At 45.0% G+C, this 121896-nt stretch overlaps 1 protein-coding gene across 1 annotated transcript; it reads right to left on the bottom strand.

The window, feature by feature from the left end:
• Positions 1-5178: 5178 nt before the first annotated feature.
• On the bottom strand, positions 5179-90325 carry LOC146869262 (uncharacterized). Its single transcript, XM_085632964.1, has 6 exons — positions 90250-90325; positions 84505-84573; positions 31424-34891; positions 19361-26885; positions 18679-18747; positions 5179-5454 (listed from the first exon to the last, which is right to left on the bottom strand). The coding sequence occupies exons 1-4, from the start codon at positions 90256-90258 to the stop codon at positions 19503-19505; spliced, it is 10929 nt and encodes a 3642-aa protein (XP_085489090.1). The 5' UTR covers positions 90259-90325; the 3' UTR covers positions 5179-5454; positions 18679-18747; positions 19361-19502.
• Between the last annotated feature and the right edge of the window lie 31571 nt (positions 90326-121896).

The following is a 121896-nucleotide window of genomic DNA, read 5'->3' as shown; positions in this document are numbered from 1 at the left end:
CACACTCTAAAACCTTAAAGGTAGGATTGTGGTGTATTATATGGTATGGTTGTGCAAACCTACAGTGTAATACACTCACAAAACAGTCTTGTGTCCAGTCAGGCTCCTTTGTAAAACTTCTAGATCAACACTGGGTAGCTGTGGCTTAGAGCAGCAAGGCTTAAATAAAGGAACTAGTGTAAGGCATTTACAAGCACCAGATAATTAAAGACACAAAAGACATCAGACTCCAATTAATATAAATCCATTATATTGTATGCATATTTAGGCACAAAGATTAACATGATCCACCAGAAGGTTCGGGGATATAGAATTTTAAGCAAAACGTAAATCTCCGCTTTTTGGTCCAAAGCGTAATCAAGCATTGGTAACCGTAAAGTTCACAAAGTTTTGAAAAGTTGTGCTTGGCTACTCCGGCCCGAGTTGGGTTACTAGTTTCAACAGGGAGAAGGTCAGGGGAGTCAATAAGGAGTATTTGGACAGTTGCCTTGTCAACAAAGCCGTCTCAAGTTCAGTTCCACACTTTACATCAAGAACATCATACACTTCAATGGAGTGATTCTGATGCTGGGGATGCAGGATGCTGAAAGATGCTCTGGGTGCTGTGCGTTTGACTGGGGGGTGGGGTGATCTTCTTGGGGTTATTCCTCAGTCCACGAATAAGGTGGAGCAATTTTGGCCACAGAGGTCGGATTATCTCGAGTCCCCTTTGAGCCTGTAGAGGTCCAGCTGCTGCTGGGCTACCGATGCCTGGACACAGTAGGTCCAACAATATCCTTTGGTGAGGGTTAGTGTACATCTTTGGCAACCAATCCACAGTCCACACAGATGACTTTCCTGAGTCCAGCAGACATGTGTGCAACTTTAGCGTCCGGGTGCAGGCTTCCTTAGCCGCATGATGGCAGTCAGTGGTGAATCCTTGCGAGTGGATACTAAATGGCCGTAATGGTCTACTTCAGCCCTGATGCGGGAACAGGGGGCCAGCAGACTGACCCTTGCAGTCATGATTGGGGCAGAGGAGCATCCTTTCCTCGAGCCAGGCACTGAAGGTACAGTCCTAGTTAGCCCAAGAAGCAGAGTGTGCAGTCTAGCGGGTGGTGCAACCTCTCTTGCCAGGTTCAGGGGTCAACAGGGCCGTCCTTCTTCGTCCCTTTCTCCAGTCCAGATGTGATCTGAGGTTCAGGGTGACATTTAAAACTGCCCTGGGGGGTGATGTGGTCACTAGCCAATGGGTTACCAGGATCTCTCCCACCCTCTGATGACTTCTGGATTTTTGAGGCATGTAGCAGTGCAGAGTGCACTATTCTGTCCACTATCGAGATGTATAAAACCTTCAATGGATGTTAGGAGCTTGGAAGCCTACCCTAGAGATGTGGCTACTTGTAGGCCACACGCTCTGGGAAAATTGGTTTGGCCTCTGTTTTCCCTGATCCCACTGCCAGCCTGTCTACCTGAACAAAGCACAGCCCTACATCAGTGCAATCGCAATTTGCCCACCAAAGGCAGCTTCTCCATTGAAGCTTGCCTTTTGAGCCAACATCCTGTTTGGTTTCCAGTGAGGGGGAGGTAACACCTCCCTCTATAGCAGGCCTCTACTGTGCCCGAGCCTGGGAGTCCTGTACACGACACCCCAGGAGAGCAGAAGGCTGTCTGGGGGCCAGCAACTATGAAGACCACCGGATGGAACAAAGTTGCAACTTTCTAAAAGTTTCCAATCTCCAAAAGTGACATTAAATTCGACTTTGGCATCAAGTCTGGTTTAATGTCACGATTAATTTGATACCATTAAGTACCCATTTTAGTAGTCCCAATCAGACGTTAGCCAGGCTGAAAGGTACGCTGGTAACTCTGTACTAGTCAATGGGGCCACTAACTACTGAAAAATCAACAATTTGCAGGTTTCGCTGCTAGGACATTTTAAAGTATGTGTCCCACTGAATAATACACAGCTCCCTGCCGCGGGGCATGATAGGCCTTCCTTAGTGGAGACTCACATATATTGTTAAGGGGAATTGGGGGCTTTGCCATTGGTTTAAATGGCAAAGTTGAACAAGCAGCTTTAAAACTGCTCTTCCAGGCTGGGAGACATTTGGCACCTTGTCACACGCAGAGTAGCACAGTCGGTGCTGCCGCTCTGGGTGGACACGAACACCTGCCCTGGGTACCCTTGGTACCATATACTAGGGACTTACAGGAAAGTCAGCTTATGCCAACCGGGGGTAGCCAATTCAGCGTACATTTTGTAGAGGGTTAGAGCACTGGCACTGAGGTCTGTCTTGGCAGGCCTCAGTGCACTCCCAGACTGAAGAACCAGCAGCATCCGTCCAAAACCTTGGGTTTGGTCATCAGAGAGAGGCCTTTCCTTCCACTTGGGTGTTTCTCTGCCTCTTTATGCCTACATCTTCCTCTTCATAGCTCTTATTACCGGTCCTTCTGGCTACCTCACTGTTCTCTATTCATTTTACTTTTCTCCCTACCTTGCATACATTTTTACATCATATCTACCTCTAACCCCTTCTGCATCTACTTCTCGCCTTTCACTATAGTGTCTTTATGTCACTTGCCATCTCTTGCATCCTACCCTGTCCCATTTCTTTTATTTTGCAGGGACCCAGGCAACAGTTTAGCCAGGGCAAAGCGCATGTATAAGAGGACAATGCAGGGAAGAGAGATTAGAAGATAGTTATAAGATTTTACCCAATGGAACGGTGAAACCCCTCAGAGCCGCGCTTTGATTCTCACTGTCGCCAGTAGCGCAGGGGGATATATTTGTGATTACAAATAATCAGTAACTAAATCTAAAATTGCAAGCGCGATGTGCAGATGTCTTACGTAAATATTATGCACTAGTCCACTTAACATCTAACAAGTCACCCTTATAATGTAAGTGCTAAACTAGTTAGACATTGAATTCCACATAAATTACTACAAGTAAATAGTATTTTTTGTTTTGTTTTTTCTGTGCCCCCTTTCTTGAAGGCTTAATTGATATTGTGTGGTACAGCAAGGGCTTCACTGAGCCAAAAAAGCGTATTAAAATTCAAAGTTTAACCAAAGAGGAGACCCCCAAATCTCTCTTGCCCATGGCCCCACAATACCTACGATGTCATTGATTGGAAAGGGAAATACAGGGTGTAGAAATTGTTTGAGACTCACTTATTTTCTGTTTTTTCTTCTTCCTTTATGATCCCTGAAACCAGGGTGTAGCAGGCACTGCCAGGAGCACGACACGGGTAGCCATGGGTACCAGCTGCTACTCTTAATACAAACATATTTGTTTTCAGTAAAAATAGATCTTGATTATCCTTATGATCAGAGGTGTCATCACTTTTTAGGATTCTATGAAAGATACATGTGATATATAAAATGAATATCATAATAATGTTTGTAGAAGTAGTAAAAACAGACTTTTTACGTTAAGGCCTAGGATTTAATGGAAGTATTGTTGTTTTTGGCCTTAATATTTTCGCTTGCTGTCACTTATGGGAGAACCATTAACAATCCACATTGTCTCTTAAAAATAACGATGTTTTTAAATGTGTATATACAATTAAGGTTTCTTCCTCAGATAGCTAGTAGTTCATTTTAGGTATTGAATGGATGTTGGTCATGAGAACCAGTGAATGTGAATTCTTAAGATAAAACAAACAGGTGTATAAAATTGTCTTATGGGATTCTCCTGCAGCCCTGAAGAAGGCTTTAATTTAAAACTAAGAAACGTGTTGGCCTCTTCAGGGTTACAACAATGTAACAAGTGATACACTCAGATACTCTGATACATGTATATTCTTTAGACGTACACCTGTGTGTAGATGCAGCTTTAATTTCACACCACTAGGATTCTGAACAATGCAGGTCGCAAATCTATAGATCTTATTAGGCATTTTAAGCAGGAAGAAAGGTGATCTACAAGCATCCTATTAACAAAGCACTCAGAATATTATAACCAAACCGTGAAAGTCGGCTGCATCTGAAGAAACACAAAATATAATGTTTTTGGAGAAAATACAATGCGTCCTCTTCCATGTTAAAAGTTTTAGACCTACACAAAGTGAGTTGAAGTTGTTATGTTGTGAACAGTATTAGGCCTTTATAAAGCAGCACGCTATCACACAGGTAAGTACCATGCAACCTTTTTTTGGTACTTTACAAAGCAGTACTTTAACACTCAGGCAAGATAGATCGATTGAAAAAATTATTTGGTAAAAAAGGTTTCATGGTTTTAGAGTAGAAGGGCCCATGGAGGTAAAGAAGGTAAAGCATTTAGAGGGTCCATGTGAGAGTAAAGGAAGGTAAGGGTTTCTTAGAGATTAGGGGAAAGTAGAAATAAAGGGGAGGTAGAGAGTTTTTAGGTTTCATGGGAGGCAAGAGCAGGTCCTCTATGCACCGCGCAGCTCCGCCGTGCAGCTCCACACTGATGATGTCCTGCTCTGGGAACGACATGGGCTTTGGAGAATGTATATATGTTAAAAAAGGGGGTGTTGAGGGTTATCCCCCAAAAATAAATATATACATAGTACAATCCATTATGTGGTATTGTTAAAACCTATGTTGTAATAAAACGCACTGCAACGATCAACATGTTGGTAAAGAAAGGAGTGGCTGCGTTGTACATCTGGGGAATCCACTATTTTATACAATTAGATTGTCTCCAAAGGAGCAGCCAATTTACACACCCTTCTCTGTGCATTTCTCGAACATTTTGCCCTTTCCGCTTTCCTTTGTGAGGTTTTCTGTATTCCATCCACCACACTGTATAGATTTAACAAACCACAGAAGGTCCTGTGGAGTGGCGAGGAGGCTACAGATGGGACAGAAAGCCTGAGGGGTGATTGAGCAGAGGATTGTGCGATTTACCTGGTAAAATATTTTGGGAGTTTCGTTGAAGACAATGTAATACAAACATAACAATATCTAGCCAAAGTTAAGGGCCACAGTCGCCTCTAGTAACCAAGACGAGCACTACCCTGCTCTGTCCTAAATAATTGCAATCGCTGGCAGCGAGTGCAACTCGGGCCACAAAGAGAAAGAACTACGTTGGCCAAGAGCTTGTCCGAAGATGGCTCCCAAAAGCCATCACACATGAGGACTGCTTGATGACAGATGAAATGAAAAATGTGATGTACTTTGAAATCTAAAATCAAAGAAATTAAAAATCAATGAAAATTAAAGCAACAATTATTGCAAAAATAAGAATACTTTATTTACTATGTACATTTTTGTTAAGTCACCACAGTGAGTGTCTAGCTCAATGAGCATGGGAACTCAGCTTCTAGAAGTGAAGGTGATCTCTGTTGAGGAAACATCACTGTCCTGGGTGTCCTCAGCCAGTGCACCGCAGGCCTCGTCCTCATCCACGGGGCTCATGCTATTCGCAGTGCAATAGACATACTCCAAGGTGTCATCAAGGTTCTCAGGTCCAAGTATTAAGTGCTTCGTCTTCACAGTAGAGACCTGTAGGTACAGATGGACAGTGAAATTTTAGGAGCAACAAAGAGATGGAATGTACTCCAAATATGGCGCCTCCACTCTGGCCCCAAATAAATGTAAACGAGGAAAGAGGTTCAAATCAATATTTTGCATTTTGGTAGGTGGTGGTGGCACATGAGTAGGTTGGTGTCAATGTCGAGAAAGGATGCAAATCTTGGATTCACAAATCACTGAGATGTAGTGAAATCTTCTACCGTAAGTAAGGGGCGTGAAATTGGGATCCTAGTAGCAGATCTCAGTGGTTTCAGTAGTTGAAGGACTATTGACTTTGGGTCATCATCAGAAGTCTCAAGTGTGGGATAGGGATAGACGTTTCAAGCTGGTGCTTTGAAGGGCAAAGCCAGATAAGCTGGTGCCATACATGAACAATGAATGCTGAACATTGATAGCCTCTCACAGCTCAACCCATGCACCTGAATTCTGTACTGCATAGAGTCATCCTTAGTACTGTAGAGTGGGGGCTCACACATTGATTTGTGGATGAAAGAGAGGCTAAAATAGCATCGGACCCTCTTGTTCCAGTACTGGGAGCCACACAGAGCATTGCTGAATGCACCTCAATCCAGTCCTGCAGCACCCAACTACCCTATGCAATTGCACTACTGAGTCACACACAGCTATGCTAAGGTACATCAATTCTGGTCTGCTCTGGGACCTCTATAGTTAACTGGTGTACCCCCTCCTTTACAGTTACCGTATTGAGAGCAAGGACTACAATGGAAGTGAATGTCATGGACGTACCTCAATAGTCGTCGAGTCAGTAAAATCAGCTTTAATGTTTCTAGAACATTTCAGGTATTGGAAGCAGTGTGGGACCTTGAGCAAAAGGCCTACTATCAATATCTAAAGCAAAAAGCCAGTTCAAGAGATATTACTTCCAATTCTAACTTTAGCACCTGTCGGGTCCTCCATTTATTCATCTTTTTTATTTTAACTGCCCTGACCCCTACGCCCTTCACAATAACAAATTGCCATCTTTGCAAGCATGCTCGGAGCTCCCGGTAACAACTAGGATTCACCAACAGGGAGAGTGATGAAAGAGAACAGATGCAGAAGCAGCATCTTGGGGCATTTTTGTAAGGCAACGTGGTATTAAACATGGTCAAACTAGCTTGGCCTGACTAGTTCAGAAACCAAGGGGGCTGCTGCCACCAAGACTCAGAACATTCCGTCTCAATCTTTGACTCCAAACTTTCATTGATGAGGCATGCCCACCCCTGAGAAACCCTTGCCTCTACCTCACTCCAAGAAGAGTATATTCTGCAACCTGAAATCGCGGATCTGCCTAGATCTTCTATGCTGCTTTCTATTCAGACGACCTTCAGATCCAAGGTGAATCTTTACTAAGCAATTGGCACTTCAAGATCATTGTTGAACAGTCTTACATTGATTAGGCAGTTGCTAGTGAACTAAAAAAAAAAAAAAAAACTCTGACCATAAATCCCCTCAGAGTTGGAGATATTGCTATTGATATTTCCTCATGTGAGCAAGATTCAGTTAATTATTTAGATATTTTAATAGTGGCATTCTTAATGAAGGTAAAAAGTGGAAATTCCAAGTGAGGAGAAGACCATCTCCTCTAATGGAATTAGTGTACATATAATAAAAAAATTTAAAAAGGGGGAAACTTGACCAAGACTGCTAAAAAGCCAGAAAAGAAAAACCTTATTGGTGTGACTTGAAATAATATCCATCTAGCACATGGAAGAGCAAACAAAAGTTTCAGCTCCGAGGGGTAAAAAGAACAAGATTTTGCTAAAAAACTAAGGAAATTGTTTTCCTCAGAGATTGAAGATCTCCCAACCTTAGTAATGGTGGTTGAGGACATTTTTGAACCAGCCAGAAGATTGACCCGAAGGCCATTTCTTTTTTTCAACAATCCTATAGTAAAAACATAGTTGATTTGGATATTTTAAGTGAAGGCAATAATAATGTACCTTTGAGTCCTATCATACATTCCTGCAAACAACCATGCTTCAATTAAATACAGTTCTGGTGGTGACGCGCTACTAATCCTTAATGGCGGCGCTCTAATGGTCCTCACAGGATACGGGGGGATAGCCATGGTGCATCAGTGATTGAGACACTTAACAGATTCACCTCAGTGGGACGCAATAACAAACTGCGTAGTGCATCTGGTGCAGACGAATCATTGGCAACATTCAAGGCTTACAGAGTATAGAAAGTTGCCCCTAGGAGAATTTAAAGCGGCAATGGGACATTGAGCAGCCGGGATTGAGGGAGCGGAGTGCTACGAGCACTGCACCCCAAGTATTGAAGGTGCCATTGGAAATATTGACGACGCAGTGTGAAGGGAGACCTCATAGAATAGTGCGGACAGTACAAGCCAGGCATCGCTCTGCTAATGAAGGGTCACGCTACTTCAGGGGGTTGGGCCGGCCTGTGTCGCGGTTGCTGGCCTGCCAATTGCACCCAACCTATACATACAGGACACAGCGTGAAAGTCAGAAATACAACGCGCCACACAGGTACCTCCAGTGCGGAAGAGTGTCCCGCATCCGGGTCATTAAGCTAACGCCACGGCTTGCGAACTTAATGCTCTGTGACGGTAAGGGAACCAAAGGCAAGACAAATAGCACAACGATATAGAACTCTACAACGGTGAGATAACTCGGTCCTAAACAGTGATTGGAGCCATCATCGTGGAAGTACATACTCTGCAGTGCCTCACCGGCTTTGGTGCGGGAGGGAAAACAGACAGGCCACGTGACTTAGTTCCAGTCGGTGGCGGTGAGTACCTTATACACCGAGTCGGGGGCTATACCTGAAAATGGCGATGGCTAGAGGGCGCCGTGGCTCACAGCAACCAAAAATTGACAAATAGACTTGCCACAAGTCTAATGAAGCAGATTCAGTCAGAGCAAGTCTTGAACAGGACAACAGAGCGGGCCCTAGGGAGCAAGACTCCCCTACACTACAGGATATTAGGACTGCGATAAATTGGGTCCGCACCTCCGTAGAAGAACGTATAGACTCAGTCGCCACTGATATCTCCTAGCTAAGAGCAGATCTCAGAAAAATGGATGCTAGAGAGCTGGTAGTTGAAGACTGTATTAAGGGCCTAGTGTTGGATACGACATCATTGAAACAACAAGTCTCGGAACCGCACAGTCATACCCAACTACTCGAACGGCAACTCGACTAATATGAGTGGGACTCAAGACGAAACAATGTTCGTATTTTAGGTGTACCAGAACGGGCGGAAGGTCCATCGACAGACCTATTCATCGAAGAGCTAGTACTGTACCATTTACAGCCTAAATTCCTCTCAAACCACTTCACCATTGAGCGTGCCCACTGCATTCCTGGGGGGGGGGGGTAGACCCAAACCAGGGGCGCCACCCCGTCCAATTCATGCAAGGGTGTTATCCTTCAGACCGTTCGAAGTGGACAACCGCTCAAATAAGAAAACAGCGTTATATCCTTTTTCCCAGATTTTACCACTAAAGTACAGAAGCAGAGACGCTCCTTTCTGCAGGTAAAAAAAAAGCACTCAGAACACAAGGGATTAAATATGCTATGCTGTTTCTGGCTAAATTGCACGTGGAGGCGGAGGGGAAAAGCTGGCTGTTTGTGGGGCCGGAAGAGGCCAGAGACTGGTTGGAAGGATGGCAACAAGTCGGCCCTAAAGGAACTATAGACCATCAAGAGACCAAGCAGCAACAGCGACTAGATCCACAACAGGCCGATGGAGCACATAATGCCGTGGGAGGGTCCTGATCGTCCCCAAAACGAGTAACGAAATTATAGATGGAATCAATAAAAGACAAACAGGTCAGAGAATTGGTTCCTCAAAGTTAAACTGTGACACACTTATCAAGAACAGGGGGATGAAAGAGGCTTCAGAGAACTCAGGGTGCTGACTTTGGCCCTTGTGCTGAACCTTGTACTAACTAAAGGAGAGACACTACAGTAAGAATTGAGTGGGACTCCTGATGCCGCAACTGTAGATGAGTAGAGTACTAAGTTGTGAGATGATTTCTGTGCATAAAGTCATATCGTTTATGGAGAGGTGGGGGAAAGTTGAGCCACGGCTCTACAACTAGGGATGGGAGGGCGACGGGCACTCTGCAAAGTTGGGGAAGCGGGTAAACTCATTCCATTAAGCAGGTAGGCAGGGTGGGGGAGTTGGGTGGGGAAGGGGTGTTATAAGTTTGTTCATAGTTTTAGGAGCGCACAGGAAACACCTAGTTACCCACAACATAAGTGGAACCAAACATATAGCGGCACATTTGCAGTGAGTCAGCGTCTATTGAAAGAAGATGACTGCATACATAACCCAGAGGCAAGGGGAGCAGTGGAAAGGAGGGTGGGCAGTGATGTCCCTGTCCGGAATGATGAGGAAAATCACAACCACAAAAAACTTGGGGCGACAACAATTATAGATACACAACAGTATGTTATAAAACACATGTTCCACTCACAACCATGACGAGTAAGACTGGCAGGGATATGAAGTTTCTCACGTGGAATGTGAACGGTATGGGGGACAAACTTAAAAGAGGAGTGTTGCTCCAATTTCTAAAACGACAAGCACCTGAGATTGCCCTCATACAAGAAACGCACCTGATGGGTAATACTTGCAAGGCATTTAACAGATGGGGCTACCTCCTTGTAGCGCTTGCAGGATTTACAACTAGCTCCCGCGGGACGGGTATACTTCTCCGAAAGAACTGCTCCTGATGGAAGAAGGACTTGTAGAAAAGAGACTTGCTTGGAAGCGATCCGCTTCCTTAACTTAGTAACAAGTTACTAAAAGTGTCTTTGTATAAAAAAAACTAACACGCTCCACACAAATACGTGGGTTAGTGAAGCTTGATTATGGTGTTTACTAACGTTAACACGAACGAAGGACTAAACCCGCTTTAAACGGGGAATCTTTATTGCGCATGCATCAACTGCATCTACGCTGTATGACGAGCTAATGCTGGAAGGGAAATTCTTGCGCATGAGCAGAAGACACTAAAATGGAGTCTTGAAGACTCGCGTGCATGACATCTGCTTGGCTGAAATGAAAACGAGCTATTTTACTAATGCTAATGCGGTGATTAATAAGTAAAAGGGAATAGAGTAGAGATAGGTGGTATACAGTGAAACCATTTTATTTGTGAAAGTAACATCTGTCTTTTGACTTTATCACTATCGCGTATTAGGGCCTCTCCTGCATAACTGGACTGAATGAACTGACGCGATGCCTGCGCATGCTCACTGAGTGAAGCCATGAAGGCCATGACTAAGACGTTGAATGGTAGCCAAATTAGAGTGCTACAAGACTGGGAACGGATGGTGATGAATCCAGCAATGAGATCTTCTATTCATCGTAGTGTCATTAATGTTGCAAAATGGATACATGTAGTGGATAGGAATACAATTTTGAATAAAAATTAAGGGGATGGGTTTGCGAACAATGGTGTAACTGAATTAAATGACATGTAAGCATGGTATGATGATCTTCCCGCTTGCCTGACCAATTAGATCTGGTATTTTTGCAATATTGAAACTGTAGCGGGTGGTACATGAAGAACGAAAGGTATAATTAAGATAGCTTTAGTTAGTTATGCAGAGCTCAAGGTGCTGTCTGTGGAGCGGGAGATGCTGATGCTGGGAGAGACGCTGAGAGATGCTGATGAAGAACCGAATGCAGAACTTTCTACCCCAATTTAAATTGGGTTAGATAAGATCGTGGAAGAATCTCGAGGAGGAAGAGAGTGTCAGAGAGGGGTGTTGGGCGCAATCGCCGGTATTCTAGAGAGGTCAACTACCCTGTCCTGAAGTCTTTGTCTACTGACCTATCCCAGGGGGACCCATACCAGCCCTTTGGCCAGGGGGTTGGTTTTCACACCTTTCTTGGTAATTATAATTTCTTGTTTATTTGTAGATGCTCTTTATCTCTCTATCCACTATTTTCCTTAGACATCGTTCATTGAGTAAGTCCATGTTCTATTTTTTTGATGAATTAATTGAATTTTCTCTCCTAAGAATGGTGGTGAATGCACTGTGTATTTGAGATGGTTCACATTATATTGAAATTTAGATAAAGGTTTAAAACTTCCAGAGTCTGTGGTTATTTGCTTTAAATGAAAAGAGAGAGTTAGTGTTAATTTTCGTCATCAACTAGTTCAACTAATGGTCCATCCACCATAGGAAAGAACTTTTTGATCAGTGAAAGGTTAGTTAGGAATAACATATAACTAATCGTAAAACTGTGGAAATCATGAGTTTGACTCCAGTGGTTTACTCAATAGCGTGTGTTTATGGGCCCAGGTAGTGGAGTAACTGTTGTTGGTACACCGCTGGATCACCCCTATACGATTAATAAGTGGGAAGATGATCAGGGCCGATTTGAAGCAGTGACTGGAACATGGGAGGGGAGACCTCTGAGTGTGTTATCAGTCTATGCTCCACCTGCATTGCAACAAGCCACCTTGCAAGACCTTGGCAAGCTCATACTCTATCTACCCGTGGGCATTTTATTAATCGGTGGAGACTTTAATTTGGCGGTCAATGGGTTGAAGGACCGATTGCCCCCACGTAAAGATCCGTTTAACTGGTCTAGACTGACTACCTTTCTCTTGTCTCTGGGCCAAGTAGATATCTGGCGACAACTCAATTCCACTGCTAGTCAATTCACGTTCCACTCAGGTGCACATAACACTGCGTCCCGCATAGACTATATGTTCACACAAGCAGCCGACTTTCGGAGCCCTGTTGTCTCGCGAGAGTCATCTCGGACCACTCTCCAGTGTTAATCAAGATGCACGGGGGGTTCCAACCGCCACGACTCACCCTCACAATCAAACCTTGGGCGCTGCGATTTCCACATATAAAGTCTAAATTACAGCAAAATACAGAGTTATATTTCAGTGAAAACGCAGTCTGCGTGGCGTCAACCGAAATCCTTTGGGGCAGTCATAAAAGGACAGGCGTTGGCATTAATGATGGGGCACAAAAAGGAACTGAAAAAGCAAATAACACAAATCGAGAGGAAAATTCTGCAAGACGAGACTAATCTCACTTAAACCATTGATGAGGCGGTGCAACAAGCACTGGCAGCCAAAATATCAGATTATAAACTCTTACTCACAGAGACAGCCAGGTCCAGACAAAAGGCGATTTACCAGAAAATGTATGAGCTGGGTGATAGGACCAGCAAATTACTTGCATGGTTGGAAAGGAAAGAACAAGCCAGCAGATTGGTTCACTAACTTAAGGGGTCAACAGGGGAGGACATAAAATATCCACAGAACGTAGCGGAGACATTTGCCACTCATTTTGAAACAATTTACACCTCAAGTACAGATACAACTCCTGCAGACAGTCGAACCCTACTAACTACTATACAGGTCGCGGGTATTGCATTGGGTGACCGAGACTCACTGGAATGTGACCCATCAGTAGAAGATTTATTGCTAGCAATTTGAGATATAAATTTGGGTAAGGCAATGGGACCGAATGGTCTCCCAATCAAGTTTTTTAACATGGCTGGGACGAAGCTGGCACCACACCTGCAGCACATGTATTTGGAGAGTTATGAAAAAGAACTACTACATGACGAAATTCGACTCGTGTCCATTGTTGTAATACATAAGCAAGGCAAACCTGCAAACATGTGTGGGGCTTACAGCCCGATCTCTCTTTTGATGGCCGAAGCCAAAATACTCGCGAATGTCTTGACCAATTGAATTATTCCCCTGATCACTAAATTGGTGCATCCAGACAAAGCGGGCTTTATGCCCGGCCGTAACACGGCCTTGAACTTAAGGCGTTTACATTGCGCCCTTGGTTGGAAAAACACGATACGAGAGGAAGCGGTCCTGCTATCATTGGATGCAAAGATGGCCTTTAATACCATCGAATGGTCTTATCTTTTTGCGGTCTTGTAAAAAGTAGGGCTTGACCCAAAACGTATACGATGGAGCAAGCTCTTGTATACTGACCCAATCACACAGATGGTTGTCAATGGGCACACATCGCGAAAGTTCCAACTGGGTAGAGGAACCAGACAGGGGTGCCCGCTGTCTCTGCTGATTTTTGCATTAGTATTGGAACCCCTTGCGGTTTGGGTCCGGGGAGACCCTTTGATACGGGGATTGAAATGGACTGATCAACATGAGGACAGAATATCTCTGTACGCAGATGATATATTATTATATATGGCATCCTCTACGTTCTCCTCTCATCGTATCTTTTACATCTTTCGTATGTTCGGAAATCACTCCGGCTACACAATCAATTGGTCAAAATCTCAATTGTTCCTGATACAGGGTCCCAGACCAAAATTGCCAAAAGACTACGACATCTCCATGGCGGAAGATGGCTTCCACTATCTAGGGATATACATAACCACGGATCCCACAAAATTTTATGAAGCTACCCTACAAGGCCCCTTAACAAGTCTCTGAACGGACGTCAAACATTGGCGTGGCCTCCCACTGACTTTGTTGGGAAGAGCAGCGCTATTCAAAAATGTTAGCATTGCCCCGCTTCCTATATGCACTACAAAATACCCTGTTCGAGATTTCTGATTCTTATTTCTCAGAGATTGACAGTGCGGTTTCCACTTTATTATGGAACGGGCGGGCACCACGTATCGCAATGCAGAAGTTGATCGTGAGGTGGTATGATGGCGGGATTGCTCTTCCCGACCTCCGGCATTACTATTAGGCTTCACAAGTTGTAGTGATTAACCGGTGGGTATACCCAGCCCAAGACAAGACAAATATACGCACTGACCTATGGTTGACAGGACAGGGGGATACCATAGAGCCCTATATACAAACCCCCCAAAATTGAACCTAACTGGACCAACGTCCAGAACAATAGAAACCTGGCACACAGTCAACAAGAAATTGGGTTGGGACAAAAGAATCACGCTGGCGACCCCTCTCTGGGAGCCAGAATGGTTGGACCGCTAAGCGTCTGTCCAATGTTTGACAAATGGGACCTTATTGGTATTTCGTCAGTGAAGGACATGTGGTCCAAAATAGGACTTCACACGTGTGCCGACCTCCAGAAAGAATATCAATTGGCACAATCTGAAACCTTCAGATATCTGCAGATTAGCAATGCACTGAAAGCGGTGCTGCCCAGGGACAGACAAATTCCAGAATCATCTCCACTTGAAGACAGATTACTTTTAGACCCAATGCCCAGGAAAGCCATCTCACTTACTTACAAAAAAATGATTAATAATCGACCAGATCCGCAGATAAAACTTAGACAGCAAGGTGCGGAAAATGTGAGGGAGGTAGACGACGATGACTGGCGTGACGCCCTGGCCTCCCCTAGGGAGGTAACCATACCTATGAGATTGAGACTAGTCCAACTTAAAATTTTACATCGTACATATTTGGCTGCAAGCATCATAGTAAAAATGGGGAAACAAACCGACTCCCAGTGCCTTCGGCGATGCGGTTTGGAGGGGACCTTTTTTAATACTATAAGGAATGCCCCGCTATTCAGGGGTACTGGAGGGCGGTCACACGCCGGCTAGAGGAAGTTGGGGGGGGGGGGAGAGCTACACCCTTCACCAAAACTGTGCTTACTAAATATATGGGAGGCAACGGACTTTACCCACACTGGAGTTGGGGACTCACCACTACTGAAGGGATAGATCGGGAAATGGACAGGGCCATGGTGGCAGAGAGGAACGTATTAAAAAACAGAGGATGCCCTAAAAAGTGGGATCGGATATGGTCTAATTGAATCACGTATAGAGGTGGAATGTGCCTGTCTCCCACAACTGAGCTTAGTCGAGGGGCAGACGGGTTTCCGGATCACTTACTTGCCGAAGGATAGAGTAATATTAGTCAACAATATATACATATGTAATGTGGTTTAATCAATGTGCTAAAATGTGCGTTATTATGGGTAATTGGCAAACTATTGTACTGTACTATTGCCGTTTCGTAAGATTAAAAAAAAAAAGGATAGAATTGACAGCAACAGGTCCTGTTGTGAATGGTCTTATACATGGCTGTACTTTACCCCAAGTTTTTTCTTTATGTTTCACTTTTCAACTTATTTAAAAAAAAAAATTCTTATGAAAATAGGTGAAATTTATCTGTGCATTTTAATGTGTGGAAATGATCCGGTTTTATCAAAACTTACTATTTGGCTGCAACAGTAGTCCAAAGCTTCAGCTAAATATGCCATTGATCATAGTGTAGAAGTACATGAAAGCAAATCTTTCTAAATCCATGATCTTGGGAGCAAGAGATTTGCATTCTCCTTGCCAATGGACAATACATAGTAAACTATTTGAGATTGTCAAAAGTTACCAGTATTTTAGGAGTAAAACTGACCAATAACATTAGTAAAATCAAAAATTAGGGGGTATCACACTTCTGTACTCATTCAAAAGTTTGTAGAATTAAAAAGTCTGTGATACTTTTCAGTGATTGTGTTGAAGGGCTAATTCTTCTACTCTTTCAGAAATAAATATACAAACTCATTTAATTTCCGTGAGAAATTTCTCATCAATTTTTCAGACAAGTTATCCTTAGGGTTTTACGGACCGCCGTTATGCTGGCCTAGGGTTCTACATAGTTTCATAGCCAACTCGTATTTCATGGAGAAGACCACTTTAGGATATAAACATCAATCAATAGCATATTACATCATTTTTTTCAATAACCAAAAACTGCTCATTATAAAACAAACTGATTTCTACTATATGCATTGTCAATTCAATTGCACATTTCTAGCATATCCTGTCCAGTTTGAAATGATTGAGGAGGCATGCATATCTTAACTCACAGCTATAGTGGCATGTTAGTGTTGAGAACTCTAGAAAGTGAGCATTCAATGCACCAGGTCACTTGAGAGGCCACTGGTCAGAGTGGCCTGTTGGTCTGACATCGAATGTCATGATCCCGGGACATCAGCCGCCCCTGTAAGACCAGTACTGAAGCTTGACTTTAGACAACACAGAGGTCTTTGCACCAGCACAGTGCAAGGAGCTTGGCTGGCCCCCCTCATCAGTGCAGGGACGATAAGCCAGAACCATGGATGAAATGCCTGCTGTTGCTAATAACCGAGAAGACAAGGATAGATTTCCTTTTGAGATCCCATCCACACTCACTGGAAGAACCCTTGGCTCAGCTGCAGTAAGGGCTTGCTGCCCTTAGAAGAGCCCCTGAGACTCAAGTGCTATTGCCCTAGTGGACCACTGAAGGGCACATTGCAAATAAAAGTATAATCCACGTTCGGCACATCGCTCGTCCAGTTTGCCAGGTACCCTTGCTACCAGTAACGCCCAGTTAGCAACTTTGTAATGAGATTTGCTTCCTCCCACAACATCTTGATTTGTGAACTTTGCCAGCCTGCTGTTAAAGAATTCGTTGATCACATCACTACCAAGAAGCTATGGAATTCCCTCCTTGGTTCCCACCCTTTATGGTGGTACCCACAAGTCTATTTGGAGTTCTCTTCAGCACAAGTACCTCTCAGATCTGATGCACAGACTGCCTGGCTCCAACTTACACACCTTGGGCACTGCATGTGACCAGGAACATCAGAAGTCCTACTCTAAAAGAAATACAAATGCCTGGACAAATTAATTTCCTGAGTTTGATGCGTTTACCCCACTCTCAACCATGAGAGTCAGCCTGAACTATTTAACCTTTCCACCTTGTGAAGGTCAAACCTGAAAAAGAGGTAAATTGACAAAGTTGTTGGTGGCTTGTCCTAATACCGGCTTCTTCTGCTTTTCAAGACAATGTATGTAGACTACCTTTTGCTGGCAACTGTCTGGACACATTTGAGCATCTAAGAATAAATTATTAACAGGCCTGCCAAGTTACTATGAAACCCCGAACTTCTTGTCACATGTTTAACTGTTCAAATGTGTACCGTTACCCATCAAAGCAATAAAATCTACAAGGTCTGCTCTGGTGATACACACACAAATGGTACAGAAATAAGGAAAACTGCTCTCCCAGCTCGAAAACTGATCATCTAACCTACATGAGTGGGGGTGTCCTGAAGGTGACTTCTGATTGCAGCACAGCATCGCACATCCGTCCAGGTGTAGAAGCTGCTACAAGGAGTGCTGAATCTCAGACCCTTCTTGCGTGTGCTGTATGCTGAACATTCTGCTCTTTAGAAGAAGCCTGTGAACTAATGGACATTTGGCCAGAGACCGCAGGAACTCTTTCTCCACTAGGACCTTTGGTTCATGGCTTCCTCATTGGAATTAAAAAAAAAGTACCCTAGCAACTAGGCATGGTCTGTACTAGATAATGCTAAACTGCTCACCGACTCCTGCAAATGTGTTGCTGTGACACACCTACATCGTGCTGCTAAAGTGATGGATGGTGGCATCTGGATCTAGGCATCTTCAAGGCACTTCACCATCCCCCTCTATTTACTTGACAACGACAGCATAGTGTGGAGTGGAAATGACCATGAAAATCCTTGCCTTGGCATCCATATATTGTGCGACTAACTGCTAGATGGTTGGGGGGGTGATATCAAATGCCATGGTGGTACTGGCCTTCCTACCTCACTGTCAAATCACTGGATGGTGGGCAGCACTGAGCAGACTATTGGTGCTTGCCCCAGAATCCAAATGCGTTCAGGCTAAGTATTCAATGATGGGGTAGGACAAGTGTTATACGGACACCAACAAGCACTTCCTTGCAGCACTATCAATTCACATCTGCAATAGTTAGGGGTAGGAAATAGTTACCTCAGATACCACATTTACAAACAATACGTACCACCCACAGTGGTACACAATGGTGGACCAGAGCTTTGGTTTCCATAAAAACCCATTTCTAATGGGCATGGACTTGCCATAAAAAGTCAGATTCAGTCAATGACTACTCGCAGACTAATAGGTATGGCGAGTCTTCTCCAATACAGTATTAGGCCGTCCTCCAGAAGGGATGTACACATCCACCCGAAGAGGTATGATCACCCGTCAACATATCAGTGATATATCTGATGGAAGTATACATCACGCTTACTCCTCTTCTTTTGAATCACCAGTCATGTTAGTGACAAATTATGGTAATGAATTCAGAGTACTCAACAATGTGAATCAGTCATAACCATAAAAGCATGGCATGGGCTAAGAACATGGAGGTCAGGATAAAAGCCATAGAACATGACCTTGTCCACATGAGAACCCTACAAGTGTGCCCATATGGAAGAATCACCCACCTCGTCATCAGAGGGATCCGAGTCAAGGCTTGCTCCATCCAGTGGTCTTGTGACAGCAGAGGGGGTCTCCTACAAAGAGACAGAGCAGGGACACAACACAGCTGTCACTTCAGGTTGTGCGCTGCTGGGTAGTAGCACAGACTATGAATGAAATGAGACAATAGAAAAATTCGGAGAGGATAGAAATGTCTGCAGAGGTCCTTTATTCCAGACAGTGATACAGTGAAATAGGATAGGCATTCCTTGAGACATTCCATGCAGTGATGTGTGAGATCTAGACATGCTGGGAAACATTAAACATTCCATGTAGTGAGACAGGATAGACATTCCAGGGGATGTTCTGTATTTCAAGCAGTGACACAGTGAGAGAGGTTAGAAGTGCCATTAGATGTTCCAGATTCCTTATAGAGATTAATTAGATAGGATTGACATGCCAGGAGATGTTCCTTGTTCCATATTCCATGCAGTAATACAGTGAGACAGGATAAACATGCCAGGGTGTGAATATATTTTATACACTGAGACCATGAGATAGGACAGAAATGTCTGGAGTGCAACTTCTTCCATGCACAAATACAGCCGGACAAAAGGTTAGAAATGTTAGGTTTCATGCAGTCATTCCATGAGATATCAGAAAGAAAATCATATGTTCTGCTGTCCGAGTGTTATGAAACAAACTCACCTTGACACTGAACTCCATAGCATTGAAGCGCTCCACCTTGATGCAACTCTCTCTCCCAACCATCAGTTCTTCGTGAAGAGCATCACCTGACCTTCTCTTAGGCTCCTTATCAATGGAACTACTTTTATTGGCTCTGGGCTTATCAATTAAGCCAAACGTGCAACTTAATCAGTTCATTATCAAGGCAGATGTTTGTGCCGATCACAGACTCCTTACTAAAAGAAGAACCTGTGCTGATCGTGGGATCGTCATCAAGAGAGTCTTCTGTGCTAACCATGGGCTCCTTATCAATGGATCCTTCGCTGGATGTGATGATGTTCTTTTCAATGAGGACACTGGTGCTTATCATGGATTCTCTGTCAATTAAGATGTCACGGATGATAGCAGATTTCTTATTGATTGAACTGCCTGTGTAGATAACGGGTTCCCCTGCGACTGAGTCTTCTGTGCTAACTATGGGTCCGTTATCAATAGAACCTTCCCCGTCAATAGTAACGTTCTTTTCAATGGAGACCCCCATGCTCATTATAGGATTAATAGGGCCATTTGTGCAGACCACCGGCATGTTGCCTTTGCTGATCGTAGATTCTTGATCAATGGAGACACCTGTGCTGATCACAGAGTCTTTATCAATGATTATGTCTGTGCTAATCACACATTCTGTGTAAATAGAAGCACCTGTACTTGTCTCCTCATCAATAGAGTCTTCTGTACTGACCATGGCCTCCTCATCAATGGAACAGGTCCTGCTGGGGTCGTGATGAGCTGAGGGATCGGTGCTGATCACAGATTCCAAATGAATGCAGATATTTGTGCCGGCTGCAGAGTTCTTTTCGATAGAACCATCTGTGCTGGATAAGGGCGTAAAATCTGAGACGTCCGTACTGATGGTGTGCTCATTTTCAGTGGAGTCATCTGTACTGACCATGGAATCCTTATCAATGAAGACCTCCGTGCTGGTGGCTGGTGCCTTATCAAAGTAAATGTCTTTGCTGGTGGCAGATTCTTTATTGATCGAGACCTCTGCTTCGATTATGGGCTCATTATCAATTGAGTCCTCGTTACTAACCATGGGCCCCTCCTCAGTACAGACTTCCTTTCTGATTATGGAATTATGCTGGAGTAAAACATTGCTTCTGATCATACTCTCCTCATCAATAGAAACATCATATAGGATGGTGGCCCCCTCATCAAGAGAATCTTCTGTGCTGACCACTAGTTCATTATCAATGGCAACATTGGTGCTCATCACATATTCCTTATCGATGTAGATGTCTGTGCTGATTGTAGATTTCTGATCAATAGTGGTATCTGTTCTGATATTGACCTCATTATCAATAAAGACATCCGTTTTGATTGTCAGCTCTTTATCACCTGATTGGCTTGTGCTGACCACAGATTCCATGTCAATATGGCCAGCTGTGCTCATGGTTGTCTCCTCAGAGACCTCTGTTGCGACTGCAGCTTCCTCATCGATGGAGCAGGCAGTGCTCGCCACAGGCCCCTCACCAGCAAAGATACTTGTGCTGATCAGGGGTTCCTTATCAATGCCCAAGTCTATACTGGTGGCATATTCTTTATCAAAATAGCCAGCTGTGCTGGGAGAGGGCTCCTCATCAATAGAGACATCTGTGCTGACCATGGGCTCCTCATAAATAGAGACATCTGTGCTGACCATGGGACGCTCCTCAACAGAGCCAACTGTGCTAACCATAGAAGGTACCTCACTAGAGGAGATTGTGCTAACCATTGAAGGCTCCTCAATAGACACATCTGTGCCAACCATGGAAGGTTCCTCAATAGACCCAACTGTGCTAACCATAGAAGGCTCCTCAATAGATCCAACTGTGGTAACCATTGAAGGCTCCTCAATAGACACATCTGTGCCAACCATGGAAGGGTCCTCAATAGACCCAACTGTGCTAACCATAGAAGGCTCCTCAATAGATTCAACTGTGCTAACCATGGGAGGCTCCTCAATAGACACATCTGTGCCAACCATGGAAGGTTCATCAATAGACCCAACTGTGATAACCATAGAAGGCTCCTCAATAAATCCAATTCTGCTAACCATAGAAGGCACCTCAATAGATCCAACTGTGCTAACTATAGAAGGCTCCTCAATAGATCCAACTGTGCTAACCATAGAAGGCACCTCAATAGATCCAACTGTGCTAACCATGGGAGGCTCCTCAATAGACACATCTGTGCCAACAATGGAAGGTTCTTTAATAGACCCAATGGTGCTAACCATAGAAGTCTCCTCAATAGATCCAAGTATGCTAACCATAGGAGCCTCCTCAACAGATCCAGCTGTGCGGACCATAGGTTCCTCATCAATAGAGCCAACTGTGGTAACAATTGAAGGCTCCTCAACAGACACATCTGTGCCAACCATGGAAGGATCCTCAAAAGACCCAACTGTGCTAACCATAGAAGGCACCTCAATAGATCCAACTGTGCTAACCATGGGAGGCTCCTCAACAGATCCAAGTATGCTAACAATAGGAGACTCCTCAACAGATCCAGCTGTGCGGACCATGGGTTCCTCATCAATAAAGCCTGTGGTAACAATGAGAGGCTCCTCAACAGATCCAAGTGTGCTAACCATGGGAGGATCCTCAATAGATCCAACTGTGCTAACCATGGGAGGATCCTCAACAGAGCAGACTGTGCTAACAGGAGGCTCCTCAACAGAGCAGACTGTGCTAACAATGGGAGGCTCCTCAATAGATTCAAGTATGCTAACCATGGGAGACTCCTCAACAGATCCAACTGTGCTAACCGTGGTAGGCTCCTCATCAGATCCATCTGAGCGAACTGTGAGAGGCTCCTCAACAAATCCAAGTATGCTAACCATAGGAGACTCCTCAACAGATCCAACTGTGCTGACTATGGGTTCCCCATCAATAGAGTCAACTGTGGTAACCGTGGGAGGCTCCTCAATAGAACTAAGTGTGCTAACTATGGGAGGTTCCTCAATAGATCCAACTGTGCTAACCATGGGAGGCTCCTCAACAGAGCAGATTGTGCTTACCATGGGAGGCTCCTCAACAGATCCAACTGTGCTAACCATGGGAGGCTTCCCAACAGATCCAACTGTGCTAACCGTGAGAGGCTCCCAAACAGATCCAACTGTGCTTACCATGGGAGGCTCGTCAACAGATCCAACTGTGCTTACCATGGGAGGCTCGTCAACAGATCCAACTGTGCTTACCATAGGAGGTCCCTCAATAGATCCAACAGTACTAACCATGAGAGGCTCCTCAATAGATCCAAGTGTACCAACCATGAGAGGCTCCTCAACAGATCCAAGTGTACGAACCATGAGAGGCTCCTCAACAGATCCAAGTGTACTAACCATTAGAGGCTTCTCAACAGATCCAAGTGTACTAACCATGAGAGGCTCCTCAACAGATCCAAGTGTACTAACCATTAGAGGCTTCTCAACAGATCCAAGTGTGCTAACCATAGGAGACTCCTCAACAGATCCAACTGTGCTGACTATGGGTTCCCCATCAATAGAGCCAACTGTGGTAACCATGGGAGGCTCCTCAACAGAACTAAGTGTGCTAACCATGGGAGGCTCCTCAACAGAACTAAGTGTGCTAACCATGGGAGGTTCCTCAATAGATCCAACTGTGCTAACCATGGGAGGCTCCTCAACATAGCAGACTGTGCTAACAATGGGAGGCTCCTCAACAGACCCAACTGTGCTAACTATGGGAGGTTCCTCAATAGATCCAACTGTGCTAACCATGGGAGGCTCCTCAACAGAGCAGATTGTGCTAACCGTGGGAGGCTCCTCAACAGATCCAACCGTGCTAACTATGGGAGGCTCCCCAACCGATCCATCTGTGCTTACCATGGGAGGCTCCTCAACAGATCCAACTGTGCATACCATGGGAGGTCCATCAATAGATCCAACAGTACTAACCATGAGAAGCTCCTCAATAGATCCAAGCGTACAAACCATGAGAGGCTCCTCGACAGATCCAACTGTGCTAACCATGGGAGGCTCCTCAACAGAGCAGACTGTGCTAACAATGGGAGGCTCCTCAACGGATCCAAGTATGCTAACCATAGGAAACTCCTCAACAGATCCATCTGTGCGGACCATGGGTTCCTCATCAATAAAGCCAACTGTGGTAACCATGGGAGGCTCCTCAATAGAACTAAGTGTGCTAACCATGAGAAGTTCCTCAATAGATCCAACTGTGCTAACCATGGGAGGCTCCTCAACAGATCCAACTGTGCTTACCATGAGAGGCTCCTTAACAGATCCAACTGTGCTTACCAAATGAGGTCCCTCAATAGATCCAACAGTACTAACCATGAGAGGCTCCTCAATAGATCCAAGTGTACTAACCATGGGAAGCTCCTCAATAGATCCAAGTGTACTAACCATTGGAAGCTCCTCAATAGATCCAAGTGTGCTAACCATGGGAAGCTCCTCAATAGATCCAACTGTGCTAACCATGGGAGTCTCCTCAACAGATCCAAGTCTACTAACCATGGGAGGCTCCTCAACAGATCTAAGTGTAATTACCATGAGAGGCTTCTCAATAGATCCAAGTGTACTAACTATGAGAGGCTCCTCAACAGATCCGACTGTGCTCACTGTGGTAGGCTCCTCATCAGATCCATCTGAGCGAACCATGAGAGGCTCCTCAACAGAACCAAGTGTGCTAACCATAGGAGACTCCTCAACAGATCCAACTGTGCTGACTATGGGTTCCCCATCAATAGAGCCAACTGTGGTAACCATGGGAGGTTCCTCAACAGAACTAAGTGTGCTAACCATGGGAGGCTCCTCAACATAGCAGACTGTGCTAACAATGGGAGGCTCCTTGACAGACCCAACTGTGCTAACTATGGGAGGTTCCTCAATAGTCCCAACTGAGCGAACCATGGGAAGCTCCTCAACAGAGCAGACTGTGCTAACCGTGGGAGGCTCCTCAACAGATCCAACTGTGCTAACCATGGGAGGCTCCCGAACTGATCCATCTGTGCTTACCATGGGAGGTCCCTCAATAGATCCAATAGTACTAACCATGAGAGGCTCCTCAATAGATCCAAGTATACTAACCATGAGGGGCTCCTCAATAGATTCAAGTGTACTAACCATGGGAAACTCCTCAATAGATCCAAGTGTACTAACCATGGGAAGTTCCTCAATAGATCCAACTGTGCTAACCATAGGAGGCTCCTCAACAGATCCAAGTGTACTAACCATGAGAGGCTCCTCAACAGATCCAAGTGTACTAACCATTAGAGGCTTCTCAACAGATCCAAGTGTGCTAACCATAGGAGACTCCTCAACAGATCCAACTGTGCTGACTATGGGGTCCCCATCAATAGAGCCAACTGTGGTAACCATGGGAGGCTCCTCAACAGAACTAAGTGTGCTAACCATGGGAGGCTCCTCAATAGATCCAACTGTGCTAACCATGGGAGGCTCCTCAACATAGCAGACTGTGCTAACAATGGGAGGCTCCTCAACAGACCCAACTGTGCTAACCATGGGAGGCTCCCCAACCGATCTATCTGTGCTTACCATGGGAGGCTCCTCAACAGATCCAACTGTGCATACCATGGGAGGTCCATCAATAGATCCAACAGTACTAACCATGAGAGGCTCCTCAATAGATCCAAGTGTACTAACCATGAGAGGCTCCTCGACAGACCCAACTGTGCTAACCATGGGAGGCTCCTCAACAGATCCGACTGTGCTAACCATGAGAGGCTCCTCAACAGATCCGACTGGGCTCACTGTTGTAGGCTGCTCATCTGATTCATCTGAGCGAACCATGAGAGGCTCCTCAACAGAACCAAGTGTGCTAACCATAGGAGACTCCTCAACAGATCCAACTGTGCTGAGTATGGGTTCCCCATCAATAGAGCCAACTGTGGTAACCACGGGAGGCTCCTCAACAGAACTAAGTGTGCTAACCATGAGAGGCTCCTCAATAGATTCAAGTGTACTAACCATGGGAAGCTCCTCAATAGATCCAAGTGTACTAACCATGGGAAGCTCCTCAATAGATCCAAGTGTAATTACCATGAGAGGCTTCTCAATAGATCCAAGTGTACTAACCATGAGAGGCTCCTCAACAGATCCAAGTGTACTAACCATTAGAGGCTCCTCAACAGATCCAACTGTGCTCACTGTGGTAGGCTCCTCATCAGATCCATCTGAGCGAACCATGAGAGGCTCCTCAACAGAACCAAGTGTGCTAACCATAGGAGACTCCTCAACAGATCCAACTGTGCTGACTATGGGTTCCCCATCAATAGAGCCAACTGTGGTAACCATGGGAGGCTCCTCAACAGAACTCAGTGTGCTAACCATGGGAGGCTCCTCAACATAGCAGACTGTGCTAACAATGGGAGGCTCCTTGACAGACCCAACTGTGCTAACCATGAGAGGTTCCTCAACAGATCCAACTGTGCTAACCATGAGAGGCTCCTCAACAGATCCAACTGTGCTAACCATGAGAGGCTCATCAACAGATCCAAGTGTACTAACCATGGGAGGCTCCTCGACTGACCCAACTGTGCTAACTATGGGAGGCTCCTCAACAGAGCAGACTGTGCTAACAATGGGAGGCTCCTCAACAGAGCAGACTGTGCTAACAACGGGAGGCTCCTCAACAGAGCAGACTGTGCTAACTATGGGAGGCTCCTCAATAGATTCAAGTATGATAACCATGGGAGACTCCTCAACAGATCCAACTGTGCTAACCGTGGTAGGCTCCTCATCAGATCCATCTGAGCGAACCCTGAGAGGCTCCTCAACAGATCCAAGTATGCTAACCATAGGAGACTCCTCAACAGATCCAACTGTGCTGAGTATGGGTTCCCCATCAATAGAGTCAACTGTGGTCACCATGGGAGGCTCCTCAACAGAACTAAGTGTGCTAACCATGGGAGGTTCCTCAATAGATCCAACTGTGCTAACCATGGGAGGCTCCTCAACATAGCAGACTGTGCTAACAATGGGAGGCTCCTCAACAGACCCAACTGGGCTAACTATGGGAGGTTCCTCAATAGATCCAACTGTGCTAACCATCTGAGGCTCCTCAACAGAGCAGACTGTGCTAACCGTGGGAGGCCCCTCAACAGATCCAACTGTGCTAACTATGGGAGGCTCCTCAATAGATCCAAGTGTACTAACCATGAGAGGCTGCTCAACAGATCCAACTGTGCTTACCATGGGAGACTCTTCAAAAGATCCAACTGTGGTAACCATGGGCTTCTCAATAGAGCCGATTGTGCTGACCACTACTTCCTTCCCAGTGGAGACATCTGTGTTGATCACAGATTCCTCATCAATAGAACAGACTGTGTTAATCTGTACTTCTTTAGTCCTAGAGCAGACTATGGTAATCATGCATTCCTGTTCAGTGTTCCCGTCTGTGTGTAGCGCGGATTCTGCATCAATCAAGTGCTCAGTGGTGCTTGTCAATGGTTTGCCAGCAGTGCCGTTGTTGAATGCGGTGATTTCATCCATGCTTAGCTCCACCTTAGAAAGCAAATAATGTATTAAATGAGAAGTAAGATAAAAATTAAAGGGCAGCCAACACTGTATGATGCGTGTTCAGTGCAGTGACAGAAGAAGCACACACCTGGGGGTATTAATTGATATATGGACAGCGAGAGAAGATTTATCCATATTGAAATAAATGTGCGTTTATCCTTTTCACAAAGCATGCTCACTTTTCACAAAGTTATGTGTATTAGAATGAGAGTAACCCCCCACCCCTAAAAAAAGAAGAAAGAATTAATGCGAGATGCCGACAAGGGGACTAGATCAAGGAGCAAATGTCTATAAGGACAAAATGTACATATTATATAGCAATTCTTGGTATCCAATAACAAATCATTTTGAGGACCTTCGAGAAAGCCTCCAAAGAGTAAACCACCTAGATTCCAGCAGGGGTCGAGCTGGGCACTGACTTCACCATGAAACCGATTGCACCAGTCTGCCGGTTTACTGACTCATGAGAAATCTCCAGGAGCAGAAGGCACCAGAGCCAGCACCTGCTCTTCATTCAATGCAGAGGTGGAGTGAAGTAGAAGGATAGAGAAATGTCTGAGAGGTTCTTGGTATCATGCATGAGAGAAGTATTGAAATGAGTGGGAATATTTTATATTACAAGCAGTGTTACAGTGAGAAGGAAGAGTAGAGTGTGCTCTTTGAGCACACGAGTGGCTTAAAAAAAGCCACAACAGAAAAACATACGTCTGGTGTGTCCTTTTTACGTGTAGAGATACAGTGGAAAGGACAGAAAAGTATGGTGGTATGCGCACTTTGGCCTGCCCCAACTGACATTTTGCTGCCTGTACTACATTGCTTACTCAAACAGTGCTGCAGTTATAGGTGGTGAAATGCCTGTGGGCACAGTAGGGAGGGCAACAGGGGAATGCACGTGTAAAAACATAACAAAAAGGCAATTACCTCTGGGCAAACACAGAGTAGGTCGGTGATGTATATATTCCAGGGGTTGGTTCCTCCTAAAGGGCAGAGGAGCATTGCCCCGCCTGCCTTATGCACAGCAGACAAACATAAATAAATAAAATGGCATAGTAAAGCCATTTTATTTTGCCTCCGGTCCAGATCACAGGTGTGAAAGCGGGGCTGAATCCTGTGATAGCAGAATGACTGCTGCCCCTGCCTGTGCGCACGTCAGATTGGCCAGCTGTCTTGTGACGCCAGGCCGACATGTGCAAAGTAGTCCCAGGCATCCCAGGGCTGTGAAACAGCTGGGAGATTGCAGAAACATCCCAGCCTCAAAATGAGCGCTGGGTTAGCCTACACCAACCAATCCTGGAGCTGCTCTCATGCTGAAAACAGCATGAGAGAAGCTCCAGGATTGGTTCGATTTGCGTTCCAGTGGGCAGGAAGGGAAGTCTCACCCTTTCCTGCTCATGGACACCACCATCGCTGGGAGAGAAGTGCTGCACCGGGCGGGAGCTGCATCTATGGCGAGTTGTGTGCCGTTGCTACCTACCATATTTATGCATTGCTAGTCGCAACTGATATATTCCATGCAGTGACATAGTGGGAGAAATAAATGAATAAAGCACAAAAAAAAATAAACATTTTGCACGCAGGTAGAAGGTCATGTCTCTATTGTGCTTTATTTCATGCAGTGATGCAGAAGGATAGAAGTCGTTAGTGAAGTCTATAATGTATACACGGATATATGGAGATGGATAGACATGTTTGAGGCGTACTTAAATCTGTGTGTGACACAGTGAGATAGAAGGATGGAAGTGTATGGTGATGTTCATATTTCATGCAGTGACGCAGCGAGATAGGACAGAAGTATATGGTATTGGTCATATTCAATGCAGTGACAGTGAGAAGGAAGGATAAAAGGGCATGGTAATGTTCATATTCCATGCAGGAACACAGCGAGATAGGATAGAAGCTTATGGTAATGTTCATATTCCATGCAGTGACACAGTGAGATAGAAGTGTATGGTATTGTTCATACTCCATGCAGTGACAGTGAGATAGAAGTGTATGGTATTGTTCATACTCCATGCAGTGACAGTGAGATAGAAGTATGAAGTGTATGGTGATGTTCATATTCCATGCAGTGACACAGTGAGATAGAAGGATGGAAGTGTATGGTGATGTTCGTATTCCATGCAGTGACAGCGAGATAGAAGGATGGAAGTGTATGGTGATGTTCGTATTCCATGCAGTGACAGCGAGATTGAAGGATGGAAGTGTATGGTGATGTTCGTATTCCATGCAGTGACAGCGAGATTGAAGGATGGAAGTGTATGGTGATGTTCGTATTCCATGCAGTGACACAGTGAGATAGAAGGATGAAGTGTATGGTAATGTTCATATTCCATGCAGTGACACAGTGAGATAGAAGGATAGAGGTGTGTGGTAATGTTCATATTCCATGCAGTGACACAGTGAGATAGAAGCGTATGGTATTGTTCATATTCCATGCAGTGACAGTGAGCTAGAAGGGTAGAAGTGTATGGTATTGGTCATATTCCATGCTGTGACAGCAAGATAGAAGGGGAGAAAGGGTATGGTGATGTTTATATTACATATAGTGGGGAAAAAGGACGGACACATCACAGGTATTCTTATTCCATGCAGTGAGATGGAAGGGGAGAAAGTGTGTGGTGATGTTTATATTCGCTGCAGTGATGCAGTGGGATAAAAGGATCGACATCGCCCAGGCATTCTTATTCCATGCAATGAGACTGAGATGAAAGTGTGGGGTAATGTATATATTTTTGGCGGTGAAGCAGTGAGGGAAAAGGATGAACATGTCCCAGGTGTTCTGTATTACATGCAGTAATGCAGTGAGATCGAGGGTTGTGGTGATGTTTACATTCCATGCAGTGATGCAGTGAAATAGAATTGAACTGCATGGTGATGGTTATATTCCATGAAGTGACACAGTGAGATAGGATTGAGAGGTCTCAGTTGTTCTTTTTTTCATGCAGTGATGCAGTGAAATAGAAGTATGTGGCGATGCTTATATTCCATGCAGAGATATATTGAGGTGGATGGTCATGTTCGAGGTGTCTTATTCCATGCAGGGAGATGTAAATGTATGGTGATGATTATATCCCATGCAATGATATAGAAGGATGTATATGTCCCAGGTGTCCTTTATTGCATGCAGTGAGATAGAAGGGTGGAAGTGTATGGTGATGTTTGTATTCCATGCAGTGACAGAAGGATAGAGGTGTATGGTAATGTTCATATTCCATGCAGTGACAGTGAGATAGAAGGATGAAGTGTATGGTGATGTTCATATTCCATGCAGTGACAGTGAGATAGAAGGATGAAGTGTATGGTGATGTTCATATTCCATGCAGTGACAGTAAGATAGAAGGATAGAAGGGCATGGTAATGTTCATATTCCATGCAGTGACACAGTGAGATAGAAGCGTATGGTATTGTTCATATTCCATGCAGTGACAGCGAGATAGAAGGATAGAAGGGCATGGTATTGTTCATATTCCATTCAGTGACAGCAAGATAGAAGGGGAGTAAGGGTATGGTGATGTTTATATTACCTATAGTGGGAAAAAAGGACGGACACATCACAGGTATTTTTATTCCATGCAGTGAGATGGAAGGGGAGAAAGTATGTGGCGATGTTTACATTCGCTGCAGTGATGCAGTGGGATAAAAGGATCGACATCGCCCAGGCATTCTTATTCCATGCAATGAGACATTGAAATGAAAGTGTGGGGTAATGTATATATTTTTTGCAGAGATGCAGTGAGGTACAAGGATGAACATGTTCCAGGTGTTCTATATTATATGCACTAATGCATTGAGATCGAGGGTTGTGGTGATGTTTACATTCCATGCAGTGATGCAGTGAAATAGAATTGAAGTGCATGGTGATGGTTATATTCCATGAAGTGACGCAGTGAAATAGGATTGAGAAGTCTCAGTTGTTCTTTATCTCATGCAGTGATGCAGTGAAATAGAAGTATATGGCGATGCTTATATTCCATGCAGAGATATATTGAGGTGGACGGTCATGTTCGAGGTGTCTTATTCCATGCAGGGAGATGTAAATGTATGGTGATGATTATATCCCATGCAATGATATAGAAGGATGGATATGTCCCAGGTGTCCTTTATTGCATGCAGTGAGATAGAAGGCTGCGCTGAGGTTTATATTCCTTGCAGTGAGAGAGAAGTATGAACATGTCCCAGGTGTTCTTTATCCCATGCAGTGCGGCAGTGAGATAGAGGTGTGTGTGATATTTATATTCCATGCAGTGATATATCGAGATGACTGGACATGTTCGAGGTGTTGTGTGATGTAGTGAGATAGGACAGAAGTAAATGGTGATGTTTATATGCTGTGCAATCACATAGCGAGATGCAAGGATTTACCTGTATAATGTGCCCTGTACTCCAGGAAGTGATGCAGTGAAACAGGGTAGAAATGGATGGCATGTTTAGGTGCCATGTGTGGATGCAGAGTGGTAAGATGGATAAATGAGGGGATATTTCACGCTTAAACATGACATCAAGAAAATAAATGAAACTCCTACCTTGTTATTCATGGCTTCAGGCCCAGTCGACTCCACACTGACGCAGCTGATTGTGTTCATCAATGATTCTTGATCGATGGAGTCATCTGGGCTGATAGAGTCATTATCAATAAAACAATCTGTGCGTAATGGTAAGAGCTGAATAGTGGAGTCTGTGCCGAGAGGCACTACTTTCCCAGAGGAGACATCTGTGCTGAGAGGCGCTGCTCCATCAACGGATCGTACTGACCTAATCTCCAGTTCATCAATGCAGCTTTCTGTATCAATTTTAGGTTTCTCATCAATAAAACTATGCGTGTTTATAGGAGCGGGCTCATCAGTTGGGCCGTCTGTGCTGAGAGACGCTGCCTCTTCCTTTGGGCCATCTGTGCTGAGAGGTGCTGCCTCATTCATGGAGGTGTCTGTGCCGAGTGACACTGCCTCTTTCATGAAACCGTATGTGTCAAGAGGCGCTGCCTCATCCGTGCGGCCATCTGTACTGAAAGGCGCTGCTTCCCCAGCAGAGAAGTCTGTGCTGAGAGGCACTGCTTCATCAATGGATCGTACAGAGCTAATCTCCAGTTCCTTAATGCAGCTTTCTGTATCAATTGTAGCCTTCTCTTCAATAGGACTGTGTGTGTTTATAGGCGCCGCCTCATCCGTGGGGCCGTCAGTGCTGAGAGGCACTGCCTCATCCGTGGGGCCGTCAGTGCTGAGAGGCACTGCCTCATCCGTGGGGCCGTCAGTGCTGAGAGGTGCTGCCTCATCCGTGGGGCCGTCAGTGCTGAGAGGCACTGCCTCATCCATGGGGCCGTCAGTGCTGAGAGGCACTGCCTCATCCGTGGGGCCATCAGTGCAAAGAGGCGCCGCCTCATCCGTGGGGCCATCAGTGCTGAGAGGTGCCACCTCATCTGTGGGGCCGTCATTGCTGAGAGGCACCACCTCGTCTGTGTGGCCGTCAGTGCTGAGAGGCGCCCCCTCATCCGTGAGGCCATCAGTGCTGAGAGGTGCCGCCTCATCCATGAGGCAGTCAGTGCTGAGAGGCGCCGCCTCATCCGTGGGGCCGTCCGTGCGGAGAGGTGCTGCCTCATCTGTGGGGCCGTCAGTGCGGAGAGGCACCACCTCATCCGTGGGGCCGTCTGTGTTGAGAGGCACCGCCTCATCCGTGGGGCCGTCTGTGTTGAGAGGCGCTGCCTCATCCGTGGGACCATCTGTGCTGAGAGGTGCAGTCTCTTCAGTGGGGCCGTCTGTGCCGAGAGGTGCTGCTTCTCCAGCGGAGACGTCTGTGCTGAGAGGCGCTGCTCCATCAACGGATCGTACTGAGCTAATTTCCAGTTCATCAATGCAGCTTTCTGTGTCAATTTTAACCTTCTGATCAATAAGACTGGGTGTGTTTATAGGTGCTGCCTCATATGTGGGGACGTCTGTGCTGAGAAACACTGCCTTAATGGAGACATTTGTGGTGAGAGGCACTGCATTATCTATGAAGTAGTCTGTGCAGAGAGTCATTGGGTTATCAATGGAGCAGTTTGTCTTGCGAGACAGTGGCTCATCAAGAGAACCATCAGTGCTGAGAGGCACTGCGTCAACTGAGAAGTCTGTGCTGAGAGGCATTGCCTCAACAGAGCCATCTGTGCTGAGAGATATTGCCTCAATGGAGCTGCCTGTGCTGAGGTGCATTGCTACAATGGGACCATCTGTACTTAAAGGCATTGCCTCAACTGAGTCCTCTGTGCTGAGAGACACTGCCTCCGTGGAGCAGTCTGTGCTGAGAGACATTGCCTCACGAATGGGTTCGACTGTAGTGATAGTTACTGCTTCAATTTTGTCTGTGATTATAGGTACTGCTTCAACGGGGCACGCTATGCTGAGAGGCACTGCTTCAATAGAGTCATCAACACAGTGCTCTGTGTTGATGGACATTGCCTTGATTAACCAATCTGTGCCAATAGGGACTGCCTCATTACTGGAGCCATCTGTACCATCCGGCACTACCATATGAGTGAAGTTGTCTGGGCTGGCGGGCACTGCTTTATTCGAGGACCGGTCTGTATTCATAGGGACTGATTCGAAAGAACTATCTGTGTTTATAGGTAGAGCTTCATCAGTGGCATCCTCTGTGTCCTCTGTGCTGACAGGCACTACCTCAAAAGAGCTGTCTGTGCTGATAGGTACTGCCTCAAAAGAGCTGTCTGTGCTGATAGGTGTTGATCCATCAATGGCGCTATCAGGAACAATGGGCACCGCTTCATCAATGGAGCCATCTGTGTTGATAAGGACTGTTTCAAGGGAGCCATCAGTGTTGATGGACAATGCCTCATAAATAGCATTGCCTGGGCTAATAGTTACAGTCTCAACTGTGTTGTCTGTGTTGAGAGGCACTGCCTTGTCAATGGATAGGTCTGTACTAATAAGCACTGCCTCAGTGGAGCAATCTGTCTTGACATGCATTGCCTGATCATTGAAGACTTCTGTGCTGATAGGCATGACCGCGTCAATGGTGCCGTCTGTGCTGAGGGGCCCTGCTTCAATGGCTCCATCTGTGCAAAGAGGCGCTGCCTCAATGGCGCCGTCTGTGCAGAGAGGCGCTGCCTCAATGGCACCGTCTGTGCAGAGAGGCGATGCCTCAATGGTGCCGTCTGTGCAGAGAGGCGCTGCTTCAATGGTGCCGTCTGTGCAGAGAGGTGCTGCCTCAATGGTGCCGTCTGTGCAGAGAGGCGCTGCCTCAATGGCGCCGTCTGTTCCGAGGGGCACTGCCTCAATGGTGCCGTCTGTTCCGAGGGGTGCTGCCTCGTCAATGGCACCATCTGTGCTGACAGGCGCTGCCTCGTCAATGGCGCCGTCTGTGTTGACAGCCGCTGCCTCGTCAATGGCGCCGTCTGTGCTGACAGGCGCTGCCTCGTCAATGGAGCCGTCTGTGCTGACAGGCGCTGCCTCATCAATGGAGCCGTCTGTGCTGACAGGTGCTGCCTTGTCAATGGAGCAGTCTGTGCTGACAGGCGCTGCCTCGTCAATGGAGCCATCTGTGCTGACAGGCGCTGCCTTGTCAATGGAGCCGTCTGTGCTGACAGGCGCTGCCTCGTCAATGGAGCCGTCTGTGCGGACAGGCACTGCCTCATCAATGGAGCCGTCTGTGCTGACAGGCACTGCCTCGTCAATAGAGCCGTCTGTGCGGACAGGAACTGCCTCGTCAATAGAGCCGTCTGTGCGGACAGGAACTGCCTCGTCAATAGAGCCGTCTGTGCGGACAGGAACTGCCTTGTCAATAGAGCCGTCTGTGCTGACAGGCACTGCCTCGTCAATGGAGCCATCTGTGCTGAGAGGTACTGGCTTGATGGAGCCATCTGTGTTAAGAGGGACTGCCTCGATGGAGCCATCTGTACTGAGGCACTCGACTTCATTAGGTGAACTGTCTGTGGTGATATGCACTGCCTCGTTATTGGAGTGATCTGCTCCGATTAGAGACTCCTGGTCAGAGTCTGGCACCACCTAAGGAGAAAGGAAGAAACAACAGACATGTTACCAAGATGCAGTGAACATTAGAGTAGTTTGTTGAATGCATTAGTAAGACCGATACACAGGCTGAGAGGTTGTTTTCACGTGTATAGCACCATAGGAGAATATACATTTCTGGAGAGGAGCTTCAACATGTGCATTGAATTACAAGCATTACAGGATGGTTGTTATTCTACAAGATAAAACATCATTTGTTAGAAATTGGTTTTCTGGTTGGCCGAGGTATGCACCCTGTCCAAGCAGGAACCACAATTCTAGTCAGGTAAAGTCAGATACACAAAGTAAATTAACCTGTGCTCACCCTTTGGTAGCTTGGCACAGAGCAGTGAGGCTTAGCTTAAGAGGCAATGTGTAAAGAATCTGTGCAACACTTCAAACGGTAACAGTGAAAACACCACATAAAGACTACACGGTTTAGAAAAATAAAGGTATAATTTTATACATAAAATAAGACTAACATGACAAAAATCCAATAAGTGAAAGTCGAGATATGAATTTTTAAAGATTAAAGGAAAAAACAGCACTTAGAAGCAGAATGCGCTTAATGAGTTAATTGCTCACGCCAAACCGGGCCATAGTCAAGAGTTCAGGTGACCTAGATAGAGCACGGGCCGGATCCAGGACCCACGCAGGGCCCGCTGAGCAAATTACCTTAATCCTCTTCTCAAACAATGAGATGCGGGGTGAAGCAGAGTGATGTATGTGTCAATCCCGCAGTGGAGGATGCATTGATTTTATGTCAAGACAGGAGGCTAGCATTATGCATTAAACTTTTATTTCCCACTTCTGAGCAGCACCATTGAAAAGCTCATGGAATCCTTAAACATCACAATCAAAAACAAATCTTCAAGTCCATAAATATCATGTGACCACCATCTTCCTCCTCTTTTGTTTGCTGCTTCTGAGCTGATAAGTATTGGCTATTAAGTTGGTTTATTACAAGTGCTTTTTGGTTGGACTGTTTTTAAAATGAAGTTATTTTGGGTTGATACCCAATTTATGGGTGTATGTTTGAGTGCTGATTGTATAGTATATGATATATTTCAAAATAACTTAATCTAAATATATACACGTATGATTAGGTATCTAGTTGTTTTCAGAGATTTACTTTTTAGCTTTAAGTATCCCTTTTGGAGGCCAAGCGGTAAGTTTTTCGAGTAAAAAAAAAAAAGGTAAATGTCAAGAGTGAGCACTTGTTTAGGACTTTAATGATCAAATTTTGCTTTGAAATACTGCTGGCGCTTACCGTGTCTTTGATTTCATGTCGGAGAGATACACACGAGCAGTCTCGAGGCTCCCCAGCATCTGAATGCCTTGGGAGAGCGAGCTTGCTAACGCCCATTGGCTAATGCTGGGGCAGTTTTCTAAAGGATTGGCGCTTGCTTTGGAGAAAGCAGTTTTATTTCTAGTGCTTTGTGTCAAGGGGACAACAGTTAAACAGCTGAGAGGAGCATTCTTGATCTTTTTAAGAGGAGAATTAGCATAGGCTTGAAAATGAGTGTTAAAATGATATAGGAAAGGTATTGTGGAGTACCTTGGAATATATAAATATATATTTTGAATTAAAAATGGAAAGTAGGAACGAAGGGCAAGAGAAAATAATGAGATATTATAAATAAGGAGCTAAAATAGGCAATTCAGGAGTCTGTTAAGCAAGCTCTAGGGAAAAGAATAATAAGGAGGAAGAAGAGTATTTCTCGGTTTCTGAGGAAGAGAATGAAAGAGGACCAGGAGGTAAATGTTTAACAAAAATTTAAATGAGAAACAGGGTCAGAGTGGAGTCCCAAGCGGCTCAAATGGGAAAGGTATCCGACGCGATACACAAGGAAGCTAGTTTAACACTGGGAAGCAAGGGAGAGCATCAGGTGATGCACTTAATATCAGTGATGATGAGTTGGATGAGTACGTATTAGATCCAGAGTACAAGGATGGCTTGGGAGAAGAGATTGAGATAGTGGAAGAGAGAAAAATAAGGATTCAGTTGTGGATCCTTTCGGGGAGTTTTTGTTCAGTTCCGAGGACATTAGACACCCTAGGGGTAAGGACTAGTGGGCACTTGATCATGTGGCACACTACATCAAGGCTAGAATTAGGAATCCTTTAGAGAACGATGAAAGACACGTTATGTGGGCAAAATGTTCAAAGTCTGTCATTGAGGAGAAAGTTACTACGACTGCTGATATTGACCCGGAGCTCATTATTTACCTATTTAAAATGGGGAAGGATTCAAAGAAGGGCTTGGACAGGTCATTAAAGCAAAGTTTGACATTTTTTGGGGCCTTTGGCTAAGATATTTGATGCTATTGAGGAGTCTTACCTTCAAAATTTGGATCTGAATCTTTCTCCATTGCGTGGTTGGTGCCAGAGGGCAATCTTCTTTTTAGGAAATGCTAATGCTGGCATCCTTTCTGAGAGAAGGAAGACTATCCTAATGAGGATTAACCAAAAGTTGGGTGACTTTGCCAATAAGGAGTCCAGCGATGAGGTATGCGGACTATTATTTGGCGTAGGTATGGTTAAGTCTTTAACTAAGTATGTGTGTACATTCACCAGTATGGATATGGCACATTAATTTAATGCGCAGGGTCTTTAAGAGCAGTGGTTGTTAAAGTCGGGCCGGTAGAAGTGTCCATTACTCCCTCACCCACACGGGCATTAGTGGAAGAGAATGAAGTCAGTGGATTCAATAAAATTGCGTTGCACGAAACCGCAGGCATGACACTATTCAGAATCGGCCAGACGGTGTAACTTGACATTGTGAGATGCATCTGTTTTTTTTGTGACCAGGTAAAGGTGGTAACATTACTGTACGAGTACCCTTCAATACAAGTACTGGAACCGGTGCACAATAAGAGGGACCAAATTCTTTTTTTGTTCTCAAGCTTTTCTCGTACCAGATTTCCAATCTTAGGAAGCAAGTTGCATAGCTGTTACGGGTCTTTTGTAGGTCCTGGAACCTAGTAGAATGATTATCTATGTCAAAGTTTGCGGCAGCAGCCACAACGTCTAGACCATCAAGGTCAGCCACAAACATTTTAATGCCAAAGAGCATTTTGCATGGGGTCCGCCCACCCAGAGATCTTCTAGGGAGATTATTTAGTGCATGTTGAACCCCATATAAGTGGGTCCGCCACTTCCTGCCAGTAACTAAGACTCTAGCTGTCAAAGATTGCTTTAAGTCACGGTTCATTCGCTCCACTATGGAACTGCCCTCAGGCCTATATGGGGACGAAAACTGTACCTGCACCCACATTGATCATCGCGTCCTTGTACGTCTCAGAGGCGAACTCTGGACCTTGGTCAGAATGGAAGGTGCCACAGGCAAACATCCCAACAAAGCCCACAAATCTCTAGTGACATTTAGAGCGTCAGCACTGTGTTGTGACCAAACCCAAATGAATCTAGTGCACAAATCAACTGTAACCAAGAAATATTTATATGCAGTATCAGAAGAAAACAGACGGCAGTGATCAAGATACACACAGCCGAATGGCTGATTGGATATACACAGCTTTGTTTGTGGTGGGTGTGAGACCGTAGATTGCTTAATTTGTTGACAAATGTCACCCGAAAGTACATAATTACGGGTCTGTTTATATAAACCATGCCAGCAGTAAAGTTGCTGTAAAAAAGAGACTGTCGCAGACACTGCAGCATGTGCAGAAGCCATGCCTTCATGTGCGGCAACGATCAAAGCAGGTCTGCGGTCCTTGTTGGGAATCAGCCGATCCCCAAACGTTGGAATTTTAGCATAAGGAACTTGTTTGGGAGATAAACGATAAGAATACTTCGAAGAGAAACCTTGCGGAGGAGCAGTTCCATCCTTCGTAGCAGCAATAGCTGCCAACATTTCATTATCAATCTTAGTCATGGACCTTGTAACTGCTGCTACGCAACACGTGGCTACTGCAGATTTGTCCGCTTCATCAGCCAAAGAATTACCAACAGCATGTGCTCCCGCACGCTGATGGCCAAGAGTATGGATAACTTGTGTCAACGGGAGACGTTTAAGTTCAGCCACTCGAACCCAAAACATTTTATGATTTATTGCGCTGCCTTAGGAGTCTCTATAGTCCTTTTATGACCAAAATAATAGGCTGTCATTAAAAGACTGGACACAGTAGTATGAATCGCATAAAATAAGAGTATTCACATTAGGATCAGCAAACTTAAGAGCAAGAACAAGAGCAAGCAGCTCCCCCAATTGTGCTGTACAGTCCTCAAGTTCCTGAGTATGCACTATGGAAGACTTAAATTCTCCATCGACAATTGTACCAGCCACAATAGCGCAAGCCACTGAATAGGCATGTTTGTGACCGACCTCCAGTTGAGCCGCGCCATCGGTATAGATTATACATCTGTACTCATCTAAAGGAAGCAACGACAGTGGAGGCAAATGCACATGTTCATACTGTAAAAACTCCTGTGTCTGAAGAGCAGGATCAAAGATAAACGTGACATCAGCCGATGTCAAGGATGTAGCCCATTGAATCCAACGGGGAGGTAAAGCCTTAGAGTTTGGTACACTCGCCTTAGTCACTGCTTCTAAAGCAGGGAGAGGCGTGACCATAAGAATGCATTTTCCCTGCGCCAACGAGCGTTCTTTCAGAATCGCCATTTGGACCGCTGTCAAAACGTTCGAATATTTGAAAACTGCATTTCAGCCGATGTGTATAAATGTGATTTGTATGCAGTAGGTACTGGGTCTCCCTCATTGACTGTCAAGTAAGTGAAACCCACCGTCCCTGGTACTATACATACCACCAGGTTTGCGGTATTGTCACGCGTCAACAAGCAGTTAGTAGCAAGCAAATCTAATTGCAAAGATTGCAGAATTGAGGTAATTTCCAGAAGCCAGCTGGCCGAAGAAAATGTTGGTTGTATCAACGTATATAGCGGTTTGATATGCTGGGCGTAATCGGTAACGCAATTCTGCCCAAAGTTTTAAAATCCCAGCATAGACTGAAGCTTTTTCAGTGTAGAAGGTCGTCGCAATTGTGCACATTTCTCCAGAAAGTGGGGGGCTAACCCCTACCTTCATTATTGAGCTCATAGCCCAAAAAGAGCACCGCCAAATGTGCGATGTGTGATTTTACAAAATTGAAATTGTATCCATGGTTGGCAAACAACAAAATAAAGCGGTTGACTAGGACAAGATGTGGCTTCAGTTCATCATCCGTCGGATAAATATCACCCACATACGAGAACGTATCGGGGTCTATGTTGTGTAGAAAAGACAACAAGTGCAGCAAAAGCCCCGGGGCTATTCTTATACCCCATAGGAAAGCAGGATTACTGACGGCGGTGAATGCTGTTAAGTCACTGCTCTCAGGAGCCAAGTTGTGACTATAGAAACCATTGGATATATCCAGTGTAGTTTTGTATTTTTCACAGTTTAGACAATTCACTAGTGCAGAGCGGTGTGTGTTTTGTACCTCAAATGTACAACAATGAGTATTCAAATTTGGATAATCTAAGACCACGCGATATGATCCGTCAGGTTTTGATACCGGAAAAAGAGGATTATTCATCAGTGATACGCAGGATCAATCACTCCCTGATACGCCAACTGAGTCAGAATGTCACAAACGGGAGCCTTAGCTTAACATTTGATTGGATATTGCAGCTATGGCATAGACCATAATGGGATATCACGTGCTGGGGAATCTCTATCCCAGCCCACCCGATTGTGGTACAAGGGCCAAAGCCCACTTGGCTGCAAAGGCCTTTGCATGTTCCTCAGGGACATAATGGGAAAAACTCAGAAGTATCACGTCTTCCCCTTTGGGAGCGGCTAGCACATATGGTGGTGGCCAATCTGCTTCTGCTAACAGAATGTCATATGAAGAAGTGAGATTTTCCCAAAAAACACTGTGATTGTACGCTGTATATCACCTTCAATTTGGAAGACTAGTTCATAGAGTCTATCCGGGGGGGGCAACTTGTGTATCTGCTGTTTCTAGTGTAATGAATGTGCCAGTTGCTCTCGCCTCCAGACAGGGACGCAGTGCCTCCCGCACTATGGTAACCTCCGCTGCACAGTCACCACCCATGTCCAATCTAGAAGACGTGTCCTCCCCGTCTGAGGCACATTTCGCTGTTAAAGCAGCAACTTTCTTCTTTTGATATGGTGGTCTAAAATGAAGCAGATCCTCTTGCTTGGCCTTAACGTCAAATTGTCGAGGTTGATCTCGTCCCTGTTGTGTGGTGTGACCTTTGCCATGATCCTGGTGTTCCCCTCCACCGACGTGAGTCTGATGTGTCCTGTAAAGAACGAGGAGAGCGCATATCAGAGACCTGAAATCTATCAGGAATATTAATTTTCGCGCAAGTCATAAGTACGCTCCGAAGACTGGGTTGTCGGCGAACCAGCACGCGAACCCTGCTTCTGTTGTTGCTGCCCCTGATTTTTATTCCTCCAGTTCTTTTTAGGAAAGAACGGATGGCCATCTTTATTAGTCTGGGTCTTTTGTTGACTTTGAATTTGTGGTTGAGTAAAAGATCTGATTCCCAGACTATTGCGCCCTATGGTTTTATAAACTTCAGCAATAATCTTTGGCAATTTGCGCTGCTTGTCTGTGTCTGCCACAGCCTCCAAGCATTACGCCACTTGTAAGCTTACAGCAGCACCCTTAACATTTGCAAGGATCATATCGCAAACAATGTTGAACACCCTCACCAGTCTCATTTCCAATTCCAGGGCCGCCTCTGCCCCATATTCCTCCTGAACACGCTTGATCACGGATGAGAGAACGGTCATCAAGGGGGTGCTGAAACACATCGAATATACTGCTGCAAACACTTTACCCCAAGTGTTACAATCAGCTAATTCGGGAACCAGATTTTTTGGTAGACTTGTCAAAATCCTGTGCTTCTCCACAGGTGTGGTATTTGGAAAAACAGCTTTGAGTTGCCCATATTTCTCGGCAAGCCAATAAGGAAGTTCATCTTTATTCTGGGGACGCTTGCCTATTATGGAATAAACCATCAAAGGACTTATTGTCACACCACCAGGGGCAGGTGGTTGTGCAGCAGCGCCAGGTGGTCCCACCTGGAAGTTGCACAACATGAACTGAATAACAGCTCTATGTATACGTATTAATGATGCATGTAATACGCATAGCTCTACAACTGTAGCAGTGAGATAAGTTGGGTGCGGGGTGTACCCAGCCAAAACAGGCCAAGTGGCCCCATATATTAATAAGGGGCCTAAACGGACCAGTGTTATTGGGTGTGGAAGCTCACCATTAAACCATATTTGGTGTTGCCTAGCTGTGAGAGGAACCTCAAGAGTTCTATAAGGTCTATAGTCCAGCGGAGTCGCGGTGGCAGTATACTCATGAAACAAATTGTCTCTCCCATCAACTGCCGCAAAGGTGACCCAAGAGTAAAATACCTCCAAGCAGAATGCTGGATCCGCTTCAACAACAAAGATAAACGCTACACCTGCATCAGGTACTCCATATTGAGTTAGATAAGCCCCGAGCGGTGCGGGGTTAGGAGGCACAATAACAATCGCCATATTAAAAAAAGAACAGAACAACCTATGCGTGGCAGCGCAACAAAGGGTTAAAAATAAGAGAAAGACCTTTTAAAATTTAAGCTGAAAAACCAAAATAAAATATCACAATATAGGAGGCTACACCATCAGATCTGTCTCCAGAAACAGAAGTGAGGGAATTGTGGAGAAGCACAAGCACTACTCAGGAGTCTCGCAGATAAGAACTAGACCATAGTTGGCAGCGCAATGTTGTGAGGATTCTGTATATATACAGAACTATGCACAGGAAAACAGACCTCGTGTATAGGGGTTGTACCTGCCTATCACCTTAGTGCCCAAAATTCCAAAACCGACTAGCTACAGTGTCTCATTCGTTCTCCTACATAATCACGAAGCTACAAATAATTAGACAACCCAGAACACAACACTCCCGACTCTCTCAAGAATGGCGGTAGCAAGACATTCCCTTTTGATTACTCACTCGTACTTGTCCACAATAAGGAATGTCAGAGTCACTGTATAGGTCAAAGTGTTTATTTTAACTATCGTGCCCTAGAATGCAGTATACAAGCCACTACCAGCAGCAAAATGCATAAACCTAAAACAACATTGTTATAATACCATAGAATATAAAGGGGGATGTCATTATATGCAGACAGTGGAAAAGGACTACAAGGCCTAACCACCCTGCCCTTGGTAAGTTGAGGTTTATTATATAAAGGAAGAACCCTGGACGTTGTCAGCAGACGCCATACCTTAGAGCCTAGATGGAAGGTTTTCATCATAGAAACAGCATAGGTCTTCTCCAAGGAAAGGTCTCTCTCCAAGTGTGTGTGAACAACATGCATCCCCATAATATCAAAGAACGAGCTTTCCAGCAGTGCAGCTGTGTGTAGCATGTTTTGTCTAGGTGCTAGGGACTGACCAGAACAGAATAACAAGGGGCATGTTTATCGACCTTGCACATGGTGTTTAGACTAAACTCTTGGAACAGCAGAGAATGCAGAAAGCAGACAGTTCTCATGTGAAAGGCACAAAGAGAGTCTTGCAAAATAAAGTCATGTAGTAACGTGCGCAAAAGCAGCCTCATGGCAGCAGATCTCATGCTAACTTAGCAATGTTGAGAATGACCCTAACAGCAATAACACCACTTGGTGTTTCACCAAGGTTATGAGGTCTGTGGTAGGTTTCTTCAGGGAGAGCGGCATCAGGATGATAATTTACCTGGACGATATTTTGATTATGAATTAGGATATTGGGATTCTAAACGAACATTTGAATTTTGTTATGAGCATGTTGGAAAGTTTAGGCTTTGTGATAAATTTAGAGAAGTTTGGGAACCTGTAAGAAAGGTGGAATTTCTGGGTTTTGTGGTGGACACAGTTGCGTGTCAATTGTGTCTACGGGAAAAGAAGGTGAAGAAGATAAAACAAGAAATGCAGAAAGTTATAAACAGGGAGAGCGCATCTTTGAGAGATTTGGCAAGAGTGATTGGTCTATTGCATTGGTCAATTCAGGTGATTTTCTGGGCCCTCTATATTACAGGGTATTACAGCGTTTAAAAAAATTCAGGGCTGTCATAAGGATTCTGGTATGGAGACTTGGTGGATGTAACTGTGGAAGCGAAGGAAGAATTGATTTGGTGGAGTTTCCCCAGAATTTGTTTTAGAGACGGATGCGAGCAGTCAGCGCATCAGGTCTGGGGAAAAAAAACTGGGGGCGTGGGGTCACCGTGGGAAAAAGAGTCATATAAATTGTCAGGGGATGAGAGCAGGCTTGTTTGCTTTGAAGAGTTTCAAGAGAGGTTTGGTAGCCAAGACTGTGCTGCTCGGGATGTACAATGTGTCTGCAGTGGCTTGCATAAACAGACTGGAGGGGAACTCGGTCAAAGGGTCTGAGTTGGAGAAGAAAATTTGGGAGTTGTGTCTGGAGCACAAAATTGGACTGAAGGCAGAGTATTTACCGCGTGTCAAGAATGTGCTGGCAGATTGAAACTCGAGGAATATGATAGATTACAACGATTGGAAGCTGAAAGAGGAGGTTTTCATGCGAGTGATGGTGAGTATGGGTCCACTGGAAGTGGATCTCTTTGCATCAAGGTTAACCTACCAGTTGGAGAGACATGATTTGGAGGCCGGATCCAGAGGCCATGGCAGTGGATGCATTCCGGCAGGATTAAAGAGGAGTGAAGGGTTATGCACTTCCCCCGTTCTCTATGATTCTGAGAGTTCTGGTTGAGGTGAGGAAGCAGGGATGCGAATACGCTTTGGTAACTCCATTTTGGAAGAGTCCCTTCTGTGATGGAGTGGGCAGTGACTGAAAGCCAAAATCAAAAGAGGCTCCGAGGTCTTCTGAGGAATGTGGAAGGAGAAGAACACCCCTTGGTGGAGTTGGGTTTTCTAAACCTTCTAGTTTTGAAGATATCAGGAGTTCAAGAGCATTCAAGGAACTTTCTGGAACGGCTGCAGAGTTATTATTTGAGTCCTGGGCGCCAGGGACAAGGAACAAATATAGAGGGGTCTGGAAGGTTTGGCTTCGGTGGTGCTTGGAAAGGGCTTTGAATACCTTGGAAGCAATTGATATACAAGTAGCAAATTCTCTGGCTGGTTTGCTTGAGAAGGGTTTGTAGTATAGAACGGTGAACTGTTATAGGTCGGCAGTTTCTGCTGGCCATTCTTTAAGTCATGGTGTTCCTATTGGAAGAAGTCCTTTGGTTTGTAGAGGTATGAAAGGGATTCGGATTAAGAGGCCGCCGGAATCCAAGTGTAGGTCTTTATGGGATGTCGATTTAGTCCTGAAGAGGTTGGCAAGTTGGCCAAGTAATAAGTTATTTGAGTCTAGGGAATTGTCTTGGAAGTTAGCTACCTTATTGTGTTTTATTTCTTTCAGGAGGGTTTCGGATGACAAGGCTTTGTCAAATGGTGTGCTTTTGAGTTATGTAGGACTATGTCAAGTTCTGTTTTTTATCCGTTTTTTGATGAGTTTCCAAGTTTGTGTGTAGTTCGCTGTTTGAAGGAGTAGGAAAGCAGGATGCTGGAAAAAAAGGGGAGCCGGAGTAGATCAAGTTTTGATCCCTTATGTAAAATCATACATGGAAGAGGCAAAAAAAAAAGAGGAGGAAGATGGTGGTCACATGATATTTATGGACTTGAAGATTCTTTTTTGATTGCGATGCTTAAGGATTCCATGAGCTTTTAATGGTGCCTCTCAGAAGTGGGAAAAAAAGTTTAATGCATAATGCCAGCCTCCTTGTCTTTAATTAAATCCTGATTCTCTAACAAGCAAACCCATTAGAATCGCAATTTTTTTCCACGCAACAATGGCGATGGGCTGGTTTTGAGTACAAAGTGCTGATTCCGAGATGCGTTAGTTCCAGAGCTAATGAGCCAGTTTTCTCCAAGCAGGGAGGGGATGCGTTAATCGTCTCTCGCTGTCGTGGTGATGATACAGCGGCTCAATAGCAATACAGGAGGTTCAGTGGGTGATGCACCAGTTCTGTACACGCAACAGCACTGATGCCTCGATTCTGCTCTCGCAGCAGAGGAGGAGTCTGTTCCACTCGAGCAAGCACCTAGGAACGCTTCCAATGAACCAGGCGCAGGGTGAAATACTTTGCTGTCCTGGAGTCTTTGAAGAACAGGCAGCTATCACAATGGATATAGTAATGAAGGCCCTGTCAGAGGGAGCAGCAGGGAAGCATAGCAAGGCAAGTGTCTTCCAGAGCAGCAGTCCCGCAGAGTGGTAGTCCTTAGCCCAGAAGTTCTTCTTGGCAAGTTGGTTTCAGGTACAGAATGTAATGAGTTGGTAGAGTCAAAGGTCCAATACTTATACCCAGTTGTGTCTTTGAAGTGAAGGGGACTTCAAAGAGGGGTGGGGTCTTTGACATGCACAGGAGGTTATTTCTTCTTGCCTTGGCTCCAGACTCACTACAGGGGTGTATGCAGCCATTTGTGTGTGGACAGGGCCCAGCCTATTCAGGTGAAAGTGGGAGGCTGTGCCCAGCTCCTTCCCCTCTTCCTCCTAGGAATATGCATGAAGTCATATCCAGACTTCCTTTGAGTGTGGCTGTCTGAATTGAATACACAAAGTGAACTGTCACCCAGCCCAGTCAGTGGTAAGAGACAGGCAGCATACACCAAAGGGCTAAGAGTACGAAAGTGTCCAACTTTCTTAAAGTTGCATTTTCAGAATAGTATGACAAATCTAACTTTACCATTAAAGAGGATTTGCTATGACCACTCCAGAGGTTCTAGACATGACAACTTTTCCCTATCTTGATTAGGAAGTACAGCTTATTAAATGTAATAAGGAATCCCCAATGTTAACCTATGAGAGGAGTAGGCCACTCAGTAGTAAAAAACAAAGTTTGCGAGTTCTTCACTGCCAGAACGTATAAAACATAAAAGTACGTCCTTCCTTTTAGTTACTTAGCACCCGCCCAGTGGGCTACCTTGGGCCTAACTTAGGGGTGACTGACATATAATAAAAGGAGCCTTTAAGGCTTGGCAATGAGTTGTAATGCCAAGTTGACATGGCTGTGTAAACTGCACACACAGGCACTGCAGAGGCAGGCCTGAGCCATATTCAAGGGCTACATGAGTGGGTAGCACAAGCAGTGCTTCAGTCCCACTAGTAGCATTTAATTTAAAGGTCCTGGGCACATGTAGTGCACTGTACTAGGGGCTTGCAGGTACATTAAATGTGCCAATTGTTGATAATTCAATCAAACCAAGTTTTAGGGGAGAAGCATATGTACTTTTGCACTGGTTAGAAATGGTAAAGTACTCAGAGTCCTACAGCCAACAAATAGAATCATCAAAAACATGAAGCAAGAAGGCCAAAGGTTTGGGGAAGTCCACCCTAAGGCTGTCCGGTTTAACACATGTCCCTCGCAGCTGAAAGTGGGGAGAGCTACACAGCCTCTTGAGAGTTCTCATCACTAAGGCGAAGGAACCTGGAAAGAAAGTCAACATTGGTGTGGTCAGCCTCAGGCCTGTGTTCCACTGTAAAAATCATTCCCTGTATGGAGATGGACGACCTCAAAAATGTGGGATTCTCACCTCTCATTTGCATTAGCCACCTGAGGGGCCTGTGGTCTGTCTGAATAAGGAAGTGAGTCTCAAACAGGTATGGTTTCAGCTTCTTCAGCTCACAGACCACAGCAAAGGATTCCCTTTCACAATCACTCCACCTTTGTTTCCTCGGAAGTAACCTAGTAATGAAGCTGCAGGTTAGGTTAGGCTTTCATCATTTAGCCAAGATAAAACTGCCCATATGCCAGGTTCTGAGGCATCGGTTTGTAAAATGAATTCCCTGGAAAAGTCAGGGGGCTTGAGCCCAGGAGCTATGTACATGGCCTGCTTTAGGGAGTTAAATCCTATTTGCCATGCCACTGTTTAAATCACATATCTGGGCTGCTTATTTGAAGTCAGCTCTGTCAAGGGGGTAACGATGGTGCCATATCCCTTGACAAACCTCCTATAGTACCCTATTAGGACTAAGAAGGCCCTCACCTTAGTTTGTTTTTTTAGGGGCCCTCATGCCATGAAAGTCTCTATCTTGTCCTGGAGGGGCTGCACCTTACCCCTGCCCACCATGTATCCTAAGTAGGGGTGGGCGGACATCTCCGTTCCGCCCACGGAAAGTGTGGAATTTTGCCTGTTCCGCGCTCAACGAAGTAGGCGGAACAGGCAAATCTTCGCACCCTCGCGGCGGAGCGGAGTTGACCTCCTACCCGCGCTATTAAAATGTTTAAAAAAATCTATTTAAGACTTCTTTCCTTATCGGCGACGTCCCTGGGCTGCCCTCTTCCGCTATTGCAACTTCTTCATGAAAGCTGCGCATGCGCGGGCGCCCACATAGTTTTCATGAAGAAGGCGCGATGGAGGAAGAGGGAAGCCCGGGGACGCCGCCGATAAGGTAAGAAGTTTTAAATATATTTTTTAAACATTTATTAGCGCAGGTGGGAGGCGGGTGGGAGGCGGGCGGCGCGTAGCAAAGTTACGCGGAGTGTGTGGAGATTGGTTCCGTCTCTGTGGCACTCCAAGTAGCCCCGCTATGCCCACTACGCCCAGGCCTGATCCTAAGTACACCATAGACCCTGCCCTATCTGGCACTTATGAGTCTCGATAGTCAGGCTACCCATTGAAGGGAGTGAAGCACTTGCTGCAGGTGAAAAGGCGGTCCTTCCAGCTACTACGGAAGACAGCAATGTCATCCAAGTAAGCAGCACTGAAGGCCTCCATTCCAGCTAAAACCTAGTTCACCACCTCTGGGAGGTGGCAGGGGCAGGGGCATTCTTTAATCCAAAGGGCATTAGCCTGAATTGGTAGTGGCTCTCTGGAGTGGAGAAGGCTGACCTCTCCTTGACCCCATCAGCTGTTGATTTCCAGACTAGACTACTGTAATGTTGTGTATCTGGAGGCCACTCAAGGCAGTTTAAGGATGCTCGAAAGGGTACAGAATGCATCAGCTTGTTTGCTGCTGAACATTCAGAGATACTTTTCGATAGGCTCAGCCCTTGGTAAACTTCATTGGCTCCCAATTAGGAAGCGAGTATCGTTTAAAGCTCTATGCTTTTGTCATAAAATCTTGAATATGAAAGCCCCTGGTTATCTTCATTCCTTGAAGAAGCCCTATCGACCTGGCAGATGTCTTAGATCTGCAGATGCAGTGCTCCCTGTGGTTCCAGGAGTAACAAGGATACGTATGGGAGGCCGTTCTTTCACCTTCTTGGCTGCTAAACTAGGGAACTCCCTCCCTTTTGATCCGAGTCAGGAACGCTCAGAACTGGTTTTCGCGAAAAAAGGCAAAGACCTGGTTCCTCAGACAATCTTAAGTTAGATCTTGGTATTGGGTTCTTGGGGTTCTGTCTTCCTAGTGAGGGGACACTCCGAAGGGAGTAATCAGGTGTTTTATAAATCTCTTCATTATTATTTTTTGTAGGGCAATCTGCCAGTACCCTGAAGTAAGGTCAAAAGTACTCAGGAACTGGGCAGCCCCTGACCAATCAATCAGCTCATTAGCCTGGGGGATGGTATGAGAATTAGTCTTGGTGACTGAATTGAGCCTCCTGTAGTGCCCAGTGGGGCAGCTTTTGGTACCAGGACCTCAGAGCTGGACCAGGGGTACTGGTTACACAGGTGGGTAGTCTCAGGAGTGAGGGAAAAAACAGAGAGGTTAACTGTCCCAGCAACTGGAGATAGTCCCTCTGCGTTCTGAAGTCAGGGTAGAGGAGAGGCTCACACCTTCCACATACCCATCATTCTCCTTGGAGGCTAGGAGATCAGGAAGAGGTTCACTCTCCTCTTCCTCCCCTCCATCTGTCACCAGCAATATGGTGACCTCAGACCTCTCAAAGTGTGGTTTGAGACGGTTGCTTTGGAGAACCCTCTGAGGGTATCTGGGGAGGGGGGGAGTCTTGAGGTCCACCAGGTAGGTGACCTCCCCTTCCTCTGTACAATCTCATAGGCCCAGTACAACAGTCTTGGAGGGCCCCGGGCTCCAGGCTCCATCACTCACACTTTCTATCCAGGATGCAATTCCAAAAGAGTAGCCGTTTGGTCAAATCACTGCACCAGGGCAGAGGCGTTTTCAGCCTCTGCCCTGGCTGGCCTGGCATGTCAAACAAGTCCTATAGAATGCATGTGAGAAAACTTTCAGGTGGGGCCAGTTAAAGTAGGGGTCAAGCCTGCCCCAGATGTCCTGCCAGGGTATTTCATGAGTGAGCTCCAGTAGGAAGCCCCTGTAGCATTGGGGGACCACCAGAACCCTTGTTGCTACCTGCACAGATGCCCATGGCTCACTATAAAGGAGTCTGTCCTCCCAGTAAATGTGGCGATTCCCATGTGGCATCACCTGCTGCCTTGGCTTCAGCCCGTTACCTCATGCCCTCCAGGGTTGGCCACTCCTTCTGTGCCTTTCAGAACTCCTTCCTGGTGGGTCAGGTATATGGCCCTTTTCTTCCAGGCTACAGAACTCCTTGGCTCCCTTCATGGGCAGTCATGGACCAGGTGATAGCACATTTCCCCTTAGGCAACTCTAACATCTCCAGGTGTGACTCGAGGGTCACTTCCTTCCAGGTAGTGTGCTCAAGGTCATTACCTAACAAACAGTCAACAGGCATGGCAGGATCACAGGAACTTTCAGAAGACCCAAGACCCCCCCCCCTTTAAATCAAACAAGGGCCACTGGGTAGTGACCCACCCTGTTGTCAGCCTCTAGAACCTGGTGGAATGCATTGGGTAGAACTTGCTCTGGGGCCACCAGCTGACTCCTTGCCATAGTCATACTAGCTCCTGGGTCCCTCAGAGCCTCAACATCTTGCCCATTGACGGTAACCCATTGCGTATACTTTTCAGTATTAGATGGTGTTGGAACTGGCACTTTCTGGTTGGCTGAAGGGATGCCCCCAGCTAAGCAGAACCTACCGCTCCCGTCTAAACTGTGCTCACCCTTGGGTAGCTAGGCACTGAGCAGTCAGGCTCAATTCAGAGGCAATTAATAAAGCAAAAGCACAGCAGTCACTCACGATAAATACACTGAGCGTCACAAAAGAAACTTCACACAGGACGCATGTAAAAATGTTTATATTCAACACACATTCAATCATTATAACAAATATTAGGCACTTTTGGGCATAAAACACATTTGGAAACATTACTAGCAGTACTAGGGCCACTCAAATTATTAAATCAATAGTATGCACATTGGGGACAATTCCTTCTCTGCCCTACACACACAAGCAAGCGCATCTCACCCTTTACTGACAGATCATACACATTTATACTATTGTGTGACTTTCAAGTTAGGAGTGGTTAAGGGGTTTCCCTTTGAATCACAGATGCCTCTCGTTAATTGTAGGCCTGTCTCCCATGGGGTAGTGGAATGTCGATCTTAATCTTTAGTGGGGCCATGATCCAGCCTCAAGAGGTCAAGTGTCAAAACCTCTCTGTCCTATTGATTGCATTCCAACTTCAAATGGCAGAGGTCTGTTGTTCCCATTGTATGTCCATGGTTTATGGCTTCTGTGGGGGAATGCACAGATGTGCTCCCCTGGTGTCCACTGTAGCCAGGCACCACTGCACGAGACTCGGAGCATAGAAATGCCCATATTCTGTAAGTGACAATTCTAAGCGAGTTCTGCCAACATCACCTTTACCACTGGAAAGGGTTTGGCACAGTGAATCCATTGAAAGAAAACGTTCTGAGACTGCTCCACTGCAATCCACTATTGGCGTCCGAAGTAATGTCAACCACTTCCTCATGTTAACTTATGGGAAGAGCAAGCCTCATAGGTAGTGAAAACACATACAGGTATTCCTCACCATGTGGGTCCACGTGTGGTAGTGCACACACTTACTGGCAATGGCAAGTTAGACACTGTCCCCAGCACCACCGGCACAAGTGCACACTGACTGGACATAGGTTTAACTAAATCGGGGGTAAGTGTGCACGCACGGCCTACGACACGAGACTGCACATGCAATCACAGGCACCATAGGTGCTATTGTGCACACACAGCATTCTGCACTGGCAGCTGCTGCTCATTAGCTGAGTCATTATACAGACAAGTGCACCCACAGAGACCAGCACTGCCAGGCCGGGCATATGGGCTTACTCAGGTACTAGCACCTTAGGTGCGAGTGTATGCACGCAACCCTGCCTGGACTAGCCGGACATTGGCAGACCCCTTTCAGGTGTGACTGCGCACACCCGGGCCCACTACGGCGGACCAGGCATCTTGCCACAAGCAGCATGGGTGCAAGCACAAGGACACAGGCCTGAACAGCAGGCCTGACCCGGGTGTTAGAACACTGGGGATGCATGTAGGCACTCACCGGCTTGGGTTGGCAGGCCGAGCACCAATCCAAAATGCCATAGGCGCATCCTTAAGCATGCAGGGCAGACTGGACACGTATTCAAAAACAGAATAAGGGCCGGTGCGCACTGTTAACATACCACAAGTGCATGTGTGCACTCCCAGGTCTGCACTGGCAGACCAGCCCATGCTTCAGAACACCATGTCAGCACCTCTTTCTAGCCTGTGTAGGAAGGCGCACGCACTTCCACACTGTCTGGACAGTGAGGATGTGCTCTGAGTCCTAAGGCTACATAAAAGATTCTGGAACACTCATACCAGCCAATGCCTTACCTGCCCCGGGTAAGAGGTACGACATCTAATCCCATCACGGACGCACCCCCTGACTAGTGTGGGTGAGGCAGGCGTTCACGCACCTTCCCTCTGCAGTACAGGGGAAAGGAGCCCAGATTTCTAAGGTAATGCTGAGAGAGTCGGCAAAAACTTGGAGGAAAAAGCTAAACATGTTGGGGTAAATTCCTCTAAGAAGGGCCATGTTCAACAGATGGCATATGGGTTTTAGGAACCATCTCCTCTTCACCCAGGAACACTAAGATAGCCTCATTGATCCTCCGCAACCCCAACTGACTTGGATAATCTCCAACACAAGCACTACACTAGCCAACCCTGGTTTCTTTCCTCCAGTGGGAGGTTGTGCTCTTTTTAGGCACTTGGGATACCCTTAGTAGTGCCTACACTCAAAACACACATAGAATTTTTGAGTTTTTGTCTAACTCTCGTCACATAACCTCTTGTTTTGGGGGCCAGATTGGGAATTGGACCCTTTCCCCTGTTTCCTATTTTGGAGGCCTTGAGAGAACTCAGTTTGATCTACCCCCTCTTTCTGCTTCCTCGGAACCTCATGCACCCTTATATCCACTTCATAGGCTGCAAACCATTTGTCTGTCATCCCCACCACATAACTGGGCACCAAATCTTTTGGTATTACTGCTGAACTCCACTTCCATGGCTTTAATGTCCAGCTGTCTGCCGCTTAGCTCATGGGGCATCTCTTTTTCCTCAATGGCTATCCTCCTTTTTTTTCTAGAGCTTGCTCCTTCTCCAATTTGCAAGCTCCAGCTTTAATTTCTTCTCCTCCCCCCTGTCCTCCAGCTCCTCTCAGGACAGGTTCATGGATGACACACTGCTCTCTGCACGTGGAGTCCCTCCCTCCCAAACAGGTCACCTGCTTAGACCCTCTGGTCCCATACCGATTCTCCCTCAAATCCGGATCCTTCCTCCTCATTATCTGCGTGTTTCTGGTGGGCTTTGACCCATGCTCTCAAAGCTTTCTGGAGCTCTTTCTCAGAGCCCCTTTGGTAAACACCCTCTTGTCTTGGCAGAATCCTTGGTCAGGGCCACAGTGTAGCTCTCTAGGTTGGCGAGCTTTAACCCCATCCTGTCAGGTAAGGTCACAGGCATAGCAGAAAAAAAGTAGGAATTGGGAAAAATTTAGAAAAATATAAAACAATTTAGGCGAATTGGCTTGAATTCGTCTAGATATGGAGTATTAGTGCACACCTAGTCACTATATGGTACTGCACAAACACACGTCCTAAGTTCACCACTGACCACCAATGTTAGATATCGGATTTCTAGTTGGCAGAGGTATGCACCCTGTGCAAGCAGGAGCCACAATCCTAGTCAGGGTAAGTCAGATACACACCTTAAATTAACTTGTGCTCACCTTCTGGTATCTTGGCACAGAGCAGTCAGGCTTAACTTAAGAGGAAATATGTAAAGCATTTGTGCAACACTTCAAACACTAAGACAGTTAAAAAAACACCACAAAAAGACTCCACACCAGTTTAGAAAACTAAAGTATGTGATAAATGCTCGAGTGTACTTGAGCTGGTATGAGTCAGCCTATAGGGTTGACAGAGACACAATGCCAAGTAAAAATTATGAAATAATTCTATATATTCATAGGGGGCAGGAGGGCATCCCAAGCCATACCGCTACAGTGGTAAAGTGTTGGACTGAGGCTGAGATTCATGTGGGAGACCATGAGGTACTGACGACCAGGACTCCCCTCTGGCACTGCGATAGACTGAAAGAGGTCTCCAACCGATCGGTTTCTCATGATGGGAGAATATAGGAATAGAGCACCCTGGTGATATTTGGATATCCGGAGCGGTTATTTCTTTTGATACCCTGAAACAGGAATTTAATTAGCAGACTCACAGACATTACACTATCACCGACTGAGACACACTCCCAGGGTACACATCCAACAAGGAACAGGCCTGCTGGACTACTCTCTCCTGGAGGACCGCCTGTTGGCTGACTTGATTCCTCAAAATGGTGTCTCAGTAAATTTATAAAAAACAATTAAATAACTCTCCAGACCCGTTGGGTCTCCGGCGAGCGGCTTGGGCAGATGATGTGGGCAACATAGCGGACAAGGAGTGCATGGAAGCACTTCAAGGCCCCAGGGGCATAGCGATATGAGCGCAGTTTAGATTATTACAACTCAAGATTCTTCATAGGACATACTATCCCCACACCCTGCTTCACAAACTGGGTGCAGTGGGAGAGCCCTCATGTGCAAGAGAGTATGGACAAATAGGTTCCTTCTATCACATCCTATTCGAGTGCCCATTATTATGCCAATATTGGATTAAAAAAACCACGGTCATGTCTGGGGTGCTCACGGTCGTAGTCCCACTAGAGGCAAAATGGGTAGTGTTGATACAGGAGGAGATGGACTGGCCCATGCACTCCCGTTTATGGTTGGTGCTGGAGGTGGCAAAACGTAATATTGCTCAGAAGAGGGGGTGGGGGGGCGCGCCTTCAGCCGTCGGTGCCAGAACGGGTGAAAGATATTGATTGGTTCCAGAGGGCGGAGGAAGTGGTGTATCGTGGCAGGGTTTCCCCAAGAAATGGGAGAAAATATGGGGACCTTGGCAAATATATCGGGGAACAGATTGGACTAGATGACTGCCTTAGTGCCAGTGTTGGATTTCATGGTCAACGTGAACGAGAGTAAATATAAGATGTTTCCATTGTACACTCTTGTATTCTGATTGTAGAATAACTGCAGGACCCAGTGTGAAAAGCGAATATTTACCTTTTTTTGCTACAATATCCTGTGGCGTTTTCCTGCAACTGCTATATGTTGGTAATACTTGTACTAAGTGATGAGCATGTTTAATAAAAAAAGATCCCCCCTCCCCAAAAAAAGTCCAATTTTATAGATCAAACAAGAACAAAATGACAAAAGTCAAATCAATGGAAGTCGGTATATACGTTTTTCAAAGATTAAATGCAAAAATAGCGCTTAGTTGCTGTAACCACATAAAGAGTTGATTGGCCGCACTGGACAGGATCAGGCAGACTGCAATGGTGCCAGGTCGGATACAGGACCCACGCAGGGCCAGCTGAGCAAAAGTACCTTAATCCTGGTCCAGTCGATGAGATGTCGGGTGCAGCCAAACGATGCATTGGTAACAATCCTGCCTCGAGGAGATGTGTTGGTTTTCACCCCGGAATGATGCGCTGGTTCAGAACACGAAGCGACTGTTTCAAGGTGCTTTGGTTTCCGAAGCCGATGTGTCAGGTTTCTCCAAGCAGTTATGGGCATGCGATCATCTCTTGCTGGTGATGCAGCGGGTCCGATGGCGATGTGGCAGTTCAAAGTGTGATGCGCTGGTTCTGTTCCTGCAACAGCATTGATGCCTCGATTCTGCTCTTGCAGCAGAGGATGTGTCTGTTCCGCTGGAGCAAGCACCAGGGTTCACTTCCAATGAACCAGGCAAGGGAGAAGGGTGAAAGATTTTGATGTCAGAGTCTTGGAAGAAGAACTGGAGGCTAGTTAAGTAGCCCTTGGTGTCACTCTGGGACAAGTGATGAAGGTCCAGTCAGAGAGCAGCAGGGCAGCACAGCAAGGCAGCAGTCTTCCAGAGCAGCAGTCCAGCAGAGTGGAAGTCCTTAGCACAGCATTTCTTCTCTGCAAGCTGGTTTCAGTTCCAGACGTTTACTGAGTTGGTGGAGTCAGAGGTCCAGTACTTACATCCAGTTGTGCTTTGAAGTGGGTGTGACTTCAAAGAAGGATTTCTGAAGTGCATAGAGGTCCTCCTTTCCTGCCCTGGCTCCAGATGCACTACAGGGGCTGGGGGAGAGGTATGCAGCCCTTTGTGTGTGGACAGGGCCAGCCTATTCAGGTGTAAGTGTGAGGCTGTGCCCAGCTCCCACTCCCATCCTCCTAGGAAGATGCATGAAGTCACAACCAGGTTCCCTTTGTGTGTGGCTGTCCAGAGGGAATACACAAAGTCCAGCTGTCACCCAGCCCATCCAATGATCACAGACAGACAACAGACACCAAACAGCCAAGAGCAGGAAAATGCAAAACTTTCTAAAAGTTATAATAACAAAAACAAGGGTAACCCTACTCATTCATTTCATTTATAAACTTTATTCGATCTCTTGTGAAAAGATCATAAAATCAGCTATAAAACAATTAAAATATGACCAATCACAATTCTTCCATATGAGCAAGCCCCCCCTTAATCAGGATTGCAAGTAAATTCCATAAAGTTAATAAACAATAAACAGATTCTCCTGATATCAAGGTGCATATTTCCTTTTCCTCATACATGCCCAAAGGAAAGATGCTACTGTAAAACAGATAAATGTATTCGGAAGCGATTTTAAAAAATACAGTGCAACTCAGGATTGACTAAAATTAAGACTCTTTAAAATTGGTACAATAAAATACTTTCTTTCTTGGGCATACCAAGTACAGAAGAACAACAAGTGCAAATCATTCTGTGTCGACTTAAGGTCGCAAGGGCACATTGATAAGTCAGAGTGCCTGAAACGTCTGGAATCAGATTTAGGCGGAATCTCGTTAGAATAAACTTATGGTGTGATAGTGGGACCTCTGCCAGAAATGAAAAAACTCACCCTCCTCAACTGGGGGAGTTAGATGATCCATCCGCACCATCTGCGCACCAAAGTTCTTCTCTCTGCGGTCATATTGGGCCTTTGCCTTAAAAATCTCAGTTAACCTCCTCATAGAAAAGGCCCGGCATGTCATTGGGGCCCTGAAAAGATTTGACAAGCCGAAGGCTGTGAATTCCTCCCATACATACCGTAGCCAACCGCTTCTGTTATGGTTCTCTAGTTTAAGGAGGTCAGTAATGACCCCTTGATTCAGCGGGACTGTGTCCCTACGCCAAATCGATAACCACAGCATAAGCGGAGCCAAAAGAATTACGTCAGTGATGTATGGAACGTCTAATTCGATGTGAGAAATATAATTCGAGTAGGACTGTGGGAAGTAGATCAAAGATTTCAGCTAACGGCTAACTGTAACAATTCAGTCGGAGCCATGCCCCATACACCTGCCCAGTATGTCACAGCCGACACTGTTTTGGCCTGATAGATCTTTTTTAAAGTGCCCAGGGGTCTGGTACCCAGCCGCCTAGTAAATGTTTTTAGTGCCACTAAGCTCCTATCCATCATCGATGCTGTACCTTCCACCTGCTGTGTCCAAGACTGATTCTTATCGAAGAGGATTCCTAAATAGGAAAAGGTATTAACCACTTCAATTTTCTTAGAGTCCATATGAAACTGCGGTACTTTATCTTTTTTCCCTGCCCCTGCAATTAAAATGAATCTCTTTGATTTGTTGACCTTTAGGTCCAGCGAGCTCATAAAAGCTGCATATGCTGTTATCAACCGCTGGAGCCCAACCCCAGTTCTAGACAGGAGTACGGCGTCATCGGCATATGCCAAGATAGGGAGCCGATGGGAGTCACATATGGGGACATCCAAAGACACTCGCCCCAGCGCATCCTCCACACCATTTGTATAAATAGAAAATAAAAAGGACGCAGCCTTGCCTGACCCCTCTTAAGATCTTAAAAGAGCGGGTCCTTTCCCCATTTCTCCCATACCAAACGGAAGCAGAAGCATCTGAATAGAGTTGCCGAATAAAATCAATTCGAGGCTGATCAACTCCCATCTCTAACATAATTTCCCAGAGTTTCGAGTGGGCAACGCAATCGAACGCTGCAGTTAAATCCATAAAGGCTGAATATAGTTTCCCACCCTTAACCCTCACATATTTGTCCGTAATGAAAGCAAGGTTCAAACACTGATCCACAGTGCCCTTACCCTGTTGAAAACCATACTGAGTTAACATTAGGAAATTCCTATCATACGCCCAAGAATCGAGCCTGGACAGAAGGAGACAATTTAGCAGTTGTATCAATAAGGGAGATAGGTCTATCATTTTTGGGGTTTCCCTTATCTCCCTTCTTGAAAATTGGAACTATTAGGCTCGTTGTCCATTATGGCAGGGGACCCAGTAACGCTATCCTGTTAAAAACATTTGTCAGCAAAGGGACCCAGAGATCTCGGTCCATTTGGAAAAAGTCGATTGGAACTCCATCCGGGCCTGGTGCTTTCCCCTTGCTGCAGGCCTCTAATCCCAACTTAACCTCCGCCATAGTGAATACTAAGCCTAGTTGGGGATTCATAGGTCCTACAATGTGGGAAATGAGGTCAAAAGGATAAATTGAGAAAATACTTGAATAGTGAGCCACCCAGTCATCTTCGGGTACATGCGAGTCTAAGGTGGGATCACCTTTTGTCTTTAAATAGGGCACATTAATTATTGCCCAAAACTCTTTACTATTCCCTGAGACTGATGCTGCCTCTAGACTGGCCCATATTTCCTCCCTCCTTACCCTCTCCCTAGCTTTTCTTGCTAGCTTGTAATCCCTACGTAGTGAGGCAATTAATAATACGTCCCTGGGTTGTATCTTTAGAGCTGTTACTAGGGCCTTTCTTGTTTTTGAGCAAGGGGAATCAAACCAGCCACTAGCCATTCTGGGTCTATCAGGCTTATACCGAGTTAAAGAAAGTTTTATATTATCCAATAGGTTAGCAAAGCCTGGTAATATTGCACTAGGAGAACCATTCGGAACCAAACAGACTTCTATACTAGGTAGGGCATTGCTAACCGTTTCCTTAAGGATATTAGGACTCTCAATTTGAGCCCACTTTAGTTGATAACCATTTCTTCTCGTGATTATAGGTGGAGCCATTTCCTGATGTCTAGGCGGTTTTCTGCAGGCAGAGCGGAATTCACAGGTTAAAATAGCGTGATCGCTAAATGCTGTGAAAAGGGCATTTGCATTGATACAACTATCATTTAACTGGGTTGAACTTAAAAAGAAGTCTATGGTTGATTTATGATCTAAGCGCTGAAAGGTTTTAGGTAGGGTTTCAGTGGAAGAGGAATAGTTACTTACAATCACCAAATCCCTAGCCGAGAGTACACGGTTTAGGCTGTTACCATATACACTGTGGGTGAAATGATGTAATGAATTTCCCCCAAGATCAGTCATACCCATACCCTTTCTAAGCGGTCTTTACAGGGATGGATATTAAAATCCCCCAGCCAGATGATGTTTATCGGAACCTTTAGTTTTTGGGTTTTCATAATAACTTCCAGTTCCTTATCCACCTCGTCCACAGCTGAATGAATATTGGGCCCGAAATTATTATAATAAAAATAAATCAAAAGCCAGGAGCCTTGAATTGGCAAATCAATAATAAGAACATGGAAGAGAGGGTTATTTTCTATAAACTGTTTTACTTTCAGTTCCGATGTGTGCGGGATCAGAGTTAACAAACCCCCCTTTGCCCTCCCTGCTTGGGCTTGAACTGCCTTCGATTGAAAGGAATGATACCCGTTAACAAAAATGGGATCAGTAGCCCAGGTTTCCTGAAAAGAAAGTAAATCAGAATCCTGCCAGATTTTTACCTATTGATAATTACCCAATTTATTTGCTATACCCGCCACGTTCCAGGTTGCCAGAAGGAATGAGTTTAACTGCCCCGTCTCCCGTTTGGAAATCCAAAGTATTTTGCTAATTGTGGGTGTTATATTTACTAATAGGTGCTCTTGGGGTGGAGAGGAAGGCAGTCAATCACAGGAATCCATCCCGAGAGGGGTGCAAATCGTTTGTAAGCAGTGGGACAGAATTTTCCTCTGGGGTCGGGTTTACATTTACCCCCCTAAACAACAACAGAGCATTCGGGACCATCCTGAGCAAAGGGGGGTAGAAATAGCCGAGGGGGAGAATCCGAGTACCCTTAGGAGGGACTCTATGGAGTTGGTAGAAAAGTGATCCCAGTATTGTTTGGTTGTTAAAATTAATCACCACACAATCCCCCTCTAATTGTTGGGGCCATCCCCACCCACCTTACTCTCCTTGTCATGATGATATGGTCAGCTAACCATAGGCCCTCACCCCTCACAGCAGAAGTATGAAAAGACAGCCAGTGAAGAGATTTGTCAATTAGCGGAGTTGTGTTTTCACTTTGATTCGTCCTCCGGGGAGGGGGGGGGGGGAGCGACATTCCCAAGGACCTGTACCAATGGAGCCGCTGAGGATGGTAGGTGCAGGGTTTGAAGCCGGTCATGAACCTCCCCCGTGCAGTTGGCCCGCTCCTGTACAATACCAACATTTCCCTCCTCTAAATTAGGTACATGCAAAGTACTAGGAGGCTTTCTCATGGTAACGTGTGATGGATTAGACCATGAGCATCTCTGTTCAGTCCGATTTTGGAACTTCACAATCCTCTGGAGAGTGGGGAGTTGAGAATGGTGGTGAGGAACAGGGGAAAAAGTGCATATATCCTTAAGATGTTCAAGTTCAGCTTGAAGTGGGTTTGCAAGAAGTATCTCCGCCAGCCAACGTGGAGGGGAGTGAGACCCTCTCCACTGCCCTCTCGCGTGGGATATGTGGCCTGACCAGTTCACCCAAACCCTCTAGCTTGGATAACCTCACTTCAATTTCTGAAAGTTTAAGTTGGATAGGGGCTAGGAAAACTGCAATGATGTTCTCCATTCTATTCCAAAAGTCCTCCCCATCAGACAAGGATGGCAGCATAGATTGCTGCTGGCTTGTTATGGGGTGACTTATCCCTTGTTCTGAATCTCCAGTACCCTTAGGTCTAAGATGTTGCGGCCCTTTTTGCTGTGGTTTTTGCTGCGGTTTGATTTTCAGTGTACTCGCACCCCTTCTTCTCTTAGCTGATGATTCACTAGTAATGTCCTCAGTATGAACTTTGGAAGTCCGAGCCCTTGTAGCAGTACGGGGGCCGGTTTGAATATCTGTTATGGTTATATCCAGAGATTGTGGGGGGGATGGGGGGAAGAGAAGGCTGTGGCAGGTCCGAGGCAGGAACAGATAAAGGTGGCTGCAAGGCACCCTCTGAAGTTAATAAGCCCAATGAAGAGCGTCTCTGGGTAAGGACTGGGTCCAAAGAGAGTCGGCGTTCTGTTAGCTGAATCTCATGGGTAAGCATTGATTCAGCCCTGGTGAGGAAGACGTCCAAAAGTACCCGTTACTCCCTTGCGCTTATTCATTCCAGATTCAAAGGACCGTAAAGTAAATGCCAAGATGGGAACAGATTGAATATAAAAGCAGTAGGGCCTATTCAGTGGGATAACATAACATGAGACTACAGTACCTGGAAAGCTAGAAGATGGCCCTTCCAATTCTGTAGAATCAGTGTCCGAGGGGTGGATCAGCCCAGGCTACAACGGGCGTGGACGGGCCTGCCTTGGCCCGGACTTTGCCCGGGCAAGCCCGAACGCGTTCCGCGCTGAGGGAGCTCGCAGCTGCTCTTAAGCGCCACCTGGCGTGACCCATATGCGTAGGCGCCTACTGGCGCATGGATTGCTGGTGACTGTGGTCCCGTTAAGGACAAAGTGCTCAGTGCTCCGCTACTAACCCTACTCAATAAGAACCAGGGCATCAAACGCTATCAAAAGAACAGCGGTTCTTATTGAAGATGTGTGGATAAACAATAAAAAGACAGGCTCAATGGCAGACTGCAACTTTAAAATTCTAGGATGCAAGTGAGGAAAAATTTGCCACAACATTCATGTTGAAAATTATTGTATTATCTTAGATACATACACCTGATGTACCAAGCGTCCCACGTGAACAACGGAACTAAAAATAATATAGGACATTACATTTATACAGACGGCACACAAAATAAATTCAGATGTTTCCAGAACTAAAGCAAATGACCACATAGAAAAATTAACTAAATGAGGACAAGCCCATGTGCCAATTAAAGGGACCGAGTAACTGTATCATTTGTCGATGATGTTTCAAACCCTTCTATAGTATGGGGTCTTACCAGGACAAATGGAATGATGGTATCTTGGATATTACAACCAGTGTGCACACCAATGAAATGTGACAAAAAGGGGAAGTGCTTCTTGGACCGATGGCAGACTAAGACGCCATGGTAGGGGCCTAACCAGTGGACATCCAGAGACAGGAGCTGCACATGCACCGCCCGGTCTGGAGGAATCTTGCAATGCGATCAATAAGACTGGCCTCACATGTCCAGCCCCGCCACTTCAACAGTGTCAGCAGACACAGTGGCATGGCTGGACATGTGCAGAAGATTCCTCCCGACCACGCGGTGCATTCGCAGCTCCCATTACTGGCCATCTACCGCTCAGGCCCCCATTGTGGCGCTTTACTCTGCCTGCCTTCCTTCCAATAAGCATGGTCCATCTTGGTCGGATCCTCACCTTTGGGTTCTTGTCCGGGGTGCCCCATGCGAGTACCTTTTTCCTTTTAGTCACTTTTGGGTGGTGTGCACATTGGTTATAATTATCCCAGATACTATCAGCAGCATCATGCATCAGCAGCATCAGGGTGGTACGTGGCAAAACAAGTTCTGAAGCCATGGGATTATGTGATGGGGCTCCATGGACAGTCCCGTCTGAGCATGTGGTCGGAGGGGATGCTTGGACAGTTCACCTGAGCATGTGGTCAGAGGAGATGTTTTGAAAGTACCACCTAAGCCTGTGGTTGGTAGACCGGCTGCTTGGACAGTACCACCTGTGCATGTAGTCAGAGGGCTGAGCATTTACTCAGTGGAAGCAATGCTTAGACATTCCACCTGGTAGGAAAACCCTAATAAGGCAAAACTGGTCCTGTGTGACGTGCGTTCCGGTTCAGAGAGGACCTGGCCTGGCCTGGCAGATTAGGCTGCACTCTTCCCATTGGAGCAGGGTCAAGACTGATTTGCATATGGCTGGGTCCAAAATGAGGCAACCTGGGTGGTGAAAAATCAATGGACTGGGATGCTGCCAGGAGCAATTTGCAGTGGCTCAGATTAATCCAAGGTTTTGCTGGACAGTCCGCCAGAGCATGTTGTCAGAGGAGCTGCTTGGGCAGTCCCGCCTGGCCACATAGTCAGAGTGGCTGGTTTGACAGTCCACCATTGCCCTTGAGGACGCTCCCCATGATCTGGCTCACAGGTAGTGCAGTGCAATTTAATGTTTCATGCACTTAATCACCATACTTAAACATCTTAAATAACAATGTTAATCTGTGCGCATTGTATCAATCAATTAATGTTAGGTGGCTGCATTACACGTAGTAAGAGCCACATATATCTATATAAACACACATTATAAATCATTGAATTCTTTCATGCTAACTATATTTGTAGGTTGACTTTTTTCCTGCGTAGATGACATGACCTCAGTCACTTCAGTTTTTTTTGTTTTTTAAAAAATAAATGCGTTGCAGTTTTCATGTTTACTCATCTGCAGGTGCATTATCGAGAAGTGTTTGTTAGTAATAACATAGTCATTTTTATAGTAGAGAACTTCGGTCACTCAGTGCCACCATTGTGCATAACTGAAGGACAACATTGCTACACATGACTCTGGAGAAAAACAAAAAAACAAAAATTTCAGAATGTTATGAGATAGGATCAGTGGTATTCAAATAAGCAAGTGCATGGTAGGGTTGGAAGAAAAACAGAAGCAGAAAAATGTCTCCAAAGTCTCACACAGCCCCCGTCCCTCCACTCTAACCAGGCTATTCCATTCCTGCCCTACAGTCCCTCCACTCCTGCCATGTGACCTGAATGCACCCACTGTCCATCATTGTCACATGTTGGGTGGGAAGGTGTAATTTAGGAAAAAGCCAGGTTTCTCCTCCATCCATTTTGAAGAAACAAATATTTTCAATAACATTGTTTAAACAAAAAAAGACAGTCCGGTGATGTTAAAAACAACTTAAATGTTGCTTGAACATGTAAACCTTGAAAAACAAGAGGCGTTTACCAAAACAGGAACAGTTTGTTTAATTAAACATAGCGACCAGGAGAACAGTGTCTGAGGACTGTCAATTTGCAATCGATCTGTGACTTTCGTATACAGATCATAGGCAATAAAACGTTTATGGTGATCCTTGGATATTGAGGAATGTAAGGTTCTGACTTTGAAGTCATAAATTAGTTGTCCAATGGATGACACAAGTGGGCCTCGACCTTGCTTGGACACAATGCGGCAAGTGGGTAACGTGTCCAGATGTCCGGCATAGGGAGAGCATGATCACTGCATGTGCATGTGCTGTGTTCTGATTGGCTATATGTTCCTAACTCATGTGGCATCTGACTTTATGGTGTTTTAGGAGCTTGCATACCCCCTCCGCCATGCGTGCCTTATTGGGGCCAATCTTGCTTCATCATTGTAGTGTGGCTGCACCCATCTGTGGGATTAAACTAAGGTTTCCTGTCTGTGCGTTTGTCTGCCAGCTACGTGACGCCGCGCCCGTGACCTATCAATCAATTACCTCAGGCCTAGGTTTCAGTGTTGGTCTGACTACGTATTTGCGAGTCGGGGTTGTTGTGGAGTTCGCAACGGGCGTATCAGTTATATCAGCCTAGACTTTTCCCACATTAACAATCCCCCATCTAGTTGATTTTTCAAATACACTATCTAACCCAAACTTCGTGACACTTACTTTTTGGGGGGTCTCTTTATGCACGCTTTCAACAACTACTACTTTCCTAGTTACTTGTATTGTTGCCAGTTTGAAGACTGCGTTTTAAAGAAGGACATCCCCACTTGGACGGATCTGCACGAAAACAAGAACACAATGGAAACTGGCAACAGCGACGTGCACAGGCCAGAGATGAGCCAGGAGAACCAAATCAAAAACTATTCCTGCTCATGTGCATCCTCCTCTCCATGCATGTCTCTTTGTAAACAGTGCAGTGTTTGGACGGCAAGTCAATGTTCTGTTGTCCATATCCCAAATAATTCCCATCCAGAAGATACCTAAAGCTCCGTGGGAAGATCTGTCCAACTACCGCCCAATTTCTCTGTTACCTCTTCTGTATAAACTCTTGGAAAAACACATCAATAAACATCTTTCAGAGTACATTGAAACAAGGGATGCCTCAACTTCTCTCAGTCTGGGTTTCGACCTAAGTTTAGTGTGGAGTCAGCATTGATTGCCGTTACTGACAACTTAATACACTCCCTGGAAAACGGACAATCAACAATATTAGTGCTGCTAGATGTCAGCGGCGTTTGATACAATATCCCAGTCCATCCTACTTAACAAACAGATATTGAAATCCAGGCCTAGCCTTTCAGTGGTTAAAATGTTTTCTAACTCACCGTACCCAAACTATCAACCTCTGTGCCTTTCGCTCTCAAACTTTGGAGTTGACGGAAGGAGTACCACAGTCCCACACTGTTCAACATTTATGTGGCTCCTTTAGCGGACTTTCTCAGGGAACTGGGCTTCACTCTAATCTCATACACTGACGACACCCAGCTTTTAATGTCTTTTGATAAAAACTCTCTCAATACCCAGTCGACCTTCTCAGAAGGCATGACAGCCATTGCTGCTTAGATGAGAAACAACTTACTGCAGTTAAAAGTAGGGAAAACAGAGATTATGCTATTCGGAGAAGCTTCTCTGCTCTGGTCCCCAGAATGGTGGCTCACCCAACTGGGTGTTAACCCATTCCCTAAAGACGTAGTAAAAAACTTAGGAGTACATCTGGACCAAAAACTCACGACGAAGGAGCAAGTCACTACCACCGTAGGCTCATGCTTCCATAAGCTAAGCCTTTTACGGAGGGTTTTCCCTTTTCTCTCCCTGACTGTACGTAAATCACTCCTCCAAGCATCACTAATAAGCCACCTAGACTACTGTAATGCCCTCCTGATTTCAGCTAACAAGTCTTCCCTCAATGGACTTCAGGTGCTTCAAAATACCACGGCCCACCTGGTCTTCGACTCTCCTGCCAGGACCGCCTCTCTTCCGCTACTACAAGGACTACACTGCCTACAAATCCGCAAGCGGATCAGATTGAAGATTTTCTGCATTGTGTACAAGGCACTAGGCGGCAACAGCCCTAGCTACTTAGCAGATAGACTCACCCATTATCAGCCTTCTAGAACACTCCGTTCAGGCTCTAAGTAGCTACTTCTGGTGCCTCTTGTTAAGGAATCCCACATAGGTGGGAAAGCTCTCCATTACCTAGCCCCCTCCTACTGGAAACAACTTCCTAGCATCCTCTGGAAATGCCCAGACTATTTACTATTCTGGCTCCTTAAAACTGAGCCTTTTTTTCAAAAACTCTCTCCTCCCTTACTGCAGCACTTCCGTAGCGGGTGATTCAGGAGCTTTACAAGTCGGAAAAAAAAATTCCAGGGATAAACGTGCAGCAGGATGCACCGATCTTGGCACACACCCCGCCCTCCATCCATCCATCCATCCATCATCACGGTCATGAAGTCTAACACATATCAGTGCTACATCACCATAAGGCAGGTTGCTCTCAGTTCTTCCTTGATCGAATTAAGGCAGAGTTCAGTGCTGTTCATCATTTTAAGCATTCCCCACCCAGTTATCTGTGTAGCAACTGGGCATTCACTTTTGTTTGTACTGTAAAGAAGGTTATAGCCCCTCCTGCTGATATTTGTGTGTCCGAACAGTCTTCAATTCATCTGGAATGTATTTGTACTGAGCCCAGCCAAAATATTCCACAGTTCTCTTCTCATAAGCTTAAGGCAGCAAAGTTGTCTTCTTTCTTAACAGGTGCAGGTACAAGCCCAACAGTTCTTCTCCATGAGTGACCAGGGTTGAGGTGTGTATAGTGACCAGGGTACAGGGTCTGCACCATCCGGGGACGAGCTGAATATAGGAAAACTCACTGCCAGAAGTAATCAGTCAGCGTGTAGGTACCCCATTGCATATCCAGTCTGCGCAGAACTGTGCCACAGTTAGCATTTGTGCCTAGTGGAAGCATTCCTTTACCTCTGAAATATAAAGAATACAGTATAAGTTTCTGTACAATTAGGGGTTGCCCCTACCCTTGTAGCCAAGGGTATCCACCCACTTCGGTATCCCAGATTTTCTGACATGGAGTGGTCATGCTCTCATTTAACCCGCCCCATGTGACTCATTCCCCTTTTTAACCTTGAGCTGGGCTTCCCTACACAGGAACTCCATGTTGAAAGACCACTTGCTGTTAAAGAAGACTGCCCCAGATACGCTAAGGGTCACCCTCGGTCCACAAAATGATGCAGGAGCGGACATGTTTTTGCATTGAGTCGGGGATTTTGCTACCTACAAGAATGTCTTCTCTGAGAAGTTTCGGGTCAAACAGTATCCTCCCCATCCAGCTCGGTTTGGATATCACTAGGCTCAGTAAAGCAGTATAGAGCCATCGGGTTGGTTTCATACTGGGTCAAATTCACTACTACCCTGTGGGGTTCTACCTTGTTGAGTTGATTTTGGCCCTAATTCTGCATGGATACAAGTGAAGAAGGCATTTTGATTTTTCGATGGCTACATCTTGGGACAAGTAAAGTCAATCCAGGCCTACTACATGCAGAAACAACAGACGTAACATGGCCTGGCTGATGTTTGGGCTCTCACAGCGGTCATGTGCCAATACCATATATTGTGCAAAAGGGAGCTGTGTAACGTATGCTGAGTGCTAGTGTTTAGCTTAGCTTTATTGTAAGAGTCATGGAGAGTTCCCTAAGCAAGCGCTGTGATACTTTTTGAATAGACTCCTTTTGACTAGGTAGTTCCTTGACAGTGAATAAGTGGGGTATTTCCCATAGTAGACAGAGGGTACATAACAATACAATCACACGTAACTACTCATTTGACATTGCAGATCTCCTATATGGGTCCCCAAGAAGGTGTCTGTGGTTTCCCGTATCAGCTCAAACAACATTTTCGAGTTCTTTGTTAAAAGTCTTGACTTGTACACTTCTTGTATGTGCTGGGGTGTTTGATATGGCAGTTGAATTGTGGCGCACTAGGAGATTCTGTGGTTGACCTGTTTCGATACAAACCAGGTTCATTTGTTAACTAAAACTTTACATGTGTTTTGTAATCTGTGGTCTTTCAGGGGTTCCTCTATTTTCCTTAAGGGTGTTTACGCCACTAGTCACGATTTTAGTGAGGCAATGGAAGATGGCCCCTGTCGGGGTATCTTTGATAGTTTTGGGGGAAATTAAGGGTGGTTATTGGCAGATTCATCTCTTATAATCTATTGAGCCACCCCCTCCATACCCAACTAGACGCTTGGATTAGTGCAAAATATTTATAGGGTGGTCTCATGAGCATAGGGATGGATGGCATGTTTTAGCAAGGGCTCCCTTAGCCCCACTAGCTTTCCAATAATGTGTCTCGCCTGGTGTGTGCACGGAGGAGCAGTTGGTGCGATTTGCATCTTTCAGCCTATATGGGCACAGGAATGTGCGATGGGGGTGTGTCGTTATGGAGTGTTGCTGGTGATTGCAACATGCCCCAGCATCACATGTGTGTGCATCTCTTAGTTTCCGGCATGTGGTTTGCAACGTAACCCTCCCTTGTGGCGCCAGGTATCTCGACTTACCACCTTTCTCTTGAACCTTCTTTTTTAACAAACTTTGGGCTCTTTTCATTATTTTTTGTCATTTTTCCCAAGTCTTGTGTGATCTACTACCTCATTCGTTATTAGGCTGGGGGAGGGGTAAGACAGATATTACTCAGTGTCCCACTTTTACTGCTATCAATGCCGTCTTGTGGAGTCCTAGGTTAGGGCCTATTGCTTTTCCTGGATGGTGTTTGCAAGACTTGATGCGTTTGTTAGTCTCTATGTCTTATATAGAGGTGAGCACATCCATTTTCCTTCCCTCGTTGGAAGCTGCCATGGGCATTGGGGATCCCCCTTCCCAAGGATCCCCGTTCGCTTGGACCACCTCCAGCTTCCTTTCAGAGCATTTGGGCCTGCTGACTGACTGGTGGCTAGGATCTCCTGATGAACTGCTTTTGTCACTATTTTGGAGCGGTATGTGTGAAGAAGTTGAATACACCAATCATCCATATATCTTCTTTATTCAAGACATATATCATCCAAGGTCTCACCCACAGGACATCAGGCATCAACTGCCTTCAAGAGCGACATCATCAAGTCACCATGTCATCACATTCTGTTCTACCCATAACATTCTATAGCTTTCCAACAATTACTTATTTACTTACTATGCATGCATATACCTATATCAAGAATACCACACACCTTCCCCCCAAACCAATAATAACACAATTATAAATTGACAAACATTACAGTCACTTTAACACATAATCATGCAAAGCTGTTGGAACTCTGACAACACGTGAGCTCCTACGCATCAAAGCATTACCAACAGTTTTTGTGGACTGAATTACAGAGTTAGATACCTTGTCACTACACTCGGACAAAGTACCAGAAATAGGTGTGCAATCCTATTTAAATTCCAAATGCGTCCATCATTCAGTTTAACCGCATTTCTAAACAGTTTAACAACTTTGAAAGGAGAAGAGAACTTTGATCCAGACAATTTATGAGGAAGCCGTACCCTAACAGGATCTCCAACATGCACACTTGTGTGAGCGACGGCATGTCTAGAGTCAAAATTAGTTTTCCTTTGCGTAGACTTGGAACATTGTCTTGCCAATACTTGAGTATCACTAGGATTTCTGGCCTCAACACCTTTTTCCCTCATCCAAGATTGAAACAAATAACTATTCGGAGTGCGGCCTCTAAAGAGCTAAAAGGGAATCCCACCCGTGGTGGAGTGAGGTGTAATTCTGTAGACCCTGACTCCCTCATGTATCCCAGCTACCCAGTCCTTCCCTTGTACTTTAGCTAACTGGATAGATTCCTTCAACACACGGTTGAACCTTTCCACCATTCCGTTACATTCAGGGTGGTAAAGAGAACAACGTTTGTGTTTAATGCCTTTCTTTGTTAAAAACTCCCCCATTTCATTTGAGACAAACTGAACCCCATTGTCCGTCAGCAGGGATTCTGGAAACCCCTCTTTGTGATGTTTCTTGTCTGTATACTCTGTGTGACCTTTATCTCTGGCCATCTAGAATACATGTCTATAAGAACCAGAACAAAAAACTGCCCACTCCTACTGTACACTGGTCCTAAAATGTCTAGCACTACGTCCTGCCAGCATCGTGTGGGCGCTTCACGAATAACCATGGGTTGCACCCTAGTTTTACATACTTTGTCAGAAGCATTACAGTCCATACAGTCTCTTATCAAACGTTCCACCAGAATATCGACACCAGGCCACCAGAAATGTAAACGCACCCTTTCTTTGGTATTTGATACACCCGGATGCCCTTGATGAGCCAGGTGAACAATTTTTGTTCTGACAGAAGACAGAGGAATCAACCTAGTCCCTCTCCATAGTAGTCCTTCTCTCACAGAAAGCTCATCCCTCACATTCCAATATCTGCGAGCATTCTCACTCAAGTTTTTCAAAGAAGACCAACCTTTCAGCATTAAATCTCAAATCTCTTGTAAATCTACATCCTCAGACATAGCATCTCTCCAGTCTTTTTCAGTAACAACACCCTCAACAATTTCACACACCTTAAACTCATCGACCTCCCATGAGTCTTCAACATCCAGAACCCCATCTACATTTTGAGCAGGGATCAGACGAGAAAGACAGTCTGCTACCTTATTGTCCATACCAGATATATATTTCACAACAAAGTCAAAGTCTTGCAATGCAATCACCCACTTGCAAATCCGTGACGAGATCGCATCAAGACTCTTTTTACAAAACACATCTTTTAAAGGTTTGTGATCAGAGTGGACTATAAATGAATTTCCCCAAAGAATTTTTTTCAATTTCTTGATGGCCCAGTATATGCACAGTGCTTCCTTCTCAATCACTGAATAAAGAAGTTCTGGGCCTACCAGCGCTCTGGAAAGAAAAAGTATAGTAACTTCCTTTCCATTCCGGACTTGTTTAAGAACGGCGCCCAAGCCACGTGAGCTTGCATCAGTAACAAGTATAGAGTTTGATGCAATATCAAAACTCTGGAGAGAGGGAGCAGAATTAAGAGCCAGTTTTACATCATCAAATTCTAGCTGGCACTTGGAAGACCAGACAAATTTGGCTCCCTTTTTCAAAAGAGATCTCAAATTGGGAGTACGGCAAGCAAAATGAGGAACAAACTTATTATAATACTCCGCCATACCCAAGAAGGTAACCAGCTCATCTCTTGACTGTGGAACAGGAAGTTCACTTATGGTCCTAACAAGACACGCTTTGGGTTTGACTCCACTAGACGTCAGACAGTGCCCTAGATAATCAATCTCTGCAAGGTTAAATTTGCATTTGTTCTCTCTCAAAGTCAAACCCCTTTCCGCAAAACGTTCTAGGACAGATCTCAATCTCAGATCATGTTCCTCTTGTGAAGATCCGTGCACTAACACATCATCTTGGTATATTTTGACCCCATGAATCCCATTCAATACATCTTCCATAACCCTTTGAAACACAGATGCTGCAGAAATTAATCCAAATGGCAGCCGTGTAAATTTATAAGTTCCAAATGGGGTTACAAAAGACGTAAGATTCATTGATTTTTCATCAATTCTAACCTGGTGATAAGCAGCCCTTAAATCTAAAGACGAGAAAACACACACGTCGCCAAGCTGAGTTAACATAGTAGTGATGTTCGGTAAAGGGTATTTGTCAGCTACACCCTCCCGATTAAGAGCGCGTAAGTCCACACATAAACGCACCTCTCCAGAAGCCTTCCGTGCCAAAACCACTGGAGCCAACCATTCACATGCTTCAGTCTCCACAATGATACCTTCCTTTTCTAGCTTCTCTAACTCAAGACGCATAGGCTCTAGCATTGACAAAGGTACATTACGTACCTTACATGTAACAGGGTTAGCATCCGATTTTAATGTTATACTATGAGTATACCCAGTGAGACAACCTAATTTATCGCTGAATACCTGATGAAATTCGGAACGCCAGGCAGTACCTGAGTTACTACTGCATGACACGGAGTTCAAAGCAATGGAATTATGAGAAGCATCTCTAGTGGAAGTACTTAGGTCTCTGAGAACTATGCAGGGATCACAGCCAGGAACCAATGACACACCTAAATCGGCTTGATGAAATCAACTGATTACACTATCGCCTCTGCAGGAGATGTAAACTTTGCCCGCAGTCAACATCCCTTTATATTCAATATCACCTAGAAAATACCCAAATAGTTTTATTGGCTGTCCACCACATGCTAGTGGTTTGATATCAGGCTTGAACACCTTGACCTTACCACACAGTTCCTTATCAAAAAAAACTTCGGTATGAGCGAAATCTTAGCTCCTGAATCAAAGAGCATTTTGATGCAAGAATTGTTAACATGCACTTCGTCTATGGGACCCTTATATTTTTTATCACAATTGGGTAAAAAGACCTCCCCACAATCCACTTCATTATAGTCTGAGTCACTTTCTTCTTCTACCATTATTTCTTTAACACGTCTACCCTTTTTTATATTTTGTGATCTACATGCCTTCGTAAAATAGCCTACCTTCCCACAATTAAGACCTTTAGACTTAATCGCAGGACATGATTTGTCATTAGCTAGATGGTCAAAGGCATTACACCGGTAACATTTGAGTTTAACAACAGTTTTTGATTTAGCCAAAATCGAAGGAGACATGGAGACTCGTTGTGACCCAGTAGATTTAGGCAAGGACTTGGAGTGAGATTGTTTCTTACTGACATAAAGTACTTTTTCTTCAGAAACATTTTTTTCTTTCTTCCTTATCGTCTCAACACACACCAGAGAGTGTTCTATTCTTTTTGCTATAGCAATAACCTCGTCCAGATCGGGATCATCCTTTTGCCAAAGTTCATCCTTTATTTTTTCGATGTTACAACCGAGCATGAACTGATCACGTATTCGCTCCTCCAGAGAGTCTTCAAACTTGCATGTAGCTCCCAACTTTCGTAAAGCAGTAACATATGTCTCCACAGATTCCTCTTCTTTTTGTATTCGTTTTCCAAAATGATATCGTTCCAAGATCGTACTTATTTTCGGAAGATAGTGTTTGTCAACTTTCTTTAGGTTTATCTCAAATTCATTTAAATTGTTTGATTCTTCCTCATTTAAATCGGGTAAATGCTCAAAAACGTCTTGTCCCTCTGAACCAAGACAATGTTGTAAAAGCGCAGACTTCCTTTCCGCACTACGTGATACACCACACACCCTTGCATAGTTTAAGAAAACTTTTTTCCATTTTGACCAACGGATGGGTGGATCACCAGGGTCGGAGAGAAAGAATGGGGCAGAGGTTACGTTTTGCATTTCTAACTTTTTTTTTTTTAGAAAAAAAAAAAATGACTTATGAATTGAACCTAGAGGAAAAAATAGTTATTTTCAATGCAAACAAAATAATTTCTCAATATTCATATATGTAGTATCATGTATAACAGTAAATAACTTTCCCAACGTTACCAGCAACTCACAACAAAAGTTTACATGCAATCGTCGTTATGAGATAATAATGTGGCACTGCAACAAAAGACAATATTAACCGTGCACAATGTAAATACTGTCATGGGCTTCAGTAAAAGATTGTTGCAACTCAACATCACCCAATAAAGGTTGACATGTCATGAAATGATGTGGCACTATCTCAAGATTAACTGTGCACATCAGTGTGTTATCTCACAAGCTGTGCACTTCAGCGTAGTTGACTAGCAATCTTTGCACGTCAGTGTGTTATCTCCAAAGCTGTGCACTTCAGCGTAGTTGACTAGCAATCTTTGCACGTCAGTGTGTTATCTCCAAAGCTGTGCACATCAGCGTAATTGACTAGCAATTTCCCTCCATTTAAAGAGTGTGCACATTAACGTAAGTTAATAGCATGAGTCAGCAAATAAATCTCCATAGGGAAGTTGTACTTAAAGGCAGGGCCAAAATACAACACTTCAATCGTTACGCTCCAAGTTATTTAAGATAAGACTCAGTACGATCAAGAGTCAAAGCGGGATCACGTTTCACAGCATGCTACGTGCGTTGCTTGAAGACACGCGGCATGAGCTCGTTGTTTGTGTTTGTTCCGAGGCTCACATAACCAAGCGCGAGCGTTGGTAAGAATGCTATGCTGGTCGTCAAGTGATGTGGGCAGGAGCTCACGTCGTCAGCGTAAGCGTTGCCAAGGGTGCTGTGACGATTAACAAGTGACGCACATCGAGCTCACACAACGAAAAAAAAAATGAAGCTCGAGCAGCAAAGCATCAAAAAGTAACATTTGAATTTACACAACCTTTTAAGTTGCTCCCAATCTGTTCTAGCGCTTCCGAGAACACCGAGGCCATACACAGACAAGGATCGCCTTCACTTTAAATAATGAGAGTGGCTCAATGTCGGAAGCTCGCACGAAAACCAATTAATTTCTCGCAGATAAGAGAACCCGGTCTCCTTGAAAGCGCACCGCTTCCCCTGACAAATCTCCAAGTATTCCGGAAATATTTTAGAGCAAGAAAAAAAACAAATACCTTCTTGAGACCAAATAAAGGTGAAAATCGTGTTGAGACCTTGGTATGTTTTCAGTCAGCTGATGTATATCTAGTAGCAAAAATCCCACCCTCGTCGCCAGTGTGAAGAAGTTGAATACACCAATCATCCATATATCTTCTTTATTCAAGACATATATCATCCAAGGTCTCACCCACAGGACATCAGGCATCAACTGCCTTCAAGAGCGACATCAAGTCACCATGTCATCACATTCTGTTCTACCCATAACATTCTATAGCTTTCCAACAATTACTTATTTACTTACTATGCATGCATATACCTATATCAAGAATACCACAGTATGCATTGTAGCCAGATCTCGGAATTTGAAGAAAAAAACCAAAACATTGTTTGGGAGTGCAAAAATGTAAAACCCAGGGCCTCACGTAAAACATTTTGCCACAGTCTGCTGGATGATGATGCACCATGGCTGCCTTAGAAATTCTGGGATGCCTGGTCACCTTGGTGAATCCCCCCTCCCCCCAATTGAAGGCTTGAACTCTAAATCATTTGGACGCTTTGCAGCTTATTTGTTCCTTGTGCGTGCACTGTAGCTTGTAGGATTTTTACTGCTCCAAATGCATGAGAATTCTGGTTCCCAATACGGAGGATAGCTTCATTTTAGAACTGAAAGGGGGCCTCCAATGGCTGGAGACTTCTAGCGTTTTTGAGGCACTGTTGGGACTACACGCCATGAAGGAAACATTATTCCCAGGCCAGATGCCCAAAAATGGGAACAATTTGGTGATTGGAACCCGTCCCTATTTACTATTGTAATGTGGGGACCTTGGTATCTGTTTTTTAAAGATTTTCTCTGGGAGCTACCCTGCCCACATAGTGGCCAGCCAACCCCAGTGGGATCAGCAGCAGAGTGTGGGCTTGGCTCGCGGAGGCGTCGTAGGTAACCTGGCTATTACACACTCCCGTAATATTGCTTACTGATGGCGAACTTTAGTGAGGATGCCTGGTCGACAGACCACATACTGCAGCCCTCAGTCACTCTGAATCCCTGGACACAAGTAAAAGTTTGAAATGTTATAGTCGTCTCATTTGTCCTGCTTTTGATTTGGTACAATTTTTGGGGAAGAGGGGGAGTGGGTGCTAATTATTCTTAATTATGCTGGGGGGGCTTTAACTCAATGCGCTTTTTGGTTTTGTGATTGTGTGAAAGCGCTACCCACACAGACTGTTACCTCTCCCTGCCGGGGTTGTGGCCCCAGACCCTGTTGGTTTGTTTGTCCAACCTCCTAAACCCTGCTGCAGGGGTGCGGCAGATGGCTGACCTCCCTGAGGCTGAGTGTAGGGTGCACTCTGACTCCCCTGTGCTTGGTTTCGTGGATGAGCATTCGCAGAGTTTTGTGGTGACTGGCCCATCGGTCTCTGTTCACGGTATACCTTTAACTGGCATCAGTCTACCAGGTTGCCCAACCTGTGGCAATCGTAGGTCTGGTTAATGCCAACCTCCCTGCCTCCACCACCATAGCAGAGCTGAAACCCTCTGGGGTTTTGCAGCAGAGCTCCGTTTGAGATGGGTGCCATCTGTGCACTCGCGGCCTAAACGGTCTTTTTCTATTTGTTTTGGACCAATTTAGCAGTGTCTCTCTGGGCTTGCTCCAATTTCTGTCCTTTTCTTGCTTCTTTTTATGGTAATGCAATATATAGGGTTGTATCACCCGCCAGAGAGTTTGTTGACACACCCTACCACAGTTTCCAGTCCGCTCTGAATCTCGGTGTAAAATAGTGAGACTTGTGGGCCCATATCAATCCACGGCTGTCCTGTCTCTTGTCCCCATCATTCCCCCAAGCTATTCAAGAAATCGGTTATTCGCTCTCTTGGCTTCATAGTCTCTGCCAGTAGCCCTCCTACATCAGAGGGATCAGGGAACATATCACTCATGGCATTTCATATTCAGTGCCTGTATGAATTAAATGCAGCCCCATCATGCTCAGTGTCTTTTAGCGTCTTTGCTGGGATTCAAGCTTGGGTGAGCACCGTGCTAGTCTGCTGCTCTCCGATTGGCTACGTAGCTGACTTTTAATATCACCTATTGCTAGGTTTACTCCTGCAGTGTTATTTTCGAAGCAGAAAATCCATTTCCCTGCTCATTTCAGCAACAAAGGTAACATTGTCCTTAACCCCTCCATTTATCCATCTGAGCCCATGACACATCTATGATCCCGGCTGTGCCCCTCTGTAGTAGAGGGTACATTCTTATTTCTGGTTTCCCCCCCACCATGGCGTTCCCATCTTTTTAGGCATTGCTGCATCTAGGGAAAGTTCAACTTGGGATCTCCTCCTCCATCTCAGATACAGTATTCCGCTAGAGCAATGTCCTCTGGCTCAAATGATCCTTCCTCCGGACAAGGTCTATCACATTGGTCTCCAAGCCCAGTAGGCCAATAGGTGTCAGAACAGCACATAAAGAGCTCACCTTCCTCTCTTGCTATTATTTCCCTCAGGGATAACTTGTCTTTGTCATGCGCTCAGGTGGAGCAGCGCACCTCCTAGTCAGTGCTCCCCTTGTGTGCACGCAAGGGTGCCATTTTATTCTTCCATGCATCTCGGTTTTGGTTAGTACCAGACTCCCTTAGACTTTTATTTCCTGGTTGCCCCCTTTTCTTTGTCACCAATTGTGGAGGCTCTCATCCCTGCTAAAAACCTAATCTATTTCTGCATCCGATTCTTCCCACAGTGATGCCCTGTTCCTGTCCCTACTTCCCTCCTATGAAGAGCGCGCAACTATGTGTTCTTGCTGCACTTCCTGGGTGTGTGCTCTCTCTCTAATTTTAGCTCACACCGGTCTTCCTTGCCCAGTCTAGTTTGTCTCATTCTCTCTAAGCTATGCGGTGTTCTTTGTGACCGGACTTCACCTTCAAAGTCGCTCTCTGTAGTCTCCTTGGCTACCTGGGGAAATCTTGTAGTCCTCACCCTCATCACCAGTTCCCAGAGGAATGGAATTTCCTTCATTACCAACACTCAATGAATCCCTATCTACAACAGCCACAAACCGCCCAGTCACTCGTGTATGCTCACCTGAACCAGTAGGGGTGCATGAGCAGTTTGAGGCCCTATGTGTTGGGCATGTTAGATGGGGTGGGGGCAGTGGGGGGGGGGGGGGGGGGGGTGCAAGCTATTTGGGACTTTCCCAAGGGGCTTGGGCTGCCTGGAAGTATCTGGGCTCGGTGGCTTTGTTGCAAGGATTCTGCTCAGGAACATAACTATGCTTAGGACCACAGAACATCAGCAGGTAGGGACTGAGTCACCATACCACCTCAATAACAATGAGCCAGAGTCTGACTAACTAACTATAGTGCCTCACTTGCTCCCCAAACCTTACCAGACAAACAAGTGAATTGGTACCTCAGAACACAATACGGTCGACCCGAACAGGGATCGCAGTAACGGGAATCACCCTTTCGCTCTTTCACTCTTCCACAATAAAATAAGCAAAAGACACATAGGAAGTTTAGAATATTTATTCAAACTATCGCGTCCTGAAATGTAGCATTCGTGCCTCAATTAGAAGAAAAATGTAAAAATACTGTTAGCATTGCTATTGAAGCATATACTATAAACAGACCTGTCATGTTATAAGGCAGATTAGCCTAAGCCCCTCCTTTTCTACTGAAGCTAAATAATTATATATAAAAGATCTCCGGCATTAGCGGCAGACACCGTACCTTCGCATATACAGATACATTTTTCTACATTTCAGCTGATGTAGCAAACTCGTCTCAGCATTCTCACTCAGTGTCCTTTCTCCAACTCCTGTGCTCAGTTATATGACAAACTGTGTGTGCTCACAAACAGCAGCTGCGTTCTCGTGTTATATCTAGGAACGATTGTCTAACCAGAGAACAACAAGGAGCATTGAAGTTTGACCTAGTCTAGCATGTTCAGACTAAGTCTCAGGAAAAGAACAGAATGCAAAAACATATGCAGGTTCTTTGTGAAAGTAATATGTGGCACAAAGTAACATGTGCAAAAATGTGGACTATAACATGCACAATTAGGCTACCATAGGGACAACCACAACGGGCAATGCAGGAAACGTGACACCCTCCCTTTGGTCAGGCTAATAGTACTACAATACTAAATATAATAAATGTAATCAGAACACACTCAAAGTATAGTTTAGAATTGAGAGTTACTGAGAATGAATAGAGGACAATGTCAAGTTAGAAAAACAATATATTTATGGTGCCTCGCAGGAATCCATTACATCACTCGCCATTTCAAATGCTAAACACTCGATAAAGGAGTCTGATTCTGCACGATGATTGTTCGACTGCCCAAGTCACAAGCGACAAAGAACAGATATGATCTCCGGTCTCAGCTGATGCAGAGACGGTTATTGAGCCACCTGTATCCGTGTTATCAAAGTCTATATTCAATGATCCATGTGCCGATGCACACGTTTCCTCATAGGGCTAGTGGCTCACACTTTGTAATATGAAGAAGCAGCAAAGTTAAAGAAGAGTTCTGAAAATGAGTCACCAAGGGACTCATCAGCAGTCCAATGTCAAAAGGTAGCGGATGTCCGGGAAGCCAGGCAAATGTCCAGTGTCCATTCAAAGGGGCACCAGATACAGTGGACCATAGGTTGCACACATGTAATCTAGACAGGTTGAAATGTTAGGGACTAATCACGATCCAGTACGACGACGCGACCCGACACCAAAAGACACCTATGCACCCGGCTTCCCTGGGTGAGGTAACAAGAGTACTCTTGTGCTCCCGTGGGTGTTGACCCTAGACACCTCTAAGTCCAAAAGGGTTTGCTTGTAGTCGTCCTCTAAGTGTCCTTAACTTGTAATTTTCCAAAACAATCACTAGGTAAAGAGGGGAGCTTGTCACGGCCACTAGTGAGATTCTACAGAGACTTCTTAATTTAGGATGCGAGTCCGCAACCCACCACCGGGATGGTATGGCTCTGGTATCGAATTCAAAAGGTAAGGAATCAGCAGCTAGAAGTCTAGAAATCAGATTAACAAATCATTTACCTTCAGTATTGCATTATCTGGTAGAAACTCCATCTAGCTGCAGATTCCTTGCAGCCCACACATGCCTCCCCACTTTGCAAGCTGATTTTGTAGGACTAGGGTGGTTTTCCCCCTTCAGGGCCCTAGTTTTGCACACGACTACGTCAGTTACTTCGTGGCTGTACGCTTCTGGGATGGAAAAAAAACACTGACATCTTTGCACCTGGGTGGTACCTATATAGGCACCGTGAAGTCATAACCAACACCAACGACGTCACGCGGAGCTGAATGGAGCCACTGGATGTCGCACACAAGGGGTATTGCTCAGCAAAAGTTTTCGGATCCAGCCTGAAGCCTGAGAATTTCAAAGGTAAGGAATCTCCAGCTAGATAGAGTCTCTACCAGATAACGCATTACCGACGGTAAGTAACTTGTTTGCTTAGAGGAGTTCTGACAACTTTCGCACCCGGTACCACTGTACCCGCAGCACCATTGAAATCATGGCACTAGTGCCTGCTAGATAACTGCACTTGTAACTGCCCGTTTAGTAGTCTAATTTAGCAATATTCTGCTTTTAGTGAGGTCCCTAGAGCTTTTCGCCCCCAAGCCAGTGCACTTGCGGCACCATTCAAATCATGGGTCTGTTGTCTGCAAAACTAAACTGCCTGTTTAGTAGTAAAATATAAATACTAGGCATTTAGTGGGAAGCCTAGAGCTTTTGGTCCTGTTGCTACTGCACCAGCAGTACTATTAAAGTCATGACCCCATTGTCTACTAGATAAATGCACTTGTGACCGTCTTGTTTAGTGGTAAAATTTAGTAATAATCTGGGTTTAGAGGGGTCCCTAGAGCTTTGGCCCCAGTGCCACTGCACCTGCTGCACCATTCAAATCATGACCCAGTTGTCTGCAGGGTACCCACTTGTGGTTGCCTGGTTAGGAATAAAGGATAGCAATAATCAGTGTTTAATGGGGTGCCTAGAGCTTTGGGGCCCGGTGCCATTGCATCTGCTGCACCATTCAAATCAAGTTCCTTTTTAACTGCAATTGTGCCTGCCTGTTTAGCAGTCATATATAGCAATATTGTGCGTTTAAAGGAGTTGTGACAACTTGTGGGCCTGGTGCTACTGCACCTGCTGCAACATTCAAATCATGTCCCTGTTGCCTGCAAGGTAACTACACTTGTGGCTGCCTGTTTAGTAGTAAAATATAGCATAGTTCTTGTATATTAACTTTATTTTTAACTTGCAATATTTACCACAACATTTAGAATTTGATCAGATTGACCGAATAGATTCATTTGAAAAACAAAACAATCTGATAATGCCAACATAGCACAAAGAAAGGTAATGAGGCATGAATAAGAAATACCACAAACGTTCCAAGTCTAAAGCATCGGATTTACATTACTAAGTAATACAAAGCAAGCATTCCAGAATACTGTTAGAAGCGGTCTGCCTTTTCTGTGGGAAGAGATCTTATCTTGACAGTGAGTGGCGCTTAAACAGTGTGAACAGCTTTAGTAGAAGTATCGTAAATGCGTGCAGTCAGGGGAAGTTAACCAAAAAAAATAAGTTCCACACAACGGAGAATTAGCACAGTAATTTGGCTTGGGGAATTGATAAGAGCCCCCTTTTAAGATATATTAAATAGAAGAGATTTCACAAGCATAGCGCAGGCAATGTGCAGGCGAAACCTAAAAAGTGCAATTGTTAAAAACACTATCTGAACGATATTAACCTTTTGTGCCAAATACAATATGCAAGAAATAACAGCCACCTTGTAGGAAGCTGGCTCTCTACATAGTGTACTAAAACAAAGTACACTGTGCAGAGAGTCCAGTGAGTCTCCAATTGATTTACGGAGGCTAAAGTAGATAATACTAACTCTCTTAAGTGTTAGTGCGGGCGAGCAGTTAGGCTTATCAGAGGGTGGTGCTAAGCATTTGTGGTACTCACAGAGGCAATAAATGAGACCCAAACACTCAAAGAATGAATAGAGACCAATTTTGAAAAATAACACTTCTTTTTATATATATTTCAAACTCAAGTACTTAGTTTCAAGGTAAGTATAGTTTTCGATAAAAATATTCACAGGTAAGTGAACGTTTCAAACCTGTGGGCTTTTATGCACAACGTAATCCTATGGGAGGAAAAGTCAAAGATGTGTAAAGGTAGGTACAGTCATTTTCAGGGGTTCACCTTGTGGAATCAGAGTAGAAGTGGGCCAAGTACTACCAGCAGTTCGTCAGGAACCGCCAAGGTTCTACTGGGAGCAAGGTGCTGGTGAGGCTGGTAGCTGGCACGCTATGGAGAAGGGGGGGGGGGCACATGAAAAGAGGCCACACAGGGGAACTTGTGGGCAAGTCTAAGGGATCCAAAATGGGAGCTCAGGTCACAAGGGATCATGGAGAATGGGGACACAGTCGGTTCATCAGGACCCACGTAGGGGTGCTTGAGAGCACAGTGGTTTGGTCGATTGGGCTGAATCCACAAATATGCACCTCACGGTCAAGGACACACAGCTGGTATGGGCAAAATCAAAGCACCTGGGCCACTTTCGATGTGGGTTTCAGTGATGCGGACGTCCCTTGACGGCTGCTTGGTCCTGGTGCAGTGAGGATCCAGACTAGACACTCGCGGTCGGTGTTCGATACCCAGAGGGTTGATACGGCACCGCTCCCGTTGGTCCTGGTGTTTTCACACTTGGTGAGAAACAGGCCCAACCTTCCAGAGCATGAGTACCTTCTCCTGGTTGTCTGTGGTGTTGGTCTGGCCAGAGAGCTCCAAGGCAGTGGACTGGTCTCTGCTTGTCAGTTCCTCCGGAGTGCAGGGGAGTAGCTCCTCTACTCAATGGAGACTTTCGGTGTTTGTTGAAGTGCTGGCAGGCTACCCAAGGTAGTTGTCCAGCTTGCAGGACGAGTCACTCTGTTGTGACTGTCGAGAGATGGCAGAGGACGGCAGGGTTTCGAGCCAAAATTCTGCTCTAGTTCTCACCAGGCAGAGACTTTTCTTTCTGTTGATCTGTCAAAGTGGAGTTCAGGAGTGCCACCTAAATACTAAGTTTGGGAGAAATCTTTTAGTCCGGCAGCGGAATCTGCAGAATTTAGTAATTCAGTGTTACTGTTGTAACGCAGAATTACTAATAAATTCCGCCTCTCCGCTGGCGGAATCAATGAATCAGCACTGGACTTTTCACGAGAGACAGGGCGATCAGGACGTCCGTGCTGAAATCTCGATGTTGCTTCCGCTAATTCTACTCACAACGTTGGCTCCCCTTTAGTTACGCTCACAGGCAGTCCTTTGAACTCCCGGTGCTCTCTTGATCTCGTCTTCCTTGATTTTTTGTCTAATCACATCCAATTGCACACACTCATCTCAAGCCCAATCATAGTTTTGGTTGCTCTGCTGTGTACTTGTAGGTGCCGAGCGGTCGGATCTTGAAATGAATTACAAAACACCATCCCTCTGCTAATGCTGCAACCTTTCCTGTAGGGTAGGGAGGCAGGTAGCTGCTTTTAAGAGGTCTGGGAGCTGGGCATGGTCACCTGGGCTTGCATTCCTCGCCAGGTGCTCCGATGTCAAGAGGTTTGGGGCTTTGAGCGAGAGGCAGCCGCACGAGCACGGGAACTGCAAATAACCCTCCCTCGCAGCATTCCACACTGGTACTTACAGAAGGCAATGGGCATTTCACTGCTGGGATTCCTGCAAGGCTGTGGTCGGAAAGCTAGCAAGGGCTTGGTGAATGCAGCATTTATTTGTTTAAGAAGTACACTGTTATACGTCCTTTTAATTCATTAATAATATTTCAATGGTTTGGTCATGGTTTGAAAGTGACCTGAGACTATCATAGCCTCCCAATTGCTTTGGGTTTAGTAGACCACCACCTGTACCAATAGCAACAATGCCACCAACGCAATAATCAACGTTACCACCTCAAACATCAATGCCATCACCGCCAACATCAACACCATGACCAACACCACCTCGACCAATTCCACTAACACCACCACCAATACCAACCTCAAAGGTCTGGTTCCGACATGCTTTTGCACCGAAACATCACTTTCGTGTTTATAAGCATGGTCACATTAAAGACAGACCTATTGGCTTTGCCACTGATGGTTTATAATTGCAGAGAATGATAGAGCAAATAACCAAGAAGGCAGAGACGCAAAGTCCAAACTTCTGACGCTTTTATCACATTTTTGAATATTTTTTTAAAACATGACAGAAGAGAGAATGTGTTCATTCAGAGAGAAACACTCAAGTCCAAGGGCTGAGCCTCCCAGTTGTGTGATTAGTTCAATTTCTGCTAAATGGAGAAAAGGGGGAAAATACCATTTTGTGTTTCTTGCTGTCATTTAAATACTTAAAGTGTTTCTGTTCTCTGTCCCCTTTAATACTTTTCATATGAATGATCTCAATAGAGTTTTTAATGTGCTTCCCATCGGGAGGTCCCTGGCCAGCCTCGAGTGAAATCAAAGCATCTCTGAATTTCAACCACAACCACTGTCAGTTCTGTATTTGGTCACTTACCCCATTTTCTAAGGGCACAGCTGTCTTACACTTTGAAGATATGCAGCTCTCTGTGTTAATCAGAGGGTCCTGTACAAGGGAGACCAGAGGAAAAAAAAAACATTAGCAAATACAAGAACTTGTTATAGTTTAAACAGATTATATATGTTGCATAAAATAAAGGTCTAACGTTGTGGGAAATCCTGTCTGCCTTAAATTTATCCTCAGTTTTTTTTCTTCACTTCTTTTTCCCCGTAGATTTTTCAAAACGTGCTCTGGTCCGAGACCAGTTGGCCAAAAGTCAGACACTGTGGTCTATGTAAATGGAATTTCCCGTCACTTGCAGTTCGTCCAATTATATTAAAGGCCTGGACTGACATGGAGTCTGGACACCAGGCTGAAGCTCGGAGGGTTTCAAATATTATAACTATCCTAATGTAACAACAACACAGCTACATATTGGACGTTGGATATGAAATATGTCTCAATATACATAAACCAGATACATGCCAGAGTTAGCAGTGCCCTCCCATATGCTAAAAATTAGATTACACCTTTAGAGGGTGGCAGCTATTAAAGAGATGGCTTCAGCATACAGATAGATGTGCCCAGTATACACAAATTCCAAGATTACTTTTGGACATCTATTCTAATTTTTCATATACAAAAATGTAAATATTCAATAAAAAATGAATTAGAGAGACAAATTGCATTTCCTATGCTGAAGGTAACTAGCTGGGTTCTAATAATAGGTCTAGTATACGCCTGGCTCTAGAAAAGGGTTGAAAGGCTAGCCAGGACAAGGAGGAGAGAGAGGGGCTGAAATGTTAGAAAGGAATCGCTTCAGGTGAGGGGGGAGGGGGGTGGGGGACGACGACGACTCCTCAATGGGCCTTGGGGTCTCCATTGTTTAGGAAAGCTCTCCCAGCCTCTCTGCCCCCAGGGGTCTGTCAGAGGCCCACATCTTAGTTTTACAGGAATGGCACAAATGACGTTCTTCACCAAAGGCTGATTCATGCCTATTGATGCAGCCAGGCTTGTAAGATTAGCCTTTCCTAGAAAGGACTCCCTATGCCATTATATTAAAGGCTTGGGCCTGGTCAGTCACAGATCCAGGGGCCAAATGTATGAGCACATTTTCCCATAGACACAGAATGGGTAAAACCCTTTGATACATCTGGCCCCAAGACCCTTCCAATAGGCGTGAAAGAAGCTGTGCAGAGGGTGGACCATGCATTGTAGCAGCTTCCTAGTGCAGGCCGGCCTGCACTCACACGGCTGCTCCTCACCAGGCACCACAGCCAACACAAAGCATCCTGGTGGTGCAGTGCACAGCTGCAGTTCCACGCTACTCACTTTTGCAGTGCCGCATCGCTGCACCACGCTGGCCGGCACCGCATGGGAGTGGACCAGGCAGCGAGCTGGAGCCTGAGCAGTGAGCCAGGCGATATTCTGTTTTTACTCACATGCTCATAGTGATAATAGAACAAAAAGATGGGCCGCGGGTGGTTTGTTTATAAGTGGCTCCTCCCTATTTAGATCTATGGACGAAAGATTCACTAGATCAGGGGTGTGGAATTCCTATAGTCCGACTCCTAGGAAATATTGTTGTGGTCAAGGACAGCAAGTTTCCATGCCTATTTTGTCCAACCCCCTGCAGCACAAACCCTTTGGCTGCCAGTTTGCAGTACCACATTATGGATAAGGGAAGGGCATTGTCTGCAGTTACGGTACTACTTGTGTCCAGGTGTTAATGCGGTTTGAACTTGTATTTATGGCTCATTAATGCAAAGTCTTTATTACTAGGGCAAGCACTCTAAGGAAACGTAAGCTCGGACTGCACTGTGACAGTGGTCCCAGTATAAAAATGCATACACATGTTTACAAAGTTTAGCAATGTGAGGCTACATATAGTATTCCCAGATGTCTCTCTGATTAGATGCAACTATTTGCAGATGCTCGAATGCAAGATTGATGTCTTTGCTTTCAAATTAAATGTTCACCCAAAAAAGGATACTCTGAGGTATGCTAGTATTCCCCAAAAATATTCATAATGGAAAATCAGTGCAACCATTTGGTTTTGTCAATGCTGGTCTTGTTTTGACATGGTATTGTAAAACTTTATTGTTGTTGGAGCTGCCAGGCCCTCACCATTGAAAAAAAACAATAATATGTTTTGGTCGCAAAAAGAACGCATTACCACAATAGTCTCTGTCACTAAAAAAGCTACTTTGTGTACCGATATGCTCCTTCTGGAAGAGCAGAATGCGGTCACTCGCAGTGAGGCCAGGAGAGAGAGTGAGAGTGAGTGACAGAGACACACATATTTGTAATTTTAAAACATGGTCTTGGCAAACTCAAGACCTAATTTGGGGCCAATTTCTTAAATAAAGTCACAAAAGTGCACCCATGGTATATGCTCTTGCACTAGTGCAGATTTACAGCTTGCATGAATTCACAATAATTGACAGAAGTAGGCTAGAAAAATCACATTCCTAAAAAAAACATTTGTGAACTGCATTTTAGCACAAGCAAACACGTATGTGTAGATTTCGCTCATGCGAAAATCTGTTGAGCGTTTACAAGTTCACTTTCCCTCCAACCACTTATTTTCCGTGGAAGATTTCTTTCTACACTTGTCAGGAGTAAATTTCCATCCTCTCTCAGTATGGGAAAATATTAGAGAAGAGCTGGTGAAAACCCCTAAAACTTGCAAGTTAGTAGGTTTGCACAGACTCCAAAGCGCATTCCTACCCTGGTACTATTGCTTACCGCTACCTCTAGCCCCAATATGTAGATCTGTGACAGGTGGTAAAATGCGGGAATTGCTAGAATTCAAACCCTACTATTATATGAGCCCTGGCATAATCAGGAGGCTATAATCAGAGCTCTTTATTAAGAAGATTGCTATGGCTGCACTACGTGGCACCAAAGGGACACGTGGATTTTTTTTACAGGACAAGTAGATTTATGAAGCAACCTGTCCCATAGACAAGTAGATATTATATTAAATTCCACACTCCCGGCCAGATGACACTCACAAGCGAGCTGCAGCTAGTCCGACGCCTTGAAGGAGAGTTAAAAAAACACGGTGCAGAAATCCTCAGTCACCCTGCTTGGGATTTCACCATTTCCAGCAGACTCCCCTGTTTTCTTGTGCAGGCGACTCAGGTCGCAAGTCTCCTTGCAAAATCTCTGGGTTGTTTTAGAATCTTCTGCTCACCAGCATGACACGGGACCACCATCCCAGGTAAGACCATGACACAACTGGCTGGTAGTCGCAGGATGAAAAGCACCCTAAGCTGGGTCCCCGTTGTATCAATGACATGATTGGGATGCCCTAGTAGGAGGATAAGGGTGGCAGAGGGCAAGGATGCCGAGCATGATAGCAATTGGGAAGCCTCACACGGCTAAGTGAAGTGGGGGCCACTCACTTTGGGATGCCTTACGGCTAAGTGAAGTGGTCTAATAAGAGGGGGCAGCAAAACAAAGACGTCACTCGCAGCCCAGCCCCCGCCGGATGGCAGAGCACAAGAGGGTCCTGCAAGGTAGCGAGCTGTGGCCTAACTCCGGGGAAAGATGCTGCCCACACACAAAAGTTAGCGCAGAGGGAGCGCAATTCCAACCAAAAAAGGTGGAAACAAAAAGGTGCATTGGATTAGTAATGGAAATACACAGACAGAGCGGTGTGTAGAAGGAGGGCCACTCACTCTGGGATGCTTTACGGCTGGGTGAGTACGCCTGACAAAAATCGGGGTAGCAAACGGAGACGGCACTCGCAGCCCAGCCCCCGCCGGATGGCAGAGCACAAGAGGGTCCTGCAAGGTAGCCAGCTGTGGCCTAACTCCGGGGAAAGATGCTGCCCACACACAAAGTTAGCGCAGAGGGTGCGCAATTCCAACCAAAAAAGGTGGAAACAAAAAGGTGCATTGGTTTAGTAATGGAAATACACCGACAGGGCGGTGTATAGGAGGGCCACTCACTCTGGGATGCCTTACGGCTGGGTGAGTATACCTGACAAAGAGCGGGGTAGCAAACGGAAACGGCACTCGCAGCCCAGCCCCGGTCAGACGGCAGGGCACAAAAGGAGACTAGCAAGGTAGCGAGTTGGGGCCTAACTCCGGGGAAAGGCTACCCCCCCACATGCAAAGGGGCGTGGAAAACAAAGAACAATCTACGAGCTGTCAGGGTCAGGGTGATTTACGACCCTAGGAGATGCAAATGAGCAAAAGACAAACCAGTGATTTATGGCCAAAAGATGATTTATGATGCCCATGCAGAGTGATTTATAACAACAGAATGATGACAGATTGTGACAGGATGATTTATGACATCCCGATGATTTATGACCGTGATTTATGATGCTCAGGCAGAGTGATTTATGAAAGAGAAATAATGGCCGGTTGCGGCAGAATGATTTATGACACCCGATGATTTATGACCCATGAGTTATGATGTCCAATAACGCCGAGTTTTAACTAATTTGTGATCATGTATGATAATGATTTATGACCCCAGAAGGTGTCCAGGGGAATGTACAAATATGATGTGTGTAATGAGTAATAAAAACTGCGGACAACAACCACCACAAAAAGGCAATGACTATTGGCTATGCCCGTAATGCAGAGGCACAAGTATGGTACGGTTCCCGGAATGGGCGCAGTGCGGGGGTTAGTTCCTGGAGCCCGCTGAGCGGGAAGATATCGCGATACCGCCCAGAGGTGCGACAGAATCGGTCAATGGCGCCGCCTCTCTTCAGCAACGAGGTCTCAAGGTATTCCAAGATTCTTTGTGCTATCAATGGTTTGTTGTTTATCCATAAAATATTCTGCAGTCGGCTGTTCCCGGGTGCTCCAGCAACCTCCTCCTCAAGCAGATTTTTACGGTCCCGAGAAGACTTCAAACAACAGGGTGGACTCCTGCCAGAGCGGTGTGATAGCCCTATGGGGTTTGGTTTCTATCACGATCACACCCGCATTGACTGCAAATACATTTACCAAAGGCATGGACACGAAAATAGATTGTCCCCCTCAGCTCCCCTGAAAAAGTTTCCAAGTCTGGATTACTTTCACACAACCTATAATTACACTGGATGTGATGAAAGGGACTCGCCGGGGACCCCCTCCACTGGGGCGTCTCCTCTTATGTAACTGACATCAGCTCGTCCAGCTGAGCCCCTTAAAAACCCAGAAGCCCCCCATTGCCTGTGGAGGTCTGGGGGGCTCTATCCTCACCCCAGAGAACTCTCAAGTTTCCCAGATCCGTCCGTGAGATGTTTTTTATATGCATTCTAGGACCTGAACTTTTGATTTAGTAATAAACTAAAAAACAGAACTACAAGTCCCAGAATTCAAGACCAAAAACCTGGACTGGACGCTCTAATCACTCATGGGCCTGGATAACGTGAGAGCTCTGCCCCAATTATCTCCGCTCTCTAGATGGCGCCTCGAAGAACATCACCAAGAAAAGGTATCAACGCACTTTTCGACGAGTACCACGAATGAATACAGCAGCCATAAAAACTGCTGCTCCCCCGGCTCTGGAAATGGCCTTGGAAGGCGGCCTTGGCTGGCTGGGCCGTGATACATAAACACTCACTCTATTCCTTCGTCTGCACTGTGCATTACTATGACCTATAAGCCCCGCCCCTTACATACCCACCCAGGCAGACACTCATGCACTGACCCAGTGAGGGAGGACAGAGTTATGACTTAACCTCCCTTTCACTCCGAATGGAATATTCCGAGTTTCCTGTACGGCCCTCACCTGCTCCATGGCGCTGCTGCACCGAGGCCTGTCCTGTCCGCAGAGGGAGCGCCCCGCCCACCAGAGCCAGTTTACTGGGGCAGCTGCTGGAGGGCGAGTAATAACTGAGGGGGCGTGACCAGGCCACCCATCTCCCTCGAGGTGCTGATCAAGCTACAGAGAGCCTTGGGGGCTGCAACAAACACATACACTCAAATACCACAGCTGTGCCCTGCAGTAATCCTTTCTACAAACAAGGAGACCAAGTATTACCTGTGATTCACTCCATCTCTACAGTCCTGGGAAACACTTTAATACCTCAGCGGATTCTGGGAGTTGTAGTGTCGATTAACTACACCCAGGTCCGTTGCTACAAAGCATCAGTTTAATATCAGTTATAAGAGGGCGTTTATTTCCTGTATCCAACTCTCCTGTGAAAAGGTCAAGCTGTCAGATGTGAAGACCTTATCCAGACGTGGCTTTTTCATTGCATTGTGGGACCTGTAGTCTTACGTTTCAAATGATAAACGGAGAAGTACACGTTTCAGTAATATAATGGGGGCCTCAGGAGTTACTCTTAGTTTCCTGCGCCATGGCTCCCCCAGCCAGATCAGCCTTTCAGAGGAAATGGCCGAAATTTAATTTGCAGTTTCCCACCCCTAGGGGGCATTCGTGGGCATTTGGCGTCACCAAAATATATGTAGTGATTTATGTTAGGGTTATGTGTATAGTGTCATTCAGCCATAAGTAGGTCCTCGTAGCACTGTATAGCTGGTCTCTCAGGGAACAATATTTGGCATGCTGATTATCGACGACCCTACGAAGAATAAAGCGATGGCTGCTGAAAAACCCACGTGTGACTGAGGGGAAGGGCGTTAGGGTGTTATGGATCTAAAATGCCATGTAATTGACTTTGACCCAGCCCGCTTTTCTTCTTTATACCGAGTTCTCAGTAATGACAGCTGCCATAAACCTTCTGTGGGGGAAAATCTGTGCCACTGTCATTGATGAATATATACCATTACATCGCATGTGTTTACAACGCATGCGATTACAATGCGGTTGTTACAATGACCGCGATGTTACATCGCAGTACCATTACAACGCAAGTCGTTACAACAACTTGCTCGAGATGGTGCGCTGGACTTAGGAATAGTAAAATTTACTATTACAACACCAGTGTGTGCAACAGTAGGGAAGGTGTTCGAATAGTACATTATACTATTCCTTAGTTTAGAGCGCCATCTAGAGCAAGTCATTGTAACGACTTGTTTTGTAATTTACTGCGATGTAACAACGCCATTGTTAAATAGGTAACACGATGTAATGACCGCGTTGTTAAGGTTGTTTCCCTCCTTGAAATACTGTTGAATTTATGATATTAGCCACAGTTCAAGACAAAGGTCCATCAATGTGGACATAGCGTAATTTCGAGTTTGTACGAGGTTTGCATAGAGCAAACTCCATCCTTAGCTCCTGCACTTCCACAAGCAAGTGAAAGCTCATTGGTTGAAGATGCTGGCTTGCCACTTCTGTTGATGGAGTGTTGGGGAGATAGTCGTCCAGGTAAGGATACATACATCCATTAAAAATAAGAAGTGAGAGGACAGTAGCAAAACAGACCAAAGGGCATGTCATCCCGAACCTGTTGATGATTACAGCTAGAACACCCTAGTCTCTATAGTTTGCTTGAATCTTTAAAAACTGGTCTAGGTTATTAACCATGATATATTTCCATATAGATACCCACCACCTCAACAATCTGAAATCCCCTTTTTAAGGGACCCTGAACTCGCACCCACATTTAGTGGCATGCTTCACTAATAAACCCACTCTTAACTGGCAAATTACACCGGTCCCCGGTTGTTAGGGAGATACTTTTAGGGGTGAAGGTCCTGCTTCCTACCCCAGATTGGGCAATCAGGAAAACAATGGTGCAAAATCAAGATGTTTGCAGTTTCTTTATTCTAAAACTCCTTTCACAAGATTTAAAGAGACATATCGGGGATTTTATGGATTCTATAATGTCTTGAGAAGTCCATAGTAAGGAGCTGACTAATGAGGCAGTGGGTTACACCTACACTGAAATATATCACAATATGTAACCTGAACCAGATTTAAAAGAATTGTTCAGAGTAAAGAGAGCATTTTGTTCTCTTCTATTTTTAGGGGGAAACACCTGGTAGAACTTCAAAGGCCTAGGAGGAAAAGTATGGTTTGCACCCTATTCGGAGAAAAGGAGAACTGGCGGGTGTGTCTCCCTCCTCTCTCTAACACGCTATCGCTCTTTAAGATAGAGAGTGTTAGAGGTCAGACAACCCTATCAGAGGATATCTCATCTGCAGGGGTATAGTGAATACAGAGCCCCACCCTCGTTCCCGTAAGCAGTAGACCCATATATTAGCTGGTGTTTTACTATATATGGTCATCATGCATAGTTTCCATACAAATCACGTGTCTCAGAATGATGATAATTATTACGAACATTTCAGCAGTCATTACAAAAACCAGAATTGCTAGAAAAGCAAAAACATCTCGCATCATACATCCTTACTCTAATTGTCTGCAAAGACAGGAAGGGGTGCCTGCAAAACCAGCAGAGCAGCGTCCCCGTCCTTGCATTCTAAAACAGACAAAAAAAATTCAAAGCAGCCCTTAAATGAGTTAGCACTGCTATAAAAAAAAAAAGTTTCCTATTTTGGAAAACGTCAATTAGAGCAGGTCCCTGAAGCTGCCCCCCTGATTTCTAAAGTGGGCCCCAACCCCTATCAGTTACCACCTAAACATGGGCGTGTGGATCTGGTCAGTGGTTTGCAGCCAGATTTGTGTTTGCAAATCATTGATATGTCGGTTACAGACGAGCAAATTGGAATGAAAGACTCTTCCAAATTGCGGTTTGGTAGGGGAGGATGGATTTGCAAAAACTAAGCAAAGGCACTTCCTTGAGTGAAGCTCTACCTTCTTACCATATATGGTGTTATTCCGTTTTGCCTCTGTTATGTAGTGGGTTTTAAAGCATCCTATATGAGTTGAAATGGGAAACTGCACTTTGTAGACCCTCCTCGTTTTTTTTGCCCCATGCTTGGTGGATCCACATGAAACAAGTAATGCTGAATCAGCCAAATGTGTTATTAGCAGTGAAATGAAGTTAGAAATCATCGAGCAGGGCAAGGTTGCCGGCTGTATCCTCCAAACTCCTCTTGAAGCAAGGACGTCGTTGGACGAGGTCTCGCGGAATCCGTCGGTTTCAGAAGGAAAACGTCAGAGTGGGAGAAATTGAAACTTCCTGGTCGCCAAGGTCCATGCATGGGGCAGATAAATTCTTTGCACCTTCGCCCAGTCAAGATTTCTACCTTTGGACTTAGGGCTGGGGTAGCCGTTACAAGTATTCCGTTGAGCTGACGAGCCCATGACCAAAAAAGCAGATGCCCCCTTTCTATCACAAAATAACCTGGTTTTGAAAGGTGGCACCTGAGTTTTAGGTACCTGGTTCAGCGGTCATCCCTGGACTCCCACATGCATATTTAGTATTTAGAAATGTCTGGGATTGGTAGGTTTCTCTAGATGGCCGCCAAACCCAGTTCCTAAAACGCAGGTGCACCCTTGCAAAACCAGGTTGTTTTGGGGCATCTGCATTTTTGGTCCCAGGCTCGGCGGGGACTGTGGCAGCTCCTCTTAGTCACTTCGAAATCTCCCAGGACCCCAGTGACAGCCATTAGAGGCCACCAACAGAGTGCACATGCAGGGTCCAGGCCAGGTCCAGTTGGTATTGGCCAGCTGAACATTTCATGGAAAAGACCGCTTGCAGCTTGTTATGGCCCTGTAGCTACACAAGGGGCCAGCCAACTGGCTCTTAGATTCTACGTCTTAGTCCTGGGTGCAAGGGGGAGCAGACCCAGTCTTACAGGGCCCCTCCCATGTCACAGACTGTAGGTCTTAGTTGGTGTCTAACTGGAGATAGCAGAATTAATATTTAATATCACTTCTCTGTGTTTCTCTATGGGTCAGCCAGCCTGGCTACAGTGAAAACAGCTTTTGGGTGCTAGTCACTGTGAGGATATGTTAACTTTACATTTCTTCATGTCTTACTTTTAAATACTATCCACCCTGCCCTGAGAGCTAAGCGGCCTACATTGAGGTGACTTATTAATATTTAAAAGGAGGGGTTTCCTCTGCCAATAAGGGTAATGTGTTCAGTTTGGACTGCAGGGTTTAATCTGCAAAAGCCAGGCTAGAGTGGTAGGCCTGCAGCCATGTTTTCCTGGTCACACAAGTAGATGGCACAGTAGTGCTGTAGTCCATAGCTTTCCATGCCATGTGTGCATTTTGGGTACCATATCCTATGACCTTATAGGAAAGGTAAATCTGCAAATTAGGAGTTAATCAATTTCAAAATACTTTATGGTTCAGAACACATGGACTGGTGCCTGTCTATCATTGTCCCAGTGCACAGATTAAAAAAAACCATCAGTCCACAAAAAAATAGGAGTCACCTCACAATAAAGGCACATTCTCCCAAATATACTGGAACTGTACTCCTTTGTAAGTAAAGAAATCATCTCTTTAATGAAAGGTTTTTTACAAAATGGACAAGTAAAACCATGTCTATCAGCCAATTTACTTTCCTTTAAGCCCTTTATTGAATCTTTCACTTATATTTTCATTTTTGGTGCTTCAAGATATTCTCTATCTACACTTGTTCTTCAATGACATGATTGCTACTTTTTCTTTGATTCCCATCACAGATTCTGTCAGTTTCATTTTTTTGAACTTGATAAGCCAGTAATTGTCCAAATTTCTCCCCTTGATCCCAATACTTCTCATGTAAAAGAAGTCAGGTGAAATTTGTAGTTTTTGCAGCATGTTTTTTCACCTCTTTTTTCAGTTTCTTCGTTAGTTCCTTAAATGTTGAGTATTTTCACTATTTGTTTTTCAAATCACATTGTTTTGCTGTTTTCTGTTTTGAGGTATACGCAATAAATACATTTCACAAACACAATGAAATGATTGCCAGACAACATTTAGATCTGGAACTGAAAATTAATTTCTGGCAATAAAGTCCTTCCTTTGAGACTTAAATTGGGTTACTAGGGTTTTGTCTCATAGCAAGAGTCATTCAATTTCCAGAAGTATGACTTGTGGTTACCTGGACTCCAGGTCTTTCTTCAAACTTTTAGAGTCAAAACTGGATTGGCAGCTTTGAGGAGAATACGTCAAGCCTGTTTTAGTGGGGTTCTGCAATCACCAGATTTCCTTTAGGCCCATCGCACTCATATCATTCTTGACCACATTTGTGTTTGGGTGATTGATGTCTTGCTTGGAACTACTTTTATTGAGAAGAGTCTGTAGTTGTGTGTTATAATATCCTGCAATTATCATCCTCTCATTTTTAAATTGTACCAGTGTACAAAGATCTCCTATCAGATAGTTACTCTCCAGAGTTTTCATAACCATTTTATTTTAGCACTCTTGAGATGTCTTCCATTAGTTATTAAAAACACAACAAGTCAATCACTTTCCTGTGAACTAACCCTCCACAAGGAGAAGAAAACTAAAGTGTTTTCTTATATAACGCTGACACACCAGCGGTGCCCCTTGGTGGCCCATCCCGTTCTGCTGCGGAACAGCGCGTGCTGCAACCTACAGATTACGTGGGAGCATTCATAGATGTATTTATGTAGTGTCAAATGATCGCAAATTAGGAGTGGGAGCATCTTTATTGTGGTGTTGCGGTCTAGTCCGCGGCGCGCCCTACGTGCGACGTCACCGGACTTCCGGCGGCGGCCATCTTGGATTCGGCACTAGCACGCCGATTCGAATTGAGATCGGAGCTCCGTACCGGCGCTCCTGCTGTGAATGTAATTTAAGGAATAAACCCCTTCCACCTTACTACAACGCCTAGTGTCATCTGTGGGGGGCACCACGAGTAAGGAAAGGGGCAACATTACAATGGCGACGAGGAGGTGAAACGGCCCAGCGCTGCCTTCAGGGTGAGTGCCTCGTGGTGAGCACGCTGTCTACACCCACGGTCACCACCCCGAACCAGCAGGGGTGCGGCAGTGTCACGGAGAGCGGCGGAGGGCGCGCATCAGGTCAGACGGGTCCCAACCGAGCCCGGTTCAGGACGGCAGCAGCCCGGCGGCGAGGAACGGCGCCAGGGAGAGTCCACGTGGCTAGGCACCTCCACGCACCGTGGCGGGGGTCACAGGAAGACACGCGAGAAGCGGCAAATCCGACCGAGACGACGACCCAGGCGACGGGAGCCTCGACAGCACCCGGGGGTTGAGAAGTTCGAGCCCAAGACCGCGGCGAACGGAGGCAGGGAGTAAGATGAGTGCCACATCGACCGGATTGCCGAACCCAGTACCCTTCCTCACGAAGGCAGGGATTCCGGAGATGCCGTGGGAGGACTGGAAGCCGTATTTCTTGAACTACTTGTTCGCTTTAGAGGAGGAAGGCGGCGCAGAGTTCTCGAGCACGCGCAGGAAGAGGATACTCTTACACCATTTGGGCCCTGCAGGTCAGAGAGTATACGACGATCTGGTGAAGGTAGTGCGGCCCGCAGCAGACGATGATGTGTTTCAGCACGCGATCGATGATATGGATGCCCACTACCGCCCGACCGTATGTGTAGCTGTCGACAGGTACAACTTCTACCACAGAGCGCAACAGAAAGGGGAAACGATCGACCAGTATGTGGCGGCGTTACAGAAGCTGGCCCTAACGTGCAAATTCGGAGCCTTCCAGGAAGAGTTGATCAGGGACCAAATAGTAATGCATGCAGCGAACGCGTCCATCCAGGATAAGCTGTGGGCTAACGGAGACGAACCCCTTAAGACAGTGGTAGCCATGGTGAAGAAAGCAGAAATGTCCAAGAGATGTGCGGAGACGGCTAAGAAAGACCGACTCCCAGAACAAGCTGTGTGCAGGATAGAAGATCGGAAGAGCCGCGAGAGACAGACGGCGGCAGAACAACACAACACGCGGCCGCACAGGAAGCCCATGACCCGGGGCGCGAAACAGCAGGCACAGGGACAAGGGAGCACCAACACGTGCTACAGATGCGGTAGTGATAGACATGCCGCCAACGACAAAGTGTGCCCAGCGTTCCGAGCTAAGTGTACGTACTGTGGTCGGATGGGCCATTATGAAAGAGTATGCCGAAGGAAAACGCCAAGGCAGCAAGTAAAGTACGTGGCACAGGAGACGAGCAAGGAGGAAGAGCAAGAAAGCCAGGAGGACGACGTAGAGATCCTGATGATAGAGGACCAGATTTTGGGGATCGACGGTGCGGTCGACAAGAAACCTAGGTGCGACATGACCATCGGGGGAGTAGGAGTCACAATGGTCGCAGACTCAGGTTCCCCCTACACGATCATAAGGAAGAAGATATGGGAGGAGGACTTCGCACCGGTTACTACACACCAACTGCGTCCCACGGACATCCATCCGGTGACATTCACTGGGGAACCCATACCCATGGTAGGGTATTGCCCCCTAACATTCGAGTTCAAGGGCAGAACGTGCGATGGGAAATTGTATGTGGCAGAAAAGGGGCCATCAGTGTTAGGATGGAAGGATCAAGGAAAGCTGGGAATAAAGTTGAACCCGGGAGGACGCGTACAAGTGCTCATGATGGAAGAGGACCCCGGAGTGGGAGCAAGGCAGTGGAAGGAGGAGTTCCCCGAAGTCTTCAGAGACGACATAGGGAAGTTAACCAAATTCACGCACAAAATAAACCTGAAAGAAGGGGCCCGACCGGTGTCCCACAAAGTGCGAAACATCCCGTTCCGCACCAGGGAGGCAGTACAAGAGGAACTGCAGAGGTTAGAGGACAACGGGATCATCGAAGCCATCGACAATGCGGAATGGTTGGCCCCCTTAGTCGTGGCGCAGAAGCCGAACGGGAAGGTGAGATTGTGTGTGGACCTCAGGGAACTCAATAAGAACATTGTGGTGGACAAGTTCCCCCTTCCCCGCATCAATGAGATGCTAGCCAAGACCAAGGGCGCCAGGTGGTTCTCCACTGTAGACTTGACGTCTGCGTATCACCAGATCGCACTCCACAAATCGTGCAACCATCTCACATCATTCATAACACCGTTCGGGTGCTACAAATTCTTACGGATGCCGTTCGGGCTTGCCTCGGCAGCGGCAGTCTTCCAAAAATTGATGTACCGCCTGTTCAACAAGATGGAGGGAATCCAGTTCTTCCAGGACGACATCTTGGTGATGGGCGCCTCCAAGGAATAGCACGACCGGAGGCTAGCAGACGTCCTGGCAGTACTTGAGCAGAATGGGCTTACAGCCCAGTGGGACAAGTGCAAGTTTGGACTGGAAAATGTCACGTACCTGGGGCATGAAATCAGCCAGGAGGGCATAAAACCCAAGGCATCCAACGTGGCGGCCATCAGGGATGCACCCACGCCCGCAAGCAAGGAGGAGGTACGGACATTCTTAGGGATGGCTGAATTCTACAGCAAGTTCGTATCCCACTTTGCGTCAAAGACATACCACCTGAGGTCGATCCTGAAGGACAAAACGGCGTTTGCATGGAAGGAGGTACAACAGCTGGAGTTCGAGGGGATGAAAAGAGAAATATGCGAAGCTGTACCCACTCAAGGGTTCGACCCAGCAGCTCCCACGACCCTGACCACAGACGCGAGCGACCGAGGCCTAGGGGCGGTGCTAACTCAAAGATCTGCACGAGGAATGACAGCCACAATCAGCTTCGCGTCCCGCACGTTGGCTGACAATGAACGCAAATTCAGCGTGATTGAAAAAGAAATGCTGGCCGTCGTGTGGGCGGTGGAGAGGTTCCGACAGTTCCTGTGGGGAGGAAGATTCCTCTTACGAACAGACCACAAGCCCCTGGTAAAAGTTCTCACGTCCAACGGCCATGAGCACGCAACACCAAGAATCGCCAAGATGACGCTGCGACTCCTCGACTACGTGTACGACGTGGAGTACATCCCAGGCACCAGGAACCGCGTGGCGGACTACCTGAGCAGGGCAGCTGCAAAGGAATCTGCAGAGGCGCAAGACGCAGAAAATTGGGCAGAGTACGCAGTGGCGTTCATGGGCGATCACGAAAAAGCCATCAGCAAGCAGGAATGGGAAGAAGAGTACGGGTCAGACGAGAAGGTGAAGGCAGTCAAAACATATGTGACGCAGGGGTGGCCGGAGAAGAGGTTACTCGGAGAAGAACTCAAACAGTACTGGGAGGTCAGGGAAGAACTGTCGCTGGGGGGACGACCCATGTTTCCTGTTCCGGGGCAACATGGTAGTACCCCCGATGGCGCTGAGACCTAGAGTGGTGGCCATTGCCCACGAAGGGCATTTGGGAATCGTGAAAATGAAGGGAAGAGTAAAAGAGGACTATTGGTGGCCAGGGTTGGACCTCGCAGTGGAAAGACATGTCAGAACGTGTGAGCAGTGCAGCAATGCAGACAAGACGCAAAGAGTGCTACGTCCACCGCTGGGACGCTTCGACTGTCCGGAAAATCCGTGGGAAGAAATCTCAATAGACGTCCTAGGCCCCATACAAGACGCCAGTGGTAACCAGAAGTACCTCACCGTGGTCGTGGACAGGTACTCGAAGTGGCCAGAAGTCCACGTGGATGAAAACACGGAGACAGATACCATCTTGGGGTTCCTCACGGATGTGTTCATCAGAGAAGGGATCCCCAAAGGAATCCTCAGTGACAACGGCCCACAGTTCACGACGACCAAATGGGAGGCCTTCATGGACAGAAACGGGATAACTGTCAGACGCACACCGGTCTACCACCCCGCGGGGAACGGAGCAGTAGAGAGATTCAACAGAGTAATAATGGGGTCAGTGCAAGCGGCCATCGGTCAGGGAGCAAGCTGGGAGAAGGAACTCAAGCGTCTGCTATGGGCTTACCGGATAACTCCCTCTTCCACAGGCTACAGCCCGTTCCGCATACTGAGAGGAAGAGAACCGTTCACCAGAGACAACGTGGCCTGGAAGAAGCTCACCGTGCAGAGTCATTGGTCGCCGGCAGTGGTGCGCAAGAACTTAGAGAAGGCGCAAGCCGTGTACACAAACTACTATGACTCAAGGCATAACACCAAGGAGGTCGCATTGGAGAGAGGAGAGTGGGTGAGGGTGAAACTGCCAACACCGGGGAGGAAAGGGGACAGCAAGTTCACGCCCCCATTCCAAGTGGTGGAACCCTATTCCACATCAGCCTTACTGAGCGACGGGAAGATATGGGCCCAAGATCGTATGGCAAGATGTACCAGGGCCGACGAGACTGAGCAGAGAATGGAACTGGACAGCAGGGAAGGAGCCGGGTCCACACCGGCGGAAAAAAGCGAAAGTAGGAGACCAGATGGAGAAGCAGGAAGTGTTCCCCAAGGGACCTGGAGTCCAAGAGGAGGGGGAGTAGAGACTCCAGGACTAAGTGACCGAGAGACAGAGTTGGGCGGTCCTGAACCTCGAGAAGCGAGTGGAGCGGCGTTCCCGAGTGGGGGGGCACCACCCCTACCGCAGGCGCAGGAAGCAGGAGGACACGCTGCGGGAGGAGAATAATGCTGCCACGAAGATTCGAGGAGTTCAGCCTAGACCACAAGTAAGACTGTTCAAGTGTGAAGGAGGGACTGTGATTGTTGTGTTTATAAAGGAGGGAGATGTGGTGTTGCGGTCTAGTCCGCGGCGAGCACTACGTGCGACGTCACCGGACTTCCGGCGGCGGCCATCTTGGATTCGGCACTAGCGCGCCGATTCGAATTGAGATCGGAGCACCGTACCGGCGCTCCTGCTGTGAATGTAATTTAAGGAATAAACCCCTTCCACCTTACTACAACGCCTAGTGTCATCTGTGGGGGGCACCACGAGTAAGGAAAGGGGCAACATTACATTTATGTGGAAAGAAAACATTAACAATACCTGCAGGGGCGTAACACAGCCCCGCGGTGCGGGGGGGCCCCGCGCTCCAGGGGCCCCCTCACTCAGCGGAGGCAGCAAGCAAGCCTCGACCTCTACTCTTCAGGACTAGTCCAATTTTAATGGTGCGATCAGTTGCGCACGGCCTCGGGCTGCAGTCCCCATGAACTAAAATAAATGGCGCACTGCTCTTCATTAATTATTTAAATAGTGCCGTGCGCACGCAGGGGCCCCGGCAGGGCCTCTGAGGCTCGCCTCTCGCTTTCATAATTAAATTAAATGGTGCGCATGCGCAGCGGCGCGCAGTTGTCACCGCCGAAACGACACGTGTGCGCGGGGGGGGCACACTGCTATTATCATGTGGATGGCACCTAAAAGTGCGTGCGTGAGCGTGACTGAGGACTCGTGGGGAGGTGAGGCAGGCATCCCAGAGGACCCGACACAGCCCAGCCCGAGACCATTATTGAAGGAGTGGACCGTCATCTCCGTGCAGTCGGGCCGCCGAGCATGATTTAATTATTATAGTGCTAGCCCCTGCCTGGCTAGGCTAGCGGCTAGCCTTGCCCTGTCCTGCTGCCCTCTCGCGTCTGCCGCTGAAGGCCAGGCCTCAGGTGAGTGAGTCTCAGTCTGTCTGTCCGAGATGAGTCAGGTCGGGCAGGAGACAGGCCGCCACTCTTTGGAGCCTTTGCGCAGACTGTTCCCAGGGATTTTAGTATCGTCATTTGGGGCTCTTTCTTTGAGAGGGGCACAGGCTCAGGGTCTGAAATAGCAGGAGCGCTCGCCTATTAATATTCACGAAAAGGCCAACAGTCTGCTTTTGTTTTGTGCCTTGTTGCTCTTTCTCATGCACGGTAAGGTTGAGAGGGAGGAATAATTTAACATGTATGCCGCCACCATCCCAAACAGCACCTTACGGTTTGTGGAAATGTACAGTACCCGTCATTATGAAGATGGTTCCATCCAGCACTTTAGGAATGTGTGAGACGGTCCTCTGCACGCGCGCTTCCTTGTTTCGCACACTTACATTTTCACAAAGCAGCACTAAGACTAGTCACCTCAGAGAAAGGTTCATGTGTCACTGTCCGTCGTGGACTTTTAGATAGTCTAAATCCTCTCTACTAAAGATTCCTGGGGTTAGACTAGTTAAAGGGGGCATTTACCCACCTGTCCGCAAACCCTGTGGTGGGCGTTCTTTTCAGGAAACATCTTTGTGGGAAAGATATTAAAACCTGGACAGGATTTGAATGGTTGCTAGACTTTCATGAAAGTTAAGATTGTAGATGAGCTGTTGATCTCAGGGCCTGTGTATGAACCCTACTTTTCAAGCCTCCTCACAGAAGTTGGCAAAAGTGTTATGTGTTATGATGTGCAGTGATGTGTTGTGATATGAGTGATGTGTTATGATGCGGAGTGATGTAGTGTGATGTGGAGTGATGTGGAGTGATGTGTTATGTTGTGGAGTGATGTAGTATGATGTGTAGTGATGTGGAGTGATGAGGTAATGTGTTATGTTGTGGAGTGATATGTTATGATGTGAGTGATATATTGTGATGTGTTTATGATGTATTGTGAAATGAGTGATGTGTTGTGTTATGAGTGATGTGTTGTGGTATGAGTGATGTGTTGTGATATGAGTGATGTGTTGTGATATGAGCAATGTGTTGTGGTGTGCTGTGTTATGAGTGATGTGTTATGTTGTGGAGTGACGTGACGTGATATGAGTGACGTGATATGAGTGGTGTGTTGTGAGTGATGTGTTATGATGTGTTGTGATAAGAATGATGTGTTGTGATATGTTGTGTTATGAATGATGTTTTGTGATATGAGTGATGTGTTGTGATAAGAGTGATGTGTTACTAAAGATTCCTGGGTTTAGACTAGTTAAAGGGGGATTTACCCACCTGTCCGCAAACACCTGGGACAGTATCCCATCTTCATAGGTTCATTTTCCTAAGATTGAGACTTGCTTCCGAAAGCAGCTGAGAACTTGCCTTTTAAATGAGATTTAATTAATAGTGTGTTATGTAAGTCGCTGCTTTACATAAGTGCTGGGATGGGCTTTTGTGCAGCTATTCTGCTTTAGAAATGTGGCTATTCATTCATTCATCCATCTATTCATTCATTTTTTTTCATTCATTCATTCACTTTACTTGTACAGATACTGCAATCCTCCTGGGCACAAAATTAATGGTATTGGAAATGGAAAAACTGAACGGTGACTTGGTGTCGGTCAGTGGCAGCGACCATGAAAAGAGACACTCTGTCAACTATCTTTAATCTAACCAAACCCTGTGGTGGGCGTTCTTTTCAGAAAACATCTTTGTGGGAAAGATATTAAAACCCGGACAGGATTTGAATGGTTGCTAGACTTTCATGAAAGTAAGATTGTAATAAGCTGTTGATCTCAGGGCCTGTGTATGCACCCTACTTTTCAAACCTCATCACAGAAGTTGGCAAAAGTGTTATGTGTTATGATGTGCAGTGATGTGTTGTGATATGAGTGATGTGTTATGATGTGGAGTGATGTAATATGATGTGGTATGATGTGGAGTGATGTGGAGTGATGAGTTGTGATGTGTTATGTTGTGGAGTGATATGTTATGATGTGAGTGATATATTAAGATGTGTTGTGATGTGGAGTGATATGTTGTGATGTGAAGTGATATGAGTGTAGTGTTGTGGTATGAGTGATGTGTTATGATGTGTTGTGATATGAGTGATGTGTTGTGTTATGAGCGATGTGTTGTGGTGTGCTGTGTTATGAGTGATGTTTTTAATACGAGTGATGTGTTATGTTGTGGAGTGACGTGATGTGATATGAGTGGTGTGTTGTGTTATGAGTGATGTGTTATGATGTGTTGTGATATGAATGATGTGATGTGTTTTGATATGAGTGATGTGTTATGATGTGTTGTGTTATGAGTGATGTGTTGTGATGTGTTGTGTTATGAGTGATGTGTTGCTTTATGTGATGTATTGTGATGTGTTATGAGTGATGTGTTGTGTTATGAGTGATGTGTTGCATTAGTGATGTGTTGTAATATGAGTGATGTGTTATGATGTGTTGCGATATGAGTGATGTGTTGTGATGTGTTGTGATATCAGTGATGTGTTGTGATGTCAGTGATGTGTTGTGATGTGTTGTGATATGAGTGTAGTGTTGTGGTATGAGTGATGTGTTATGATGTGGAGTGATGTGTTGTGATATGAGTGATGTGTTGTGTTATGAGCAATGTGTTGTGATGTGCTGTGTTATGAGTGATGTTTTTAATACGAGTGATGTGTTATGTTGTGGAGTGACGTGATGTGATATGAGTGGTGTGTTGTGTTATGAGTGATGTGTTATGATGTGTTGTGATATGAATGATGTGATGTGTTGTGATATGAGTGATGTGTTATGATGTGTTGTGTTATGAGTGATGTGTTGTGATGTGTTGTGTTATGAGTGATGTTTTGCTTTATGTGATGTATTGTGATGTGTTATGAGTGATGTGTTGTGATATGTTGTGTTATGAGTGTTGTTTTGTGATATGAGTGATGTTTTGTGATAAGAACGATGTTTTGTGATAAGAGTGATGTTTTGTGATAAGAGTGATGTGTTGTGATAAGAGTGATGTGTTGTGATAAGAGTGATGTGTTGTGATAAGAGTGATGTGTTGTGATAAGAGTGATGTGTTATGAGTGATGTGTTGTGATGTGTTATGTTATGAGTAATGTGCTATGATGTGTTGTGTAATGAGTGATAGGTTGTGATGTATTGTGTTATGTTAGGACTTCTAAAGCACAACGAATACCCAGAGGTGTCTTGGCGCTAGCTCACAAGGCCTTGACATACACAGAGGGAGGGGTCAGGAGAGTTAAAGAGGCAGGTTTTCAGCAGTTTCCGAAAGGCCCGTGTGTTGGGGGCATTTGGAATGTGCAGCGGAAGCGCTTTCCAGCATTTCAAGGTGCAAACAAGAACCTCCTTCCGCCCCATGCTGCTGGATCTATACCAACTATGAATAAGAAGAGGGTGGCTGTTGGCATTCAAACAGTTTTGTTCCTATGCCTGCCTGTTTTGCAGTGCTTACTAATGAAGACATTATGATTGAAATTGCTTCCTCAGTTCACGTTATTATCATGCACAACCCTTGACAGTCGCTAGTGTGTTGCATGCAGATAATTCACCAGTCTATTTCTCTTGACTTTCGCAGGATACTGAGTTATAGTTTGTGTACTTCTCATGTATATTGTCAGTCGAGTTTTTATGGAATTGCAGGTTTGAGTTTGTCTTTCAAAGTTTCAAGGTATTGTCCATTAATGTCAATTCTATTTCAGACCCTTCATAGTTGTTCTTTGTTCTTCAGCCATAGGCAGATCCTGAGACAATAGGATCGCTCCTTGGCATTGTTCTAATTGCTGCCTCAGTTAAATAATCTGCTTTTTACAGTATTGTTACAAATGGCGTAGCTTGTATGTTAAGAGTGTTTCCCACTTTCTCATTAGAACTTAGAGAAAGACAATATAGAGGCATTTCAGTTAAATGTTGGAGGTTTCAAATCAAAATATACTGGATTTCTGTGTGGTAGGGCAAAGTGGTAGATGGTGGGCCGTGCCGCCGGGGGAGCAAAGCACATGGAGGGGGGCCCCCTCAAGTTTTGTTACGCCACTGCTGCCTACTAGGAACATTATTATTTATTCTGGCCTCTAGTCCATATCGTTAAAAATGGGGAAAAGAAAGAGTCAATAACTATGTATCTGCCTTTCTAGGGGGCAACATGTTTTAAGCCATCCCTATGGCTTTTCATCAGGACCAAGGATCTACCTACTTGATTTCACTCCTGCAGTTAGGTTGGCGCTAAATTGCCCTCAAGTACTCTGCATGCTACATATAGTAAAGTGACTATACCTACTTGGTATTCACTGCTTTGTAATCTGCAATATTTAATCATGAGAGGGTTATTCGTCCAAAGGTTGGCAGAAAACATATTCAGCCAACATGTTTTACTGTGTTACTAAAAATACGTGCTGTATGTATTAATTCTGCATACTTCGAATACCACCTCTTAGTGTCATAACTTGTGAGATAATACATGCCAATGATAGTGGTGAATATTTCTAATAAAAAGCAGTGTACCCTTTGACACACAAGATATAACACACCAAACATAGAAATAAATGTTATACACACTACATACACTAGTTAGGCAATTATTTTGCTTCATGGATCTGCCAGTGGTCAAGGGGAGCTTATAGGCACACTCCGTGGGATAAATAAATTATGCTCATCACTTCAAAATAATGTCCATTGGCTCAATCTGTATAAAAGAGTGATCCTCGTATTCACAACAGCTGTGCCGTACTCACAAAATCAAAGCATCTCCTCCGCCATTCACCTATGGATAGATACGCACCGGGGTCCAGATATTACCCATCTCATCCCAGTGCATTTGCTTAATAGCCTGTATCTCTCCAGCGGTGCGTCCTCGCAGCACCATATTCGTCTCCCTAAGGAAGACTAGAGCACCTCCTAGCAAAGATGGCGGCCGCAAGTGGAACTGCTTCCTGGTTTCATTCACTTTTTGGGAAGTATCTCATGGGGCTATAGGACGTTCGATTGCAGTTATCATAGCTGTATGGAAAAGGTGTAGAGAGGAGATATATTATCTACTGGCGGTCGCCAGTAGATAGTTATAGTTAGGACCGAGTTTCCATAGGAAATCTGAAAATTCTATTTTGAATAACTTTGGCGCCGGTTGACGAATCCTCGCAAAATTTTCAAAACTAATGGGGCGCTCCGCTCAGCTCCTACCCTGAAAGTCTCGGGGTGATTCGTCAAGCGGGGGCCGAGAAAAAGGGGGGGTCCCAAAACGAGTTTTCCCCATGCATTTTTCCATAGGATCTTTAGTCGCAGCTACAGCCCGAACGGCTGAACAGAATTACGTGAAATTTGGCAGAGAGGTAGCCATAAGGTCAAGGAAGTGCCTTTTGCAGGTCTGGTGTAAATCTGTTCAGTATTTCCTGAGAAAATAGCATTTAAAAGCATATATATATCTATTTGTTTTTATTTATTTTTTTTTTAAATCGCGGGGTGCGATAAACGTAGTTTATTGTAAAATAAATATATAAAAAAAATAATAATACATAAATAAATTAGCATTTAAAAAACCATACAAATTCACTGAAAAAACCATAGGTTTCACACATGTTATAGTTAGGAATTAGCATTTAAAAAACCTTGCAAATTCACTTAAAAAACCATAGGTTTCACACATGTTATAGTTAGCTGGGCATTTCCCTCGTAAAAAAACAATGAAATTCCCCCGTTATAGTTAGTGCAGGCAACTATAACTCACGCGACTGCAATCCGCTGCTGATGACGTCAGATATTACATCACTGATGACATATGTGTCTTTCTGAAAAAAAAAAAAATTAATATATGTATAGCTAAAGATGAATGGAAGAAGACATGGGTAAATAAGTGTCTAAATACAGTGATGTAATATCTGACGTCATCAGCAGCGGATTGCGGTCGCGTGAGTTATAGTTGCCTGCACTAACTATAACGGGGGAATTTCATTGGTTTTTTACGAGGGAAATGCCCAGCTAACTATAACATGTGTGAAACCTATGGTTTTTTAAGTGAATTTGCAAGGTCTTTTAAATGCTAATTCCTAACTATAACGTGTGTGAAACCTATGGTTTTTTCAGTGAATATATATATATATAGAAACACCCTGTCCCCCTAGGTGTATATATAGAGAAAAATTGTGAAGGATGTCAACATTAATATACAATTATTGAAAATTCCAGTACTATGTGATATATCTGTAAAAACAGGTGGAGGAGGAAAATGTATTCTATACATATGTATCCCCCAAATGTATCTCCCATATATATATATATATATATATATATATATATATATATAGATACCAATCCCGATACGTAAATAGGGGCTGTCAAAAAGGGCGGTCCTCGCACAGGGTTGTGGATAATTTTAGCCCACTGGGGCTTTATTTTCTTGGTTCTCTCTACCTTACTTTATTATTATCATTTAAGTAAGGATGCCTCCATGATTAGGAACAATCTAATTATTATTGTTTTTCATTGAATCTTTAATGTTACAAGATGGCCACCATTGAAATGTACAAGTAAGAGCTTTAAAAGAGTGTGTCCTTTTACTTTGTTTATTACACGTTATGAAAATAAAAAAAGATGCTGTTTCTGCGTTAGCCACAGCGTGAGCAAGGCGAAAGCTGAAACGCGTTGCTGGTGCAGTCAGTATTATTCACTGCATTCCAAGGTGTCCTTGCGTTCTTTTGAAAACTTGAAGAACTGTGGAGTTTTATATATATATATATATATATATATATATATATATATATATATATATTATCTACTGGCAGTCGCCAGTAGATAGTTATAGTTAGGACCGTGTTTCCATAGGAAATCCGCAACATTCTATTTGGAATAACTTTGGCGCCGGTTGACGAATCCTCGCGAATTTTTCAAAACTAATGGGGCGCTACGCTCCGCTCCTACCCTGAAAGTCTCGGGGGGATTCGTCAAGCGGGGGCTGAGAAAAAAGGGGGGTCCCAAAACGCGTTTTCCCCATGCATTTTCCCATAGGACCTTTAGTCCGAGCTACAGCCCGAACGGCTGAACAGAATTACTTGAAATTGGGCAGAGAGGTAGTCCTCAGGTCAGGGATGTGCCTTTTGCAGGTCTGGTGTAAATCTGTTCAGTAGGTCCTGAGAAAATAGCATTTAAATCAATATATATATCTGTAAGCGCACTCCGTGCGCTTTCGGTAAGCTTACCGTACGCGTGCGGTGCCGTGCGCGAGTTCAATTCTGATTGGTGGTTACATGACTGTAAACATTCGAATCGGTCGAAATCAGAAAGTATCGGCCGCCATTTTCTGTCTCTCGCACTGAAAAACAAAGGTTGATAACATGAAAAGGGGGCAATGAAGAGAGTTGCAGACCCCCTAGCGTTCGTCAGGGGGTTCACGAAGGACCAAAAAGTATGAAAAATAAATTTAATAATTTTTTTAAAAAATCGCGGAGTGCGCGTACGGTAAAAAAAAAAAAAAAAAAAAAAAAATTAACAATCACATTTAATATATAAATCCAAGGACCCCCAAGGGAGAAAAAAACAATTGATATTTTGTAAAAAAATGGCGAGGCGTGCACGGTACGAAATGCGCAACGTGGTTGCTCGGTGCGCGAAGCGCACCGAGTGCCCACAGCGTGCGCACGGTGCGCGAAGCGCACCGTGCGTGCAAAAATTAAAAATAAATACATAACTTAGCATTTAAAAAACCGTACAAATTCACTGAAAAAACCATAGGTTTCACACACGTTATAGTTAGGAATTAGCATTTAAAAAACCTTGCAAATTCACTTAAAAAACCATAGGTTTCACACAAGTTATAGTTAGCTGTACATTTCACTCGTAAAAAACCAATGAAATTCCACGTTATAGTTAGATCAGGTAACTATAACTTGCGCGACCGCAATGCACAATGTGTCATTTCAGATGTCATCATTGATGTCATGAGTGATGTCACTGACCATGTCATAAGTGATGTAATATATGACGTCATCAGCAGTTTATTGTGGGCGCGCAAGTTATAGTTACCTGATCTAACTATAACGTGGAATTTCATTGGTTTTTTACGAGTGAAATGTACAGCTAACTATAACTTGTGTGAAACCTATGGTTTTTTAAGTGAATATATATATATATAGATGTATGTTCCCTGTATACATGTATAAATCAACAGAAGGGTGTTGAGGCCTGTATGTTTTTCTTGAAGGAGAGACACATATCACTCTGGGAACATACCCAAATGTTGAAAAAGATGATGCTTTAGTGCCTTGAAGAAAATATTTTCATCTTTGATAAAACGCTGTATCGCCAAAAGTCTGGGACAGCCATGGGAACATCTTTTGCCCCCAGCCTGTCTAATCTCTTCTTGGGCTGGTGGGAGGAACGTGTGGTATGGGTGGAAGCAAATGAGAGATTTACGCAGCACCTCCCTATCTAGATCAGGTACATTGATGACCTATTCCTGATATCGGATGGGCCTGTAGATATAGCACAGGAGTTCATAGGAGAATTCCTTCGGGCGCGAAGAAATTGTAGTACTGAAAGCGGTTTTTCCAAAGAGAAACAAATTATGGAAACAAGATTCAAACAAAGAGGTTACACGCAAAAAGTGATTTCCATAGCAAGTGAGAAAGCTAAAAGCATCTCACGAAATGAAGCACTCTTCTCATCAAGAAATAAAAAGAAGAAAGAAACAGGGATACCCATACTTATCACCACCTATAACAGCAGGTCAAATAATCTAAGATACATCATGAAAAAACATTGGGGACTGCTAGAATCTGACCCCATAATTGGCCAAGAGGTAAGACACCTTCAATAACGTATAGAAAATCTAACTCCCTAAAGGATCACCTTGTGCATAGTTATCAGAATACACCTGACAATACAACATGGTTGGGAACCGCCAAGGGTTTTCAAAAAATGTAGCTCTTGTAAAGCGTGTAGGCACAGTAATAACTGTGACAGCTACTATGTGGGACAGAACAAAAAGATGAAAAAGACCATCAGTAAATTTATAACGTGTACCAGTGACTATACCATCTATGTCCTGGAATGCCCATGTGGTTTAAACTACGTGGGCAGTACTAAGTTACAGCTGAAGACCCGCATATTACAACACATGAGGGCAGTGACCAATATAGACCAATATAGACCTCAACTACCCTGTAGCGAGGCATTACCAAGAAAAACATCAAAGCAATGCTAATCTGATTACATTTTTCGGAATTGACAGAATTCTGCCACACCCCAGGGGGGGAGATCGGGAAAAACTCTTAAGAGCTACCGAATCTAAGTATATTATTGAGCTCAATACAAAAATCCCTAATGGGATGAATTATGGAGCTTGCTACCCATATAGGCTAGAAACATTATTATTGGAGCCTCACATTTCTATTAGCTCTCCATTTTTGAATGTGGAACGGCCATAATCATTTTAATTATTCACCCTTTTTTTATGTGATAAAAGGAGTGGGTAGACATTTTCCATACGGGAATAACTTTGTTATTATATAGACCAATTGTTTATTAAATTTATCAAATAAATTAGATCTCTCCCACAAGGCTAGGTTTAGCGTAGTGGATTAGATCTTTCTAGATATGGGTTCCAGTGACACCGACACATACTTCTATCAAATACATTTTCCGTTATTAGTATATTTGTCTATCTATTTTCTATATTCACTTTGTGTATTTATTATCTATTTTGTGTATATCTTTTCTTATTCACATATCATCAACAGTTATTGACTTTTGCCCACGAATATATTCAGTAAAAAGGTACATTGCCAAACAAATGATGCATATCAATACATTTGAATAGATTATTTCCTATGAATTATTGCAAAGAGGATTGAAAAGCAGTAATTGTGAAGTTGAAATACGTTTTTTGCTTTATCTGGGAAATTGTGCAGTATGAAATGTTACAAAGTCGGATATATTGTCTCATATACGTAATATGTTATCATGCAATAATTTGGCACTTGCTCTCAATAGTCACAAGCATTGACGATTATATCATGGTACATTACCTACAAAAGAATTATCAATTTAAGTATAATCATTTTATCGTGTTAGGATAATTTTTCCTGAGTTGATAATAAGTGAAATGATTTCCTTAATGAATTGAAAAAAGGAAAAAAGATGAAAAGGAAACAAATGTTTTGTTGGCTAGAATTAAATATTGACATTGTTTACGACATGTACACACATATATATTTTTAAGTAATGAATTAATATATATTTTCCTGAGGTAAAAAACAATTGAATCCTGTCACGAAGCGAATATTGCTAGTTTTTCAATGTATGATTATTTTGTATCATCATAACGCGCGCAATGTTTCCTCACTTTCTATGAACACTGACCTGTATTTCTATGGAAAGTTGGGCACAGGTCGTCAACTTGATAAAGGCTTCGCCGAAACGCGTTGTTCTGTTTGTGTAATGCAATAAAATTCCTTTATTGTGCTGGTCCTTTGGTGTGCCGCTGGATTTTATCTGGGAATTCTCGGATTTCTTCTAAGTAGAAAACGTGATTAGCGGAGTTGCGACCGCTGCTGGCACCGGCGTCGAGAGGAGGTAGAGCGGTGATTTTGCAACTACTTTCCTGAACACACATATATATATATATATATAATATATATATATATTCACTTAAAAAACCATAGGTTTCAGGCATGTTATAGTTAGCATTTAAAAAACCTTAGAAATTCACTGAAAAAAGCCGTAGGTTTCAGTGGCGTTATAAATAGTTGGACATTTCACTCGTAGAATACCATAGAAATTCCCCCGTTATAGTTAGTTCAGCTAATCGCTCATGACATGGTCAGTGACATCACTCATGACATCACTCATGACATCTCACATGACATCACTGATGAAATCACTGACCCCATTCCCCAGGGCCTGGCCATTGGTTTTTTATTTATTTTGCAGAGCAGGCTGCCTGACCCCCCTCCTCAGGCCAATTATGGCCCCGGGGACCCCATCCCCCGGGGCCGGCCTGATTTAAAAAAAAATAAAAGAATTGTAGGGGAGGGGGGCCACGTGGCCCCCCTCCCGGGCCACTTCTAGCCCCGGGGACCCCATCCCCTGGGGCTGACCCTCTCCGCTGGGGACCGTGGGGGGAGCCCCAATGCCCCCACAGTCCCTGCCGGCTCCCCACATCCTGCGGGAGCCGGCATTGCTTTTCCACATGGGGAGCTGCTAACATGCAGCTCCCCATGTGGAAAAGCAATCTGCTTTGCTTCATTGAAGCAAAGCAGTTTGCAATGACAGGGCGGGAGCCGCGCGGCTCCCGCCCTGTCAATGCAAACAGCAGTGTCCCTGGGGTGGGCACCCCGGGACACTGTAGGAGCCGGCCCTGGGGGTGGCGGTCTCCAGGGCCATCAAGGGCTCTAGGAGGAGGGCCGCGTGTCCCCCTCCCACCTATTGCACAGCCCAGGGGAGGTGGTGGTCCCCAGGGCCCGTTACGGACCCCCTAATTAGAATATTACTGCCCCAGGGAGGTGGCGGACCCCGGTGCCCACACAGGTGTATATTTTAAAAAATAGAAGCCCCGGGGGGTGGCGGTCCCTGGGGCAGCGGGGTGGCCGTGTGCCCCCGTGATTATAATTAATAAAAGCCCTGGGGTTTGGCCCCCCCACACTTTAAAAATAAGAACCCCTGGGGGTGGCGGTCCCCGGGGCTGCGGGGGGGGCGTGTGCCCCTCGCAAATATTTATGGAAAGCCCCGGGGGTTGGCAGTCCCTGGGTCTGTGGGGTCCTGCCTGGGCCCCCGCAATTTCAATTTTGCATGCCCCCGGGACTTGGCCCACCCGGGGACTAAATAATAACGAAGCGCGGGAGTCCGCGCTTCATTTTTCAGCCAAAATTCGCACTGGGTGCGCAAATCTCGCCGATATATTTAAAAAAAATGCTTTTTTTGGCCCTGGGGGTCCTTGTGGGACCTCCTGAACAGGGTGTTTCTACCCTGCCCCTTTTCTTGTTTTTTGTGTTTCTTTTTCTCTTGTCTTGTGACTCGGTTCTACCGAGTCACAAGATGGCTGCCAATACTTCCTGGTTTGGAGTGTTGACAGCCAATTAGAATAAAGCTCATCATCGGGAGAGTGCGCTGATCCACTGTGCCTCTAAATATCGAAACTTTTATTTTTTGATTTTCTCAGCAACTACTGAATGGATTTACACCATTAAAAGAAAAGTCTCTTTCTGAACCAAGGCCTACCTTTTTGCCAAATATATTGTAATTCCATTCAGCAGTTTCGGCTGTAACCGTGTCTAAAGTTTCCTATGGGAAATTGATTTTCCGACCTCTATTTTTTGAATTTCTCAGGAACTACTGAACAGATTTACACCATTTAAAAAAAAAGGTCTCTTTCTGAACCAAGGGCTACCTTTCTGCCAAACTGGTGTAATTCCGTTCAGCAGTTCGGGCTGTAGACGTGTCTAAAGTTTCCTATGGCAATTAACATTGAGAAAACACGGGGGGATTCGTCAAGCGGGGGCTGAGAAAAAGGGGGGGTCCCAAAACACGTTTTCCCCATGCATTTTTCCATAGGACCTTTAGTCCAAGCTACAGCCCGAACGGCTGAACAGAATTACTTGAAATTTGGCAGAGAGGTAGTCCTCAGGTCAGGTATGTGCCTTTTGCAGGTCTGGTGTAAATCTGTTCAGTATTTCCTGAGAAAATAGCATTTAAAAGCATATATATATCTATAAGCGCGCACCGCGCGCGTACGGTAAAACTTACCGTACGCGCACGCTGCTGTGCGCGAGCGCGATTCTGATTGGTTGGTAGATCTTAGTAAACATTCGAATCGGTCGAAACCAGGAAGTGTCGGCCGCCATTTTGTCTCTCGCAGTCTGAGGGGGTGAAAAACAAAGGTGGAGAACGTGAAAAGGGGGCAGGGTGGACAGTTCCTGACCCCCTAGCCTTTGTCAGGGGGTCCCAGAAGGACCCCCAAGGGCCATAATTTCCTTTAATTTTTTTGCGAAAAATCGCGGAGTACGCGTAACGTGCGCGTAAGGTAGAAACGGGAAAATTCCGCGAACTGCGTAACGTGGGCGCGCGCGTACGGTACGCGCACGGTGAAAAACCTTAAAAAAAAAAAAATACATAACTTAGCATTTAAAAAACCGTACAAATTCACTGAAAAAACCGTAGGTTTCACACACGTTATAGTTAGGAATTAGCATTTAAAGAACCTTGCAAATTCACTTAAAAAACCATAGGTTTCACACATGTTATAGTTAGCTGGACATTTCACTCATAAAAAACCATTGAAATTCCCCCGTTATAGTTAGTGCAGGCAACTATAACTCACGCGACCGCAATCCTCTGCTGATGACGTCAGATATTACATCACTGATGACATATGTGTCTTTCTGAAAAAAAAATATTTGTAATATATGTATAGCTAAAAATTTATGGAAGAAGACATGGGTAAATAAGTGTCTAAATACAGTGATGTAATATCTGACGTCATCAGCAGAGGATTGCGGTCGCGTGAGTTATAGTTGCCTGCACTAACTATAACGGGGGAATTTCAATGGTTTTTCACGAGTGAAATGTCCAGCTAACTATAACATGTGTGAAACTTATGGTTTTTTAAGTGAATATATATATATATATATATATATAGGAGCTACATACTACATATGTATAGAATACATTTTCCTCCTCCACCTGTTTTTTCAGAAATATCACATAGTGCTGGAAATTTCAATAATTGTATATTAATGTTGATATCCTTCACAATATATATATATATATATATATATTCACTGAAAAAACCATAGGTTTCACACACGTTATAGTTAGGAATTAGCATTTAAAAAACCTTGCAAATTCACTGAAAAAACCATAGGTTTCACACATGTTATAGTTAGCTGGACATTTTACTGATAAAAAACCAATGAAATTCCCCCGTTATAGTTACTGTAGGCAACTATAACTCACGCGACCGCAATCCTCTGCTGATGCTAATACTGTATTTAGACACTTATTTGCCCATGTCTTCTTCCATTAAATTTTAGCTATACATATATTACAAATATTTTTTTTTCATAAAGACACATATGTCATCAGCAGAGGATTACGGTCGCGTGAGTTATAGTTGCCTACAGTAACTATAACGGGGGAATTTCATTGGTTTTTTATCAGTAAAATGTCCAGCTAACTATAACATGTGTGAAACCTATGGTTTTTTCAGTGAATTTGCAAGGTTTTTTAAATGCTAATTCCTAACTATAACGTGTGTGAAACCTATGGTTTTTTCAGTGAATTTGTACGGTTTTTTAAATGCTAAGTTACTTTACGCCATTTGTGGCGTGCGCGCCCACTTAACGCAGTTCGTTCCGTGCACGGTTTTTATCAACTTTAATAAGCCCTGTACATTTGGTGGCCTTCGGCCACCAAAAGCACAGGGGGTGAGGTCAATGTGGATAGTGTTTTTTTTATTTCGATTTTATAATTTCATGTTGCCAAAATTACGTTTTTTTTCTCTATTAATAAGCCCTGCACATTTGGTGGCCTGCGGCCACCAAAAGCACAGGGGGTGGGGTAAGTGTGGATAGTGTTTTTTTTATTTTTATTTTTTTACCGTAAGCGTACGGTAAGCTTACGGTAAGCGTACGGTAAGCGTACGGTAAGCGTACCCCGCGAAATTGCCGAAAAAAAAATAAAACCGTTTTTGCTCTTGGGGGATGTTTGGGGACTCCCTCAACATGACTATGTGGGAGGGAGTTGTCAAAACAGCCCCGTAACATGTTTTTGGCCATCATGTTTGATAAACAACACTCAGTGCGAGAGACAAAATGGCGGACGCCGCTTCCTGGTTTCGGCCGATTCGAATGTTTACTAAGATCTAAGAGCCAATCAGAATCGCGCTCGCGCACGCCACCGTAAGCTTACGGTAAGCGTACGGTAAGCGTACGGTAAGCGTACCGTAAGCGGGCTCAGATATATATATTGATTTAAAGGCTATTTTCTCAGAATCTACTGAACAGATTTACACCAAACCTACAAAAGGCACTTCCTTGACCTAGGGACTACCTCTCTGCCAAATTTCGAGTAATTCTGTTCAGCCGTTCGGGCTGTAGCTCGTTCTAAAGGTCCTATGGAAAAATGCATGGGAAAAACGTGTTTTGGGACCCCCCTTTTATCTCAGCCCCCGCTTGACGAATCCCCCCGAGACTTTCAGGGTAGGAGCGGAGCGTAGCGCCCCACCTATTTTGAGAAATTCGCGAGGATTCGTCGACCGGCGCCAAAGTTATTCAAAATAGAATGTTGAGGTTTTCCTATGGAAACGTGGTCCTAACTATAACTACCTACTGGCGACCGCCAGTAGGTAATATATATATATATATATATATATATATATATATATATATATATATATATATATATGTTCGCTCACTCCTTTGTCTCCATCCGGATTAAGGAAAGCACTCGCAGGGGTTGTCTTACGTATTCTTTATTTGGACCGCTTTAAAACATGACGCGTTTCGGCTTGCGCCTTAATCTGATGTTTTTAGATTTCGCGCCGTGAAACGGCCAGCATTTTTAACAAGGTGTCAGAGGTCACATGATACATCGATGTATAGAGAGCAAAAAAGGACCACCATAGATTCATAGGCAGGCGCCATATTGGAGTGGATAAACTCCCATTGAGACATCATAAAGCGACAGTTCTGCTGAATAATTAACAGCATACAGTACATATATATGTTTACCACACACGCGTGGGCCGTATTATGTATAAAATAACATCAACTGTAACTTGTTGCTAATTGACACAATCATGCCGTGTATCGGCAAAAATCCTCGGTGGTATCTTATTACGCCGTATATCGGCATTTATCCTGTTCTCTCACATATAATTCTGGACCAACCAACATTTAAAAAAAATTTAAAAAAGGGGAAGGGAAGTTTACATAAAGGAGTACACAAATCTGAATTCAACATCATCATACAGAAACACAATAGTGCTTAAACAACTTCAAGAGTACGAAAGAATTAATCACCTAGATGCACTGCTAATTCTTCCCCTACATTCATTCCTTGGGGTATCTTTGTCCCTAGGTCTATAATGTATCTCGATTCTAATCTACGAAGCTGTTTAATCCTGTCCCCTCCCCTGATGTTCAAGGGGATTTGATCTAGCCCATAGAAACGCAGCAGTTCCCTGTTACTTTCATGTTTTTCAGTGAAGTGTCTTGCCACAGAATAGGTGGCATCATTTTTTGCTATTGCTCTCATGTGCTCCAGAATTCTTACTTTGACTGGGTGGATAGTGCTGCCAATATAACGCAGACCACATGGGCATTCTAAGCAATACACTACGTAGGAGCTGCTGCATGTCAAAAACGTGGTTATGGTTTTAGGCTTCTTAAGGCCGGTGACCCTGTATGTGAATGTTCTTCTGCTATACACACAGGCTTTGCATTTCCCACAAGGGAAGAAACCCCTAAGTTCCCTTAAGGTCCCCCCCTTTGGAAGTTTCTGACAAAATTGGCTTTGGACAAGACTGTCTTTTAGAGATCTAGCCTTTCTAAAAGTTAGCAGGGGGTTTGGTGGAATATCAGAACCAATCACACTATCTGTTTTTAAAATGTGCCAATTCTTTCTCATGATTTTTCTTAATTTACTGGCATCACTCGAATAAGTAGTGATCATTCTGAATTTATTCAATCCAAACTGCGAGTTAAATATTTTAAACCCGCTTACCAGTCCTCGTTGCTCCGTCTCGGGCGTCCTCCGACACTCCGAATCCGCCGCTACTCCGGATCTGGCGTTTCCACGGGCGGTGTCGCTGGTGATAATGATAATGGCTCCCACTGCACCTAAGACCAGCGCACTCGCGGACGGGTGCTTTATCGCGCCGAGGTGCAACCGCGCTAAAATGTTCGCTCACTCCTTTGTCTCCATCCGGATTAAGGAAAGCACTCGCAGGGGTTGTCTTACGTATTCTTTATTTGGACCGCTTTAAAACATGACGCGTTTCGGCTTGCGCCTTAATCTGATGTTTTTAGATTTCGCGCCGTGAAACGGCCAGCATTTTTAACAAGGTGTCAGAGGTCACATGATACATCGATGTATAGAGAGCAAAAAAGGACCACCATAGATTCATAGGCAGGCGCCATATTGGAGTGGATAAACTCCCATTGAGACATCATAAAGCGACAGTTCTGCTGAATAATTAACAGCATACAGTACATATATATGTTTACCACACACGCGTGGGCCGTATTATGTATAAAATAACATCAACTGTAACTTGTTGCTAATTGACACAATCATGCCGTGTATCGGCAAAAATCCTCGGTGGTATCTTATTACGCCGTTCAGTGGGGAAATCAGTTCTAAAACTGTAAATTTCTTGGATTTGAAAGTAAGCATTGACAATAACAATATAACCATGTCACTGTACCGCAAACCCACGGCTGGGAATTCCCTATTACATGCAGCAAGTAATCACCCCCCAGGATTAGTTAAGAGTATCCCCTATGGGGAATTTTTAAGACTGAAACGAAACAGCACTAGAGAAGCGGACTTCGAGGAAGCCGCACAAGCTAGTGTCTTTAGATTCCTGATTAGAGGTTACAGCAGAGATCTTCTAGATATAACCCTTAACAAGGTTAGACATATATCTAGAGATGATCTCTTTACCAAGGAGAAAGTTAACAAGGAAGGACTGGGATTGAATAAATTCAGAATGATCACTACTTATTCGAGTGATGCCAGTAAATTAAGAAAAATCATGAGAAAGAATTGGCACATTTTAAAAACAGATAGTGTGATTGGTTCTGATATTCCACCAAACCCCCTGCTAACTTTTAGAAAGGCTAGATCTCTAAAAGACAGTCTTGTCCAAAGCCAATTTTGTCAGAAACTTCCAAAGGGGGGGACCTTAAGGGAACTTAGGGGTTTCTTCCCTTGTGGGAAATGCAAAGCCTGTGTGTATAGCAGAAGAACATTCACATACAGGGTCACCGGCCTTAAGAAGCCTAAAACCATAACCAAGTTTTTGACATGCAGCAGCTCCTACGTAGTGTATTGCTTAGAATGCCCATGTGGTCTGCGTTATATTGGCAGCACTATCCACCCAGTCAAAGTAAGAATTCTGGAGCACATGAGAGCAATAGCAAAAAATGATGCCACCTATTCTGTGGCAAGACACTTCACTGAAAAACATGAAAGTAACAGGGAACTGCTGCGTTTCTATGGGCTAGATCAAATCCCCTTGAACATCAGGGGAGGGGACAGGATTAAACAGCTTCGTAGATTAGAATCGAGATACATTATAGACCTAGGGACAAAGATACCCCAAGGAATGAATGTAGGGGAAGAATTAGCAGTGCATCTAGGTGATTAATTCTTTCGTACTCTTGAAGTTGTTTAAGCACTATTGTGTTTCTGTATGATGATGTTGAATTCAGATTTGTGTACTCCTTTATGTAAACTTCCCTTCCCCTTTTTTAAATTTTTTTTAAATGTTGGTTGGTCCAGAATTATATGTGAGAGAACAGGATAAATGCCGATATACGGCGTAATAAGATACCACCGAGGATTTTTGCCGATACACGGCATGATTGTGTCAATTAGCAACAAGTTACAGTTGATGTTATTTTATACATAATACGGCCCACGCGTGTGTGGTAAACATATATATGTACTGTATGCTGTTAATTATTCAGCAGAACTGTCGCTTTATGATGTCTCAATGGGAGTTTATCCACTCCAATATGGCGCCTGCCTATGAATCTATGGTGGTCCTTTTTTGCTCTCTATACATCGATGTATCATGTGACCTCTGACACCTTGTTAAAAATGCTGGCCGTTTCACGGCGCGAAATCTAAAAACATCAGATTAAGGCGCAAGCCGAAACGCGTCATGTTTTAAAGCGGTCCAAATAAAGAATACGTAAGACAACCCCTGCGAGTGCTGTCCTTAATCCGGATGGAGACAAAGGAGTGAGCGAACATTTTAGCGCGGTTGCACCTCGGCGCGATAAAGCACCCGTCCGCGAGTGCGCTGGTCTTAGGTGCAGTGGGAGCCATTATATATATATATATATATATATATATATATACACTTGCAATTTATCTTCTGTTTGAAGACACTCTCTAAAACAGTTGAATTGATTAATTGAGGGAAACCGGCATTCTTTATTCAGGATTGTTTGTTGGGCCTCACAGGTGAGTACAACATGTGTTGCATGCTGGGATATGTAGTCTAAACGTGTTTCCCTCCAGTGGGTTTTATCGTGCCTTTCGAAATAATTATTATCTCTAATTTGAATATTGTATAAAGGAAGACCCTCAATCATAATGTGTTAGAATTATATACAAAATACCTTGAGGGGCTTAGATGATGGACAGGTGCTGCTAGGTGGGTTTTCGAAGAGTTGTTTTTTACATTGAAATAGAAACACACAGACTATGACTAACACAGATCTTAGTGTGACCGTCCAATATCCTGCTGCCCATCAGCATCAACTAAATACTTTCAAGCCTCCCATACAGGAGAGGAGATTGAGACCATTGTACCTATTTGTAAAGTTTGGGAATCAGCAAGGTCTTCTTCCTGGTAGCCATGTTTAATGGTCTTCTCCCTATCTTTCAGATAGAAAGAAGGTCAATGATAAATGCATCATTACAATCTTGAGAAGGCTCAGGTCCGCAAAGGCACCAGAGCCCAATGGCCTTCCGAACACTCTATTTAGGAAAGATCTCATTTTGGGACACTCATTTAACACCGTTGTGCAACTAAGTATTTCTTACAAATTCCATCCCATTGAGTATACTCCACTCAATCTACAAATCAGGCACAAACTCATATCCCGTAAATTGCAGACTAATTGCCCTAATCGTTGTGGAAGCAAAGCTTTACGCTTCAAAACTGCTATCAGACCTGGAGGCATGGGCCAATAAGGGATATATCATCCCAAAAACACAGACTAGCTTGAGAGCAGGCATGAGCACAACAAAAAACTTTCTGGAAGTTACCCTTCTTGTAGAAAAGGCAATGGCAAAAACTGACAAACTCTTCGCCCTTTTCATCTATATGAATTTAGCCTTCGATAAGGTCCCGAGGAGACGTCTCTGGTAAAAAAAGGCCTATTGGGGAGTGAAGCCCAAACTCTTGGATGAGATCATC

This window comes from Triturus cristatus, chromosome 1_1 (assembly GCF_964204655.1).
Source record: "Triturus cristatus chromosome 1_1, aTriCri1.1, whole genome shotgun sequence".
In the NCBI taxonomy this organism is placed as follows: Eukaryota; Metazoa; Chordata; class Amphibia; order Caudata; family Salamandridae; genus Triturus; species Triturus cristatus.
This window is presented reverse-complemented; position numbering and strand designations above follow the sequence as displayed.

Coding starts and splice junctions, on each gene's coding strand:
- LOC146869262 (XM_085632964.1), bottom strand. Junction 34,892..84,504: donor CTGTGCCCTTAGAAAATGGG/GTAAGTGACCAA, acceptor CTTTCTCCTTAG/GTGGTGCCAGACTCTGACCA. Junction 26,886..31,423: donor CTGAAGCCATGAATAACAAG/GTAGGAGTTTCA, acceptor TTGCTTTCTAAG/GTGGAGCTAAGCATGGATGA.